We start from the raw sequence: 142,595 nt of genomic DNA on the forward strand, positions 1-142,595 counted from the left end.
CCATCTAGAAAGAACATTTATTACCGCCTTTCAAGTTTGCCAGACGTTGAATCCCTCTCTTACCCATTGTTCGTGCTGTTGCTGTTCTCAGGGGCACGATTTCCTTCCTCTTGCTGCATCCATTTTGCTGATCCTTCTTGCTGCTCCCACAGCTTTTTCCTCCCAGCTTCCCTATGTCAAGCAAGCTGACGACAGAGGCTACTTACAAGTGCTCCCATTTCTGGACACGGCTTTCGTTTCTTTGGGTGTCCTGTCTGCTGCTTCTCTTCCATTGCCTTTGGCGGTGTTTACCTCTCTGTCCTGAAACTACAGCTACCTTAGCACTTACACCTCACTGTAGCTCAGATTGTGGCCTGCCGCACACCCTTTGAGTGGCTACTCGATAGCTGAAGCAGACCTACTCCTCAGCACAGCCTCAGACTCTTTTGCTGCAATGGTGTCCTGCCTATCTTGATAGGCCTTTCAACAGTCCTGCATCCCACACATCATCCCTGCCATGGGTTGCAGGAGACTGCTTCTCAGCTGAAGAAGTGTTGCTCTTCTGGCCAAGTCTTTACACTGGGTGATTCTGTTATGCGGGGAGGTTGTCCTGTGATGGTCTGGCTTGGCATACATCCCTTTCTACACCCTTTGCTTTTGTCATCTGTTGCTTGGCTGCCTGCACTGCTGACTATCTTCCCAAAGATCGCTGTGTTCAACAGGGACAGCATCTGGAGCACAGGTTCCCAAGAAGTGCTAATGAGTCATGTCTTGCAGTGCCTTCTGACCCATCATAAGAGCAAGGTGGGTCTGGTACACCAGCCCTTGCAAAACTCACTGTCAACATCCTGATCACAGTCCTTCCTTGAATAACTTTTTGTGATCCAGTGGACAGCCCCTCTGGCCCTTTCTAGAGATGGGTTGGGTCTTTTAAGTCTATGTAGAGTCTCTTTCTGTTACTAGTTGTTACACTCTTCACTCAGTTCACACATCTCACAAGCATGGCCATATTGAATCAGATGAGATGTACTCCAAGTCCAGTGTCCTGTCTCCAGCAGTGGCCAGCAGCAGCTGGCTAGGGAAGAATGTAAAAACAAGATAAACAGAGAAGGACCTTTCCCAATGTCCCTAGTTTAGGGATCTCTCAAACAAAAGTCCCATAAGTCACAGCATTTCAAGTTTGATTCCTTCCATGTGATTTCCTTTCCAAAGTCTTTTTGCAGCTCCCTGGCTGTTCTCGCACTGCTTCACTGGTTATGTCTATGTACTTTTCGGAAATGCGCAAAAACTGTGGTACATTCCTCTCACCATGCTCTATGCATGTACATCATCAGCATGTGGCTCCTCTGATCACACTACTATGAGGACTTTCCAACCTCAGGGCACCTGTGAATCCCAGGGGCCCTTGCGGTGTGTGATGCTGTAAAGGACCAAACAGAGGTATTATCTGCTGTCACGGCTTAAAGCGGGGTGTCAACAAACTGAGTGACAGACGCCCTCTATTAACCCTCAACCTCCCACCAGAGTAAGGGAATCACAGATTCACAGAATCACAGAATGTTGGGGGTTGGAAGGGATCTCTGTGGGTCGTCGAGTCCAACCCTCCTGCCAAAGCAGGGTCACCTACAGCAGGCTGCACAGGACCTCATCCAGGCGGGTCTTGAATATCTCCAGAGAAGGAGACTCCACAACCTCCCTGGGCAGCCTGTTCCAGTGCTCCATCAACTTCAGAGTGAAGAAGCTCTTCCTCATGTTCAGACGGAACTTCCTGTGCCTCAGTTTGTGCCCATTGCCCCTTGTCCTGTCGCTGGGCACCACTGAAAAGAGCTTGGCCCCATCCTCCTGACACCCACCCTTGAGAAATTCATAGGCATTTCTAAGGTCCCCTCTCAGCCTTCTCTTCTTCAGGCTAAATAAGTCCAGCTCCCTCAGCCTTTCCTCATAGGAGAGATGCTCCAGTCCCCTCATCATCCTTGTAGCTCTAAAGGAAAAGGAGGAAAAGGGAGAGAGACTTACAAATTGAATATAAAAACAGATTTACTAATAATACTAATAACATTAATAATAAGAGAAATAATGTAAAATACATAAAACCAATATCGAGTTTCCCCGAACTGGGTGCAGGGCTCTGGCGTCCTGCCAGCAGCTGCCGGGCAGCACTGGGCAGTCCCGGACTCGCCTCGGCATCAGACAGGAACTGGACTCAGGGATGCATGGATGGGAATCCGGATCAGGATTGCAGGCAGAACAACGAGCAGGGCCCTCTTCAGAAGTTGGCCATGGACGAAGAAGAGAGCGAGACCCTTGTGATCCCCCAGCTTTAAACTGAGGATGACATGCATGGCATGGAATACCTCGTTGGTCAGTACTGGGTCACCTGTCCTGTCCGCCCCTCCCCACAAGTACGACCCTTTCTGACTTCTCACTTGCGAGACCTAACAGATCTGTTGGTGACCTTGGCTGCTATAGTGATAATTACAAAGAGGGGCCTTTTTCTGCATTGCTTTACTAGCGTTAGCTCAGTGTATCTATAAACGTTAGGTGTTATCAACTTTGGAGAGGGCACTGTCTGTAAAATACACAGCCAGCTTCAGAAAAATGCAGTTACTTAGAAGAACTTAGCTCTAAGGAAGATTCACTAAAAGAAAATCAGTTCTCTTTTAACCAAAACCAGGACATCTGCCCAACACTGTCCACACGGTATCACTGTGGTGGCATGTATGAATTACAGTGGCAGCCTCAGGCTGGAAACAGTGTGTCTCCCATTGCCCACACTGAAGGCAGATGCTGCTTAGACGTGTGCTGATAACAGAAGGTGAGTTTGATTTTGAGTGTAAATCCAGATTTGCACTTGACATACAGTAGATGTACCCACGGTGTGTGTCCCGATTCAGGGGCTTGTACAGTTTTCAGTGGTGTAGGCAGAATCTATTCTCATAAGTTCCTGGATTTCCATCACATCCTTAATGTATCCCAGTTGCTAAGGGTCCAGTCATTCATAGAAATTCTCATTTTAATGCTGTGTACGGTCATGAACTCTAGGCATGTCTGTGGCAGACTGCATACTTCTTTTTCACTATACGATCAGGGTTTGTCTTGCCACTGGCTTTTCCTCTTTATGTTGGCATGAAAAGTCTACAGATGGCTACAGATGTGGATCTGTTCTTTGTTGTTTGCTGGCTTGACAGTCAAGGCCAACAAAACTCTATACTCCAGTAGTCTCACGGGTTGCACAAACGGGTCAATATCTAACTTTATCTGAGCCTAGCAGGGCTTTTACCTTCTTGAAATATTTTGCTACAGTGCTGGATAAGATTTACAGTAACATCTTCATCCTTACATTTGGTGAGGATGTTCTGGCATTCCACCATGGTCCTATATCATAAGCTAAGAAATAGCATCTTTTGTTTCCTGAGGATTTCAAACTGAAAGTTTGAAAAACTCACTACTTGAAAAGGATGTTTCTGTGTGCTGTTAGGACCCTGAGGGCACCAATTAACTTTAATTGCCCACCCCAGCCCTTATTAGGCTCTCCACCAACATACCCTCTGCCCATAGGCCCAAGGACTCCATATAAGCTCAGGGCACAGGTGCCCAGATCTATCCTGAGCTGTGTCCTCTGTCTTGTCACAGAATCACAGAATCACAGAATAGTAGGGGTTGGAAGGGACCTCTGTGGGTCATCTAGTCCAACCCCCCCGCCGAAGCAGGGTCACCTACAGCAGGCTGCACAGGACCTTTGCCCTCCCTTACCGGGCGGTTTTCAGGACAGGTATCATGTTGGTGCTGTCAGACATGTCCTGCCTGGTCAGTCCCACGGCAATAAAAGGCAGTCAACTTTGTGGTTGTCATCAGGAGAAAGGGCCAAATGTTACTGTGACAGATCCAGAAAGGCAAGGAAGTCATCATGTCTATCACCTTCAAGGAGATGTTGGCACCCAGATAAGCTTGCTTTAGTATGCTGCACACAGCAATACTGAAACTCTTCCCGCTGCTGTGGTTTCGCTCCTGACTCTTCTGAGGCATGGTTGTGGCTTCCTTCGAATCCTTCCTGAGAGCAGGATGTGTTTAACTGCTTCAAGCACACAACAGATTGCCATTTCTTGTACAGAATAATGCGTTTCCTACTGTGAATTGTATTTGCCCTGCACTGGCCGATGCATATCATCAGCACACGGATATATTTCTCCCCGCTCATTTTCCTGCTTATCATTTTTGTTAGTATTGCACAGCAGCTGAGTCTGCAGCCCAGCAGAAATCAAATTGGTCATTGATCTCAGAGCAGAGTTACCACAACGGTAGCTGGATGGCTGGCAGTCTTCAGGGGTGTGCCTAGCACGTGTGAATCTCCCTGGCTCTGTTACCATGCTACAGGTATCATGTTCACTGGAAGTCTGTGTCAGGTACCTTACCATCCGTTCCACAGCTGTGCTTTCCTTCTGCAGAAGGCACCCTACCGGGAGGTGAAACGGTGCTGTTTCCCCAGCATCTTCCATGCCTGTTCATGACCTGTGTGTTATCTTCCTTGTCTCTTGAATGGTTTCTGTGGGGTTTGTGCTGGACTATGATTTATCAGTTGGCTTTCCTGCTTCATGAAAACTGTTGGCTCTGGCAAATACACTTGTTCTACTGTTGCAGCCATCATTTTGATGCTGTCTTCTGTTTGGTTCAGCAGCCCTTGCTACTCTTTCCCTAGGCCTGGGTCTGTGTCTCCGGGCAAACTGGAGTTGTTTCAGTGCAGGGGCAGGATTGCTTGCAGGGATCTTTAGTGAGTCTCAATGCCAGTTTTGTGGTTGTCTTTGTTGCATTATATGTTTGTATAAGCACCAACACATTTTAACTTCCCCAAAAGCAGCTCTCTGAACTCTCATTTCCCTGGGGTCACTGTAGCAGCCAAATAGATTGCAGACTTCCCCGCATCATGTGGTGTGGGGGTGTTTGTCCAACACAAGTGTATCTCGCTGCTTAACCTTTTTCTCCAGTGAGATGTGAAAGGGGTAGCTTTAAATTCTGTGTCCATGTGCCACTTGACCAACAGTGTTAGCACCAAAGCAGGAACACAGTCTTGCAGGCTTGGGCACTTGGTTTCAAGACTGGAAATAGAATATCCCTGCACCATTTCTGCAAGTTACTTTCTTTCCATGCAGTCTCATCCTTGCTGTGGATCTCGGAGGACTGCAGGCAGTCATCCTGTTCCGTACTGCCACAGGCTCACTGGGTAAGAACCAGAAAGAACTCCACCTATAAAAGAGAAGATGACTCCTTAGGGATGAAGATGGCTTTTTGCAACGATAAGGTAGCCAGCAATAAAATACACATGTGTAGACTGACTTAACAGTTGTCCCAATATTTCCTTCCCATTCTGACACAGACTGCTACACCAGAAAATACATCTTTTGCTGGATCCTCAAAATTACTGCAAATGAGGTCCAAGGAAGAGCCCCAGAAAATAGATGGGGAGGTTTCAAGGGCTGGAGTCTCCACCTTGTTTACTAGTTACTTTGTTAGTGCCAAGCAGATGTGTGTGCAAATCTCTCCTGTTGGAGACAATGTGTTAGATCCCTGATGCCTAAACTATTAATCTGTGGAAGGAGTTAGTAGCCCTGGTCTAATAGCAAATTATTATTACTCATTCCTTCCTCACTCCCTTGGTCCTTTCTGACATGAACCAACGGCTTTGGTATTACGTGACAGACAGAAATAAGATGTTGGCAGCTTCTTAAAGATGCCCTGGGCTACAGAAATCAAAACCTTCAATATCTGTCTCTCAAAGACAGCCCCTGAGGACAAATGCTGCAGCACACTTCTGTAATAGGATCTGAAAATGAACTTGCTGATTAACAGATCATAGAAATGTGCCCTGAAGCCTACTGATTCCTGACTTTTTTCTGACCAGAAATGCTGTTCCTCTTGCCCAGCCCTGGGAAGCCACTTGTGAGAAGCGGCGTGATTGACTTTCCCTGCCTAGCCACCTGACACGGTGCACTCACATGAGTGACACCACTGAAAGGTAGGAGGGCATTCTCTGCGTGTGGCTCCTCTTCTAGGCCAGAAAGAAAGAAACCTCTGTCATGGCAGGTGTGACTTCAGAGTGGCAATTCAGACTCAGAGGCTGCAGATCTGTCCTGCTTTGGCAGGCAACATCACAGAGTGTATGATCCAAAGAGCTAGCTGAGTCTCACATATAGGTCAGCGCCTCTAGATGTTCAACGCGCTTCTTCCAACCGCCTGGCAAAAGGAACATGTTTGGAGGTGTAAATGATTTTGACAATTCAAGTGCTGTGTGTTAATACACTGATCAAAATGCTGAGAATTTTCAGGTCAGGGCGCATCTGTTTTTCTCAGCGATCTTGTTAAGAAGTAAACCCTTCTAGCCCGGGAGACACTGAGGAAATGCTGCAGGATTTCTCTGTCTGGCAGGATTCTCTTCCAGTATTAACTAGTGCTGAATCTTCACCACAGAAAGACTCCTGTCAGGGTCTTGAACACTAAACAGAGACCTCAGCAGATCAGTGTTACACCAAATAGGACCTAAAAGGCCAGAAATGCCTCCACACTCTTTGCCACCATCAGTGCTGACGAACGGCCAAAGCCAACAACCATTCATCAGCACGACTAAATGAATGCAAGGAGCTTAGACAACACTAGAAGAAGGAGCAGAGTCATGGGGCCAATCTGCAGAGCTACTGTTGGTCATGTGAGGTTTGCGTCAGTGCCTGCCTGTGCTATCGATTCATTAGATAAATCTGGGCACTTCCTGTTGTCTGCCACCTCTTCCCTACTTAGGAAATAAGGATAGTTCTGCTCGCTAGGGAGGTTGTCTTTGGGCTTGCACTGCCTAGGATGCACCAAAAAGCTAGATCTCCATGTCTGGGTGCAATGCATCTTGCCTATCGTGAAATGCCCTGGGGAATAAACACTTTTGGTGAGTTGCTTCACTTCATTCCTAACAAAGCAGGACACTTTGCATTAGAAGTCAGTTGTTTTAGAAGACAATGGGTGAAATCTCGAGCTCGACACTTGGCTTTCACTCAGTCCATCTTCTGTGGGAATACTGGCAGCTGAAGAACTGACTGAAGATGGCATAAGACACTTTAGTAATAACACAGTGCATTTCTGCGGTGCTATTTGTCCAAAGACTTCTGAGTATATTTGTTAACTAAGGTAAAGCCCAGGGAAATCAGCTGAAATCTTTGCATTGACCTTAAGCGGCTTTTGGATCAGTGCCAAAATAAGGAAATATGCAGGTTCTGGAAAATCCTGGCATGTAGGCAAGAAGAATAATCTGTTTCCTTTTTGGATAGAGGGGAATGGAGGCACAGAGGTAAAATGGCTTGTCTGGTGCTGCCTGGATAATCTGAGATTGACCCTAGGTAAATACATATGTTTTAGGAAGTACTGACCATGGGGTGAGGATGTTCAGTTGACGTGAAATGGGCTAGACTTCAAAGTGCAAATTCAAATCACTTTAAAACTTTTCAATTAAAAAAAAAATCCCAAAGCCTCATGCGGATTCGGTACAGCACGAATTAAGGACAAACTTCTTTTAATTGAATCCAAAAAGCTCCCTTGACTATTCCCTCTTCCATCTCTGCCTTCCTCCTCCTTTGGTGTCTTGTTATGTTTTATTTACAGATAACTGGAAACGGAATATAAACTCATTCAATGAGGCCAACTGGAACTCCAAAGATATCAGCAGTTAATGAGTGTGTACTTAAACCAGTCTCACTTAGAGGCAATAATGATGGATGGATGGGGTGGTAGCAGGTACAGTCCGGCACATGGGGTCAAAATACCTCAGACTATCCAAACCTGGCCCCAGCTTTTTCTGGCTTAGGGAAAGGCTTGATCCCCCAATCTAAAACCTAGGAACTGACTTCCTCATGTGTTGTGGTTGCTGCACAGGACTGCCATGGCTTTGACAACAGCTCTCAACTGACAAGTTTCTATTGCCTTTCAAACAGCTGAAAAACTAGATTGCCATCTGAATTACGGAGTGTGGTTCCTCTTTTTGTATTCAGAATATAACTTAACTAGTGGTCAAGATGGGCCAGAATATACCAGAGGGGAACATAGGACTACTAAAATCACAGCATTGAAGAAGGGGCTGTTCAGTTCTACCTCCAGTGTTGCATTCCCTTTCCCAGGAGCTGCATCATCCATGCTGGCTGATGGCCAGTTCTTCTCTCCTCCCCATGGTCAAATCTGGGGGTCCCATCTCTTGACTGTTTGCTTGTAAGTCTAGCAGCTCATCCCTGTCAAAAAAAGATGACTCTCCATTTCCATTTTGACTTTTTCCCTTTCAGTCTACATAGACATATATGCAATTCTTTTCACTTAACTTCTTTCTTTATTAGCAAATATTGAACTGTAGAGAAGTTTGGGTTGCAGTTGATATGGTACATATGATAAAGACAAAGTTGTTCTCAGTGGCACTGTAGACTAATCACTTCCCAACTACTCTCCACTCACAAGGAGTAAAGGCAGTTCTGCCTGTGTTCTCAGCAATTCTTCCCTTGCTTTTATTGGCAACGCTTCTGTTTTGGCAGCAACCTGTCAAGTTTAGAGCTGGCAACCACAGTTTTTTCTCATTCTCAGATGAAACGTAGGCAACATGTTTTCTATGAAAACACCCTTCCTACTCTTCATTAATGCTTCCAACATTATTGTTCTTGGTACAGAAAGCAAACATTGGTAGCTTTCCCTCTCCCACCACTGCAACTTGAACAGAACAAGGGCCGAACTGACATGGAGTTTTTGAACAGGAAAAAATGTCCAATGAAGAAATAACAAGCAAAGTCCCTCCCAACAAGCCCAGAATGGCTGAATCTGTTATACAAGTGGATGTCAAGGTTGAGTTGTAAGCTGGTTTTGAATGAGCTGCTAGGTCCACACTGTGCCATGCAGAAATACTTGATTCAGGGTACTGAAAATGCTCTAGTGCATTATAATCACCGTACCATGGTCCGTTCTTGTCCCATCTCTTTCAGCTCCACAAACTGATCCTTAGAAACACATTACACAGGAAGCAAAGCGAGTCAAGTCCTAGAAGTCAGGTTTCTTTTTCTACTCAGTATAAAAAAGCGTGGCATGCATCTGAGGCATCAACTGGATCAGGATTCTCTTTGCTTAAGCAACAAGCTTGTCCCTACAATCCCTGTTTAAAACACTTCTGGCTTCCTGTGCATCTCACAAATTATTTAAAATCCAAGTCCCTGCAGAGACCTTATCTACTTGTGTCTACTCTTATTGGGAGCTTTCTATCGTTGGCCCCCCTCCTGCAAGAAGTTTGCCAGCCCAGAGCACTCTACGCTCTGGTCCTTCCTCATCAAGCACCATATCTGCTTCTCTGTTCACTACAGTCTCTCACTTTGCAATAAGACTAGGGATAGTGGTAGTCCACTTCACAGCTACATGTAGAAAAAGACCTCTTACAATCTTCCAGCAAAGTTGTCAACTCCCTGTGCATCTCATAAAGCTTGTGAAATCAGTTTAGCTCATGGCCTCCATCTCCGTAAGCCTCCTACACCAATTTCTGAATTCTTGCTCCACTCTACCCCTTGGGAGATCTGGCGATCTAGGGTGAGATTCAGTTCCAAATACCCACACATGAGGATCTCAAAAATAAACTGTGAGGAAGTTAATCTCTGTTGAGAAGCTTGGAGCCCTTTCTCTTGCTCACCCTGGGGTTAGGACGGATATCCCAGCCCCAGTGAAGGGTAACGCAGCTGTTCACACTTGTGCTTCCTTTATCCCTCTTAATGGAGCCTCTGTCCCCTTGACACAACTCACTTCAGTGACTGCAATCATTAAAGGCATTGGAAATAGGGTCTGAGACTTCTGCAGACGTCTGCCTCAGGTGTCATGACCAATGAACCGATCAAAAATGCCAGCTCCTTTTAGAGTGCCATCCCTGAATTCATACCCGACGGCAGATCTGTCACAGAGCAGCCAAACATGTTAATACAGTTGAAGCCTTTAGGTGCACTTGTACCCTCAAAACTCAGTGGACTTGCTGTCATCCTCCAACTGTTCAGTGGCCTAGATGAAATTAGTTAGAAGTCTAAATGCAGCTGCTAATAAAGATACTGTCTTTCCGCCTCAGAAAAAGCACCAGCTCCCCTCGCTAGCAGATGTCCTCTTTGGCAGTTCGAGTCAATGAGGAGTTAAGTGATGAAGTGATGAATCCCGTCTCCAGGAGGAGGCCTCAGGCCCTCAGTGGCAGTGGTGGAAGCAGCAGAAGCGAAGTTCTCCATTGCTGCTGCCTACTGGGGCCTGGAGTTGATGTCAGCTGCTACTAATGTTGCTTGACACCAGAATCAAACAGAGCTGCTTGCGTGAACTGTCTCCTACTCAGCAAACTTCTTCTCTTGGCTCCTTGCAGGTCTCCAGGAGACAGGGCTGGGGGTGGATGGGCAGAGTGGTCCCAGGAAGAACTGCAGGGTCTGGGGCCAGCTGACAAGCACAGCTTGGGGTTTGGGAGAGGAATACATATCTTGCCTTTTCTGCCTGCTTGCTACTGTCAGACAGACTTTAGACTGGGAATCTAAACACACTTGGAAGGACTGTTCTCACAGTCCAGAGCTCCCAGAAGGAGGAAAGGGAGCAGGAGCACTGCTTGCAATCTTCTCTCAGAAGTCTGTCGATACGAAGGCTATGCGCAGGTTGAATTCAGCACCACCTCCAGCAGCAAAAGTGCACTCCAGCTTCCATTTCATATATAGCAACAGTCCTAAACCAGATTGCTCCAAATGGCCAGCTGTGGATGGAGGAAGTGGTTTGGGAGCTGAGCACAGTAAACCACACATCTGAGAACCTTTTACTCACTTTCTCCTTGCATCTCCAGCTAAGGAGCATTCGCCAGGAAGTCCTTCCACTGTCCTAGAAGAATAGCAAGAGACCTTACAGCACTCAGCAAAGGTTATAAAACTACAAGTGGCACAGAGGGTGTGAACTCTCTTCCATTTCACCAAAGAACATGGCACAGGCAGGTGGCAGGTCCCAGGATAACAAAAGGAGGTCCTCTTTCACAGAACGCGCAGTTACACAGCGGAAATCCTTGCCAAGGGGCACAGTGAACAACAAAAGTTGGCAGGGCTTCCAAAGGCGATTGGACAATGGAAGAAAACCTGTCTAGACCTACTAGGCATAAAGGCATCAGCTGTGGGTGAACTAGCCACACTTTACAGGAAGACTGGGAAAAGGGGCTGGGAAGTCTAGGGAATGCTCTTCTCTAGATACGTGCAACTCGTTAGTGTTGGAGACAGTACTGATCTTTGGTACAGCTACTTTTATATGAAGTACATGCTTATGATCGTGGTAAGGGTGAGCAAGACTAGGTAGATCCTAGAAGGAACTCATTTCTAAGGCAGACAGCCCGCCCTGGCTAACATGGGTCAAATATACGCCTTCCCTGCGGCCCTAAGGTGTTCACAGGAACAGCAGTGCAGGCATTCATAGCTTTTGACTCTGTGTTGAGAGGAATGTCCAAACTCACTCCCATGGAGCTGTGTAAGAACTTTTACCAAAATCCACCCAGAACAGGAACACTAAGTTTCGGAAGGACCATCCACATTTTCAACAGGCCTATGGAGAACAGAATCTGGCCTGGAATGCGTGCAGCAAAGTCGCCAATTTTATTCAGGGAATCACCCACAATTTTCAAGGATAAAAATATTAGTGGAGTTAAGATATCTCTTTTGTTTTTTGTACAAATCCAGAAAGACCAGAAATTTGGTTGCCTCTTGCTGTATTTTAAGTTCTTCTAGCATGTATTGCACCAGAAAAGTACGTATTTTTAATGCACAGATATTGTTCTCCTTTTGGAGGACAAAGGTGACTCTCTCCAATTTCAGCATCCTCCAGTTTTTCTAAAAAGTCTTTGAATTTGTTGCACCAGACTTGGATTCCCCTATTTCAGTTTTCTGGAAGGATTTCTCCCATTCAGCCTAAGCTAACCCAAAGATGACAAATTTGCTTTTGTGCAATAGCCCAGAGGCTTAAACAGGTATAAAGACACGGCATGTATTTACCCCCAGGAATTCAACTATGTGATTTAAACTTGCAATGGCCACTCTCTGCCGCTTTCCTAGGTTTTGCCATCCTAAACAAATTTTGCAGCTATTCTGTACCTGTTATGGTCATTTAATAATCTCAGCAGTCTGGAAAACGTGACCATTGTGGCCAAGTGACTGGTCAATACTCTGGTAAGCTTGGTACTTAGCAATGCCCCGTCGAGTAAGTCACAGAATCACAGAATGGTCGGGGTTGGAAGGGACCTCTGTGGGTCATCTAGTCCAACCCCCCTGCCGAAGCAGGGTCACATACAGGAGGCTGCACAGGACCTTGTCCAGGCGGGTCTTGAATATCTCCAGAGAAGGAGACTCCACAGCCTCCCTGGGCAGCCTGTTCCAGTGCTCCGTCACCCTCAGAGGGAAGAAGTTCTTCCTCATGTTCAGCTGGAACTTCCTGTGCTTCAGTTTTTGCCCATTGCCCCTTGTCCTGTCGCTGGGCACCACTGAAAAGAGCTTGGCCCCATCCTCCTGACACCCACCCTAGAGACATTTATAGGCATTTATAAGGTCCCCTCTCAGCCTTCTCTTCTTCAGGCTGAACAAGTCAGTCCTCTACAGAGCGGCTGCTTCTCTCACCTTGTAGAAAGATGTTCTTTGGCTTTTGTTGTATATTGTCGCCCTATGCCTGCATAGCATGGCGCCGTGATTGACAGCAATAGCAATGAAGAACTAGATCTTTACAAGTCTGAGCGGCAAATTTATGTAGCTTTTGCTGGAAACATCCGACGAGACCGCCTTCGTGTTCTGACAAAGATCACTCCAGGCTACGGCACTCAGACCCAGATTTCGGGCGTGCCAGCGCGGTGAGATGCAAACAGGGCATTCCAGCGGCAAGGCCTGCGGGCCGCCGAGCGCCCGGCGCCCCTCCCGCCGCCGGGGACGCGCCGGGAGCACCCCCGGGGCCCGGCAGCCTGCGGACAGCACCCGCAGAACTCATCTGCAGCCATTAAACACAGCGCGGAGAGGACTGGAGCTCCCCCGCCGCGCTTGCCTGACCCCGACCCCGGACACCCGGCCCCGGCCCCCGCCCCGGCGGAGAGACCCCGGCCCCGGCCCCGCAGCCGTGGCAGCGCTCCACCGCCCCCTGCTGGCCGCGGCCGGCGCCGCAGGCGCTCTTTGTTCCCAGGGCGAAGGGAGCCGCGCGCTGCTCCCTATTTATTCCCGTCCTTTTCCCTGTCCCGAAAAGTGATTTTTAGGGGTCTTGCTCGGTTCCCCTGCGCGGCCCTGTCGCCGGCGGGAGGACTCCGCCCTGCCGCTTGGCTGGCCGCCCGCCCAGGTCTTGCTTCAGGAGCGCGAGCTGCAGGGGGTGCTGAGCGGGAGCGTGAGAGACTGTGCCCTGTACCAAAAAGGGCACTGATCCTGCCCCGCTGAGTGGCAAAGCCCTGTTCTTGGGCCCATCTTTGGAATTACTTCAATGGGTATGCTCAAATTCACTGTCTGGGCGACTGAAGCTTATGTTAAAGCTGGTTGTAACGGCGTAGTAAAAAAGAGGTGAGGCTCAAGTGCTTTGAATCCAGAACTTCCTTCCCCGGCTCTCCAAACTGCTACTAATGTTCAGACTAGGAGCAGTGGGACAGCCAGCCTTGGTACGGATCTGACCTTCTCCAAAAGTCGGCCATGGCCGTCTTGTTTCTCTGTACAGCCAGCAGAACGTTCTGACCCCAGTTGGACGCCCATCCTGCCGCAGTGGTTTGCAGGTCGTCCTGAGCCAAATGCACAGGAGAGTCCCAGCTGAGACCTCCAGGCTTCCCGAGGTCCTCAGCATGCAGGCAGTCAAGCACTTTTCCTGCCGTCGGGGCACTGAAACACCGGCTATCGCTCCGTCTGCACTTTCACCTCCGGGTGACATCCCCTACCATCGCCTCTGTTGGAGAAACTCCAGATAGCCCAGATCCGCTCCATCTGAAAGCCTTCCTCAGGACCTCTTCCCACCGGAGTGCCCGTGGAAGCCTGCCTGCACACATCAGCTGTAACGAGCAGCTCAGCGCCGGCGCGTTTACCTCATTTGTACCGTACCCTTCACCTCAGTGGCAAAACCCGTTGTCTCCATGTTTTCTGCATCCAGCTAACTTGTGTGTTCGTCTGGATTCACATTACACCCTCTCCGTTTCACGGGCCCTCGTTGCTCTCATTGACTCCTCTCTTGCACCAGACTGTAAATTTCTGAGGCAGCCATCAACTCGGGAAGGTAAAAACTAGCAGCATGGACAGGTGAGAGACCCTTCCGACTGTAGGTGTCCGGAGCTGCAGGGCAAAGCCAGCTGTTTCTCCGGGATCCTGTGCTCGGTAAGGGGGCTGGTGCCTTTCTTTTCCCCGTGTATCAACTGGAATGTCTGAACACAAGGATGACTTGAAACTTCCTTTTTCCTTGGGTAACGGGCAGCACCTGGAATTCTCCTTTTCCACTGCCCAGCTGCACAAGCTTCGGAAGCGTTCTTTGCTGCGAAACCCTGGTTGCGTGCATCGCCCCTTCCTGGTATTACTGAGTGAGGGTTTTCCCTTGCAGCCATCTTTTGTAGACACTCCTGCAGGATCCCAAGGTCGCTTTGAGAACCACAGCTCTTTGGAGAAACAGGCTTCTGTGTCTTGGAAACTCCCCCAAGGTACAAATCTTTTTGCTGGAGAAATGCCCTACTACTAGCTATAGAAATACATGTATGTATATACATGTAGTATATATACCTCTCTGCAGCATCCTGATTACTGACATAATAAGTATCCCCTACCTCCCATGTCTCGAGCTAGAAATATGGAATCCGATCACCCATGGATGCCTTCTCTTTTTGTGCAGAAGCCTAAGGTATGTCTACACAGTTCAGCAGACCGTACTTCGGATGGCCCTGAGCTAGTGCCAGCCAGTGCCTGGCAGTCTGCACAGCACAGGCTGTGCCAACCTGTCCGGTCAGACGTGCAGGGCCTCGTGAGACTTCCCATGTCGCTGCCACAGTGCTCTTAGGTCTCCAAACTTCTACTAATTTTGATTGTGAGCTTCTACCTGACACTCAGCAGCACCTGACTGATGTCTGGCTGTCTTTACACCTTCATTTCTGAGGGGTTTTCCTAAGTTGTCTCAGTTCTTTCATTAGGGCAGGACAGGACCAAAAGCCTTATTTTACAGTTTGGAGTTGCTGTTGAAGGACGAGTTACTCCTGTGATAACCTGCTGCAGGGGTTATTAAGCAATTTAATGGGGGCCAAACATACTGAGCAGAATACCAGTACTCCACGACATGGCATGCCTTGGGTAGGAACAGCTGCTGAAATCCATGCGGTTGTCCTTGTTAAGGGCTTTTTGCTTTTCAAGGGCGTTGTGAGGAAGCAACCACCCGCCAAGTGCCCTCTCTGCCTCCAAATCCAGAGCACTGTTCCTTCTGCCAGATAAACCACCTGTAAGTGCTTCTGTGTACTTCTGTGGGATCTTCGGCAGTCTCCAGAGCAAGAGACACGGTCCAAACACGTCTTCTGTGGCGGTAACGCAGAGAATGAAGGGTATAAATGTCCAGATTGTGAGCACTACTCCAGCCAAATGATGACTGCTTGGAAAGAATAGAGTCTACAAAAAACACGTTCTCTGAAAGGCAGCGTGGCACAGCTGCTCAAAAGAACCATTTTGAGATACAAGCACCCACCTTTACATTCAACACTGTTACCCCTGTCTCAGTCACCGCTGGGAGACCACAGTGGTCAATCCTGCCTCTTAGGACTACATTGTTTTTCTCTGTATTTTCTGTCTAAGTTTTTAGCAAGTTTAAGCACAAAAGTGTGGTTCATACACTCTTTTGCTCAGCCTGAGCCCCCTGAAGGTGTTTGTGGTGAAAGCAGAGCTCCCACCTCAGGGTGGACATTGTACGTAATGTCTAAGTGACGGGAAGCTGAGCAGGATCAGGACAGTACTTACAGAGGCCATTGGCCAAGAAGGGTGTTGGATGCAGATGTGCAGCTTGGGACATGATCAGGGGAGACATCCTGAGAGCAACTATCCACTGTCAGAGATACATGGTGTGTGAGGAAGCTCAGATCTCTCTGGAACCAGATCTGGAGCTGGTTTGCAACAGGCAGCTGTCCATCTAGCAAGGGACGGGGAATCAGCTTGTAGTATCATTCACAGTACAGCCAGAAATTCAGTATCCCCGAGCCTCATCTAAAATTGAAAAGTGCCTCCAGAGGAATTGTTTGTTGCTTTGTTTGCAAAAAGTGCAAACAGCACATCAGAGAAGCAAAAATGCCTTGGTGGGTTGTCTGGCTGAACAGTTAGTCAGGGTGTATTGTAATGAGCCATATGCTAGCTTTGCATAGTATTACGGGGTAAGCCAGCTGCAACGTGCAGCCGATTAGTCTGGTTGGAAAGATCTTCGTTTTCCATAACAGAAGGCCAGCAAAGGCAAGCATTCTGGCAGGTACCATCCGCCCCTCCGACTGCTCCTGTCATCTTGCTGTGGATCGGATGAAGCTAAGAGAGCAAGAGAACCTCTGCTTTGTTTTCATCCTGAAGGGGGGAGCCTCCTTTAGCCCTAGGCTTGTTTGATAGGAACTGTTTTTATGAACCATAACCCTTTTCTGTTCTTACAGAAGAGGTTTCCATGACGTCTTCCCACAGCTGCCTTTCTTATTGCCTCAGCCAGAGCTCAGCCATTCAGCATCCAGCATAGCTGGTGTGGTGGAAGCCTCCTCTGAGTTCAGGGGATGGAGGTCAGGAGGGGATGGGAACCTGATGAACTGCGAGATCGCGAAAGTGGCTGCAGAGCAAGAGAGCAAATGCCCTGTTTGCCCCAAACCCCATCTCCTGCTGTGGACAAAAGCTGATGCCTAGGCAGGAGTATAAGAAGAGAGGGTAAGTATTTCCTCCAGATATCAGCTTTGAACAACTTGTATCTCGGGCACTTTCCAGAGCCAGAGGTGTTTCCTCTTTGCGTTAGAGAAACCTCAGTGGACTTTGCTTCTGCGTACTTGTCGAGGCCTCACTTGAACCCACCTGATCTTCTGGCATCCACGGCAGCCTGGGCTAAAGAGTTTCGCAGCTTACTCACAACATCCACTGATGGACGAGCTGGAACTTCCTCCATCAGGAACAGATCTTTGGATCTCAGCTGTGCTAAGTGCTGAATCAACGATTTGTGTGGCCGTCCTTTGAATTGGTGAGAAACATCAATAGTTCTTTTAAGGTCTTTTTTCAAACTGTTATTGGTTTTGTTTCCAAGGCAAAATTAACAGCCGTGTCAGAATCTACTACAAATGAGTACAACAAATCTGGAAACACAATGCCAACGAACCAGACAAGTTTTTAGCTCTAACTTTTTTTTTTTTAGAGAGCAATTTAGCTTAGGGTTATCCCTTTGCATTTCCATATATCTAGCGCTTTGAATGCTCTGGGTCATCATTACGTACAGACAGAAAGGGGCTGAGCACATATGGAACTATTATTTCAGAAAGGCTGAAAAAGAAGCCATGCAGCTGTCTCAGTCTTGGGGTGCCCACGTGAATTTGACACGTGAGCCTCTAAAGAGCAACAAAACCATGAAGCAGCAGTAATAGGGGGGGGGTTGGGAGCGATGTGGTAAAACCTAGGGGATACCACATTTGTGTCTGAGTAAGAAGCCCGAATCACTGTCATTAAAAGAAAAATTCCCCACAGACAGGACTGTTAAGACTATTCTTATTTGACATGGTTATTAATGAGGAGGAGGAGGGAGCAAACTACACATTAATGAACTTCACAGACAATAATGGTCTGGGAAGATCTGAGGGCTCTGGTGAGATCACTGGCCAAGAGGAGCACAGCGCTATCATTGTGTCGCCAAAATGCTGAAACCTCTGAATGTTGCATCCAATCCTTTCCAAAACCACCGGCCTCATGGGCAGACACCTTTCATTGCCAGCAGAAATCAGGAAGATAAAAAAGTCTGCTTTCCTTTAAATTCACCGTACGGTCATTGCAGAATGTGACATGAGGTGACCTGCATGTTCGGGGTTGAGGGTGGTGGTTAATAGGTATTTCACTCCACCCAGCCAGTTCTTCCTCTCCTCCCTCTGCACTCCACCTGGGTTCCTTGCTTCATTCCTCTGATCTGTGTCCCACAGGTACAGTCTTTGCACTCATTCCGGCAAAGTCCCACCCTTCAGGCAGGCCCTGGAACACCTTTCTGCCAACCCTCAGGTTTTAGTGCAAAAAAATGAAAAGCCAAATCCCTACTAAAATCAGGTGGGTTTGGTGGTGTGACCAAAATCTGTAAGGTTTAGAATGAAGTGGAAATATAAGAGGCTCAGTCACAGCTGGGACATGGCAGCTACAGAATCACAAAGTGGTTGAGGTTGGAAGTGACTTCTGGAGACCATCTAGTCCAACCCCTCTGCTCAAGTAGGGTCAGCTAGAGCAGGTTGTCCAGGACCATGCCCAGTTGAGTGTTGAGTATCTCCACTCCATAACCTTCCTGGGCAACCTGCTCCAGTGCTTGATCACACTCACTGTAAAAAACAAAACAAAACAAGCAATTTAAAAATTGTATTCATTGTATTCAGATTGAGTTTAATGTGTGGTTTTTTTTTTTTAATTTGTGCCCATTGCCTCTTGTCCTGTCAGTAGCCACCCCTAAGAACAGCATGCCACCCTCCTCTTTGTTTCCTCCCATCGTGTATTTACACCCATCGGCAAGTTCTTCCCTGAGCCTTCCCTGCTGCAGGCTGAACAGTTCCGGTTCCCTCAGTCTCTGCTCTCATGGCAGGTGCTCCAGTCCCTCCATCATCTTCATGGTCCTCTGCTGGACACTGTTTGGGAAGCACCCACGCAAGAGGAGACAGCTCCCCAGCAGCTGTTTTCCTCAGGCGTCGGGCATTGCTGCACAGCATGGATGTGCCTGAAGCTGACCCGGTAACTTCGGTAGGGTCAGGACTGGAGGCTGTGGGACTCAGAGGCATCACACCCCAGCAGAGCCATGGCAGGCGCAGTGCCAGAACACTGTCCAGAAGGCAGCACCATGGGGAGGTGAACGCAGCAGAGAGCTGCCAGCTGGAATGGCTGCCCAGGCCGTGGGCAGAGCCTGCAGCTCGTGTGGCTGTGAGGACGCAGGGAACGCAGGAAGGAGAACACCCAGGCAGGGGTGCTGGAGGTCCCAGGCGAGCGAGTGGAGAGGAGGAACGCCTTGGGGGTGAAGAGAGCACAGTCGTTCACCCGTGAAGGGACCCTCCTGACCACCATCACCTGCCCCTAAATCTGCCCACCTTGACGCCAGGGTTGAGGAGGGGCTGAGAGCTGAGGGCAAAGGCAATGGCCCTGCCTGGTGCTGGGCAAGCTGGAACCAGAGTGCAGCTGAGCAGACTGGGAGGGCAGGAAGGGCGCAGGGGAGAGGAACACAGAGCATCCCGAGCACCAGGACACCTCCTCTGCATTGCAGCCGAGTAATAAAATGAGACAAGTGCGGTTGGCTGAACACCAGAAAGGTCCTGACATTTCACAAATCCTTTGCTGTTTTACCTTTAATCAATCTGTACTAAGCCTCAAATATGAAAAGAAGTGCTTAGGGCAAAGGTGAATTTCATATTAAGAGTAAATTGCTTTGATGCTTGTCAATTTGCCAAGATTTTTACAGCAAGGAAATGCTATTATTTCCCAGGCTCCTGGCATGGTCCTAAAGGTCACATCTCAAAACACAACTCTCTTCCTTTCTCTCCAGCTGTTGTTCATAGAATAAAAACCATAAGCATAAAGATGTTGCCGCTGCTTTTTGGTACCACCAGGTAAAAAAAAGCCTCAACAATATCAAAGTTGTTTCATGTTCTTGGAGCTTTACTGTAACAGTAGAAAGAAAATGGACCGCAAAAAGCTCATCGCCACTTCATATGAATACTGTTATTTCATAGATGTATTCATCTCCCTTCCCACTCGGTAGAGTTCACACTCCTTCACAAACCAGCCCCATTACTTCTACGTGAGAACTTCTACGACACTTTCACAATGAAGGCTCTCCAAATAAATGGCAAATACTTTCCATAAAACACACGACAAGCATTATGATTTTCTGAGAACAGCTATAAAAGAGAGAGGCATGTCCTCATTACGCATTAAATCAAGAACAGCAAGATCTGGGTAGGTCCAGAACTGAACTCCAGTGGCACCTACATAACAGTCTCACACTAAATTTGTCTTTTTTAACTATCAGCAGGTATGCTATGAAGTGTAATTACCAAATATTCCACAGTTGATGTATGTCAGCATTTAGAGGCCCTGCATGAATTTACAGAGCTTAAGCACTGTGCACAATGTCAGTACAGCTTCCCAGGCACAGGGCTAACACCGCTCAACGAAGGTGCAAACCCACTGAGCACACACCGTAACTTAACTTGCACTCTGAAGAAACTGTACCAGAGCTAAGCCACCACATGGAGAATGCCATAAAATCCACCTTGCTAGCATGGACCCAGGGCAGTCCTCTTGCCAAGCCCGCAGGGCCAGCGTGCTGCCTTGGTGTAACGAAGGGTCCAGAGGCAATGCCTCTTTCGCCTTCCAAACAGCTGTGACCAGGGCTGCTCCACCTCACGAGGACCAGCACCCACCTCCGCCTAGCACCCGTCTCCCCAGCCCTGCGCCCGCTCGCAGTCAGCAACCCAAGCACCCAAAGCACCTCCATGCTGCCTCCCTGGCACTCCCCCCCACCCCCCTCACAAAACCCCCCAGTCCTCTCACACCTCACCTCACGCTCCCCTCACAGCTCTCACACCCCTTACGCACCACCTCAGACCCCTCACAGTCCTCTCACTCCCTCACAGACCCCCTCTCACACCCCCCCCACACAGACCCCTCACTCAGATCCCCCACACACAGACCCCTCCCCACACACAGACCCCTCCCCACACACAGACCCCTCCCCACACACAGACCCCTCCCATGCCCCTCTCTCCCCGCTGGCGGCCAACAGCAGCCAGACCAGTGCACGAACTTCTCTTTCCCGCCCGCCCGCGCGCGCCCCCCCCCCCATTTAAATCAGGAAGGTGCGCATGCGCGCACGCTCCCAATGGCCGCACGGCGCCCTCCGCGTTTCCGCTTCCCTGCGGGGAACGAGGCAGGGAGGCTGCGCGTGCGTCCCTGGGCGGGCCGCGTCCCAGCTGCTCTCCCTGGCGCCTGCGCGTGAGCGCCGTCTCGCGCCTCCCGCCCTTTCCTCCTCCTCCTCCTCCTCCTCCTCCTCCTCCTTCTGCTCCGCGCGGGCCCGGCCGCCGCGCCCCGCCTCGCCCCGCCCCGCCCCAGGCCGGGGATGCGCTGCTGGGCGGCCGCTCGCCGGAGCCGCCGGGAGCGGGATGGAGGTGGAGGAGGCGTTCCCGCTGGTGGGGCAGATGGGGCCCTACCAGGTGTACCTGTGCGTCCTGCTGGCCGTGCTCCTCCAGGTGAGAGGCCGCCCCCCCGCCGCCCCTGCACCCCGAAGGCGGGGTGGCAGCACCCCCCCCCCCGCGCGGCGTGGGTGCTGTGGGCGGTCGGGTGGATGTGCCCCGGGTGGGGGCTGGCGCTGGAGGTCTCCTGCTGGTGGCAGGCAGCTGGTCGGCTGCTCTGGGTGGAGCCTGCAGCGGTTTGGCTGTGCTGCTGGGGCAGGGGGTGGCCGCTGTCCACAGGCGGAGTGAGTCTGGGGCGAGTGGCTGGTGGTGCCGGAGGAGCTGTGCCTTGTGTCGCTCAGAGGGCAAAGGGGCGTCGTGCAGTTTGTCAGGTGGAGGGCTTGGCTGAAGTGGAATTGAACTGGGGTTTCCGTGAGCTACACTGGAAGACACCAACTTCTGTCGGAGGCTTTGCTGGAAGTGCTGTGCAACCTGGAGCGGATGGTCTAGGCTGGTGGTTTCTAGCTTGCGTGTGGCTCGTCTGTGGTGGAACTGTTTGGACACCTACAGGTGGTCGCTGATAGCTGTCTGTGTAGAAGCTCTCCTCATCTGATCAGCTGATGGGCTATAACGGCTTATGGTACTTTCATTTGCCTTGACTTAACTCGTGGAGTGTAGAGGGAGTGTCTCTGCAGTAGCTATTTGGATGAGGCTCTACATTTTGGTTAGTAAAGTTTGTATTCTGTGAGATACAAAACTGGAACTCGCTTGAAGTTTCATGATAAAAATGGAATTCAAAGTATCCGTGGAGTGCTGTAACATCATTCAGAGATGACACGACCAAGTGATGTGCTCTGCAGCCAGGTTTGTCATCTTTACTTCCTTGCTTTGTCTTCATGCCCCTTCCCGTGGGGAGGGGAGATGAGGATAATACGTGCATCTTTGCAGTCAGGCCTAGGCATAAGGCATACTTTGAATCTAACAGAAGTTTGGGTTACTCTGTGTTAACTCTTCAAAAACTTACTTGTACCTTATTCAGGTAGGCTGACAAATGCTAGGTTACTGCCACTGTGGAAACTTACCAGCTGCAGGAGGGAAGAGGGGAATTTAAGTGTCCTTCCACCTCTGCTGACCAGTATTTTGTGGTAATCAAGAGCTTCCAGTCGTGAGCTGTGGGACTAACAAGAAGGGAACTGACAGAAATATTAAGAAGCTTTAGAAGATGACCAAAGAAAATTCAGATGCCCAGTCCTGTCAGTTGGGAACTCTCTACTTGATTGCAAAGCTATGATGATGAACAGCAAAAACTTTGTAGGTTTCTGTTTCCTTGTACTGTTTCTCTCTTTTCTTATACTGATATAGCTGATTAATACTTTAAAATTAGACATTGGTTAGAGCTTGCTCTGCTGGCTGATTGGCTAGAAAATTTGTATGCTCATAGAAGATTATGGATTAAGGAAGCAATAGTTATTTTTTTCTTACAGTGTTGGTTATGTTCCGGAATGAACTGCAACCATGACAAGTGCTGTGTATTCCCAGAGTTTTAAGTAGTATGGGACAGCTGTTCTGTGATGCTTTCATTTGTTTTCTTTTTAATGGATTAACTTGCATTTCTCAAGGGAGAAGTACATAGAAATGTCTTTACAAATCTCAGAAATAATTCAGGATAACTAAAGAAAAAAAGCAGGTTTGCAGGTCTGTTTTTTCTCCTTACGTTATGTTTAATTCTTGAACTTTACCAATGAGGATCATCCTCTGACTGATATGTTTTCTTTGCTTCAGATCGTGCAGGTGCAGGAGTTTGTAAGGGATTTAGTTGTGAAGCTTGTGGTCTTTCAGTCTGTGAATAGATGTGGGCTTATACAACTGGTTCTTGCTTGGGTGGTTGATTGCTTTCTGTGTTCCTTTATTGGTGCCAAGTTACGTAATGCGTCACTGGGATGTGCAAGAGCAAGACTGAAGGCAGGTTCCATGACCGGTGTTAGTCTTGCCTGGTTTATCATCAGTCTTTGGAGGATGGACCCAAAGGTGAGTCGTGTACCTGGTGTGTGTGACATAGATTTAGGTAATCGTGGGCTCCATTAGTGGATTAGATGCAGCGTGTGGCTGCAGAGTGAGAACTCCTGCTAGTCTATGCCACTGACTGTGCCATGGAATGATTATTACAAGTTATTGCTTGTTTCCTTGTCCCTTCTCACATGCTTCCTCGGTTGGCTTGTATTTTCACATTGGACTATTGATTTAAAAAACCACTTCTGCATTCTCTAACATAAGAATACCGCGGGGTGAAAACTAGTTTTGTCTTTGCTGTGCGTAGTCCCTTCATCTCTGATGCTAATGTACTAAGCTTAAACTCTCTGCTTTCCGTGCTCCGTAAGATTCCCAACAGATGTTCTTGCTTTCCTTGTGGGCTTTCGTGCTTTTTCGTCTCTGTGTGTTTCTGATCTCTAAAGTTTCATACTTTATAGATATTTTCCCTCATCTTAGTGTTTTTCTTCTCATATAAATTTCTACAGTAAACTACTTCTACCACGTAGCCTTACTGATATGCCGAAGTATTTTGTCTCTGAATTCTAATTATGAACATAGTTTATCTCACAGAACTTCTTTGAGGTAAGCTGTACCAAACACTGATGTCTGTATAGGTGAGACTTTCCACATGACAGTCCATTTTCATGTGCGTTTGAGTGAACTGGTACTCAGCCTGTGGGATGAGCTTACTGACCCTCTGACAAAAAACCTGTAGGCTGCCTTTAGTTGGAAAAATGCTTTTGTGTACCATCGTTGTAAATCTAGATTAAGTGTAAGTCTTGTGGGCTCCTTCTTTCATCTTTGCAGGGTACTTGATTTCACTTCTTCGCTGATTTGTATTATTCCTCTGCTACCTGCTGCTGTTGTTCATTAACTTGTTGAACTGTTACTGTATTAAGGTGTGCCTGGCTTGTTCACTATCAAGTTAGTAGAACTCTGGAAGATTTTTAGGGGTGTTCTGTAGCAGTGGTTGCTAACCTCAAAATAGAGTGACGACAGCCAGTGTAGAGAAACTTTTTTCAAAATCTATGGAAATACCCAGAGACTTAACTTATCTGAAGAATTCGGATGTAGAGTAATGATGTGAATTTGAAGCTGGGTTAGTCTTGCATTTCCAGTGTAGCTTTAAGAGTGAGGGAGGAATAAGAGTTGATAATTCTTAAAATACTAGGGGTTTTACTTTGAACTAAAAGTAATTGCTTGACACTTACTGTTTACTAGAAAGGTGCTCATTACCATTTGAAAAATTATATTGAAGCATTATGAAAGAATGGTGTCCTTTAGTGTTTGCTTAGTGTGTGTAGCAATGTTAGATAAAATATCACATCTTGATCAGATGCTTGAGAGCATACAAGCATATTAAAAAGAAAAAGTTTCTTGGTCTGCTGTGGCTCAACATACATGGTTGAAAGAGGTTTGCCTTTGCCAGTGAATCTGAGCTACAGGATTGCCCAAGTCTAAGATGAACCAGCAGAAATCTGAGAAAGGAAGTGTGTTCCTACTATATCTCTATTAAAAGGCTTTAAAAAACATGTTAGAGTTTAAAAGGGAGGTCTTGTGTTCACAGCTGAAAAAGGCTTTGCCTGAAGTTGAATAATGTGCATTGCACAGCCATATGGATAATTACCAAGGGTGGTGTTTCCCTGCATCTTAGGGACTTACTGCTAACTGAAGGGAAGATGGAAAAACAGTTGAGATAGTAACATCAGGTTCCTTGAATAATAGTTAGTTTTATGGCAAAGGCATTCTTGATGCAATGCAGCTGTAATGAGCAGTGCTGCTTTGCTGTTGGCAGCAAGATGATGTATGACTTCTGTTATTAGAATATCCCAATGCAGAAAGCTACTCTTTAATCAGCCCATCTGCACAAATGTTTTGAGGGAAAGCAGATTCTGGGACGTGTGGCTTATGTAAGTCAGGCTCATCCCAAATCTTTAGAAATAATTCAAAAGGAGTAGTGTCTGTCTTCAGGCAGGATACAGATGTGATCCCATACATAGCCTTGTTTAACTCTTTTTCTTGACATTTCATATCTACCCTCCACACACATTCTACCTCTTTAATGGCATGAGACGTCACTCTGTAGTTGTAATGACAGTAACCAGGTTGGATGGGGCTTTGAGCAACCTGGTCTAGTGGAAGGTGTCAGGTCCCTTCCAACTCAAACCATTCTATGATTCTAATGAAATACTTTGTCAGTGAATCTTCTTGATGCTTATGTTTGCTTGAGTCTAAGCTGTTCTCTGAACTAGCCAGAATGGATTATAAATTGGACAGCTTACACTCAGTCCTTGATGAGTACTCTACATCCTATTATTATAAAGTCTTCTTGACTTTACCTGACTAGAAAGTGCAAAACAAATCTGAAATGTATTGAACAATTTAAAATGAAGGAAAAAGATGGGTATTATGTGAATTGCTTTACAATTGCTAGCATAGAGTGCTGAAGGTGTTCCAGGGGCTTCATGACAGGCATGCTGTTTACCAAAGTTACTTGCACTGTGACTTAGACATAGTTCAGCTATTAAGTATCTGTAAGATATGTAAGCAAGGTGGCATATATAAGAAGGATTTATGGAATTGCCATGTAACTTTCCTTCACTTTGATTATCTCACTATTTGGCTTTTTTCTTTCTGTCTATGGGAGAAGTAAGAGCTTTAAGCCCCTCTGCCCAAGAAAGCACTAGCAGAATGTGTCAAACGTGCAGCCACTTATGCAGAGGGGTGGTTTCAAATGTGGCATGAATGCAAACGTAAGAAGTAGGGGCCCAGATTTTTATTTCTTGAGGTAAGGTTTTTATTCCCACATCTTTTCATGCATTATATCTTACTCAGAACATGCTTATGCTAAAGGATGATGTTGCTTTCCTTGTAGGATTGATGAAGGCTTTTAGAGTAGTTGCGTCACTGAATATAATTCCTTGTCCTGATACAGCTTGTTCCTGCTTGGGAAGGAAAATAACCTAGGTGGGCATAAGTGTGTAAACTAATCACACTGAAAGATATGCTGCTACTTACTTAGCTAAGAATATTTCTACCTGAAAGTTTGTGGAATTTCTAAGACCAATCCTACCATTTGCTCTTATTGGATGGGGGAATTTTTTAAGGGAAAAAAGGTAGTTCTTTGGTCACATGTTACATTTCATTTCATGTGTAATGGTGTAGATGCTAACCAAGACTCCTTGGTCCTTTAGTGGCCTTCTGTAAATAAAACATAGCTGACAGAAGAATCAGAAATACAGACCACACCGGGTCTTGACTATCTTTCTGTAGTTACTTCTTTCAGATCCTTAACTATTTTTTAAAAGATACAATCATTTATCTATTCTGATATTGTAGATATAACCTTGAAAACATGAATGCAGCTGATGCAGACATTGCGCTATATTCTGCTGAAAACCTGAAATAACAATGCGGAGTTGGGACATGCTTCATTAGTAGTGGGGTCCTTAACTCTCAGATATAACACAGGAGTCTAAATTCTAATAACTGCTTCCTTGCTGATTGATTTTAAGTGGCTAACTTGCTATTGTTTTTTCCAAAAATAATCCTGAGTAGGGGGGAGTCATGAATATTTTACCAGCTTCCTGCATCTCCATCTTCCCTGAAAATTACATTGTGTCTTAATCCAAACCAGTGCATCATCCATACAGCTAAGCTTTAATTTTATGCTTATATGCAGGGGAAAAGTATGGTCAGAGCAAGCTTGAGGTACAGAAGAAACATGAGATGTAGCTTTGAGACCTCCCTTGCTTTAGCTGCATCTGAACTGCAAAGCACATGCAACTGAGCTCGTATTTAGGTGGTTCTACATGTCATCCACAACTGCTGGGTCTTCTTCCTCTGCTAATGATCAGTACGCTCGCTGACACCGAAGCCATATTTTGTGTGTATGTATCCGTATAAACACATCTAGTCAGCTTTGGAATTGAACTTACAAGGCTGACTTCAGTTTCTGTGCAGTTCAGGCCTAGACGATGCCTGCTGTAAAGACCTTAACAGAATTACCGGGGTAATCCCCGCTATCAATACAGGCTGGGGGATGAAAGGATCGAGAGCAGCCCTGCTGAGAGGGACTTGGGGGTACTGATAGACGAAAGGCTGGACATGAGCCGGCAATGTGCGCTGGCAGCCCAGAGGGCCAACCGTGTCCTGGGCTGCATCAGGAGAAGCGTGGCCAGCAGGTCGAGAGAGGTGATTCTGCCCCTCTACTCTGCTCTGGTGAGACCTCACCTGGAGTACTGCGTTCAGCTCTGGAGCCCTCAGCACAAGAAGGACGTGGAACCGTTAGAGCAGGTCCAAAGGAGGGCTACAAAAATGATCTAAGGGCTGGAGCACCTCTCCTATGAGGACAGGCTGAGAGAGTTGGGCTTGTTCAGCCTGGAGAAGAGAAGGCTGCGGGGAGACCTGATTGCAGCCTTTCAGTACTTAAAGGGAGCCTACAGGAAAGATGGGGACAATCTTTTTAGTAGACAGCAGTGACAGGACGAGGGGTAATGGTTTTAAACTAAAAGAAGGTAGGTTTAGGCTGGATATAAGGAAGAAATTCTTTACAATGAGGGTTGTGAAACACTGGAACGGGTTGCCCAGAGAGGTAGTGGAGGCCCCATCTCTGGAAACATTCAAGACCAGGTTGGACAGGGCTCTGAGCAACCTGATCTAGTTAGTGGTGTCCCTGCTTGCTGCGGGGCGGTTGGACTAGATGACCTCTGGAGGTCCCTTCCGACCCAAAACTTTCTATGATTCTATGATTATTGCTGATGGGCATAGCAAGAAGCCTGAGTTTTGGGAGAAGCACAAAGTAGACATTCTAAAGGCTAAGCTACAGAGGGAAGGAGGCAGATTGTTCTGCCTATTTAAAAAAAGAAAATCAAACCTTTTTTAAAGTGAAGGCTACATGCTGTGTAACGAGTGAAGTTGTCAGAAGGAACTCACTCTGGGGCTCTTTAGCTGTGGCTGAATGCCTTGCTTTTGCGATGTCTTTTTGACATCTGGGAATGGAAGGTGCCTGGGAGCCGTTGTGTCAATGGTGATTGGCATTTTTATATAGAGGTGGGTAAAACATGTCGGGAGATGTTTTCAGATTGCTAACAGTAAAGTTATTTATATATAGAATATTTTGTGCAATGGGATGTTGTTTGGATTCAGTGAGAGCCCAGGCAATGCTGTAATCCGCTGTTAATCAAGATGGCTTTCAGCCTGGCAAACCCTGTTTCAGCAATCAATCCAGCCAGTCTGTCGTCTGAGCACCCTCAGAAGATGAACCTGGGAGTTAACAGGTGTTGTTCTACTGGATAGCAAAGACTATGGATTAAAAATATTTTGTATTGTCATAAATTATCTCCCTTTCCTTCTTCCCTGCCCATGTGTACACACAGTGTCTAACTTCCCATGTTTTGTAGCCAATAAATTAAATGTATTTTTCCACTAGCAAGCCACATCATCAGGGCTGTCCTCACTGACACTTCCTCCATTTTAGGGACTGATTTTCTTTTCTCTTAGATGATAGAACTGGTAGATGTGTAATTGAGCTTAGAATAATTATTTCCAACTTGCACATGATTTTTGCTCTTAATTTCTGACCCAAATGAAGTTTTGTGCTCTCAAATGTTTTTTTTTAAACTGGAGTAGTTACATTAGCTATTTCTATTTATAGCTAATGTGGTGCTTCACATGCATTGTTTGCAGTAAGTAAAACCTCTGCTTGCTTTTTTTAAGTACCAGCCCGGTGGGCCTGGAGTCTCTCTGGAGCAATAGCACTTGTTTTCTAGGTCTTGTCTGTTTACAGTGTGATCTCTGACTAAGTTTGGGACTTAAGCTGGTTAAACATTGTATTTGTGTTAGCCTGGTCATTTTCCTAATCCTGGTGGGTTTGCGGGAGAAAGACATTAAGAATTTGCTTTGGAAGGCACCATGAAGCTTTTGAGATCTTCTTGTAAGGAAAGCTGTATGTATAGCTTATTCCAGCTTTCTGTTGGTGGTGTGTTCTTCAGTTATTGGTATTTCAAAAATATATATAGAAAGATGAGAGCTCTTTGATCTCTTTAAAGTTGCAGACCCCCTACAGACTTCCCACTGAAGATGTTAAATCCTTGTACAGTAAATTTAAGACTACCAACAGCTCTGTGTTTCTTATTTGTTTTTCACAGAACTTTTAAAAGTAATTCAGGGACTTCTGAGGCCTGTTGGCAACAAAGTTGGAAATCACTGGTTTAGCAAGTTCCACCACAAAATTGGAAAAAACTGTTCTTTCAGTTCTGGAGCATTGTATTGCTCTGAAATAGCAGTAAACCCAAGACTGTTTATGAATAAAAAAAAAAAAAAAACAACAAACAACCAAACAACAGAACAGAAGTAGATCCAATTGCTTATCCTCAGGCAAGTCCTTAAAAGGAATAAATGAATGAAAGCAGCATATACAAATGTTGGCCGGGTCTTTCAGTCTGGATACTTAAATAGCAGAAACTTCTGAAGTAGTCAGTGTATGCTTTTATTGCATCTTTTTACCAAGTTAAATGCTTTAGTCATTTGGTAGTGAGGAAGTCCAGGCACAGCTGAGAATGTGCTCTGCTCCTAGTCTTAGCAGAACTCCCTCTGTGAGACCAAGATGCTCCACCCAGTATTCTTTGGCAGTGTCCCAAACCAGCATGCTGAGGTGAGAACTTTGATCTCTTGTCGTACTGGCTGGGACTCGGATGTGTTGATAGCCAAAGCAGGCTGCAAGATATGGAGGGAAAGAGGGCCAAAGATGAAATGCCGACAAAAGAATAGTTAATGCTTGTTGAAGCAGCATGAAACTCTGATACTTGTCAGCCCACAATTCCTGCTTTTTTTACCAGCAGTGGCTGACTTTTTTCCTTCATGTTGTCCTATAGCACCATTAAGATGGTTCAGTCCTGGGCTGTTTTGTAGTCTGTTCATGAACCAGTATAGGAACTACTCGCACTTTTTTGCTTTCTTCCCCTGTAGACGCTACTTTACATAGGAAGAGTAGGCTGGCACTTCTGATGTGGTGTTGATGAAACTGTAGCTGGTGTTCAGCTGAGCAGTCTTGGCGCTTGATGGCACATTGGTGTAATTTAACTTTCCTGAATATTTCTGTTCATGCAGAGGTAGTGTTTGTAGTGCATTTCATAATGTTGGTTCTTGTTTATCGGCTTGATTCTTTAACTTACCAGTGTATGAGCATTTTTGGCAGAGAGGAGCTGAAAGTTCACGTGTAGATATTTTAATAAGGCATCTAAGCTTTCTTTCTGCCTTTTGTTTTTAAAGGCAGAACAGGAATACTTCCAACTTCCTTATTCATCTTCCTAGGCCTGTCAACCTGTTATGTGAGGGTGACTTTATTTACCTTGCTCAAGGTGATCCAGTCATAGCAGTGGCAAGTCCTGTCCCAGCCCTCTGAGAAGCAGTGTATGGGCCCATGCTGGGTAAGTATGCTTGCCTTTCTTAAGTGATGTTGCACATAGTCCAGCACACTACAAAAATGCAAATGCTTTAGGCTATACTGCCTGAAGGAGTTCTGGGCTCATGTTTGTGGTCTACCAGCATGCAGTCAGCTGCTGTGCTAATTGTTTAAACATACAGTAAAACTTCTGTTCATTTCTGTCACTGAACTTTATGCTTTGTAGGGCAAGGCTGAGATTTTCTTTTCAGGGTGGTGTATTTTATAACATGCCAGAAACATTGTACCCCCTGCTTCTCTCTTCTCGGTCTTTAGCATATTCCAGGTCTCCTTAGGAGGTACAGGAAATGCACATGATACTATGTTATTTTTAAGAAAAAAAATGTATTTATGGTCATTTTTAATAGTGCTATGGTAGGTGGCACACTAGGTGTTAACTTATTCAAGAGACTGGTGTACCACAGTAGAGGAACCATACTGAGTTCTTTTCAATCCTGTAAGTTGTTTCATCTGTCCCAGAGCAAACCATATAGATAACTGTCTTGCAAGATTTTGCTTTGGATTAACAGCTGATTTCTTAACAGCAAACTCGCTATCTGTATCTATAGCACTGTGGAGAAATCCAGCTTGCAGGAAGTAATAGCAACCTGTTTCTCGACAGTAAGCTTTCTTATTTTTGTATTCTGGTGTTTGGGAGAATGGGGTGTTGGAAGAGGTAGAAGAATCTAATGCTGTTGGCACAATTTAATGACGTATGCATATTCAGAGTTAAATTCACTCGTGATCTTGTGTAGAGAATATTGTTTTGTTCTTGGCAATCCCTTTGTGGAACTTTGACTTTTCTTTGTCACCATCTGCATTCCACCCTATGTTTTGCTCTCCAGTTATAAACAGACTCTGACATACCGTCTGCCTTGGGTTCATTGACAGTAACTGAGAAATCTCAAATGGTATTAATTCACCTAGAAGTACTGAATCTCTAGGATGGCACTAGTGACAAAAGTGTAGAGCTGAAAGTAACTTCACCAAATTTTGCTGTTGTAAAGATCACTCCTGTGTGTTGGCAGGGAAAGGATAGATTCATTTTCTTGTGATAGACTACAAAATAATTATTAAAGTGACTTCAGCTGAGGAGCTGAGAGCCTAGGTATGTGTTCTGCAATCTTCTCACCAATGCCATAACTGGTTTTGTCATCGTTAGGTAGGCAGGAGTGTGGTGAATGACTTCACGGACCCCAATCCTGTGCTCGATCAGAATCATTTTATTGCTCAAGTGAATACCTTATATACTAATACAATAGTTACTAGAGCCAGCCAGCTTTGGATTCACGGCTTTGCGAATGCCAGTTCACAGTTGCTGTGTTCCAGGATCTTTTGCAGCGGGATGTGTGAAAACAGCTTATCTCCTGAGAACAGAGAAGGGAGACACAGGATGCGCTGATCCTTCAGGGTCATGAGACAGTGCTGTTCTGTCTCAAGTTATATGGCTTCCCACACAGGAGTACAGGTACTAGGCATGTGCGGTGTTCCCGTGGCCCTGTCAGGCAAAGCTTTGTACACAGGAGTTGGCTGTTACCTGGACTGTCTTTGCAGAAAGCTCTTACAATGCAGTTATTTGCTCTTGAGACTCAGATGCTTGGCTGTGCTGGTGGGAAGTAAAGCAGGCCTTGCCTGTGGATGTGCTTGTTTGGTGGCAATGGCAGTCACCAGATTGATAGGCACATGTGCTGCCTGGCCGGTCTGAGCAGAAGGAGCACCGAACCCTTACTGCTGTCATTGTCCACCAAAATGATACTGAGCATGAAACAGAGTTCTGATGTGTGTGTTTGGGTGTTTGGAACAGAGGCGAAGGGGACGTTTTCCACAAGCCTGTAGGAAATGAGGCTCATAGGGCTGTGGTTTGCTCTACAGTGTTAGATATCAGCATAGACTTTTTTCTGTGGATTCTGGAGTCCTGAATTTTAAGGTTGAAAAATTCTAAATTGGTTAGATTTTCTCAGTTTCTCTACAGAAACCCAAAGTTCCTTCAAAAAGTGTTGAATGTGTAGTTGCACAGGTAATCAACAGTGGTTACATTCTTCATGGGGAATGTTTCCTATCAGAGTGGGTTTGGGGTGGTTGAGTGTCTGAGAGATTACATTGTGTTCTTCTGCACCTGGTGATTCTTTGCTTTGTAACTACAACATAGCCTTTCATTCTGTCTTACCATGTCTCTCTTACTGTGCTGCCAAGAGGGAAAAGATACTTTGGTAGTAGAGCGTGTTGTCAGCAGCAGATAAGAATTTTGCAGCAGAAAGATGTTTTAGGGCTTTCCTACACAAAAGAGTTATTCAGGGAGGGGAAAAAAAATCAAGTGAATTTAAAGGCAAGTCACCATTTTGAAATAAGTCAGAGCAGATGAGATCATCAGACTTTCAAAAATAAGGTGGCCCTCCAGCTTTTCAGCTGCTTGTCATAGGCTCAGGAGAAATGACTGACTCTAAAATCTAACCATCTCTTCATCATAGGCTTCTACCAGAGTAAGGTCATTCATTATTATTCCTTAATTTGTCTTTCCTCAAGGTGCAGTTTTTATGTTTCTGTAGCTGAAAGATCAGAAACTGGTGGCTTACTCATTTTGTTCAGCAGTGAATGCTTCAGCTGATGCTTGGTTAGAATTACAAGGCTGAATGATGTTGAATCAGCTAATGAGCTGATTAAAAAGGTTGAAAGCACTGCTTAGTAGCATTGAAGTCTTGCTCTTGTTTTTCATTTGTGCTTCATAATGGGTAAATTTTGAGATGTAAAAGAATTTATTAAGTTAGTGAAAATACACACAAAAATATAAACAAATAAAACTTTTCAAGTTCTTCCTCCCCGTCCCGTGCTAGTCTTGTTGGAGATTCTACATTTTTCTTGTAACTTGTTATGAAAATGAACACCAAGAATGCTGGTCAAGACATTCCAGGCATTTCTATTAATATTAATTTTTAAATGTTAATTTTAAGTTAATTTCAAAACGTGTTAATAAAATAGCTATAAATAGCTAACTATAATTCCTTCTTAGCAGTGAAAGTTTACAGGTTACTAATATGCTGCTTTTAAATCTGCTTATACCATGGACTTCTAGACAACTATAAAATTTTAACCTACAGAGAATATAAACAAATGGGAGGAACTTAAACCACACTAACAAAACTCTCAGCACTGCATCAGTGACTATGAGCTGCTGCTGCCTCCTGTGTCTGTACTTGGTATTCATCTTGATTAACACAAATCAGTGTAGCGAATTTGGTGAGGAACTGTTAACATCCATATAGAACCAGTTAAAATCTTTTATGAATAGAAGGTATATGTTAAATGACGTAAATTTCACTTGACTTGTATTATATGGGTTATAGAACAAATAAAAAATAAAAGGCTTTGTTTGCCGCTGTGTATAATGTAGCCATTTTATACCTTAAAGTTGTTATGTTTCTGTTCAGTAGCATTTTATATTGATCACCAGTCTACACAACGATGTTATTGCTAAGTGCAATCATTTAGAATTCTTAAGGGGAAAATCTCCAGATTCATTAATAAACCACTGCCTTTTATTTGAATGTTAAAAATGGTATTCAGATTTTCTTTTAAGTTTGGAGTTTATTTCATCCATTTAAGACTACTTCTAGAAAATATTTCTGGTCTTAAGTGTAAATGAGTTCTGTGGAATGTTTTGCAGCATTATTTTAGTTTTACAATGAAATGAAGAGGATTTGCCATACCTGTTACCCAAAGTACAAGGCGCATGACCACTAGGAAAAAATCTTGTGATGGCAGTGACTCCAGTGAACTTGAATATAGAATAATGCTATTTGATAACATCAAAACATGTCTCCAACTTCATACATTTTTCTGATTCACCAGAACAATTGGAAGTGTTTCTGTCTTTGTATCCTTGCTTGCTGCAGCCACTAGGATGCTTAAGGATGAACTTTTTTATTGAAAAAAATCTCTAATGTTTCTTTGTGTGACTGCAGCCACGTATTTTTTGATTTAGTTTTCTGCAGCTGGGGTGGGTTTCACTTAGAGCAAAAATGAAGTGTTATGCTTTCTTTCTCTAAACTAAACACCTTAAGGATTTCATTTCCTGAACTAATTAAAAATATGTTTATTATTTCACAAGGCAAAAGGAAGGATGTTATCACTTAGTTCTGACACGGAATTGTCTGATTGAGTCAGAGTACAGGGATATACCACAGATTGTGACCTGTAATTCTCATTTCTCAGTATTTTCAAACTGTTCTTGAGTACTGTATCCATACAACCCTAGCAACATGGCCACTGAGCTTTTTGACACCTCTTTTGCCCGTGTGATCTTAGTCATTGCCTTGTTTTGCAGATGAGGTCTTTTACTTTTCATTGTTGTCTGTCTAGAAGTTGTCCTTTAAATAATAACGTAGTTAACAGATTGTGGTTTTTCTTCCAAATTCCTGTTGATATGCAATAAGATATATTAAAAAATTGGAAGAGAATGATTTTAAATATTTATTTACCTCCTGTCACTACAGTAGCCGTTATGTAGAATGCAAAAAGGAGCTGATGGAAAGAAAATGCTTTCAGGTAATAACTCGGGGGTCTCTGTGCTAATTTACTAGTAATCGTCATTTAGATATGGGTGTAACTGACAGCTCAGCTGTTGTTAAGAACAGAATAGGATTACCTGGTGTTGCTTATATCAGAATTCAGAGGTCCTTAAACTTCTTTTTTTTGTGCCTATCTGTGGTCTTCCCAGTTTTGAGAATTATTTTGTAGCAGCCTTCTGAGAGATCACCCTTCCTGTGGCAGCATTCTTAAGAACATACAAGGAGAAGACGCTGTGAGTACAGCAAGGACTGTATTCAGGAGGTGTCTGATGTGGGGTTTGAGGAGTGGAGCGGCATGGCTAAGGTTTTTGTATGGAGGAAGTAGGCAGGAGAAGCAACAGGATCCTCTTTTTTTTTTTTTTTTTTTTTTTTTGTCAGGAGCTACTGTTGGGGGGGAGTGTCTTTGTTGTTACTGGCAACTGCTTTTGTCTCAGAAGACTTTATCATCTGTCTTCTATTGCAGAACTCATGGCATCTCTGTGTTCAAACAGGTCTAAAACCAGTGGGTTTTAAGATGGAGCTGCGATGTAGAATCTCACTAGAGACGAGCCCAGGTGTGGCATGCTGGGGTTGGGGGTGAGATCAATAGCCCAGCTGAAGTGCGTCTACACCAATGCAAGTAGCATGGGCAATAAACAGGAGGAGCTGGAAGCCATTATACAGCAGGACAGCTATGACTTGGTCGCCTTCACAGAAATGTGGTGGGATGACTCATGACTGGAGTGCTGCGATGTATGGCTATAAACTCTTCAGAAGGGATAGGTGAGGAAAGAGAGGCGATGGGGTGGCACTGTATGTTAGGGACTGCTTTAATTGTGTAGAGCTCAACGACTGTGAGGACAGAGTTGAATGCTGGGGTGGTTTAGTCTGGAGAAGAGGAGGCTGAGGGGAGACCTTATCACTCTACAACTACCTGAAAGGAGGTTGTAATGGGGCAGGTGTTGGTCTCTTCCCCCAACTAGCTAGTGATAGGATGAGAGGCAGTGGCCTCAAGTTGCGTCAGGAGAGGTTTAGATTAGATATTAGGAAATATTTGTTTACTGAAACAGTGGTCAGGCATTGGAACAGGCTGCCTAGGGAGGTGTAGATGTGGCACTTTGGCATATGGTTTAGTAGGCGTGGCGGTGTTGGGTTGCTGGTTGGACTTGGTGATCTTAGAGGTATTTTCCAACTGAGGATTCTATGATTTAAAGCAGTGGGCTGTGAATGTTCTGAGCAAGCAGCAGTGACCCAGCTCTAGATCAAGCTTGAAATGTGTGGATTTCCAGCAGTTTTATTTATTCTTTTCTAAACAAAGCCAGCTGTTAATCACTGTATTTAGACCTTGTGTGTGTATAAATGTGTACAAGTATAAAAAATGCATATGTACATTCATGTGTGTGCCTCTGTTTCTCTTTTGAGAGTAAAACAGGTTCACAGAAGATTAAGAAATAGGAAAGAATTAATCTTGGTAAAACTGGGAAAGATTAGATATGAAACAGTGAGGAGGAAATGTATTCCAAATATCAGATTAGAGGCATGAACAACACAGGTGGAGGGAGAGGATGTGGTAGAGCAATATCCTTGCATGAAGAATAGTTTTATGTTGTCTGCTTAGTACTACTAACAACTTTTCAAGAATCCAGGAGGTGTACTTGCTGTGTGAGAGAGATGGGGAGGCTCTGACTGAGGGGAGGGTGTAAGGGGGGGAACTTCTTTTGTCTGAAATAATCAAAAGATAAGAAGTAGAAGACCTGTTGTGTTTAAGATGTAGTTCTTCAGTGTGTGGTATTTGGTAGATGGTGGGTAACATGGCCTCTTGTAGTGGTAGAAGACAAATAGAAAATAGGAATATTTTTTTAATACTGATTTGATCTCTCTGCAGACAAAACATTACTTGGATGTATATTGAGCATCTTTGATGTTTTTTTTGCATGCCAGCTCTATGTGGCCACTGAAGCCATCCTCATCGCATTGGTGGGTGCAACTCCTCCCTACCACTGGGATCTCCAAGAGCTCTCAGCTAATCAGAGCCATAGCAACCAGTCAGCGAGTGAGCAGAGAGCTTTTGGGGAATGGCTTCTGACTGCCAATGGCAGTGAGGTGCATAAGCACATACACTTCAGCAGAAGCTTCACATCAATAGTCTCTGAGGTAAGTCTGAAATGTCTTTTGCTGCTTGTGTGTGAGTAGTAAATCTTATGGGGTCAGTTGCGAGGGTCTGGTTGTACTGCTTCTTTCTCCCATACTAATGCATGTTTTGATTAGCAAATGAAACAGGTGCTACTTTCAGATGGAAAACAGGTAATCTATTCATATCTTTACTGGCAACAAAAATTAGCTTTATTTTCCTGTGCAGATCTTGACCAAACTTCTGCTGCAAAACTTCCCACCTTTTCCATGTGGAAGCTGTGTATTGGATCCTGTAGCTTGGTTCCACAATTGAGCTGGAATAATGCCAGTCATTGTATTAAAGTGCTCAAAATCCTTTATGGACCCTGAGCTCTTTCTGGCCACCTCTTGTTATTACATTGCTAAGGTCAAATGTGTGTAATGCATCCATCATGCAGTTAGCAAGCAGTGGAGGAACTGGAGAGGAAGTGGCTTCTGCAGCCTTTGCGACTCCAGATGTGAGGGAAGGCATGGGCAGTGAGGAGTCAAGTGGACAAAGCAACTCCCCCCTTTCCATCCCAAAACAATCTTTAGCTTTGTTGGTGTGGCCTCTGTGTTTTGCAGGTGTCTTCTGTAGGGACTGTGGCTAGACCACGAAAGAAGTGATTCCAGACTCTGCACTGATGTGTGCAACACCTGCCCTTCCTGAGGCCTTCAGTATCTGTTAATGTCAAATTGTTCTGTGCAAGAGCCCTATCTGAGTGCATCTGTTACAAGACCTGAGTTTAGAGCTATTCAGTTAATAGCCACTTGATAGTTCATGGCTATTGTCCAGAGGCATTAATGCTATCTGAATTAGTCCTGTAAAGTAGGACTTTATTGGTTATGGGCATATTAATAAAAACTGTCAACTTTGGAATAGTACCAAGCAGTTGTGTACAACAGGCATTGCTTCTTATTCTGGTAATAAAAAGGATATGAGTACTTACGCCATTATTTAATTGAAATCGTAATGGATGGGGGAATTTTTTAAGCATTATTTAAAGCTTAGTAAGGTTTTCAAGCTTTCTCTGGGCTTTTTCATTTCTGCTTTTTAATTTGTCCAAGAATCTGTTATTCTCTTGAACGTGACAAGTTAGACATGTTTGTAGAGCCTAGCAGTGTTTTAGGACATAAATTTTTTAAAGACTCATGCATTTTAGTTGCATAGATAAAAAATGCAGGTAAAGAATGAAGTTTACTTGAAGAATACAAAATTTTAAGAAATCTGTGACAACTGCTGTAGATTCTGCTTTGAAGTTCTTTAACATACTTTTCAGTAAAGGCCCATGTGTATAAAATTGTTACCTCTCCTGTTTCCAAATGTTAAAACACAGTTTTTTCAAAATGTTAGCTGAATGTGTGGTATATTTGGAAGTTATGTGCTAAATGCAAAGATTTTAGTGATATCACACTTATTTGGGGAATATCTATCACTATCTGTTATCATTACTGATGTGTAAAGAAGCTTTTCCTACATTTGAGGAGGATGTTTTTCGTGCTTATCTTGTGGCATCACTTACTAATAACGTGACCATTGCAAATTTACACTGAAAGATATTCTGATGTAAAAAACTTGGCTATGAGTATCAGGCATGTATATGTAACATGCTTCGTGTAGAAGAGAAAAGCCTTGAGCCCTTTAAAGGGCTTCTTAGCTGCTGAGATTAATTTGCAGAACAAATTTTCCTTCACAACCAAGTTATCCCTTAATCCCTGAATGATTCAAAAAGCATCTAATGTCACTGAGTTTCAGTGTTGGCAGCCTTTTTAATTTATGCCAAAAGTTAGGGCATGATTCTTGTAGCTCTTGTAAAACAGACTGACCATGTAATTTCAAGGTAAAATTAATATCATATGCTAGTATTATACAAATGTATTTTTCGGGGAACTGTTTTTAAATTCTAGAGAAGCTTCAAAAGCTGATTTGTGGTCTCATAACCACAAAATTTGTTAGTCTTGACGCTTTATGGGCCATTACCTACTATGTCAGTAAACACCTCACCATTAAAGTGACACTTCAAAATGAAGCATATACTGAGAGTAAGCACGTTGTTTTCGTGGAGCTTCTGAATAATTTTATTTTGTTAGCTCCCTAGTCTTGGTGAGGTTTAATTGCATGGCTCTGCTCTCATGGTGAGGTGGTTTATAACTGAGCTTTGAAATTATATCAGCTTTGCTAGAAAGGATATCTAATGGGGTTTTGGTAGAGGAAGAGAAGATTATGAGAAGATTAGAGTGTTATTGCAGGGCTAATTACATAATCACCATCTTACCAGCACAGGAAGAAAAGGTGGGTGTCACTAAGAGGAAACATTATCTCAAGATGTAAGAGGAGTAGAAAAAGAAAACACAGGATGTGGAGTTTTTAGAATGCAAAAGGAAATAACTTTTGAACAGTGAGAACATGGCATATTTTCTTTCTGCAGTTTTGTGGGAGAAATAATTTCCTGTCAGGTTCAGCCTGAGACATTAAGTTTGTAAGAATCGAACATACGATGATCAGTTTGTATTTGGAATTGAGAAGAAATGGAAATGACGCAAAGTAGACTGTAAAAAAAGATGAGTACTTCCAAGGCCAGAAAACCTGTGTGATGCTACCAAAGTGTTTCTTAGTGACAAGACAGTTCATAAGCAGGAGACTATGCAGGATTATCTTTGGATATAAACCACAATTTTTATTTTTGCATAATATGCCTACACACTGCAGTGACATATGTCAAGAGGTAGGACTGAGTCTATTTAGGCAATAGATTTATGTGAGAAATGGCAATAAAAGGGAGAATGGGAGAAGGCTGAAAAAATTACAATATTCTGTGAGGGATCGGTCCTTTATTTCAGAATCAAAGACTGCGCATGATTTGAGGGAACTGTGCAATTGGTTGGTACCACCCGATGAGTCTGGGAGACAGCACTTGTGTTTTGGCAACTATCTGATGACTGACTGAATGTGATGCTTAGGAGATTTATGCAAAGTTTGATCTTCCTTAAACTATGTGTCACCTCCCTCTAGCTATTAGCTGTTGGTGAACTGCTTGGATTCTGGTTAATTCTACCCATTTTTTTTCCCCTCTATCCAGTGGTTTTTAATTGGCAACACATCGTATAAAGTCAGTGCTGCCAGTTCTTTCTACTTCAGTGGTGTGTTTGTTGGAGCAATCTCCTTTGGCCAGCTCTCGGATCGCTTCGGGAGGAAGAAAGTCTATCTCACAGGTAACCACTGCTACCTAACAAAAAGAATGAAGTGGAGGTGTCATGTCTCTGAAGATCAGTGATGAGAGCCCAGTTTCTGCTGAGAGCTTGATAATGCAGCAGTGAATAATGAGCTGTGACTTTTTTTAGTCCTTCCGGTATACGTCAGAAATATAAGTAGGGGCAAGAAATCAATATTTGACTGTTCAGTCAAGGTATTCTGCATTAGGAATCGTACCATAAGGGCTTAGTCATGCATGTTGTGCTCATGGGGTCTCCACAGGTTGTAATTAATATTTCTAGTAATTTGTTAACAATGTCCTTGCATGTATAACCTGCTAGGAATTTGTTGTACCTTTTATCTTCTTTCTACATAATTCATTTTTTATGTATTTGTGATGCTCATTGTGTTTTAAAGCTCATAAGCTTGTTTACTGTCCCCAGTTCAAACATTTGGAACTTCATGTTTTGTATACGTGTTTATAAAGCTGTATGTCAATGCATGAACGTGTAGAATTAAACATTTTTTTAAAGGAACAACCTTATTCAGAGCAGATAAAGGTGGGCCTGCTATGCAGAGCAAACTCCCCATGTATTTGTCCCCTGGTAATGTTTCTCTTGTCTAGTCTGTATGGACGACTTTCCAAAAATGAGGGTAGATACTTGGTCACATATTTAATCTGTGGCTTCTGTATGGGGATAAATATCAAGCCATCTTAACTGGAGCCAGGCAGTAGTTCTGAGTGTGTGGAAAAAATTGTCTGCCATGAACTGAATTTGAAGATTTAGTACTGGAAATTATGTATCAGAAACCACTCCATTTGTGTCCTCCCTTTTATGATAGACTTTAGGTGCTTAAATTTCTGCCCAAACCTGTGGTATGTAGCAGTGTGTTGTAGTTGTTGACTGTGATTACTTAGGACAGATGCCACTGAACATCAAATAAAGATGCTGATAAATGCTTCTGTTTTTCTTTAGGCACTCTTCTGACATGAAACCTTCTGCCTTGTTTTTCAGGTTTTGCCATGGATATCTTGTTTGCCATTGCAAATGGATTCTCACCCTCATATGAATTCTTTGCCATCTCTCGCTTCTTGGTAGGGATGATGAATGGTGGGATGTCATTGGTGGCCTTTGTTCTACTGAATGAATGTGTGGGTACTGCCTACTGGGCATTAGCAGGTAAAGTTTGAATGTTGGTGTCTTTATTGTCAGAATTTGTAGATTTCAGTCTCACACTACTTGAGACTCACCAAAGCTAACACAATAGCAGTAGCAAATTTAACTCTGAGGATCTGTGTGACCACAGTCTGAGCCCTGCTTTGCTTAATATGAACCTTAGACAAGCATAGTAGATGGCTTGCGGCCATTCAGAATTCTGCATCGCTCAAGTTGACCAAGGTCCAGTTGAAACATCTCCTGTGACTGTTATGCAGCTAAATACTCATCCAAGGATTGTGATAGCTGAGCTCTGTCCATCAGAATTTTGGACTCTGCTAAACAGAGCTTAGTGTTTGTATGCTAAGTATCGATTCTTTCATTCCTGGCAGTTCTCAAAGAAATGGGAAGTATTTATATAATGGGAAGATGAGATAACTATTGTTTATGTGTTAAAAAAAAAACAAAAAAAAGTTGAAGCTGTCCTTCAGATATGCTGTGTGTAAATTGTACTGTTACAACTCTGGGACCTGGCTTACCCAGTCTGTGATAAGTGCTGAAGAAGTGCTATGCTGAGACTGTTTTAAAACAGGACAGCTTACAAATCATGAGAGCTACAAATGAATACTATATATTCCTAAGAATACCAGTTTTTCAATGGTTTGTAGTATTTATTTTTACACATAGAAAGCTGAAACATACTTATATTTGGAATTACAGGACTTAATTGTTTGTGGGGCTTTGGGTGAGGAGCGTGTAGAATGGTGCTTTTTGGACTTGCATTGATCTCTGCAATTAGATGTAATATTTCTGCCCTGCATTGCTGAAAGACAGAATGTTCTTTGATTAAATATCTGTAGTTTTGCCTGTATTGCTGAGTGAATTTTTCTTAATCAGGTGTTAGTTTCTGTCTGATCCAATGTGTAGAGAGTTAATAATGTTCCTTAAAGGAGGGATAATGTTTTGTTTTGGTTTTAATTGTGTATTAGGATCTATTGGTGGCTTGTTCTTTGCTGTGGGAATTGCCCAGTATGCTTTATTAGGCTACTTCATTCGTTCCTGGAGGACTCTGGCTGTTGTGGTTAACCTGGAAGGAACAGTCATCTTTCTTCTCTCTCTGTAAGTTATTTTTCAAACTGAGTTTTGTCAAGAAAGATGTCAAAAAGAAGAAAAGAAAAAAAAAAAAACCAAACCCTAAACCAAACAAAAAACCGAACTAAATCTAGGTGCTTTTCTAGGATGTTACAAAGTGATGTAACTAAGGTATTTCTTTCAACCTCTACCACCCCGTGTTCTGTGCTTTGTTTAAAGAGCAGTGTGGCAGTATTTGAAAAAGTAAGTGTACACTATATTGGATATGCATTGTCACTGTAGATGGGAACAGTCTCGAGTGGTGCAGAAGCACATCCTAGTTAACTGGTATATATAGATGATCTAAACTGTCCGGTATATACAAGTTAAAAGATAACAGAAATATTTTTGCAGTTATGCTATAACATGGTGTTTATCTTATAATTGTGCTTATGCAGAAGGAACAGCATCAAAATTGCTTGCACATACAGTCTTAAAGGTGATATGCAAAAAAAGGTAGCTTCCTTTTTTTCCTAATCACATTTGAAAAATAACTAGGAAGAAGGATAGTAAGGACTCTGTGAACTTCAGCACTGAATGCTATATGATGCAGTGTGCTCTTCTTTTCTTGTATACTTCTGACAGTAAAACATCAGTAACTGAAAGAAGAAAATAACTTAATCTGCAATTGAAACTTGAGGCTTTTTTCCTTCCAACATCTATTTAACTTCAATAACCGGCTTTTTTGGATAAAGCTCTTTGAATGGGTGTGTTTACTCTTTAGTAAAAGAAGCATCAGAAACATGTTCCTTTCCAAGCTCTCTTATAAAATCACAGAATCATGTTCCTTTAAAGGTAAAATGTCTCTTCTAGTCAGAGGCAAAAATCTTAAAAGCTTCTGGCAAAAGGCTAAAGTTTAAGTTAGGTTTGGGAATCTGAAAGTAATAGAAGGAGATTTATTTTGTAGGCTGTGTTGAAGTTAGACCTATCAAGTGAACAGTGCACATGGGGAGCAAGAGCATGACCTTTGTACAGCCTTTGCCTTCTTGTCTACAGGAGAGAATGGGGGGAAAAGTTGGAAAATGAGGAACAGAAGACAACTAGTTAGTGTTACAAAAACATCCTGTAGTTGTTTGTAGTAATGTAGTGTGTCCTTAATTTTGAATTCTCTTGAGAGTCCTAATGATACTGTAATTTGTAGTATTTTGTGTGTATATACGTGTGTGTGTATATACTCTATGTAATTTCTTAGTATCTAAATTAAGTATTACTTATGTACCTTTGCCTTTGAACATGCTTTGTCTCTGTTTCAGTAGATGACTTCTATACCTGAAAGGTTGTTTGAAAAATGCTTTGTGATTCTGAAATGTATTTCAGCATTATTTCCATAGACAAGTCCGGCACCGTAGAAGAGAAAAGCCCTAAAGCTGTCTGTGTACAATATGTGTTTCAGATTCATTCCAGAGTCCCCTCGCTGGCTGTATTCACAAGGCCGGCTGAATGAAGCAGAAGATGCCCTCTACCTCATTGCGAAGAGGAACCGCAAGCAGAAGTGCACTTTTTCATTAAAACTCCCAGCAGAGAGGAGCTCCAGAGAGGCTGGCAGCTTCTTGGATCTGTTCCGATATAAGATTCTCCTGGGACGCACCTTGATCATGATGTTTACCTGGTATTTGAAATACTTTAGGGCCAGCTGTGCTACTGTTGCCTCTTTAAGTCTTTGAGACTGCACGTTGCTGAGGATTGGCTTATCCTGCAGATTATACCTGGTCTCAGCCTGTATTATTAGGGACACTGTACCTAAAAGGGATCCTTGTATTATAGTATTTCTTTAGTGCCTTTCTGTTCTGAAGCTATTTTTACAATCTAGTTCTGAGGTGTTTTATCTTTGCATTTCTGTCACATTTTGAGTCTCAAAGTTATGAACTATCTCTTCCTTTCTGACCCCCAAAGGTTGCTGAGATTAGTCATGCTGTCTTCCTCTTTGGCCTAGTGCTATGTGTTACATGGATTATTCTTTGTTCTGTGTGTAATGAGCCCATTAGGAGGTGGGTGGCCTAGCTTGTCTAATGAGTGTGTATTTTCTTAAGAGAAAGTGCTACCAGTGCTAGCAGTTCCTGTAGTAAGGCATAGGAACCCATGGTGGGAACAGGAACCAGGAGCTACCTCTAGTCACTAGCAGAAATTTTAACTCTCCGAAAGTGCCTGTTTTGTTTCAGATATCTCTACTAGCCCCAAGGTCTTTTGCTGCCACTTTGAAGTAAAGCTTATGTATGATGTGGTATGTGAGTCCTCTGGTATTACTATTCATACAGTTGCTTTTGAATGCATATATTTGGGAAGATGTATTGGTTAAAAAAAACAACCACCAAATGACGTTATTTTGTCAGCAGACAACACAGCTGTTTTTCTGTTGCTTTTCCAAAGATCTTACTGCAGAATACTTGATTTTTCTGTCCCTTAATGAGAATTGCTGATTTCCTGCAGAAGTGACTGGTTCCTTTCCTCTCTGTAAAGAAAACAGCCAGGCAGGGTTACAAAAGAAAAGTAAAAAATCAGAATTGGATAATGGATAAAACTGGACTAGGGTGTAGCAATTATAAGAAGAGAGAAGTGCTATCTGAACTGTTTGAGATTGTCCTTTTTGCTTTTATCGGGTTTCACTTTAGGATTTATACACAATTGGAAAATTATGAACTAAGACATCAAATCGTATAATCATTATTATATTTTAACTTTATTCTGGCTTATGCATATTCTTCTGAAGTGTAGTCTTAAGTTTAACTGAGTAATAAGTCAGGAATTGAGTCTGTGCAGAGACAAAATGGTTTCTTTACCTAAAAAGCATCATGCACTTGCAGGGAAGTGTTTTAGACCTATCTTCTGAAACACTAAATATAGACTAGTGCTTTGATTTGGCAGGCAAAGCAGCAGCTCTGATTTTACTCTTCTGTCTTTTGCAGGTTTGTGTGTAGCTTGGTTTACTATGGTCTTACCCTTAATGTGGGTGACTTAGGTGGAAGTATTTATGCCAATTTAGCCCTTTCAGGGTTGATAGAAATCCCAGCATACCCGATTTGTATTTACTTGATTAACCAAAAATGGTAAGTGTAAAATTTATTAACTCATTGATGGTTTTATTAATAATTTTTCTCAAAGATGGCTTTCCTGTATATTGCATCTCCTAGCTTATGTCTGTTGTGTGGGGCTTTCTGCTTCAGTGTTGCTACTTATATTCTCCTAGGAAATGCATTTTTATTTGAAAGTGCATTTTTATTTGAAAGTGCTATTGAGATATCTTTATTTCAAATAACAGTTTAACTTGTTCTCAGTAGCTCACTTATTAAAGAGCTGTCTAACTCTGGCTCAGAGGTGAGGCTGATCTCCTTGTCAGTCGAACCTGGCTGTGCTGACTCCGTGCTAACGCGAGATGGCATTCTTCCCACCTCTGACTTGTCATCCCCGTTCTCGGTGTTATGTCAAAGCTATTGCAACTAAACTCAGCTGAAGCTGTTGTATGGTTTCGTGTAATAGCTGCTGTGCGCACTAGTATGTGAGCAGAGCTGTTGGCTCAGATATTTAGCCTTTTCCTGAGCCGTGATACTCTATACAATGTCTTTAACTTTTTGTAGCATTCACCTCCCAATCTCTTCTCTGCGTGTCTCCTGAGGAGTTTTACAAACGTGCACACCCAGTAGGATGCAAATCAAAATCCTAGAAACTGTCAGCTGCTGCATAAAGACTTCTTGATGCTCATTTTAAGAATGCAGTAGAAGCTTGTTTAAAAACAGTGAGAGGAAGTGTTTGAGAGATGGCATTCAGAAAATTCAACTGCAAATAAAGAGGCAACATGAATTTAGAGGACTCATTGCTCTGCAAAGTACAGATCTAATGCAGAATAAAGCTTTGTTATCCTTGCATATCAGGTTTGGTCGGAAGCGAACGTTGAGTGCGTTTCTGTTCCTGGGAGGACTGGCTTGTCTTATTGTCATGTTTCTTCCAAAAAAGAAAGGTAAATATTTCCTTTTGTTTTTGGAGTATGTGATGAGAAGTTATAAACACAGCATTTTGCAGCCTAAGAATGTGATGGTTGTCAGTAATGTTAGGCTCATACCACATGAGTCTCAATTTTTGAAGCTAACTCATAAAAAAGATAAGCAGCAACCTTCCTAGGACCTTAAGGAAATCTTGTTAGAAAGGCTTGGACTTGAACTTTTGTCTTTGGATTCTGCCCTTTACTTCTGATCACATCAGTCACTCCTTTCCAGTGTTTCTGACTTAGTCCAAGAAACATCATTCTTTGGGATTACCTCCATTAGCCAAATGATAGGTCAGTGTAAGTAGTAACTGCAACTTGTGTGTATCTCTCCAAGTGAAAGACCAATGTCAAAAGATCCTAAGAATTGAATCTTGGGGCAAGTTTGCATCTTTTCTTTGCTGTTCTGTGATGTTCAAGACTGGTACGATTGTGGTATTAGGGATGTGGCCATGTAATTTGTAGCTTAGAGAGGATTCTGAAAATCTTCTGAAGCAAGGGGTCTTTAAGAAATGTGAAATGAAATGTGGTTTTTGTAGAGAGACATGAATATTTCTTCATTTTCGGATGTTTTTCAAAATGATAGAAATCAAATCGCATGCTGAGCAATTTTTCCTTTGAAAACTAGGTACATAAGTTCATCTCAGCTTGTAAGCTTTGTGCATGCATAACACCTGTCATGAGGAAAGAAAATGCTTCAAACATTTGAAGTATTATTCAAAAAGATTGAATGTTTATGATGAGCATATGCATAAGTTACTCTAGATGGCAATGAATCTAATAGATAAAACTTTTTAAAGGGGTGCAACTGAGGTTTCCAGAAATATTCCAGGTGCTAGAGCTCAAACACTCAGATATTCTGGTTAGGCTGGTACCAGACAAAATAGTGTTCGTATAGCGAAAAGAAATTTTCAGAGGATAGAACTGCAAGACCCAGGAAATCATCTGTGTGCTGAACTACCGAAGACAGCCAGGAGCAAAGTACCTTAGGAAGTGAAATGGCTAACTGGCCAGAAGCAAGCACCTGTCTCGACTGAGCATGGCTTATTCAAGGCAGTAAAGGCTTGTGCTGTAGCCTTTCTTCATAGGCATTCAGTGTGCCTAATATGTCTGGTAGAAGCAAATAAGCACTGGCCATTCTGAAAAACTGAGCTGGGTGGGAGGTTTGGTATAGTGCTTTACACCTCCTTCCTATCTTCTGTTTTTCTGCCGAAGTAATAATGTTAGAAGCATGTTGTCATACTATGGAATTGACACTGAGTAGGGCTTTTGTTAGTAAAATAACTTGCTCACTTTAAAAAATGTACCCATTATTCTTTTCTTCAATTTACTGACAGAACTAGTTTATTTTATTAGTGGTAGACTCAGAAAACGTGGAGTTTTACTTCTGGCTTTTACTATGTCTATAGGATTTTAATCTTAACTTTCTAAAACTTGATGTTCTAGTAGAGCCTTAATGCAGGATTTTAGTGCTTTAAATATGTCACCATAACACTGAGGACAAGGAAAGGAATACTCAGTTTCTCTTTTTTCTGGTATTGAGCAGTAGTTCTGTTCTTTAGTCTCTGAGACTGTTCAGTCATTTAACCCAGTCTTTTTCTGTTGGATTATATTTAATAGAATGGAAACAATTTGGGGCTAGTGGCAAGTCTCCTATGAATTCAAAATCCATTTTTCAGTTATTTTTTCAATGTGTTACGTGGAGAGTTTTCATCTTTGTACAGTTTTGATTGCACAGATAAAGGTAATAAATCTGTAAACGCAGAATATAAATTTTGTTGAATGATTTCTGCCATTGCTGCCTAAAAGAAGGCTCCTTGGACTCTCTTGAGTTTTGAGACTTCTTCTGAAGATACTGAACACCTCTGACAAATACTGTCCTTTAATAGAGAAACACTTGACTGTCATAGCAGATTCCTCAGTAGATTCATTTTCACACCATCCTGTTGTGTGATTGAAATGATTATGGAGATATATTTGAGTGCTCGAAAGCCTTACAAGGGTCACATTTTCTCTGTCAGATACTGGAGTTTTTGCAGTGGTGAATAGTCGCTCTCTGTCTTTGCTGGGGAAACTGACAATCAGTGCTGCATTTAACATTGTCTACATCTACACATCAGAACTTTATCCCACAGTGATCAGGTAACACAAGTTAATTTTAAGGTCTTCATTTTTTTGAGTCTTTTACCTGATCACCCTTTACTTCTCTACTTTTTTCTATTAACTACACCTTTCATTTGAAGTTTTCAGTTAAATATAATGATTATCTGTAGTTTTATATGCTAAATTTCTTCCCTTATCCTCTTCTCTGTTCTTCCCTAAAATTTGCGGTGTTCTCTTCAGACTAACCATATTGTCTATGTAATGGTAAAATAGTCCTTTGGCTGCTTGGTATACTCACAGCCCTGTCTCCAATAATGAGGATAACAATAGTATTGCTGATGTCTTAAATGAGTGACACCTGTAACTTTTTCAGTGCTTTATAAATCAGACAACTCTATTGAACGTTCGTACTTGCTTAACCAGCAACACTGAAGATGACTGGTCAATAAGCTTTGTAAAAGTAACTTGATGCTTCATAGTCCATATGTAAGCAACAGTAGGATTTCACTCACTAGAGGCAGAAGCACCCTGTGCTTGTGCCGACAGAGCAGACAAAAGCATCTATCATATGAGTGTAGTTTTTAATAGATATTTTAACCAGGTATTGTTGTTGATGACCATCCACTAGTGAAACTATACTGTTGTGTTTTTCACGGGTGGGCAAATCTGCTGATAAATAAGATTTGGATAAGTAATTTAGCCAAAGTTTCAGGCAGAAACAAGATGCATTAACTAAAATTGTCCTTTTTTTGCCTCTCTGTATGTGTATGTATGTTAGAATTCTGAACGTGCAGAGGATTTTTGCTTCTCTTTAAAAACGAAGTGTATGTTTTAATTCCTGTCTTGGAATGCTTTCAGTTACATTTGACTTTTTGTTTTCTTAGGAATGTTGGAATGGGTGCCTGCTCCATGTTTTCCCGTGTTGGTGGAATCATTGCTCCTTTCGTCCCTTCATTGGTTTGTCTGAACTTCTTGCTGTTATGTACACTTTTGTTTTGTGACTGAGCTATCAGAGGCTTACGGAGGTGGGAATATTTTGGATAAATTATGTGTATAAACTAAGATATGTAAATTGCATGCACTGTGGTAGGCAAAGGCATTGTGATATAGTCTGTGTGACTAGACAAAAACTCAACATTATTTAGTTCAGAAGGTGTTTTAGCCTTGTAAGAATTTTGGGACCTAGCTAGTGGACTTTAGCAATATAATAATTTCAAAATACCAAGATGGTGATACCCAGTTTTAAACCCGAAGTGTGCAATAGCAGTAAACCACAAGGTTAAAAGATCTACTACATCAAGATAAAGCATGTGGACTCAATAACCCATATTTCTGAGAATAATTCAGTTTTAACATCTGTGCAGTCCATGGAATATCTGTGGATTATAATTATCAGCGAAGTGGTTTATCTTTCAATGAATGAAGATGATGTGGAGACCTGATATACCAGCAAGGCTTTTGAGCACAAACTTCAGAGAAGTCTGTGAAGGCAAAGAAAAATTCCAAAGAACGAAACATGGGGATGATACCATTATTTTCCTCTATGCTCATAGTCGTATGTGTATGCAGGTAAAAGAATGCGCCAGGTTTTCACAGAAACTGCCTGCTGAGGTCAAGTGGCAATTCCTTTAATGTGACAGATTTCATCTGGAATAACTTTCCTCTCTGCCATTTGCCATCTTGTTAGGTCAGGCAGAGGACAGATGAGCACAGTGAGCCTTTTAATCTGCAGAATGAAACATTGGGTAGGTGGGAGTGTGAGCACCTGTAGGGTACAACAGGTAAAGCTGAGACTGGTGCAGGTCTGCCAGATAGATTTAATAGGCAGCTTTTATGAGGCAGTTGGGTCACGCATTATGTTGTATCTAGCAGAGATTTGGCACTGCAGGAGACACAAATATTGTTTGAAGGGGTCCCATGAAAGTGAAAATAGCTTTGTTTAAATAACAAATGGACACTGATTTGAGGAAACAAGTATTTTTGTGTTTTGTAATTTCTTCAACTATTTTAATGCACTTTTGTCTGGAGATCTTTTATAAAAATGGTGGGAATGGGAAAAGTTAATTCCTGAGAGAAGAGATGAAATGTTGGTCTTTTATTTGATCACAGCCTGTTATTTACTCAATTTAGAATTACTTTTTACTATGCAAAATGAGTGTTTGAAACAAACAGTGAAACTCTTTCTTTCAAATGAGCCTGCTTTACTGGTTGCCCAAAAGTGAACATACACATTTTGGAGCTATATGGTAGATGATGTGTTTTTGCATACTCATTTCCCCAGTGTAGTTTTGCTTGTAATAAGTTATGTGAAAACAGGGACAGGCATCAAAGGAGGAGTATAAACACTGCTTAGGTTGTCAGGGATGATGACAGGAAGGCCAAAGCTCAGTTGAAGCTAAAACCAGCAAGGAGCGTAAGTAGGGGTTCTGTCAGATAAGGAAATTTAGAGAAAATGTTTAGCCTGTTGTTGAATGGGATGGACATCCTATTAGTGAAGGAGATGGAATAAGCTGAAATACTAAACACTCTTGCTTTAGTCTTCATAGACAAAGCCTGACCCTAAGACTGTGCATATCAGCACAGTTGAGGTAGCAGAGGGCCAGCAAACAATGAATGAGCAATAGGTTCAAGAACACTTGAAGCTGAAAGCTTTGCATTCTGTAGGAAAGGATTACCTAAGAGGTGCTGAGAAAGGTGGCTGTGATAGTGAGGCAAGTGTCCATCATCTGTTATAAACAATTCTTGTAGAGAAAGGTCACTGATAACTGCGGGTGGGGTGGGGGGGTAATGCTATGTGTGTCTCTAAGATCAGAAAGTGCATCCAGGGAGTTACAGGTTGAGCAGCTCAAACTCAGTCTGTGGGAATACCGCTCATAGTCTGTTTCTGAGCATGTAAGGGCCAAGAAGGTAATCGGGATCAGCGAACATGGATTTACGAAGGAGAGTTCATTCTCAGCCAGCTTGATTTGATGGTCAGCCATTTCATCACAGAAGGTAAAATGGATGAGGAAAGGGAGGAGAGCAGGAAAGGTTTTTGTAAGGCTTTTGACGCTGTCCCACAGCATTCTTGTTTGGAAGCTGAGGAAATGTGTCCTGGATGAAAGCAATGTTAGATTTGAATGTTGCATGGACCACCAGGCTCAAATGGATAGTGACAGGCTCAGTATTTGGTGACTGGTGACAAGTGGATGTTGAGACAGAATACATCCTCGTATTTTCAGAGGATGCAAAATAAGGAGGAGTGATTGATACAGCAAATGGTAGATCTTGAGTCCAGTGGGACCATTTGGGCCAACAGAAATCTCATGAAGGCCAATAAGAAGAATAAAATTGTTTCTTATGCGGACTAATTACATGTTCAGTACAGGCTGGGAACCAACTGGCTCAGTAGCAGCCTTGCTGGAAGAGACCCAGGTACAACAACAGATGACAAGTTAAATGGGAGCTAGCAGTGTCCTCTCATCACAAACAGGCAAACTTCACACTGAGCTACATCAGGCCCAATTTAGTATGCGACCCACAGACTAAGTTCTCTCCCAGTTCTAGAGGGGGGTTGAAAAATCTGGGGAGGGTTCAGTGGAGGGCAACTAAGGTGGTCAGGGGCCTAGAGCACATGGCTTCAGAGGAAGGCTAGAGGGAATACTGCAGCCTTGATCTTCCTAGCAATGTGGAACAGTTGAGTAGGGGTCAATGGCCACAAGTTTTGGCTTGGGGTTAGATAGGAAATTTGGAAAATATTCTTTCTGAGGCTTAATGCAGCCCTGGAACAGTCTGTTCAGAGGGGGACTCTCCATTCTTGGAGTTTGTTGAATACTTGGTTGTCATACTCAAAGCTATGATTAACCTGCTCTAGTGTTGGTTGTAGTCGCCCTTGGAGTAAGCGGTTGGCCTAGATGACCTCAAGAGATCTCTTCCAACCAGTATGTCTGATTCTGTGATATTGCCTGCCTGCTGCAAAGTGATAAATTTGGCAGGCATTTCTTTTAAAGTCCATCCCAAAATCTGCGTGGATCTAATAGTATTGATAAGATACAATTGACAATATTGGTTAAAAAAAAAACCCCACAGTAGGGTTGGTAACTTTTATGCTGAATACAAACACAAACGCTTGCGAGGTGGAATGGTTGTAAAGGTTAAGTACTTTAATATGCAGTATGAACTAGAGGGAACCAATCTCAACCTAACTCTCTCTGTTCTTTTTTCCAGAAATCTGTACAATGGTCTCTGCCTTACATTGTGTTTGGAGCGACTGGTCTTTTGTCTGGGCTCTTAAGTTTATTGTTGCCAGAGACCTTAAACAGCCCTTTGCTAGAAACTATTTCAGACCTGCAGGTATGCTCGTACTGGAGGCTGGGTGATGAAGCCATGTCATTGCAAGCCCTAGATGGCTCACAGGTATATTCAGTTTTTTTTCCTAGTACTTTACTGTTGTGTTTATTTCAGCTGTCAGCCTGAATATGCTGCTCTAAATAGATTAGTATAGTGATTCTTGGCCTGTGGAGGATAGGACCCAAGGAGATGCTGAAGATTTTAGTAACCTTACCATCATGTCTGAAATGTTGTCTGAAAATGCAGGCTGAAACATAGCTGGGTTAATTCATCCCTTCAGCGCCAAAAGCTTACAATCTTTTCCTTTGGGATAAAGGACTTGGTGGTGTCTGTGCCTCTCGAATCTCCAAGACGGATTCTTGCAGCATTCTTCATGTAAAGCTGGCCACTGAAGTTTGATAAGTCTCAGATATTAAAGAAAACAGAAGCCTGTTTTTGAAGGGCTGTTCTCAAAGGTATGCTGTTCTTGTGCCCTGAACTGCACCGGCTGTTCTGCAATGCCTATTGTTAGGTTTGTCCTAGAGACTCTTTAAATGTGTTAAAGCTAAACTCACCTCTGAGATCTGTCCCACTCCTGACTCTGGGAAATGAGTTGTTGAAAACCTTGGAACTACAAAACTCCCAGGCATAAGTATAAATAAATATGGCAGCAGGATGTTTTTTAGTGAGGCTTCCTTGAGTGTTTTTTCAAGTGACTTTATATTTCATTTTGTCGAACTCCTGGGCACCTCTTGAGGTGTGTATGTCTTCCAGTCGTGTGGAGGTTTTTTTACATGGCTGCTCATCTGTGAATGGGGTGGGATTAGAGCAAAGTAGCTAGAGAGCTGGAAGTGGATGTTTGAATTTGGGTAAGGTTTTAATGTTTAAATCCTGGTCCCAAAATGAAGTATTGATAGACTAATAAAAATTGAATAAGTGGTCAGAAGACTTGAAGGGCAACTCATAATAAAAAATGTTAGTTGTCCCATTAGGCTGAGATGAGACAGGATCCCTACAATACGTTTTACTCTCACTTGATTAATATTTGTCAAGCGGTCTGAGATTCACGGGTAGCCATAAATTATTTTCACAGAAATTGGGAGGCAGAGTAATGTTTACCTCTAGAATGAGAACAGTTGCTTCCTTTCAAAGGCTTCAACATGTTGCCTTGTTTACCAATTTTAGCTGTAATAATTCTTGACAGAACAGCACAGTTTAGTGACAAAAGCACCCTTGAAGAAAGCTGGAAAGAGGCAGCCCTGTAACAATTAATTTTATACTTTGGCTACTTTACATGTGCATTTTATAAACCTTTTTAACCATATTGGATAATGTGTTATGGCACCACATTCTTGCTGGCTACACAAATCCATCATACATGTTTACATCTAGCTTACACCAGCTGTTATTTTGGTAATTACATCATTGTTACATTTTAACTGTGCAGATGGCTTACTAACAAAAAACAATTCTAGCAAACAGTGTAGGTGTTACAACTTAGAGGGGGGAAAGTGACACTTACTTTGCTTTCTAACCAAGTAAGGTCAGTATTGCTCTTTGGGGTGACAAGTATTGTCTGTCTGTCAGTATTTGCACAACTTGGTTCACTTATGTCAAGCAGTCCTCTCAGGTTTAAATCTTTGCTGCTTGCCCTTCTGCAGGCTTCTTAAAAATCCCAACCTGAACAGGTTCCCCAGAAGACAAAAAAAACCAACTGAGAACATTCTTCAGGAACACTTTCTCCAGATGGATTAAAATTATTGAATCTAAATGAAAAAAAAAACCTTGTTGGTTCAGACCTGAAGCAATCCCATAACTTTACTGAAGTTACATCTGGAATGTCTGTGACACATTAGGAGTTTATTTTAAAGCTCACAAAGAAAGCACTGATAAAATGGAAAGCTGTTAAACATTAACCCTATTTGACAAGGCCATGGAGAGGTCTTACAGAACTGCTGTAAGAAAGATACAGAATTTATTTGGCATACCCTGAATTCCCCCTGTGGAATCCATTGTCCTTTTGTACTGCTTTCAGGATAACATGCATTCTGGTTGCCCAGAATGGAGGTTTTGTCCTTGTTAACATACATGAATGTGATATTCAAGTTGGACAGCATCCAGCGATAGCCTGACTTTTCCTCTAATTCTAGAAATCCAGAAAAAAGCATAACATGATTCCCTTTATATCTTCTGACAGGTCTTAGTGCTCAAACTGTTTGAAATTCCTTTGCAGTTAACACGCGTTGCTGTAGCAAAACTCTGAAGACTGATCTGAAGCTACAGATTTTGCTTGTATGGTACTGTCAGTCAGGAACATGATTTCTGTTTCTCTGTTTTTCACCCTCTCACCCTTCTTTTCTGCCTGCCTAGTCATATGCAGTCTTAAGGTGGATGCAAGCATACTGGCAAAAAAACCCTGAATACTCGAACTAGATGGAGTTTGTACTAGGAAGAGAATCTTTTTAACAGTTAGCTGTAACAGCTGAGGTTAGTTTGGGTATATGATACAAATTTTATTGTTAAAAGGACTCTGGCTGGAGTAGGTATGCCTGTAGTAGGGAGTTTACTTTCTGAACATATGAAGTGGTAACACTCTCTCCTGCATGTATGCTCTAGTGTACTGATGGAGCAGAGAAAGTCCATCTACTAGAAACCTGTCTCTTTAAAAGAGATTTTGAAGAACTAAGGACACAGAAATACGAATTCACATAATGTCTCTTACAAAATTTTAATACAGTTATTTGACCTGTTTTTTCTTACTTTTTCTCTACCAGCATTCCAACAGAGGTGTAATGGTTCATGCTGATTTAGTGGCTTTGGCGCTAACTAATGACTTCATTTTTATTTCTAGTCTGGAGACAAAGACAGTTCTGCAGGGAGTGGAAGTGAAGATGAGGAGTTTTATGATGCTGATGAAGAGACTCATATGATCAAGTAACGAAAAGAAGAAACACTGGGCTATTTTATGCCTTTTCTTACTTGTCCGGTCAGTCCAGCTGTAAGACAAGTACTGGGGACCTCGCCTGTCAGGGAATGTCATAGGGCAAGCGCCTGTGTTTTCCTGTCTAGGAGAGGGGTTTGAGTGCTGATCAGACTGATTACAGCACTGATGCTCTCCATACAAGACAGCTGTTCAAATTCTTGCGGTTCAGAATGACCACGCGCATGGACCACACTTGAAGCCAGGTGAGAAAGCGAGGGTGGGATCATATGTTTCTGAGGCCTAGGAAATTACTTGGGCATAGACATATTTGGACAGATCACCAATGCGCATATTTGTATTTTATTCAGTGGTTGATTTGGGTTCACTACAAATTGATAAAGTTTAAAACAGTTTTTTCTGTAGACTGAAAGTGGTCACAGAACGTGCCCTGTGATACTCCAATAGGAACAAATTCCTGAAATCGTGTGTTAAAATGGCTTCTGCATATTGAACAGGGGAGAGGCAACTATGAACATAAGGGTTCTCTCTGCACACAGTCACCTCTATAGAGTTACAGGGTGCAGCTGGTTAGTCATGAGCTGTGTGATACTTAGTGATACTACTGGGAGGAAGGACTACAGAAAAAAAGCAACTATAAAGCCTGCAGACATAAAGGACATCAGTGATTTCTTTTTTTTTTTCCTTTTTTCATTCACCAAGCGTTTTCCTGGGCTGCCTTATGCATGTTTGCCACATTTTCCCCACATCTCAGTGCTGCTGTTTATAGCTTTGCCTACTTTTACCTTGTCCTCACTTTGCTGTAAATATTGAAGCTCAACAACTTCTCTGTGCAGTGAAATAATTCTGTGAAAGATGAGTTCATGGATGGGATATAAGTGAGGTATTTATTACATACTGTTTGAGGTGTGTTAGAATATATAGCTCATTTTTGTGGACCTATCTGTCTTTATTTCTGGAAGAAACTTAACTCTGAAATGGTAAGAGGAACTGTGGGTTGCTGTTACATTTCAGGGATTATTGCCAGGAAGCTGCTAGTATTTATTTAAATTTTTGTGTGTAGATAAAGTTCTCTTTTGAAAAAAAGAGCAAACCTCTTTGAGACAACATTTGATTACTTGATGTTGTTTCTTAACCAGGTGCTCGCTCAAGCACTTGGTTACTTGACCTTGTTGATGAAAACAACTTCACTCTCCTGTTTACTCTGAACTTTCTGTAGGTGCTTTGTTAGAGGGATATGGAATCTTGAAATAACAAACATGAACACATGAAGTGTTCCAGCTACAAAGATGAGGCCCTACAAGGATTCAATTTTCTTGATTACATTGTCATCTTCATCCTCTAACTTGTGGCTTTCTATTTGAGATTAACTTCCATAAAATGCTTGTTAGTCTTTATACTTCAAGTTCCTAGCAAAGTGCCACACAATAGCAGCAAGTATATTGTCAGGCTTGCTAGCCTTTTTGGTGGATGTTAGACTTAAAACAAAAAAAAAAAAAACAAAAAACAAAAACGGATTTATAAAAAAATTAAGCTGACTGCTGAATATTTTATGGTTGTAGTGGAAAGCTCCTTTACTCTGAAAGGAAGTGAAAGTAAACAGCATCTGAAGTTTGCAGCTAGCTGCTTGAACTTTGTTCACTGGGAACTGTAATGCTGAGCAAAGTGCCACTTTGGTGCAGAGGGCATCCCAGAGACTGCAGATTCACACATGAAGTACTTCCACTTGGCCTGAACTTGATCCAGGCATTGACTGTGAGCAAAGTTGGGAACTTTGGTCCCTACGAACAATGTGTCAGTATGGTTGTGATTTTTGCATGTGTTATGAGCTTCACTGGAAGAATTCCAGCCTGTGGTCTTCACTTTGTTTTTTCCAGACTGTTGAATAGTTGTTGTAGAAGTAGCAGGGAACTTTTAAACCCAGATGGATTGTCTTTTTGCCTTATTTGGCTCTTTTGTAAGTAAGAAAACTGTTCCCAGTAGGGTACTTGGAATGGTTGAATCTGTTTGTTCAAAGAATTTTTTTAGTTTTGCATTTACATTTTGAATTATGGACAGCTGGAGAAATGACTACTTGTTTTGCTGCTGATGGCTTCGAAATAAATAGAACCTGCTTACTTAGCAGCAAACAGTGGTAAGCCTGGTGGTATTAAGGTGCTGCCAAGACCCAATATTTTTTTAGGTGTTTGCTGCCTCTGTCCCTCTTTGGACAGTAGGTGGAGTAAGTCACCCGAGAGGCAGACAGAACTGTTAGCCTTCCTTCCTCCATAGTTTTGCTGTAACTATCTGCTGCTGGCAGCCCTGGTTGTGCTATGGGACACCTCAGCATAATTTTCGTTAGAACAGTAGGATGCTGTAATGGCTTAGGTGGAGGAGATCACTCTTTGTAGGACCTGAGCTGGATTTTGTGACAGGCCTCAACTTAATTACCCTTCAACCTCTCCACTCATGCACTTTATCATAAGTATGGGTATGTAAAATTGCAAAAACAAGAGTGAAGAAAACATCAGCAATTTTTTTCCATAAAAGTTGCTACTTGTTTTTTAACCCTAAATCTGTCCCATGTTTACACCATGTTTAAAGGGCAGCATCTCTTTTGTCAACCATAGGAACTCTCTATTGTTACTTTCCGTGGCCAGTTAATTCAGAAGTTTTATAATAGAGAATCCTTCCAGGAGAAGCTCAGCAATGTATTATCAGGCTTCTTCCAATTACTTGTTCTCCCCCTTTGGCTTCTGAAGTCCAAATCCATTAGGTGCATTGAGCTTCTTTTCAGAGAGGTTTGTTTTATGAGAAATGGCCTTCTGGTACAGAAACCTGTAGGATGACTTTTTTCTTACCCATAGAGTGTAATGCTTCATAATATTGAGATACTTGTGCTATGTGTAGCGTTCACTGGGGAGAGATGCTGCACAGTGTTTTGTAGCCCACGTGGTCAGCATTTTCTGTATCTAGATGGAGCATTATTGCTAAGCAGAAGTTCTTCAGTTTAACAGCGCCTGCTGTTATGGGTCTCACAACCATGTTACTTTGAAAGCCCAAGTCAGAAGGTCAGAGAGAACTTGTGACTTTGAAGGTATATGTAAGCAGTCTGCGTAGGCCCAATTAATAAATCTCAGTGTTTGCACAGTAAGTTTGCCCTGAGGAGCTACTGGAGAGCAGAGGCTGATGCGGCACTAGATATATCACAGTTTATGACATATTGTAGTGCTTAGAGTCTGAGACTTAATATCCTTGCTGTAGTTGAGTGAAATATGACAACCTTATCCCAAGCGTTTTGCTAGAGTAGCTTTATATACTAAGGAGCCTCCATGGTTAACTGGTTTTTGTGTTGCACAGGCACTGAGATACCTAGCCCCAAGATGGGAATTTGTTCCCTGAATTCCTTGGTTTTGTAGCTGTCACTTTTTTCAGGCACCTCAGTGGGATTATGCTAGTGATGAGAGAGGCTTTCCCATGGTGCTGATTAGTCAGATCTTAATACTGTCTCAGGTGAGGTATGTTTTGGATTCTGCTATCTGGAGGCCTCACAAGTGATACTGTGATACTGTCACAAGTGACAGATCTAAATGTAGAATTGGAGGGTGAACAAATTTTTGCAGAATTTTTCCATGCTGTGTATTTTTAATGCCTTGGTATGCATTCCTATGCCTATGGTAGCCTGCAGACTTTCCGGGTGCTACTGTTAAGTCTAATAGAGCTGGGTAAAACGTTCACCCTGACAGTCTGAGTTTACTGAACTCTCTCATCTTATTTTTGGTACGACTTGCTGTTTCTGTCATTCTGAAAAAAGCTCCTGTATTGCCTAATGGGGAGCAGATTTTTCTGTTCTAATTTGAAGTGCCTGTTTCGTAAAAGTTGTCTTTAATTTCCTCAGCCAACTTGATATGGGACTATGTGTAAAGTAACGTCATAGAATTGGATTATATAAGTGCCAAAGACAGTTTTTGCTGGAAAGCAATGGTCCAAAACTCATTCTAGCTGTATTCATTTGGTATTCTTCCATGCAACCTGCTAAAACTGGTATTTACAGGCATCTCCAGAGCATTAGGGGACAGAAAGAGTTACCTTTGTTTGCTTGTCTTTCATTGCTCAGTTTACTTTAGCTTTTGTTTCTAAGAAACCAAAGAAATTAAATGAAGGATTTAAGATAGTGTAGGTTTTGTAGAAAATGCAGAATTTATACAGCGCAGAGAAATCTGTAGAGCCTATTTGTTTCTGATTTGCAAATGTCAAAATTTACTCTAAGACTGATGAAACCTGGTTTAAAAACTGCTCATTGGAATTAGTTCATTCATTGGCCTTACTAATTAGAATTGTTAATAACAGCTTGCCTGGAGCTTCATAGGATCTTGCAGATTTCTATAAAATGCACAGTCTGTTTGAGGCATTGCTAAATAATGATGTCTAGAGTTTAAATCCCTATTGCAACTAAAATTCACTGCAAGTCAGCCCTATCATGGCTGCTTGTTTGTCAGTGAATAGGCAGGTGGCTGAAAGTGTGTGCAGCAACAGCTGGCTGCCTCCAGAAGAAGAAATAATCAAAGAAATGTAAAAGAAATAATCAGCTTTCTCCAGTGTATATGCAGGTTGAAGAAGGACCATGGGATATCAGGGTCCCCTTATATGCAGCAAGCTTATAGAATGGAGTATGTTTAAATATGTACTTATCCACCCTCATTTACAAAAGTTTTGTAGAAGAAACAGGTCTTTAGTATGCATGTTACTGCTTCCCACCAATGTATCTGAGGTGCTCATATTATACCTACTTTATCAGGAGGCAGGCAAGAAGTATGGCAGTAAGAAAACCTTTGCCAATATTGAAAGTCATATTTACCTAAAGATGTCTCGTGAAGAGGTATCTGGCACGTCTGTGCTCAAACAAAATGTTTTTAAATAATGGAAACTTGATTGGGAGTCAGGCATTTCTGATGTTAGTTTGTAGAAAAAAAAAATGTTGCGGACACTGAAAGAAAATTGTTACAGAGCAGATGACTGCTGGGTGATTTGTGATAAAAGAATTTATTATGGTTGCTGTGATTTCAAGTATGCCTCTGAAAGACTAGTTTCAAGTATTTGATTCTTGTCACTTCCCAAAGTCTAACCCAAATTTTGTTTTGTTCTTATTAAAATTTGAGTAAGTCATGTAGGAATTGGAAGTATATTCTTCATATACTTTTATTGCACTATCTTTCCTTCCAGAATCTAATTATTTGTTTAAGCTACCTCTATGTTGAATTTTTTTTGTCATTTTTGTATTTAGTTGATTTTTAGGAAACTACAAAATATTTTCTTTTTTTATTTTGTGGGAATCCATGACTGAACAGAAGAAGGACTTGGGGTCTTTGCATTTTTCTTAAAGGCCTTTTAGATTTAGTTGAAAGACTTAACTTTTTGGAGAAGCAGAATAATTACACATTTAAAACATGGGTTTTCCTGTGCATACTGTTTGCTTTTAGAAGGGCCAGAAAGCCCTTAATTTTATACTAACCTCAGTTGAGGATGTGACTTCTTGGAGGCAATAAAGTTTTGAGTTGGGGAATTTTAATCAATTTAGTTTATTACCAATTAAAGAGCTTTTAGTTACTGGTTTTGGTATTGAAAGAAAAAAATAAGTGAAACGGGGAAAACACTGCTGCTTTATTCTAGAAACCACTCTTCCCTCTCCCCCCCCCCCATGCCATCCCCCACCCCACGGTGGTCTCCAATTCCTTGGCTGCATGTTATGCTCAGTCCCTTCATCAAGGCAACAGGCAGCACAGGAGATTAGGATCAGTCTGTGCTTGCTGTTCTTTCACAGCTCATGATTTCTAACTCAGCTGCTCTTGTGTGGGTTTCTTCACCAGCTGCAGTCCCTTTAGAGTTGTAGCTCCTTCTAAGTCTACTCTTCAGCCTCTGCTCAGGCTATGATTTTCCTTTGGCATTTCTCCTCCTCATCTGTCTCTCCACTCTTCTTGTGTTGGCATAGTCTTATCCTTTTTCCTCCTACTGCTATAGCACTGTAATCTTTTTCTTGGCATTTACTGCCCTTTCTCAACATGCTTTTGCAGAAGTGCCAGAAACTACTCTGATAGTGTTGGAGTTCAGTGGGTCAGTGACCACTGCGCTCAAGAGGCAATGGATGCTAACCAAAACACAGGAAGATACAGCTGAACACAGGGAATCCCACTTCTACTGTAAGGGTGACCGAGCACTGGCACAGGTTGCCTGGAAAGGTTGTGGAGTCTCCATGTGTGTAGATACTCAAAAGCCATCTGGACATAGTGCTAGGCAGCCTCCTTTACTAGGTGGCCCTGCTTGAGCAGCGGGGTTGGACCGGATGACCTCCAGAGGTCCCTTCCAACCTCAGCTGTTCAGTGATTTCTGTGCTGCCTGTTGCTGACCTGGCTGGGACCAGCACAGGGCAGTCCCTGACTCTTCCCACCCAAGATACCCTGCAGCCCCTTCGCTACCAAAACCCAGAGTTGTGCTCAGTACATGACTGCACAGGGTTTTCTTGCAAATCAAGTCCATACAGTTTGGGCTGACAGTTTTCGGGAGTGGTAGCTGGTACTGTATTCCCTTTCTGTGTTGCTGTTGTCTTGGGTCAAGTAAATGAAACTCCTAAGGCTGTAATCAGACATTTATAGCCAGGTTCTGTGTCTAGTTACATTTGCATCCCTGCTGATTTCAGAAGAACTTAGGTCTCCACTTGACCAGAGGAGCAGCCAAAGGGATAAACTATTTTGTTTCTGCTCAACCCTCCATTATGATGAAAACAAGTCTTTGTATAGTTTCTGTGTCCTGTAGACTGTGTATTGTTTCCTCATGCCAGTTTAATCTGAACCAACAATCAAAAGTCCTTGCCAGTTGAGAGTTGAGTAACAGAAAACTGGGAATAGGGGGGGAATAGATTCACTGCTTCAAACAGAAATCAACTTGTATATAGTTCGTGTGTGTATTTTTAAAAATTTAATTTGGATTAGTTGAATACTGAGTGTTACGAGCTTCCCTTAAAATGAGGACTGATGTATTTCAGAAGTACTTTCTCTTCTTTAACTGTATTAGTGTGCTGTTGTTAACTCAGAGTTGTAATGCTGAAAAGTCTGTTTTTAGAATAGTTTATCTGAGATGTCACAACTAAAGACAGCATAAGCTTTTCCACAATAGACCTTTTATGGTGTTATATGTTATGTGAACAGCTGTTGGATCCATCTTTTTAAGGTGTTCTTTGCCATAGGTGAGGGGCCATAACAAATGTTGAAATATTCAGAATTGCACTTGCCTATTCTTTTTTCTTAATTTATTTCCTATGCATACTGCCTTGCCTGTATGTACTGTACTGCACTGGAGGTACAAAAGGTAAATATAAGGTTCTTAATTTATAAAATGTAACTGAGTTTTTAAAATAATTCTGTAATGCTACGTATTTTCCAGTGATATCTGCCTTCTAAGAGTGGGTGATGGTGGTAAGCCCAACTGAATTTTGCCAGAAGTTAATATTGGTGGTCTTTACATTCTCACTTAATTTCTGAATGATTTTGATAATTTGAAATATATTTGTTCTTTCAAGATTTTTATAGAGGCTAACCTATGTTAGTAAGCCAACTTTTGGGTGATTTGTAATAGCTCTGATACTGCCTCTGGCTCATACAGTTCATATAATGTCTTTGTAACTTATTTTGTGCCTTTTCTTCCCCTGACACAAAATCTCTCAATAAAAACAAGCTCTTTTGCAATACTGCAAATGTATTTTATTGTACGGATTTTTTTTTACTTGCCTGACCCTTTTGTTTTGTTTTCTGGAGGGGGCTGAAGCTTGCATAATAGAATAGATATTTGTAATGGACTCTGCAGAAGAAAATTGACAAGGTGGAAAGCAGGTCATTTTGGAATGGCAGTGCTACAAAGCGCCTGGGAAACTGGGACTGTCAGTACTAATCAATATATTCCACCATATCTATCACAAATCATTTCTAACAAAAACCGGCACCAGTGGAATGTGAGAATCAATTTACTACTGGCTTCAGTTGTGCTGATTGATGTTGAAAGACTGGAAACACTTTGGGGGTTTAGCATAGCAAAATGTCTGTGGTGGTGTTAGTAGCATTTGTACTGGGGGAGTTCACATGAACACTAGTTGGCACTTAACACCCCTTCTCTGAAGTGCTATGCAAATGCATAAAAACGTAGTTCCTGTCCTCAGGACTTCTGCCTAAACATCTTGACGGGGAATGGCAGAATTTCAACATTTGTCTTCATTACCTGGAAATGAGGTGATAAATAGCTTGACTGCATTTTCTGTCCCCTATCCAGTGACAAAATACTGTCTGATTCTTGAAAAAAAGTGACCGTGGGAAACGGGGATCAGTGCTTTATTTTAAACTGCTGGGTACCAGAGCTTCCATGCCTCTCTATGCTTCAAAAAAAGTAATTGAAAGATTCTCCTTGAATAGCTAGTCCCTTGAGCAGATGCCAAAGTATTTTATCTGTCAGTATTTTAAAGTGTACATACTAAAGAAGATAGGTGGTCTACATGATAGATAATATTACCAGTCCTTGTGTTATGTTGCATTTTAGTCTTCCTCAACGTGGAGCTAAGAACAATAATCCAGCCAGACTCCCTATTTGCACTTCCTGGGCACAGACCACTGCAAAAGTCATCCTTTGCTCTTTCGTTTCTTACTGCAAAAGAAAAATGCAACCATCTTAAGTATCTTTTCTGATTAATCTGTTATGCTTTCTGCAATTTCCTGAAGTTGTAAACAAGGTATTTTGAAGTCTCTTGAACTGAAAGTGTTTTCATCAGCAGCCTTTCTAGAATGAGTAATTAGAATATATGAAGCATCCAAAATCACTTGTGGTGTTCATCCCTTGATCTAAAGTTACCAAAGGCCATCTTTTGTTCTTGTTATTTCTGATTCTTGTGAGCCTTACTCTTATTTCTGGTACTTGAGATATTTGGGATTTTACTTTTAGTTTTCACTCTTGCTGCTGTTTTACTGTGGAGGTGAAGATGGAAGGCTCAGTTTTTTGGATGTGTCTAGTTACTTGCTCAGCATAGTTCCACCCATTGCCATTCAACTTCCTTGTTTCCTCCTCTCTACTATGTTTCAGCTACATGCTGCAGGGACCTATGGACCTGAAAGATTTCTTGGTTGTCATCTACATAAGGATAAGGAGTGTTTCTGGGAGGAGCCACTGCCATGCCAAAGGGCTGATTTACATCGATGCACCTTGCTTTTGAAACTGGGCTAACTTGGGCTGCTCTTAAGTGCAGCTGTGCTTGCCTATGCTTTGTCTGGGAACTGGCTGTATCTTGCTGTAACTGGAGCCTGTCGGACTACCAAGCCATTGCATTGTACTCTGTGTTGGGCAAAGACAAGGAAAAACAGGATGAGAGACCAAGAGTGGGGGAAGGAGCCACAAATTATATGTGGGATGGACTGTGGTTCACATGGCTATAAGGCTTTTTTTGTCTGTGTAATTTAACTTTTGCTGCTTTGTGATGCTTCTACTGTCAGTAATTTTTCACACTGACAAGAGGAGGGCCATTAGAAGTCATCAAATGGAGGTGTGAAACTAAAGTGCCATCCCTCAAAAACAGGGACATTGAGAAATGTGCTTGTCCCTTGCCAATAACAGCCGGTACTGGTGTTGGGATGGCAGTAGTAAGAGTTGCCTACGACCTGCCAAGCAGCTATCAGGCAGATTACTCGGTTCTTCCAAATGGCACCAGGCTCAAATTTAACTAATGTTACCTTAATTCCACTGGACTCATAGACTATTTCCGAGCAGTGCACTTCTGAGAGAGACTCAGCTCTGTCTTTTCCAGCATTGTCATCTCGTGTCTTGTTGGTTGCACAGAGGCAGGACAAATACTTGGGGCCAAATTGTGTCTGTCTTGGTGAATGAACGTCTCTAATCCTGATCTCTTACTTAAGAGCACCTTCAGTGAACAATCCTTGCTGCAGGGAGGAGTGGGGAACCTCAATTTGTTGTTCAAACTTGGTAACAACAGGTAATATAACGTCATACTTGGAAAAGTGGTTCTTGGGTGACTTATTCTTGCCATTTCTTTTTCTAGTAAAGATGACAAAGATGCAACTGATCAGATTTACCTCCATCTTGGGAAAGGAGGAAGTAATATGCACCAGCAAAATTGTAGCATTACTTTTGATGTCATTTTTTCTTGCCGCACTTCTGCTGCTGAAAGGTAGCTAAGATATGACAATCCTGCAATCTGTTCTGCAGCTAGAAGTGGCCAATTTTGTTAATATCTCTGTACTTTGTATAATCCATGCAGTAGTTGGCAAAACTGCAGTGGGGAATGTTGTGAGGACTCGTTGAAGGGAAGGCTGACTGATCCATGCAGATGGGATTGCTCGGAAGTTTGCAAGTTTAGAAACAAAAATCTAGTTCAGCTGTATTTTGATTCAGCTATGGTTTGAGCCATGGGCCAGATCCCAAACCTGGAGTTCTCTAAGGTGGGGTTTTGTTACTTATTATTTTTTTAGGATTGTTGTTAGCTCTCAGATACTGCATCTTGCAGTATGAGACTCCTGATCCATAATCTGTCTTCCAGCTGCTCTGCTTACCAGCCATGCCGGGACTAGGGGGTGCCTTTGCTAACACCATGGTGGAGCTCTCCACTGGGTTTGTGTGCTTAACATAAGCAGAGAAACAAGCAGAAGCAGCGTGCAGGTGCTTTGTGCAAGTATAAACTACTGATAAAGGAAGTTGTTCAGTGTAGGACAATTCCTCTTTTGATCAGCTGCTGCTTCTTCCAAGAGCTCCTGCAGAGCTTTGTCACTTCCCAAAGCTATTAGTAGTGCTTGGATTTGGTAGAAATCCTCTACCTCATTTTGGATGGTGCGTGCACCAAATAGTAGAGACTACTTCTGCACAAGTCTTAGCAAATGACTGACAGTTTCTCCCTCTTCCCCAAATATGAGGTTCTGCCTTCCAAACTCTGGGCTCAGGTAGAAGTGAAAGCTGTTAGAGGAAGTATTTTGCCTACAATTACATCAAGGAGCCAAATGCAGGTCAGTGCAGAGCTCCCTTGTGTGACAGGAGGGCAGCAGGCCTCCATGTGTCAGCATGATGGTGCTGTCCTTTGTGAAGGTCTGCCCTGGCAGCTAGAGGCTGCAGTGCTGCCTTTTTGTTTTTTGTGGTGCTTTGCAGTCACCCGTGTTTTTCTGTAATAGTAGAAGTGGCTACTTGTACTTCACATACTGGTCTTTTTCCTCTGATTTTAAACCTGCATCAAGGCACCTCACCAGCGGTGTTACATGTCCTGACCTATGGATATGTTTGCAGAGGGTACCAAATATCCACTCTGCTGTATGTTAGTTCTTAAATAGCAGTGGGAGACTTGCACTTGCACAGGCCCTGTTGTCTTTGGGTCAAGCTCTCTTTCTGACTTGATATTCACTTCGAAATGTTTGATTAACACCTTGTTAAAGGAAAAGGAGAAAAATCCTCTGCAAGCCCTGTCAAGACATACACTACCAATGCAGTGATTACAACAGAACCTTCGAATACTACAGCTGAAATTGGCACCAGCTCTGGGTAAGTCACTTTTTCCCACCAAAGTCTGTTGCTTTCTTGAACCCTCTACTCCCACTCCTGTCTATAAAATGAAGCCAGTGTGAGCTCGCCAGATCACGGGTTATGTTCAATTAGTGTTTATAATGATGATACTGGGCAGGGTGCATCTCTGTTAAAGTTGGCATGAAGATGTCATACAGAAACTGAAAATTCCTAGGAAACTAATGCTTTCATACTTGTGTGGTACGTAAGGAGGATGAGCATTTGGGGTGGCGTGGCTTTCGGAAACAGTACCCGCAAGGGTAGGGGAAAGCAATGCTTGAACAGTGGCCTTTTCTCAGGGATATTGGGTTGTTCGAATTGAGGGTCCATTATCTTCTCTAATGTTTTGAATTACAGCTATGGCCATTTGGTGTTTTTCTTTGCTAGTCTTTGGTTTGTTAGAGAGCAGCAAATGGAATAGAAGTTCTCAGATGTGATCTTTGTTGCCCCTGATACCAGGAACTGAACTGAATGAACCTGTGCTCCTATGAATGCTGTTCCGCTTCCTCTTCTCTTCTGACCCAGACTCAGCATGGTGGAGAAGCAGTCCTGCCCTCTCCTACCATACAACTGGTAGCTTTATTCACCCTGTTTCCCCTCCCAAATACACCCACACGTGCATCTGCCTTCCCTCCCCTCCCTCCATGAAAGCCCAAGGAGCAAAGAGATGGCTTGCTCCTTCATGCACTAGCCTGGCCAAGCAACTTGTTCTGCATGTTCCCAGTGCTTTTATTCCGGGATCCTTTCTCCTCCTCCACTCCTGCTTTCAGTGCCCTGAATCTGCATTTAACTAGTTCTAGCCCTAAATATCTACCCTGTGTCCCATCACTGCCTGGAGCAGTTGTAGCACAAATGATTGACCCTCTGCCTTTGGCAATTTGGCTTTGACTGCACAAAACAGCCAATAAAGTGGAAAGGGCTGGGCAGCTGATGACGGGGATTAGCTTGAAGCTGTATAGTTTTATGGTCTAAGATAGAGGAGGAAGTGTTTGCTTGAAGAATGAAATTGCATTCCTCGTTTTTTTCTTTCTCCTGCTGCCTGCTCTTAATGATGACAAGATTTTAGAAGTTGCTGACTAAAAGAATAGCGTATGTATTTGCCAGACACAGCTTGGACTGGAGGCTGTTAGCTCATTTTCCAGTGACTGAAGCTGGAGTGTGTAGCAATGCAGGTCATGATCTGATCTGTCTAGAAATTTTCTGAAAAGACTTGAGTGAAGACTCTGACATTCTCTCTGTCAAAGCTGGTTCTCACTAGTTTGTCTGCTGAGTCTCTTGATCTGCTTTGTGGTACGTACATCATACTTCCAATAAAGAGCATCTCTTCTCAATTCTGCTGGTGCTCTCATTCTCATCTGTGTAGTGATTTGTCCCTCACGGCAACTGTTTCCCTCAGGGTCCTCACACTATAGAGTCTCAATGATTCTCTCCTCCTCTCCTTTCTTCCCACCCAAAGCATGCAGTTGTCTGGCCCTTTCCCTGTACTTTTCTTGAGACACTTCTATCAGGTATACGGAAAAAAAATCTTCCTTTATCCTGATTGCTTCTTCAGCTTCTGCTTTCCATCCTTTCCTCAATGCCACATTAGCCTTGGAACACAACACAGTGTCCAAGCTGACATATGCTAGGGATCACCTATTAGTTGTAACTTTGATATTTATTATCTCTGTGTGAGAGATGACACAAGGTGAGAAGTTTGATCAGACAGCTTTTATAGTGTGATCGCTAACCAAGACCATACAAAACCACAGCTGCTTTAATGTGGTTCAGGCTCTTGCAGAATGTAGTTGTCCAGCCTTCTTCACTCTGTTTTGTGGGGGTTTTTGTATCTCACTCCCCTCCCATACAAATGTATCTCCCAGAACTCAGAATTAGCTCCCAAGGACCAGACGTTTTGAGTCTGGAGACCGTTCTCAACTGCTTGCTGAAGCTGACCTGTTTGTTCTGCAGTAATTGTATTTTTGTCAAGAGACAGCAGTAGATCTTGTGGGTACGTAGCTGTCATTGGCCTGTGAGATACGAGACCTACTTTCTAGTTTTGGCTCCAATGAACGCTTGTACATTTTTCATTTAGTCACTGAATGAAGCACGTAAACAGGGATGCCAGTCTGAATCTTCTCTCTCCCAAGTGAGTTTGTGTCGGAGTGACTATTCTCACTTAGCACTGGTGATTTATTCAATTTGCTTCAAACTGCCATAGAGTAAGCAAGAAGTTCTCAGTCAAGTCAATTTGGATGCAACAGCAAAGTGTAAAAATAATACAAGCTAACGTTGTGCTCTGAAGGGCAGCCACAGAAAAAATACCAACTCCTGGAAATGCTGGGGTCCAGTCTGATTCAGCCTCCCATATAAATGGAGCATCATTGCAAGCATGCTTCTTGTTCTGGCTCTTGTAAATCTCAGCTGTGGTTTGTCTGTCTGTCCCAGAGTTATTGTGCCTCTAGATTTAAAGTCCTTTTCGTGACAGCTGAAAATAAAGTCTACCAAGAGCTGAGCAAACCTATGCTGAGATCAAAAATGAGGCAGCTTTTTCTCACCTGCCAAGACTTCCAGTACTAAATGCTTTTCCAGTTGCACTGTGCTCTGCCAAACATCATGTTTTCTCCAGATGCTGTTCTTCTAACCATGTTTTTAAATCAGCGAGAGCTTCTTGGTTTTGAGTATTTCCTTTTTGACATTCAAGCCCTTTACCTAGGCATATAAATAAAAGTGCTGGAAAGCTCCTGGTTCTATGAATGTTGGCCACAAATAGCTTTTCAAGATGGTGGGACATCCTGATTGAAACAAGAGATCAGTGGCTGTAGTTTAGTGATGGATAAAACATAGTGATAGAGGAAAAATATCCTTTGCGGATGCTTGGAAATGGTGTAATGAAATATTTCATGTGTAAATCATGATGACTGAACTTGTAGTATTTCAGTGAACTTCCAGAGGACAATACAGGGATTTAGAACTCAAAATGCCACTTTTCTTGCCCAACATCTCGGCCAGCTCTCCTGGGAGCCTCAGATCTGATGCAGCCAGGGTTCCCAGGTTCCTGCCTCCCTGTAATCCTCTGAGTTGACCATTATGGAAATTTCCAGACTCTTTGAACAAGCTCACCACACTGGGTGCCACTGATCGTGGCAATACTGGTAAGCCCTGCTATATGATTTATGTTTGCTATCCAGTGGCTGGCTTGCTTAACAGCAGCTGCAAAACTGACTGGATCCTTGTGAATTTGCTAGTTGAAGCTGGTCACTGGTGGGCAGCAGCGTCATAATCTCAGCATTTTTCAGAATTTCCTGCATCTTCAGCTAGTGATAATGAAGTGATCACTTTCTTTGGAAATGCTACACTGCAGCCTGAAAATATTCAGGTTGTAAATAATTTTGTATTTCAAAACTCTTCCCAGGTTGAGAGCACTCATTTCTAGCAAAAGCTATTTGCCTTTTTCTGACATGTCCGGTCTGGCCACAAATGGAAAAAAGATACCAGGCTTGATAAACCACTGGGCATGATCCAATGCTATGCTTAGTTTGGAAAGAATATAAACCTCTAACTACTTGATACGAAGTGCAAGCCCAAGGCTAATGTGGGAGTGTGTGGCAGTGAGAACAAGCAGCACATGCATTTGGAGCATTTTTGAGTCTGCCAAGAATTGATCGGTGAGGGGTGGGAATGAGTGGAGAAGCATTTCAATTTGGCGTCCGTATGTGATTCTGATGCTGTCACAGTGAATTAGCAGTGCTTTCTTTTCCCTGTAGTCCATCCTAGGCTTTTGTCATTGAAACATCCCCTTTGCCCGTATCTACTTGTTAAAAGACAAAGTGGAAAAAACCCGAATAAATTCACAGAACTTGTGCCCCCCAAAAAGCCTGATTATGATATGCTAGTATCCTCTGAATGGAGACTCTCAACAGCACAGAACCATCACTGCTGAAGACTGTTACAGCATAAACATTACAGGGGATTCAAGCTACAATTACTCATTTTGTACAGTCACTTAATCCACTAATGGGGAGAAATGGGGCAACAGTTTAAGAAGGCAAGAGAACTGTCAGAGAGTATTAAATCTACTGGGATGATTTGTTTTGGTAGTCTCTCTTGACCCAAGTACATGCTTCAGCTAATGCAACAGACTTAATGCCTGTGGTAATTAGAGCAAGAAGTGATGGGTCATCATTAGCAACTGCAAATTAAGGGTTGTATTTCATCTGGAAGGCAGCATCTTCAACTGAGCTTATTTGTTGCCACTGCAGATTATCTGTGAGTCACAAGTGGTACATTGGACTGACTCATTTGTGTGATTGAGTAGAGGCTGTTTAATACATGCTTACTCTTCCATACGAGTAGTTATTCTAAATAGTTGGCAGACAGAAAATGCCACAGTATTGGACTTCCCATACAGTTAATACTACTGCTCTTATTTACTTGGTGATTTTTTTATTTTTGTACAGTTCACACTTCAGATGATTTTCAACTGTAGGTTTGAAATATATTTGTCATATCTATGAAAATGAAGAGTGAAGAAAGGAAAGCCAGGCAAGCATGGAAAGCATCAGTAATTGGCAGCTTCAGAAGATATGAGAGCCAATCTACTACCATTCATGGTGTATAATCACAGAATACTTTTTTGTGGGTTTCACAGATCCATGATCATATTCAGTTCTGGATGTTGCCAATGGCATGAATGAAGATAATATAGATTCAGTATTTTTGCAGATACTAGGAAATCCCTAAATCCTCTTAGACGAATGCTAATAAGCAAATGAAGACACAGGTACAAAGGAAATTAGCCACAAACGGAACTCCATGACAAGGTGCTATGAGGTGGGCATTGAAATAAAACAAATGGGAGGATGTAATATAGCTGAATCATTTCAGATGAACTTGTGCAGATCAGCAGGCAGGGAACTATGACTTGAAAAGACCACGATATTGAAGTGTGGCTTGAAAATGCTTGAGAACAGCTGGATAAATCAATGGATGCTCATGAAGTAGAACTTGAGGGACAGTCTGTGGTTAGCTAGCTGTGTAAGTGTTGCTGATAATGTCCTGAGGGACACAGAAGAGGGAAGGATGGTTGCAGTGCCCTCAGCAAGAACTGTCTGAGAGTGAGCCTTCCTCTCAAAAATATGCCCAGACCCGAATAGGGGCTTAAGCCTCTTTCAGAAATCAAGAGAAAAGAAAGGGAATCAGAGGTGTTAGAAAGGTAGTCATTCTCAGTGCAAATGGGAGCCTTCTTAGAGACAAGTACACATCCAGAATTTACTTTGTTAAATTAACAAAGCTCAAAATCTCTTCACAGGGCACAGATCCGTGATAGCTGATGGATTGTGAGCTAACTACAACTGAAGAGGCCTTTTCTGTTTGCATCTTCATGTTGTTGCCTGGCTTCGGCGGAGTGCTTTGTATCTCCGTGAAGCAGTTCTGAGCTTTTCCTGTCTGTTCAGTCCATGGCTGGCTTGGCTGCAGGCTGACACTCGGGAGAGCTGGGTGGGAACACACGGCCCTGGCTGATACTCTGTGAAGACACATTTCTGTGGCGGGTCATGGCCTGCCCTGCTCAGGGAGTGTGAGCAGTGCGTAAGCTACTCAAAAAGCAACAGTTAGCAAACATTCTCCTTCAAGGAACAGAATCTGCCTGGTCCTAGAGAAAGGACCAGAGTCTAAGTGACAAGAGGGGTGTTCTTTCCTTCGGTGCTTTTCTCAAGGAGTGAGGAACTAGAAATAGCCTTTCTTCACTCCCTCTTGCTGGTGTGCCTGGGGCATTGAGTTGTTGTAGGTTCAGAGGAAATATTTTCTCGGGAGATTGTGTTTCTTAGCATTTGGAGCTTGGGTCCATCTCGGGCTTTCTCCATTTGTAATCTTACTTTTCTATACAATCACATACAGGACAGATGCTCACTGAGAACAACCAACCTGGAGCATGGGTTTATTTCTGTAGTTTTGGTGGCTAACTCGAGGAGAAGAAAAAAAAAGACGGAAGCTAGAAATCCTGAGGTTTGAATGGATTGAGCTGCAAAAGCAATGACTACTGGCTGAAGATAGATGAAGGTTTCACTGCAACAACACTGCATCAGTTCAGCGGATCTCAGTGGAGAAGCCTGGGTTGTTCTTGGTCTGGTTCTGTGTCCTTTTTTATCTCTGCAGATGTTTCTCTCTCTGCACTCCCCTTTCTCCCTTCTGATGCAGGTTTCTCCCACAGTAATATTCCCTACTCACACATGGCCATCTGCCTCTACTTTCCTCCTATGTTCTGTGCTGTCTGGTCCTCATGTAACAAACAAGTGTCCTTGTGATATCTGTTTTCCTCAGTGAGGTCAAGACTGGCTGCTGTCTCCCATATGACCATGCTGCTTTTCCCTTTACAGAAGGGCCTGTTGCTACTCTAACCTCTACTGTATTTTGCTGTTGGTGTAAGGGCCTTTATTGGTTGCAGTATTTTCTGTCAGTCACATAGCACTCTTCCTACAAGGAGCATAATAAATCCATAGGCACTCGATGCAAGTTGTCCATCTGCCGTGATCTCCTGCATCCAATTCTTGTAACTGCTCTTCTTTATTTCTTTGGATTCATTGAAGTCCAGGGAAATTATGAAGCAGCAAGTCCTTACACCTGGAGCAAGGAGTTTTCAGAGTTGAGAAAAACCTGTGTTTGATGTTACATTTGATACTGAATTTCTTGTTGCTTTTTCCTCAGCCATCTCCCCTTGTAGCTCCTTAACAGTGATGGTAATTTATTCTCTTCAAATGGCAGGAGCAGGCAGGAGCTGTTGCTCTGATCCTTGAGCTTCAGCATACATTTGGACTTGAACTGAAATATGCTTGAACAGAAAGCAAAAAGGCAGTCCTTGTCCAAGACTTTATGCCACCTTCCCTCACTGTGAGGAGGGGGAGCCAGGGACATCCAGACCCTCTTGGAGAAGTGCTTCCCAATACAAAAGGGGTTATAAACATAAGGTGTGTTACTGTATATAAGAAAAATGACCAAAACAACCTTCTTCGTCTGTCTGCCAGCTCCTGTGACTCTGGACAGCTGTCGTGAGGAGAGACATTATAGATGCAAGAAAGCAAGGCTCTTAATCTCCCCTTGCTGCCCAATACACGGCTGAGGTTCTGGGCATTAAAGTGATGTATGGTAGTGTTAAAGTTTTCTCTGTATGTACAGCTACTTGCCTGAGGGGGCACAAGGCAGTTAATGTTTTAGGGACACGCTTTGAACAGAATCTGACTATTTAAGAGGCTCATTTGCCTCCCTTGCATGCTCTGCTTGGACTAAATCCCATCCAACCTGCCCCTGCAAGTCCTTTCTGACCTATTGTTCCACTCACCTTCGTTCAGATCCTGCCTTTTGTCTGGCTTCCCCAGCAGAGCTCGCATACACTGAAAGACAGCCAATGAGTCTTGAAGTGAGCAAGGCTAAGGTATGGTTCCCTAAAAACTGGGGGGGCTCACCTTTTTCAGTGCCCAACTCCCACAGAAGCTGGTTTGGGAAATAAATGCCTACATGTGTTTTTGGAGGAGTCCCCCAGTCCCTCAGCAAAAAGATGAAGGCAGATGCCTGGGAGGCACAGAGGAAAGTTTGATTTATAGATTCTGGGGAATCAGATGTCCCGCAGGTATTGGTACTCTATTAATGTACTTGGTATTTGACTGTTAGTAAAGAATATCATGAAGGATAACTAGCAACAACAGTGCCTGCCCTGAGGTAGCACACAGTGCTGTCCTTTGCCAGCTCCTGTAGAGGTAATAAATCAGTCAAGGGATGTCAAAGTTCAGTTTCCAAGGGGAAATAATAGTTTTACTCAAAAGTAGAGCAGCCTTCCTTAGTAAGGGACATGTAGCAGCACAGGATCTCATCTCTATACTCTGTCACTCCCTTCTATGTGCTGACGTACACTTTTTTCTAAAAGGCACCAACCCTCACTGGATCAATGAGGCCTGATCAATTGTTTTTCCCTCTGAATTATCCATATGGGGTTGTTAGCTGAGCTGCTGGCAGAAAACAAGAGACAGCTTTCTGTCTGTTTATTGTAAAGCAAGCAAAGCAAACTACAGGAGGGGACAGGCTGCAGGATGTTTACTGTCAATACAGCCGGAGAGAGAGAGGAGATATAAGGAGAGGGGAGCAGAGGCTGCAGACTGCAGCCCGAATGAATGATCTGAGTGTAAAAATACCCATGCAGTTTCAGAAGGAAAGTGGGTGGATTGAAGTCAACAAGGGATAGCTGAGTGTTTAACAAATGGTTTAGTGAAGGGCTAGTGAAGCAGGGAAGTACTTGTGGCACACAGAATAGCAATGCTATGCATGGGCATACTGAATCTGCAGTGCAATCTGAAAGGCACTTCCAGATCTGCCCTGAGACAGAGCAGTAGCTGGGGTATTTCTGTGTGTGCCTGCATACAAGACCTGCCATTTAAAAGTAAAAAGATAAATAATGATTGAACTTAGAAAATAATAATTTGAGCTAATTTTCCGAGGCAGCTGGATGTCACCATTGTAACTCAGACCAGAATCTTTTTTTTTTTTTAAACAGGCATACTTCCTTGCTTCTCTCTCCTCTTCTTTATCTACAGAGGAAACAGGTGACCTGAGCTTCACAGGGCAAGAAGGCTCTGAGCAGCTCACTCTGAGTGGTCCTCTACTTCCAGAGGCAGGTGAATGAGTGAAGAGTGAATTCACACTTTAGAAAGCAGTGAAGACCGTCTTGCCATGAAACCATTCACAGATGAAGATGTAGAAATCTACATCCAGAGTAAGGTAAGGCTTTATGTGTCCAGATTTTCTGCCTCCCACACTAGGTGTTGATTCTGAACGGTGCCAAACTTGACAGTTAGTTGCTTGCCTGCTGTCTTCATTTCTGAGACAAGACTGGGTGAATTTTTGTGAGAACTGTATTTCTAATGAGATTTCTAGGTTTCTGTTGCACAACGTTATCAGGAGTCTCAGCTAGTAGCCTAATTTTTCAAGGTACTCGTCCTCTTCAGGTGTCCTGAATTTTTGCTCCCGACTTGGAATTCCAGATGTGAGACTAGCTGTAATTGCCAGCATTTAATCTAAGGAAAGGTCCTTGCCTCACTCCTTGTCCAGTGGTCTTGGCTTACGAAATCACACCAGGCGTTGCCTCTAAGAAAGATGTATGTAGGAACTAGAGAGACAGACAGATACTGTTAGAATTCACCCATCAGTCTGTCACCTCAGCTAAGGATATTTCTCTATATACCATGATTAAAATAACATACCGCATTAGCACATGCAGGCTGGAACATTTTCTATTCTATGTCATATTTCTGCACTCGGTTATTTTTTTCCCCCCACCATTAGGAAATGAAGTAAAACAGAATGAAATTATCAATGAAACAATGCTGTTTAAGAAAGGTAACTCTGAGCCATAACATTTTTTTTAAAGCTCACATGTTTCATCACAGTACTCAGCTAGTTCCTATTTTATAGTCTGCTTTCCCCAACAAAATGCAAGACACCAAAGTGAAAAGTAATTTCAAAATGGAAAACTGTGAGGCTTTCTTTTCTGTAAAGGATGAAATATTCTGGTACCATCAAGGGGGTGGTAAGAAAGGTTTGTTTTCTTCATGGAAATGTTTTGGTGACAAGTAGGTGTATGTCTGTGAGAACTTTCATTTTCAGCAATGCAGTGTTGTGCGCCGGAAAATCATTCCATGAGAATCTGTTCAGTGAGCTATAACAGTGAACACTTTCTGAAGATTTTTAAAGTGGAGCCACAAAGGAGGGAACAGAGGGAAGCCATGCACAGGAAGATGCTCATATGACTGCCATAAGTACAATGAACAGAAACAGAGTGTAGCTAAGTGAGGCTGATAGTTGCCAATATTTTAGGTTCTACTGAAAGTCTGTTTTCTAGCAGCCTTCCATGGCTGGATTCCTAGTTGCTGCCTTCTCCTGAGCCTCCTGTCCAAATAAGGCTGCCTAACTAACCTTCAGGCAGCCCCAGTTCTGCTTGTCAAATGCTGCCTGCTTTTGAAAATAGGTCAACCACCTGATGTAATGAATCTCTGTGATACCAAAGATTTCTTCCTTAAGCTGCTCAGCAAAGGAAAAATTCAAGTGCATACAGAGTGGATGTGACTGGGTAAATAAGAACAAACCCAAATGTTCTTAACAATCCCCAGTAAATCCCAGTCCTGCTTCCTTCCTTCATAATGGAACCTTAAATGACCTTGTTCGGGTTTTGTGCATTTGTTTTGGCATGATTTCCAATGTTACGACCTGGTAAGGGAGGGATGCCAGTAGGTGGTAGAAATGGTGGTCCAACAAAGAGCTTATTCTGTCTCTTCTCCCAACATGTCTGTGCTGATGCTAAAGACGTCTTAGATAAATGCCTTGGCTCTTCAGAAGCTGCATTCACTCACTCATGTTCTGTCTTATGATTTTTTTTTTTTATGTTTTCCCTTCTATAGGAAGGTTGTATCTTCCAATAGCATGATTAGAGAGCTACTTGTGGTTAGCAACGGTTAGCAACAGTTAGCACCATCTGTCATGTGCCCTTTGTTCTTTTATCCCTGCCCCGGTGATGAGGAGTACATGCAGAAAGAGTTGTTTATTGATACCTCCCTAAATAGAGTTTTTTGAAAGTCTACTCTCTTAAAGGTTTCATCACAACTGCTGTAGCCTAGCCAATAAGTGATGAAGGCACAATTAAATGAGGCTGGGCTGGGCCGGATGGATGCTCTCAGGATACTGGAGATGGCAGAAAGTGTTCCTAGCAGGTGCCCCTTAGAGAGAACGTTGCATAAGCGATGCTTGCAGGGACACTCTTCAACCTCTGTTTGGGCTGACCCACAGTGATTGTTACTTTCAACAGAAAAAGTCTGGGATTTGTGTTTAAAAGCTCTTACAGGTGGACAACTTTCTCTGCCACTCGTACCATTTTCTTGTTGGAGAAACCATTAGGTGTCTTGTTGAGCAAGTCGAGCTTATTGGACTGCTCTAAGGAGTTCTTCTGGATGAGCAAAAACATGGCAGAGAAAACAGTGATAGCTACAGATGGAGAAGTGCCATAAATGAAAGCTGAGATGAGGCGGTGAAAATGAATATGGGCTAAAATTTTTCAGTATAAATCATTTTCTTAAAAAAAGAAAGAGTACGTGTAAGCTAGCTAAAATTGGTCTCGGAAAACAAGGGTGAATTGGAATGAGGAGGAGGGTGAATTACTGGGGAAATTAAAGGGTATTATATAAACGTAAGGAGTTATGTGTTGCTAACAGAGTTGCTAATAAGGTCAGGATGTCAAGGGTGGCTGAGAGCCCAGCAAAGGGAATATGATACTGCTATCTGGTGTATTTTCCACTTGCGAAAACTATTCAGGCTTAGTAAAAATACCATTAACTTTGTTGGGGGGTAAGGGGGGAGGTATTCAAACTCTGCTCATCTTTAAGTTCAGTATTAGTCAATTGCTTTTCACTGGTTAATTGTTCTTAGGTGAGCACTAGTCCTTTTTAGTCCATTGTTGTGAAGAAGTGCAGATATTTGTCACCTCCAGGTCTTGTAGACACATTTCAATGCATTTGACTGTTTTGTCTGGCAGTTCAGCATTTGACGTAAAGATGTCCAAATGGACTTTTAATGAGGTGCTTGTCAGTGGTATTTTCTAAAAGGGAGAGGAATGTTACTTAAATGTTGCAGCAGATGCTAAGCAAGCAGTTCACAGGAGTTCTAGAATAGAATCACAGAATGGTTTGGGTTGGAAGGGACCTTTAAAGATCACCTAGTCCAACCCCTTGCCATGGCAGTGACACCTTCCACTAGATCAGATTGCTGAAACCAATGTCCAAGCTGACTTTGAACACTTCCAGGGATGGGGCATCCACAATTTCTCTGGACAACCTGTTCCAGTGCCTCACCACCCTAATAAAAAATTTCTTCCTTATGGTGTTGCTTGCTTTTTCTTTGGTCTTTGATAATAACAAAAGACTGTAGCAATTATGTTTGACTGTGGTAATTATGCTTGATCATTCACTTTAGCCAAGCTGCTAATGATCTAAACACTCTTGTTTCATGCCTACAAATAGCCCAGCTGGGGTTTTAGTTCTACCTTCAGGTGGATTTTCATTTTCTGATCTAGTCCTTTCAAACCTCTCATCTGTTTCTGAATTTTGTTCTTGCTTCCAAACAATGAGATTTAGTAGAATACGATGAGGAAAAAGAAAAAAAAAAAGGCAACTAAAGCAAGGATTTCAATCAAATGAGATAAAGCATTAATATGCAAAAAAGCATAGTCAACTCTCTTCATATCTCACCCTGCACAGGTATTCTAGATGAATAAGTGATGAGGAATATTTTAATGAACATCATTAACAGTAGCTGAATCTCCTCCTCACTTTGGTAAATGTGTAATGATCTTTAGAAAATATTTAAATATCCTTTACTAACATGGTTCCTCTGTGTTCCTCCTGTTGAATCTTCTTGTTCTGATTTTGACCATCCCCTTGTGCTCTGTTCATTTTTAGTAGTATGTGAAGGTTTAGATTCATCTGTATATTTTCGAGTTGTCCATACTTCATCTCAGTCCTTCCAAGACTCAGACCTTCCATTGAAATAATTTTTAATAAATTATTATGCTACTACTGCTTGAATTGAAAGACTATCCATGAAGTCATACAAACACCTAGTCCCCAGTGGGACTAACTGTGGAAAGATACCTTCTCACCATCTAGCAATGGACTCTCATCTGTACTTCAGATATGAAGACAGTATGGATACTTTCAACATATTATGCAGGCATCTAAATGCCAATGCACCAAGGTATCTGTAATTCTGGACCTCTTAGCCCATGAAGTGAAACATATCTTGGCTCTGGGAATGCCAAGTACATGCAGGGGAATAGCTGGGTATTCAGCATCAAAATGGGTAAAGAATGAGACCGTAGCTGGTTGACAGCAATTTCATCCATGAAATGAACCCCTTCCATTCCATCCACTGGTATTGGCATGGAAATATCAATTAATGCTTGGCAGTCTTCAGTGTTGGCCCTTTGGTGTTCACAAGCAAGAGCTCTGCTTCATCGTAAGTTGGTTGTAACATAGAGGGAACAATAAGTTTTATTGCTAGTGCAGCACAGGCACAAATGTTTCAGGATGCCTTAAGTCAATTGTCTGTTTTCTGCTGGAGACAAAGACTGAAGTTACCTGTAATGTGAAGTGTCTTTCTTGGAACTGACAGGTGGAACAGCGACATTATCTGGTTTCCAAGGCAGTGGAGGAGGTGCAGAAAATCATCCAGCAACTGACCGCAGAAATCAGCTGTAAGGCCCTGCGATTCCAGGCTATCTCCAACTCTGGCATTCACAATGAGAATATTAAGGTATAAACAAGAGCTCTAATATACTCTCTGGGAGCTTGTGGGCAATCAATAGGTGATTTCTCCATTGTAAGTTTTTTGTACGGACAGGTACCTTACCCAAAATGCCACAGACAATGCATGGACACTTCACTGTGGAAGTTCTAGTGATTGAATGGGTCATAGGGACTTATTCATGGATATCTTGCAACTAGAGGATCATCAGAGAGGGCCGGGTAAATCAGGCAGAGCCTCTTTTTACAGCTACTGCTTTTACAAAGAGAGTCTATTGCCAGAGCTGTCGATCTGCGAGCAGAAGCCAAAGCTCTTTGGGAGAAAGAAAGAAAAACTTGTACAGCAGTAACATAAGAAAAAAATGCTCATGCTTTCATGAGCTGTGACTCACATTTTTCACAGGTGGAAAACCTGTCAACTCACTAAAAATCAAAAATCCTTCTTCCACTATGAACATTAGAAAGCTCCTTCAGATAAATACGTTTTTTTTCCTGGTCACAGACTGGAACTTCTTTTTTACTTGGAAGAAATATGCTTATTGGTCGGAGACGTTAAATGCTTCCCCATTTTAGACAATCGAATACCAAAACAGTGTTCTCTCCCAGCTGTGACAGAAGAAGACTGGTTGTTTCGTGTGACTACTGAACACAAGCATACCCAGTGTAAGGGTATAAGAAACAATCATAGCAGTGGCAACTTCAGATGAAAGTGATCTTTTTCATCTGAAGTAGTTTACGTACTTCAGCTACGTCAGCCCTTACACTAAAATGCAGCCAGTTGTGGATCAAATCACACCAAACATGTAAAAGCATGAGGCAACATTTGCAGCTGTTTAGGAATGAAAGGGTAAAACTCTGTATCGAGCTGCTGAAAGGATATGGATGTGGAGGCAGATTATAATCGTCCAGTCTGAAATGTGGCTATTGCTCTGGGGACAAAACCATTTGGATTTATATCTTTTTTTTTAATTTTGCATATCCCTGGGCATGTGGCCTTACCAGTATAAATGACAACAGTGACGTGAAACGGTGCCACATCCTTGTCCATGTGTTCCTTAGTGCTGTAGTCTGCCATCCACCTCTCTTGCTGGAACAAACCTGCTTGGCTAATGAAGTCTGACAAAACCAGGGTCAGGGTAAAATTGCTGTTCTGGAGAACAAAGCAGAACAATCTATTCTGAGCAGTAGTTTGATGTTACGGTAGGCTGCTCTGAACAACCTCTGCTTAAAAGAAATCCCCAACATTTGTTTTCTTAAAAAGCAGCAGATATGTTATTGATACTTAACTGAATCCAGTGCTGTAAATCTGTAATAGTCACTAGGAGGACCTGGATATCTGTCCTGTAGGTATGGTGCAGTAAAGAATCGGTTAATAAGAATTTTTTTTTGGCTTGGGCTGTTCTGCTTCCAAAAAATGGAATCTTTAATATTGCTCCTGGCATAACTCAACACAGAGGAGACTTGTGTCAAGGGAAAGTCAATGTATTAACTATCCTGTGTTTAATTTTGAAACATCTTTTTTCCTGTCAAGTAAATTTAAAGGAACTTTTCAAAATTTTCAGCTTCTGATTAAAAGGACTTAATTTAACATGATTCTAAATTTGTTGAGATGCTACAAGCCTCCCTCTAAATATCCAGGGCTCGGTGGGGAATACAGAATAAAAGTCTTCAGATATTCAATGTGTTTCTGTAACCCAGGGGGCAAAAAGTCAATATCATTAATAAAAAACTTGAAATAAAATTCAGATGGACAAAATGGAATATTATTTAAAAACTTTGAAGTGTTTGGTTTTAGTTGTGGCCCACCATTTTTGCAGCTGTCAACTGTGTAGGGCTGATGCAGAAGCTGTGGAGGCTTCAGTAAGGCATAACGAGCAGGTTAGCATCCAGATTAATTACTAGTACAGCACTGCCCAACAGCATTGCCAAGTGTGTAACCCTGTAATCGTGGCGGCGTGAGGGTGGGATTTTCTTTTCACAATAGGCTCAAAGGAAGCTTGCAGCTTTGCTCTGTGAATGACCTGGCACATGCTTTCTCTCTGTTCTGTGTACTACTTGTTTTCCTTTCTGCTTCTCTCAGGATCAGGCAGCTTTACTGGCCAAGTGGTCAGCTATGCTTCGGGGGAAGCGCCCATTCCACCCATCCATCCAGGTACAAAGCCTTCCTGCCACCTGGTGCCTGCCGGTCCGTGTGCCTGCTTCTTCCTTGCCCACCGTCTTCTCCAGACAACTTCACCCACCTAACCGATCCTCCCATGACTACTTCATCCTCTATGCAAGAGACTTGCTTTTTTGCTCAAAGCGTAAATATTTTATTTCTAACCTAATGCTTCTGCCTCTCTGGGGTATCCTGGACAGGAATGCAAGAATGAAGCTGTATTTAATTTGCCCAGTGTAACGCAGGCAGGTTTTCAATGCAGCAGAACTGGCCATAAGGTACACACCCCAGAATCTGAGGCTCTTGTTCAAGCCTGTGACTTGCTGGGGCCTGTGGTCCGCATGTGGCACGTAAGACCATCATGTGGCAGAGCAGAGGTGTGGGACTGGGATTTATTTAGGCGAAGAGGACACCAGCTGCCCAGCTTTACAGTGCCATCCCCAGCCTTGTGATTTCTGGTGTTTCCTGGTAAGCCCCAGGTGGAGGAGCATTGTCACTTGTATTTTGAAGGCACTCACATAACACCTGCAGCTCTCCCCTGTAAAATCTGTTGGGTGCCAGTGCGTACAGGTCAGCACCTTGATATGGAAAGGAACGGTCGTTTATCTGCAAACGTGGCTGAGGCAGTGTGATGAGCAGTAACTGCATGACAGCCGTTGTATTTTTTTCCTTATGGAGCCTACCACTTCGTTCCTGAGCTGCTCACAGAATTTCTCAGCCCCACCAAACCTGACTTGTACAGGTCAGCTTAGTCTGCAGTGTCACCCTTCCTGTATCCTCCTGCCTTTAGGTGGTTTATATTTGACAAAAGAAGTGCTTTCTGGTGTTTCCTCTTCTATTTCTGTGCTTCTTGCTGGCCATCTTTTGTGTTTCAAATCTCGTGCTAGGGAGCAGAGAAAACTGGCTGCTCCCAGTGGGAGAAGGAGCTGGGAGGTGAGCATGACAACATGGCAGCGCCTGCCCCATGGCCCCTGAGTGAGGCAGACCTAGGGAGGGCAGCTGGGCTCAGCTGAGTGTCTGGATTGTCAGGCAAGTCTGTGCTGATCAGGCAGGTCTGAGCTCAAGCCAGGAGCACTCATCGGGGTCCGGATCAGGCCCAACGATGGTAACCAGGGTCAGATGCAGTCTGTTGATTGCCAGGCAAGTCCATAGTGGCCAGGTAGGTCTGAGGTCAAGCTGGGAAGGCAGTCTGCAGGTAGGGCAGCAAGGTCTATGGCCAGGCACAGGCACAGCTGTCACACGGTTGGAGACCAGCGCTGGCTAGGACACAGCCTGGAGCTGAGCTGAAATGGGGTCCCAGGCCCATGGGCAGAAGGTGTGGGTAGAAAGCCCAGAAAGGCTGCTTAGGGCTATTAAAGCCTGTTAGTGCCCTAAGGGTCCTGGCACCTCTGCAGTAATCTTTTAAATCAGCTGAGCTACCGGGAAGGCTACCAGAATGTTTTGGATTATTACAGGAGAGTGACAAGCGTGTCATTCACCTCGGGTGTATCCACCTTGCAGCAGCCGCTGTCACTTCACATCCTGCTCGTGCAGCAGTTCCACCTTATTAATGCCAGCAGGAGTTAGGCTTGGTAGCAAGTGGAGTTGAAAAGCTGCTGAGTCAACGCGGTAAAAATCTGAAGGAGTCTGAACGCCCTCTCTGGAGCCGTGATTGCCAAATGCTTCCAAACTAGTGTTTGGAGATGTCTGGCTATACCCTAGGCCAGTGTGAGGTTTCGTGGTACCTGTGTCACCTTGTTCACTCTTCGCAAATACTGGTTCAGCACTGATTTTATTGGAAAATGGTGATTTCCAAAGTGAGGCCAATTAATTGCCTTGCAGACAAGCCTGTGTGAGGGTTTGTTGTCTGCTGGTTACTGTTTCCATCCTTATGCTGTTTCTGGCTTCTGCTCAGCAGGAGATGCAGTTTCATACAGTACAGCTGGCCAAGACCTGGACTTATTTCTGAGAGTGCCACTGCCTGCATAGGCTCAGGCGTGTCGCTTACCTCACGTCTCTGTCTCTTAAAGGACAGTCACACAGAGTGAAACACTTTTAAAATGAATGGGCCATAGCCTTATTTTACTAATTTCTGTAGTGGACTTTGAAAGAGATGAGAAAAGTGCCCTTTTTGCCATAGTTATTACTACTATTGAACTCTACGCTTATCTCTAGTAACAATTCTGAGGTAATAACTGGCACTATTTTGCTTCCCTTTGCTGGATCTCAAAATATGCCCTGTGATGCTTTCCTGCTCTGTGGAAGCTGCAAGTTACTACATCTCGTGCAACCGGAGACTAGAAATAACAAGGAATGGGAGGAAAGCATGGCAGGTGTGGTGGCAAATCACTGAGTGTGCTCTTGTCTTCCATGAGTCATGACTCTCACATCAGACTTCTAAGACAATTTCCTTTTAGTCTGTGTACCTCCAAAGTAACCCTCAGACAGGCATGGAACAAGTCCTGGCTGTATTCAATTGTTCCCATCATATCATGGCTTTTCCTTCTCTCCAAAGCTCCTGGTTTTACCTATTACTTCCTTAACCTTCTTTTCCGTACTTCGGGCTCGCCGATCTGCCCTTGTCTCCTCTCTCAATCTCTCCGAACTCTTCTAGGTCTTAGCACCCAGCCAATTCCTCATCACAGTTCCTCTGCGTGGCCTGGCTGGGTACAGGGAATGCCAGGTACGGCACTGGCGTTATTACACCGTGCATGGAACCAAGCTCCTCTCCTCCGTGCGGGACCCTGAGGAACTGCATCAGTGGCTAGAGGTGGAGCAGTTCTCAAAAAGCCTTCAGCAGTGGCATGAAACGGACGTGAACATCGAAGGTGATCTGGTTCCAGCCAAAGTCCTTATCGTCTTCCGGGAGCTGGTGGAAAAGTCAATTATCTCCTGTGACCTGTCCAGTGAGTTTAGTGGGGACTGGTATAAGGGGAACTGGCTGTCTTCTGCAGCTGATAGAAGCAAACAATCACACACACGAAGTGTTTGTTTAGCTCACATGATCAGAAGTTAAGAAACAGCAAACACCTCCAAATGCAGGTAGCCTTTAGCCCATTGCAGTGATGCACATAAGACCAGCACTGAAGACAGAATTAAGTAGTTCTTGGGCTTTTCGTACCCAGGATGTTGCTCCTTTCATAGGAACTTGGGTAGGGTCTCCAGCAACATCACTCTCACAATTCAACCAAGATGCAACCCAGATTTTCAGAACATTTAGGAATTTGGGAAAAATCTTTTTCTACTACAGTACCTGCAATATATCTAGACTATCAAGGAAGCTAGGATAGGAAAACTGGATACAGGGAAGGTGCGTGCATAAGTCTGAGGAGAAAGTGCTTGAAGACATGTATAGGGCAGATAATGCTCTGGGGACACCTTAGCTGCCCGTAACTTTCCAGTGTGGCATGGTGGGAACTAAGCAGTAGGACTTCTACTTACACAAAGCCTGTTGGACAAGTGCTCTTTTCCCCAGTGTTCAGGCTACTCCAGTCCTGTTCAGCAGAACAGAACTCGGGAAGTTTGCTTTCGGTGGTGGTGCTGATCACTCTGTTCACAATCTGAAGTGCCTGTTTATTGCCTGTGGCTATTTGTACTGGAAATGCTGATCACTGACATAATGCAATCAGTGGTGCATGCAACATGCCTTCATAGCTGCAACATCTGTAGCAAGATGCTGCCTGAACAGTGATCCTCATGCTTAATTTGTAGTATCCTAGAGGCATGTTGTAGACTTCAGCTAATGAACACTTGGCTTGGTCCAAGCTAAATAGTCTATATCCATCTTTTCACAAGAAGATACTGTGACATATTCAAATGCAGACTGTGGTGCCTCTTCGCATAGCATGTTTCTAGGATGACTTCACTCATCAGCAGCCTGGTATGGGTCTTCTGTATTCCGAAGAAGTAGGGGGTATTTACACTCATCTGACTGCACACTGAATTTGTCACAAGAGAAACGGAGGACTATGAGCATGATTAGGGTCCTGGAGCATCTCTCCTGCGAGGAAAGACTGAGGGAGCTCAGCTTGTTTAGCCTGAGGAAGAGAAAGCTGAGAGGGGACCTTAGAAATGCCTATAAATATCTTCAGGGTGGGTGTCAAGAGGACGGGACCAGACTCTTTTCAGTGGTGACTGGCAATGGGCAGAAACTGAAGCATAGGAAGTTCCATCTGAAAGTGAGGAAGAACTTCTTCACTCTGAGGGTGACGGAGCACTGGAACAGGCTGCCCAGGGAGGTTGTGGAGTCTCCTTCTCTGGAGATATTCAAGACCCGCCTGGACGCGGTCCTGTGCAGCCTGCTGTAGGTGACCCGGCTTCGGCAGGAGGGTTGGACTAGACCCACAGAGGTACCTTCTAACCCCTACCATTCTGTGAGAAAACATGTTAAAGTCAAGCTCAGCTAGATCATTGCATTCTTCTAGGAAATACTTGTTATCATAGAAATAGAAAGGTTGATGGGAATGAAATTTCACCATTTCCCTTGATTTCATTGCTTCCCTATTTTTTTAATTCTTTAAGCAACAGCAAATACAGAATTTTTGAGGTGTCTCACTTTTCATTGGTGGAAAAATATGCAGCACAACTGCAATGCTTTTGGAAATGCTGTGAATATAACTACACGCTGACACAGCAGTTGCTGAGGGCTTGGGAGCGGTACAGTTCCTGTTTTGGTGCCAGGCTTGGCTCGTCAGGGAAATAACATGCAGGTTTTACTGAGGGTTATAAAGTTCTAGTTGGGATGGACTCCATTATTTACAAGGTAATTCATCCCTGCTCTTCCTGCAGGAGATGCTAGATTACCATGGGGAGTAGGCAGATATTTCCTCTGTGAGGGCGGATGATGTTCATCACTGTTCCTTTAAGTCTGTTGTGTGGGCTCCTTGTGGAATTGCTCCTTAGCCCATGCTAGTTAAAATGAGGTGGGTTAACACACTACTATTTAACCTGCTTATGGTAATCTGCTCCATCTTTTACTTCACAGTGGGTTAGAGCATGATCATGCAATTGGCTTAGATGGCAAAGTTCAAGGGACAGTGGTCCTGCCAGAGTGACAGGGAAAGCTGGGGACAGAATCTTCCTCCATGAACACAGCTGGACCAACAGGAAACATCTCACTAAGTCCATTAGTTGTAGCTTTCATTCCTTTCTGCTGTCTTAGAGCACGTTGTTCCTGGAGGTGAGCCATTCTTCTTTCCTCCAAATCACTGTGGAACTAACTCTTCTTGACGCTCGGCAGTCCCAGTGAGACAAGCAGTTAGCCCAAAGGAAAACAAAAGCATGGTAACTGAGTGTAAAATTGAGAACTTAGTTGTTCCTTCATCTTCTTCCTGTTCTTGTTCCCCAGGTTAGATTAAGATCATAATTTTTTTTTCTTGTATTCTGCTTATGGTATTGAAGAGAAGGTGTTAAGACAGACCAACAGAACTGCAAGGCCCTAGACAGCCCCTTGCTTGGCTTGTGGAAAAGGACCTTTTCGTCTTCATTATCTTCTCGTGTTGTTCCTTCACAGGTAAAGTGACAGTGCTGGAGAGCTTCAGCTCAGTGGTCCGGGTAGCTGTGGAGACATCAGAATCCCAGGTCGAGGTGGAGCTGGTCCCTGCTGTGGAGATTCCAACTTGCTGGCCCAAGAAAGCCCAGTGGCCTCGTTGCTTTAAGCGTTGGCCTTCTCAGGAAAAAGTGCAGTGCATCAAGGTGAACGGTGTCAAAAGCACTACTAACTCTGTGCTAGAATTTACCTTGCAGGTGTCTGACAGTGGTTTCCCAATTGAAGGACTGCATGGTGATGGCAGGCAACAGCATGGCTGGAAGGTGTACTCTCTAGAGAAGCAATATTTCAAAGTATTCTGTCAGATTTTATTGGGATTTTTTTGCCTCTTACGGTGATGAATTATACAGAAGAAAAACTGAGTTAACTGTTGATTGCACGAGTCTTGCACACAGCTCTGCCTGTATGGCTCGCTCCTTGACACGCATCATTCTTGCTGTTCTGCTGTGCCTCATGTCAGCCTTCTGCCCATGGGCCACTCTCTTGCAGATTCCCCTCCAGCCTAACCCCATCTTTCCCTACAAAGCTCATGGCTGGATTCTGGTACTCCAGCTCAGCCCCAGCTGCCATGTTCCTGCAGGTCCAGTTACATCTTCCAGTCCTGCTCCCCTCTTGTGCATGACCTGCTCCTCCATGGCAAAGTGCCTGCAGAGCTGTGGCTCTGCTTTAGTAGCACTGCTGGTACTGCACCTGGCGGCCGTAGAGCTGGAAGTCCTGGGAGAAACTGATGTCAGAACATGAGGAAACAAAACAAATTGCACAGTCATTTGACTAGGAATTAGGATGGGGCCATGACCGATGTTTGCTGTCCTGTCTAACCCTCTTTAGAATACAGTGCCCCACTTTAAGAGTAACATCCTTCTGTGTTATTCAGAGAAGTTTGCCAATGATCTGGAGTCACTTCCCTTGTTGTCCACAGTCACTTGGTTTCGACCTTTTGGCCCGCTCCAACTATCATTGGCAGCTGTGTTTCTCGCGTGCTGAGCATATACTCATGGAAGGCCTCGATGAAGATGGTGGCTGTCGCATGAAGTGCTACAGGGTCATGAGGCAGATGAAGGAAGATGTCTGGTGTGCTGGAAATAAGCCTGTCATCACAGCTTATCACCTTCAGGTAGGCATCACCATGATACCAAGATACAGTCTCAGTATCCGTTGCAGGGGCTTCCATCCAGTAATGTCAAAATATCACGGCATAAATCACTGTAGGATTCTTTAGGATTTCTCCTAAAGAATCTCCTGAGTAACTTCAAAGGTAACTGTCAAAACTGCTTTACAGTGGCAAGAAGTTCAGGAAATACATGTTCCAAGCTGCAACAAGAAACTAAAGTCTGTAGGAACATTATGACTGCAACAACATAGATAATGTTAGAGCTGAGGCCCCTGCTCTGTAGTGACTTCACACAGGCGTTGTAATACTGTCTTTAATTGCACAGTTACCTCCTGCCTTTTGACTGTCCCACCCATCTATATCCATCTATCTGTCTGGAGGAAACTTGTGTTTGTCTGCCTGGATGTGCACTAAACAATATTCTTAGGTGAGCATTAGTTCATGAATGAGGTGGAAAATCTTCTGGTGTTTTACCGGGGCTAGGAAGGGAAGAAAGAGGTAAAAGGGTGGTAGCATCCTCCCTGCAAGTACTTCAGGCTTCAAGATGGCTTTATTTTACAAATAACATTTGTGAAGAAGAGACAGAAGGTTCTGCTATGACTGTGTCCCCACATCTGACAGCTGCAGGCATTGATGGCCAACAGGCAGCACCATTTATCAGACAGTAGATCAGTCCTGTTTTCTGGGCCTCTGTCCTCCTGGAGCTGCCAGGGAGAGGCTGCTGTTCTCCCACCCTGAAGCCTCCAGCCGCCAGGCTTTCACAGCAGTTACTGATCTTTTGGTGTCCAAACCCAGACGCGATACCAAAATTTCTCCTAAAGAAAAGGTCGCAACCATCAAACGCTGTTGTAGTGGTGGGACTAATCTAAGTCAAGTTGAAGTCAAAAAAGAAATGACGAGGGTGGTTATAGCTTAGCAGAATGCAAAACTTCTCAGTGCCTATAAGAACAACCTGGTGGAAAAGCTGCCATAGATAGAAAGTGGAGAACCATTAACCCTTAGTAACGATCTCTTTCTGTCTCAAGAAGAGGTGCAGGAAGTGCTGTTGCATGGACTCTTGATCAAAATAAAAAGCTTTTTAGAAGCTCTTCAGTTCTTTACTGTAACTGCGCTTCAGGCTTTTACTGCAAGAGAGGATGCTTCAATATTACTTACGTGGGAAGAAAAAAAAAAAAAAAAAGAGAAACGCTCAGTGGAGAAACCAGCAGCTGAGCAGAGGCATAGCGTTAGGTTTCTTCACATTATTAGGTTTCCACTGTCTGAGGTATCCAACAATTATTATTAAACAAGACTCCACACAAAAAAGGCCTGCTGTGACAGAGGAAATCCTCCCCCCCAGCAGTTGTGAAAGCCTCAGAGGACTGAGTAAATGCACTCATTATGCTTACCTCCATAGGAATGAAGTTCAAGATCGGGAAGTCCGAAAGACCTAGGTACATTTTGAAAGCCAACTCTCTATGCCTCTGGTAGACAGCTGGCAGTTAGGGATGACTCAGTAAATGCTGAGGATAGATCACCTGTTTGGCAACTGACTGGAAGAGCAGCGCTGTTTTCCTTGCCTCCAGAAACTTCATTGCAACTGTTGCCCATGGATCTTGCTGAAGTAGTTTCCGTGTGATGAAAGATAACTGCTCTGCAAGTCTCCAAGGAGTAACTCTCACAGAGTTACAGCTTGAATTTGTCACTACAACTTTTTTTTCACTGGCAATATTAAAAAAAGTCTTTGTGGTTATTGCAGCAGTGAACAAAAAATTGTTCACATTTGAAAAGCTGTCTGAGAAGAAATTCCTCAGCACTACAACTACCGCAATGCCTACTGGAGGCAAAAAACAAACCAGGCAATCCAGAGTAGTGTGGCTTATTTTGGTGAAATTCTACCTCTGATGAAGCAGAGGAGTTGAAGGCTGTAGTTTAGCCACATCTCAAAGTGTCTGTGGGTCTCTTTTTTGGGTTGCTGAATCTGCAAAATGAAATTGGGCTTCAGAGGACACTAAGGAACTTGGCAAAATTATTGAATTCAGGATGGGTGACCTTGTACTTTTAAAACGGATTTCAGGTTGGCCATGACAGTCGCTATGGCTTTTTTGGTACCGTAAGTGTAAGGACCTCCAGAAAATTCTTCTCATTCATTCAAAAGTCTGTAAAAATGCAAAAATAATACTATAAGAGCAGTAATGAAATGCATTTCATTATTTTAACTGTGGATTTCTCAAATGTAAAATCACATAAAATAAATCTGGGGCAATAGAACATAGTGCATGCTGTTAGTATCGTGTTAGAAAAACACAGGCTACGCTTGACCAGAAAGCATGCCCTGCACCTGCAATAGTTGCCTGGAAAATCTGTTTGGGGTACAGATCTGTGTGCATCTTTAGTACAAATACAGCTGAATCTAACAAGTGATTATGTTAATCTTTGATTATTCTTCTTTCCCTCTTTGTGCCTACTGACTTCTGCACTTGTATGATAGTCCATTTTCTACAACCTAAAATGCCTGGCATTTCCACAGAGGTTCTGGCTGGAGGATGGCAAATAGGCTAAGAGTACTTTAGCAAGACCAGTTTCCTTGGGCTCCTGGCCCAGTCAGTGGAGAGGGGCTCCTCTGGGGAGAGATCCTAGCCAGGCATGTCAGAGTTGCTCTGCCTGATCCCCAGAGGAAGCTTTAGCTGTGATCCCTCTGTTGCAGAAATGTTAACACAGGGAGATAGCGGTGAGAGTTGCTCTCATTTCCAAGGCTGTCAGCCATTTACCAGCACTAAAGCTGCCTCAGTAAGCTGTGTGAGCCCTCGACAGAACCTCTAACACTTCTTCTCTCCCATCTGCTGCTTGCAGACAGTGCTATTCTGGACGTGTGAAAAATACCCACGCACCAAGGATTGGCACTGCTTCACCGAAGCCTTTCTGCGGCTGGTGCAGAAGCTGCACAAGTGTGTAAGCCAGCACTTCCTCAAGCATTACTTCGTCAGGAACACCAATCTGCTCAAATATGCCAACACCAGTGACCTGGACCTTGTGGCCAGCAAGATCGCAGTCTTCTTGGAGAACCCCATCTTCTGCCTGGACTAAGGCAGGAAAAGTCCTTCTCACCCCAACCCTGAGCCGATCCCCCGCCTCCTGTCCCCACCTGTGGTTGTTCTTCATGTCCTTCCAGCAGATGTTGCAGCTGGCTTTGTAAGACAGTTGGCACATGCGGTGTGAAAGAGAAGTGTCGAACTGGCAGCAGTGGGCGGTGAAAACTGATGGGAGGTATCGCTTGATGCCCGCCTGATCTAATTTGCTTTCAACAGTGGCAGCCTGCATGGAAGCTACAGCTAGCGAAACCCAACTTTCTGTGTCACTCAGAGCAGGTGACTGCCTTGTCCTCTGTCCCTAGTCTTGTGGCACCTAAGCAGAAAGATGATGCAGAGAAGTCTTATTCTGCTGCCTACCGGCTGTGTAACCTAACACATGTATTGTTGCTGCCTCCCTTTTTCTCACAAAGACAGTGGGCTTAATTCCCTGCTTAACCCACAGGTCAGCTCTGCAGAAGAGCAGAGGAACATTTCTGAAGTGTACCGAAGCAGGAAGCTTTCTCTGAGGCCTTCAATGCCTCCATCTCCAATTAAAAGGGATCCTGCTCCAGTCAGAGATAACCATGCTGCTAGGGTTGAATAGCTCAAGGGAAGCAAGAGGAGGAATGGCGGTTTTAGCCACCTCCTTGTTTTTCTCTCCTTCACTTCCATTTTTCTTCCAGTTGCTTCAAATATGTTTTCTTCATGTTTGCCTTTGCCAGTTGTGTTAGTGCCATACAACCAGGGGGCTTTGCCAGAGCAGATTTCACTCCCACCCCTGGCTCCATCCAGCAGGCTGGAGAAGGAGCAGGTCTCTCCCTAGTTGTTAGCACCTACGTATTTTTGGGTGGTGTACCGAAGGAGAATATTTTTCAAAGGCTGTTAACTCCAAAACCCCCAGTTCTTTTAATATTATGAGTGTTTTAAAAAGAAAACCAGTTTTAGTGTTTCCAAAGAACAGAGTTCTAGAATGAGTACAAAGACCGTTGGTTTTAATGTTATTAAATCACTGAAACTAAACAAAGGTGGACTTTTTTTTCTTACACCTGTGCAGGAAAGCACAGAAGTATTTGCTTTGCCAAGGAAGGTGGCAGAGATAAGAGTTGCAGCCCATGCTACGGGGAGTTGCTGCAGTGGATGGCCTGCAGGATGACCATCCATGGCAGAGCATCTCCCCCTTGTGTCAAATTGTGGTGTAACGATGCGTCTCTAGCACCGCCACTACTTTCTGGCTTGATTTTGTACTCAGGAGTATGTTCACAAGTCCATGGAGCCTGATGGGGTTCACCCCAGAGTTCTGAAGGAGCTAGCGGATGTTACAGCAGGACCCCTCTCAATCATCTACCAAAGGTCTTGGCAGTCTGGGGAGGTACCTGCTGATGGGAGCCTACCCAGCACTATTCTAATTTACAAGAAGGGCGGGAGGGAAGACCCAGGGAACTACAGACCTGTTAATGTAACTTCAGTTCCTGGGAAAAATATGGCGAAGACTATGCTGGTCACTACTGGGAGGCATTTAAAGAACAATGCAGTCATCAGGCACAGTCAACATGGGTTAACAAAGGGAAAGTCCTATTGAAATAATGTGGTATCCTCTTATGATAAGGTCACCCACCCTGTGGATGCAGGGAAGGTGGTGGGTGTGGTTTTCCTGGACTTCAGCAAGGCTTTTGATGCTGTCCCTCACAGCACCCTTCTGGACAAGTTGTCCAGCTGTGGGATGAGTGGGTTCATGGTGTGCTGGGTGAGAACTGGCTGAAGGGCAGAGCTCAAAGGGTTGTAGTGAATGGGGCTACATCTGGCTGGTGACTGGTCACCAGTGGTGTTCCTTGAGTCTCAATTTTAGGGCCGGTTCTGTTCAATATATTTATCAACGATCTGGATACAGGAGTTGAATGCACCATTAGCCAGTTTGCTGATGGTACCAAACGGGGAGGTGCTGTTGACTCTTGAGGGACAAGAGGCCTTGCAGAGGGACCTAGATGGATTGGAGTACTGGGCAATGACTAACTGGATGAAATTTAGGAAGTCCAAATGCTGGATTCTGCACCTGGGATGGAGTAACACTGGGCACAAGTATAAACTGGGAGAGGAGTGGCTGGAGAGCAGCCCTGCAGAAAGGGACCTGGGGGTGCTGGTCGGCAGCAGGCTCAATCCAAGTCAGCAGCGTGCCCTGGCAGCAGAGAGGGCAAACCCTGTCCTGGGGTGCATCAAACACAGCACAACCAGCCTGCCAAAAGTGGTGATTATCCCACTGTATTCAGCGTTGATGTGGTCTCACCTCGAGTGCTGTGTGCAATTCTGGGCCCCACCATTTGAGAAGGATGTGAAGGTCCTTGAGTGCCTCCAGAGGAGGGCAGCCAGGCTGGTGGAAGGGCTGGAAGGCATGGCCTGTGAGGAGCAGCTGAGGACCTTGGGCTTGTCTAGTGTGGAGCAAAGGAGGCTGAGGGGCAACCTCATTGCTCTCTGCAGCTTGCTGGGGGTGGAAGTGGGGAGGGAGGTGCTGAGCTCTTCTCCCTGGGATCCAGAGATGGGATGCGTGGGAATGGCTCAAAGCTGCGCCAGGGGAGGTTCAGACTGGACTTTAGGAAGCGTTTCTTTATCGAGAGGGTGGTCAAACACTGGAACAGGCTTCCCGGAGAGGTGGTCGATGCCCCAAGCCTGCCAGTGTTTAAGAGGCATTTGGACAATGCCCTTAACGACGTGCTTTAACATCAGGTCAGCCCTGAAGTGGTCAGGCAGTTGGACTAAATGATCATTGCAGGTCTCTTCCAACTGAAATGGTCCTATTCTGTTTGCTTCCTTATCCTTCACCCAAGTATAGAAGGAGGCTTTCTTCCACAGTCAGTTCTTTAGCAGAGAAGATATGGGTCAGGCAGGATCCTAGCTTCGTGGTCATTCTTGCACTGGTCTCCTGCATCAGATCCTACTGTGCGCAGACCTGACCCTACCATGAAACCGGCACCCTCTTTGCTCAGGACCTGGGAACATTCTCCAAGTCGCCTTTCCACATGGGTAACCGCGTTGTGTGGAACTGTTTTGACAGGTAACTTCTCTTTGCTAAACCACTGTTCTATGGGCTCGTTTCTAAATGGGGCACAAGTGGCAGTCTCATGATGGCACCCCCCCATTAAATTGTGGCTTTCCTGTTTACAGCGAGCAGAGCTGTTTTGGCAAAAAGCAGAGAGATGCCAATCTGCTGAGCAGAGTCAGGCAGCTGCGACTAGGGAGTAAAGTCTCCTGTTTCATCTTGGTTTTGTCTTGTGGTTGAAGGGCTAGCTTCTGAAGCTGGAGGCGAGCAAAAGCAGTTTGAAAGGACAGTAAAAAAAGTTCAGGGCTCTTAATCCCAAGTTTCATATTTTAAGGCCCTGATGCATGATCCGTTTGGGATTTAGATGTGGCTGTTGAAGAATTTATCTCCCTTTGTAGCCACAGGGAAAAATGTTTCAGTGGTGATGATACCTAACTTAGCTGCTGTGTATCCAAGTCCTCAGTCACCACAGTTCACAGCCTGCGATGCAGCGAAATCATGTGCTGCAGACCCCGAGGGGGAAGGTGCTGCTGCTCTGCCAGGGCAGCGGCCTCGCACAGCCGGGAGTGAATCAGCAGAGCCAGTAAGTAAGCACCGAACGATGGACTCCTGCTTTGAGCCAAGTCTGATCAATTTTTTCTCTCTTTTCTTGTTGATACAGAGGCAAATGCATCAGCTGGCATCTTCTGGCAGGAAATACCATCATGACTATATAAAAGTAAAGATTTGCCCTGAAGGTACGTTGCTACTGACCACAAGGGCACCGGAACCATCCCCAGCTTTTTCTCCAGGACAGCAAGACACGACACAACTGGCCACTAGCAAAGGGTGAGAGGAAAAAGCTATGAAGGAAGAACTTACATGCTCATTGAAGTGGTTGAGTACAAGAAGTTATTCCACCTCGGAGACAGGTGGGGGGTTATACTACGTACTGTCTTACATCATCTAGTGCAGGTCTGGTTGGGGGTGTGTGAGATTTTTGTGAGGCATTTTTTTGTGATGGTGGGAGAGTTGTGCAGCAGGTCATGGATAAAAAAACTTGCCAAACGTACTTGTTGCATTTCTTATCACAGTAAATTCCCTGAAAATAGCTTTTCACTTACACATTCAGCCTGATAGCAAAATCATGCCCTTATCCCAAGATTTTCCTCCAAAAAAGGATATCACATTGTGTTTTAGCTACAGAACAAGTTTTACATTTCATATTTTTATTTTTCTTTAAAAAAAAGTAGGCATCTTGACAAATACAGACTTTCCTGAAGTGCATGAAATTTAATAAAAGTTCTATCGTTGTTCAGAGCACATGGAAGGAATGACCATTCATTCTCCCTTTCCTTTGAATTGCTTTCTTGAGTATTTGCTCTGTCAGGGAAGGAAGGGGAATTATTGACTTTCATCATTTCTTTATGGTTGGCTGTGACTTTTTGCTTACCTCTCAGTTTTGCTTTCTCTCCAGAACTGAATTATTGTCTTTAAAACAAGAAGGGCCAAACAGTGGCCAAAAGGGAACTGTCTTGCATGCACGCGAAGCACAGCACTCAATAACAACAGCGATTCCAAAAGCATTCACATAAGCAGAAGAGGGAGAAATTAAAATGCATCTTTGTGACGAGATACGGGGTGCAAGTGAGTATTTACAGCTGACGCACGGCTGAGCTCTTGGCAACCGTTGCCTTTGCACAAGGTGATGCTGCTTGGGCTGGGCGCTGACTGAGGGTGTTTTTCAAGGTGCCCTCAGCTTGTTGCTAGCTGCTGGCTGGGCTGGAGAGGTGTGTCTCCTCACTGTCCTGTCATGTGCTGGATGGAGCCTTAATTGCAGCTAGGGACGCTTTCTGAGATGGCTCATGGTAGGTGCTGAGGGCCTCCTCACAGCTACGGGGCATTCGCAGCCCCCACCACAGACACCATTGCTCTGTCTATCAGAAATTTCAATTTCAAATGTGTTCCTCTGTTACCACATAAAACCCTGAAAAACTCCTGATGCTCTAGTGCTTTTACAGTGTCTACCTTTAAGTCACTAGAGGGCAATGTCTCTCAAACACACACACCGATCCAGAATCTCACTCGCTGTTAAAGTCAGCATCTTGTTAGCTATCATTGAACTGAGACAAATGAACTCCATTAATTTAATGCTAAATTCAATTGCCAAAAAGGAGAGGATAAAAGAGACCATGGGAGAGCTTTCTAATAAATAGCAAGACTCAGGTAAAAAGTCTCTAAACTCTGGGAACCACTCCAAGAGTGAGATTATGGATTTATTGCTTTCTGCAGCAAAAGATGGGCTTGGAGTAATTCCCAACAGCCTTGGTTTGGGGAGAGCACCGACGAGCAAAATGCAGGCAGGGTTCTCGGAAGGAGGGAACTTGTGGGAATAGCCACCCTGCTTCTTCAGAGCACGTGTCCTACCCTTTCTCTACGGAGTTGGGCCATGGGCCTGGTGAGAAGGCAACGTGACCATGACTCTCAAGTGTGTCTACCTTCCAAGCACCTCTGTCTCCCTCTTTTTTTTCTTTCCTTTCTCTCCCCCCCAACCCCCCTGAGAGATTTTTCTCTGAACAGGTTTTCTGATGCCAGCCCTTTGGCTCTGGTGAGAATGGTCGTATCATCTCTTCTTTATGTCATGGGACCCAGGTGTACACAGAGGCCATTACAGGCCATCTACCCCCTCTCATGCTCCGTCTTTAGTTTGGAGCGATGACCAGAATGAAGTTAGAGCACCTTGCAAACTACGTTCCCAGTGGGAGCAGCCTGGCCCCTCTGAGCAGAACTGGGCCATGGACAGTGATAGATAGCAGGCTAATTCTGACTTCACATTACATGTTTCTCTCCCTACCAATGCTAGGCTTGGCATTTTTAAAGATAAAAATTCGTAGTAGTATTCCCCCCTGAGACAGGAACACACCACCAATGTTCAAAACCTGGTGAGATCCCACTTGCGCTATCAGGACAACCTCTGCCACGTGTGTGTGCAACATCCCGGCATCGCAACTGGATGTGTGTAGTGCCCTTGTTCTCTTTGGGCTCTGACTTCTCTGGCTGGAGGAAGATGCACAGTTTCAAAGAAAATTAAACAGCTCCAAGTCGCAAATGTATTTTACCCTTTGTGTTGCAGCACAAAGAAATGGAGAATGCTTTTCTCATGACAGGTATTTGTCAGTTCTGCTCCAGCCTACGCCTTTGGTCTGAAAGAAAGGACAGGATCAGAGCCTGGCTTTGAAAACATCTCCTTGATGGGTGATGAGAAATGCACAGATGCTACCAGAGACCAGGCCTGTGGAGAGCACAGAATGTATTTTCCACAGGAAAGATTCTTTAATTTACCCTTAGCATCCTCACAAATAGAAATTACAAGGAAATGCATCAAGGAAAGAATTAATCAGATTGAAAGGCTTTGTAGTAATTAGAGAAAAGAATGGCATCTTCTCAGGCTCCCCTGGGTGGTGGTAATTACCAGCTGCACAACTGTGGCTTGTGCAACTTAAAGTTTTCTGGATTAAAAAGCTAAATATCTTCTTATTTCCTTTCTTAGAGAAGCCGCTCTTGGAATCAGGCAGCTACACAGGCCAACAGCTCAGGGAAACGTGCATCGAGCCTCCTTCAGCCTGGCAGGACACCACTGTACGTGTGGGGTGGTCCAGAGCCTGATCCCAAGCCAGGGCCCACTTACATCTGGCTTATCATTTTTTGCTGTTGCTTTGGACGAGATGGGTACCATTTGTTATCCAGCTACCCAAACAGCCAAACCCCTTCTGCCACAGCTGCAGGCAGCCTTAGACCCATCTGCTTCTGCACCGCATCCCAGCAGCAAAGGCCAGGTCACAGCCTCCTCCGATGCCAATACTGTCACTGGCACGGCTGGGGGACCTGAGGGGCAAGGTTGCACGCACTGGGACTCAGGGGGCTAGGTAACGCTCTCCAGTCAAGGAGTTTTATTAATTCAAGAGAGCTTATGAAAGTCCGGTTCCAAGCTAGTAATGAACCAAAAAGAAAAGGCAGCTCAGGGGAAATAAAAAAAATCCCTCGCAAAAAGAATTTTTACGGAAATTAACATCAAGTGGTGAATTCCTGTGATCCCCCTTTAAAAGGGTAAGGACACATAGCCGGGAGGGCTCATCAGCCACCAAATCTATCCACTGGTCTTCCTGGTCCTTTCCCCCAAATGAACAGAGAGCTGTTTCAAAGGTAGTTAGATACTTTGCCCCTGGTTCCTCAGACAGGCAGACTGTTTCAGATCCACCACAGATCATTAGGAGCTTTCTTTGAACTTTCAGCCTAAATGTGTTCACAGCCAGTGTTGTCTGGTTTGTACCAATACAGATCAAGCTGCTGCTCTCCCTCCATCGGGTTTGCTGTCTGTGCAACCATCACAAGGGGAATCATAAGCTCCCTTGGCTTTTGCTGAGTGTGACTAGATATGCCAAACTCTTGTGGACTTTTTTTCTCTGATGAAACCTCTGTTCCAGTGCTGCGCTGCACCAAATGTAATTTATCTCAGCATAGATAACCAGGGTGGTTTGCAGCATTCCAGATGGGGTCTCATCAGTTTCTCCTGTAATGGCACTTCACATAGATGGTACTAATCCATGCACTATATGCCCTGTGCTGAAGAGGAAAGAACACCCAAGGGTCAAGTTCCCTTAAAAAATAACTGCAGCTTCAAAGGAGGAGTGACTCACGTCAATGATTTCCTTTGGCAAACCAGGTTGGGCTAGTTGAAAGGCTTGCCATGGTCCGGTTGTCTTGGAAGTGAACCGAATTCCCAAGGCTGTGAGCCAACAGATTCATTATCTCCATGAGACCTGAGCTCAAGCCAGAATCAGTCTTTTTCAGCCTGTTCCTCTCTGCCCTCCCCAGTCAACAGCTGGCCCTGGGCTGTGTTTCTCCCCTACTTGTTCCCCTTGAGTCAGTGATATACACCATCCCTCCTTGTAACATAAATCCAGCTTTTTCCCACTAAGCTGAAGAGTTTGGCTGTTTTCTAGCTGTGTCATTAAAACACCATAGACTGGAGAGGCAACAGATCAGTGACCAGAGCTAATAGCAGCAAAAAGGATTAAATGAACAATAGGTCTTGAGCGTAATTTATGAATGCCATTAGCTGCTGAGAGGGAATTACATTATGGCTGCAGTTCTGAGGGGGAAGGGTGGGTCTTATCTAGGCAGGAAGAAAAAAAATGTGTCTGATTGCGTTTGGATTAACAAATAATGATATTGATTGACCGTGTGATACGTCTAGGGCTGTTACATTTAGATCAGATGTAATAATATCTGAACAAAGACAAACTACATTTTCTCTGCCTTGCATTCAGACCCCCATGGTTAGCAAATATTGTGTTCATTTCCGACAGCTGCCGGTCACCCTACCTGGTAAAGCACAGTTCTCCATCAAAACTCTTGCAGAAAGGCAGGTTTTCTTCTCTAAGCAGCGTGACCTCAGTCGCACAAGTGCTTCCTTGCAGCCTGTGCACCACGTCCCAGGGATGGGACTAGGCAAGCAGTGCCTTTGTTTGCAGTATCTCCTCCGCCTTTCGTTTAATAGCCAACACGGTATCTCATTAAACTGCTTAGCTTGGCAGCTGGGGCCATTTGTTATTGTGTGATATGAAGGATGATAATCAGATTAAACCTCGGGATCATATTGTGGAGGGAGAGATTAGACTGGAGAATAAAGAGAAAGTTTAATTTTGTGTGACAGTGCAGAGTTGCCTCTGCTTGAGGCGGCGAGGGGGGTAGAGAGCAACTGCGGAGGCTCGAGCTGGGGAGGATTTGTTTCGCTGGCTCCCTGCTCAGTTTTGAGCAGGAGGGTTTTAGCACCTACTCTGAAATACAGGGTAGCTCGGCAGTCACCAGCCCCTCGCAGGGTTGGTTCGCTCTGCTTCTCAAATGAGGGCTCGAATAGAGGGCTCGTACAGGGAAGCAAAACCCAAGGGGTGTAAATGACACCAGAACCCAAAGCTGCGTGTGTGCTGAAGCGCAGTACTGCTGGGAGGGGGATGCCCTTGGCACTAGCCACTTAAATTTCATTATCTCTGTGCTGGAAGCCCAGGTCCTTGAGCTGAACTGCAGTTCCCCAGCTGCTTGCCACTCCAGCGCATTCAGCACAGCATCCTATGAGTCCTCCAGCAGTCTGAGGACAGGAGACACCCTCCAAAAGTCAGCAGGAGCCCCGCAGTGTGAATATAGAGCTAGGATGTCTTCTGTGAGCTCCTCTGAGCTGCTTTCTCTAGTATTAAAAGCAGCAATAAAAGTTGGCAGGTTGGGAAAGGCAGCATGCAGATGAATTTCTGCATCTGTGCCACCGGCGAGAAATGTCATCATGGGTCAGAGCAGCTCCAGTCTCTGTCCTGAGCCCATTTAACAGGCAGGTCTCATGGAGAGACCCCAGCTACCACCAGCTTCAGAAACAAATTCGGACCCCTGCAGCTCTCTCCATGGGCATTGCAATGGGCAGCAGGTATCCCAAACCCTGCCAAAAGGATTTTTTAAAGTGTTGGCTGCCATAGTGCAGCTCTGGAATCTCTGTCCTGTTTTTTCCTTTTAGTCGACAGACAGTTAAAGCCAACGAGTGGGCAGAATCTGTAGAGAGAACTGCTTTGGCTCGGGGGAGCTGCAGGTTCAGAGGAGGTGCATGCACTCATGTAATCACAAGCATGTCCTGTCGTCACCAGTGAAGCCAGTGGGAACATATAAATATACCCACTTTCAAAAACGGTAGCTAGGCTGAGTCCTATCCCAGTTGAAGTAAACAGCTGTCAAAAAAGTGGAGATAAAAATGGGTAAATCAATTTTTTAAAACTGTACCTAAGACAATTGTAAGCTCTGTTCCCACACTCCCGCTGCTAGTTGTCCTGGAGATACACTTAATGAATAATATATTCTCTCATCAGCTTGATCTTTTGCTCAGATATTGAACCCTCTTCCTTCTCCTTTGTCTGCTCTCCATTCCCTAGAGACAAAGTACTTCAGGGCAGGAGCCTGGCATAGAAAGATCTTCAGTTTCATTATGTTTCCTGAAACTTAACACAACGCAAACCCCTAGCAAAACCTCAGAGAAACGGAGGAGATCCTGATCTGAACAGCTGGAAAGCTGCCAGAGCCTTTCCAGCCCCCCCAAGATGACTTCTGGGGTGATGAGGAGGCACTTCAGGGGGAGCAGATGGATGAGAAACTCCGTGTGAGTGCTACAGCCATGCAGATCGCTAACGACGTCCCCTGGTTTGGGATGATGAAGTGCCAGCGCGCAGGGGCTGGCGGTGCCAGATGCTCAGTGTATGGCTTCGGGGAACTCGCATCCAACATTAACACCAAAAAAGACGGCAACAGACTGCCTTCCCCTCCTGGTGCCTGACAGAAACAGGGAAAGGGCACTCGCACAACAGCAAAGCACAAATCTAGCCGTGGCACTCTTTAACCTTGCAGCGGGGTGGGAGGATGCCCACTGCTCTCCCTGGGCCAGACCTCCATGCAGTGTGTTGACTTTGGGCAAGGTCCTGGCCCAATGAGGATCTGGGGAGGCTGCTCTGGAGGCAGAGCCCTTTGGCAACACTTCAAGGCTTTTCTGCTCAGCCCACAGCAGCAGCAGGGTCAGAGAAGGGGCAGAAATCCTGCTCTGGCTGGCCAGGGCCGCCTTGGGTGCAGCGGCGGTCTGAGCCAGTGCTGCACAGGGGTGAAAGCAGCTGTCTGCCCTCGGGAGCTCATCTCTCTGTGGCACCACACGCTCCAGAAAGCGTCCCTGGTGATGGAAGAAGTTGCTCTCAACAAAGGCATCTCAGGTTTTCCTGAAAGTTTTAATAAGTGATGATGATCATATACAATAAGGATATGACATATGTTATGTAGTGTATGTCCCAATCCAGCCACAGCTAGTGTTTTCCTCCAGCACGCTCTATAGGTACACAGGCAACATCTGTTAGGGGGAGAACCCAAGCTCTCTCTGCCTGTGCACCCAGCTGGAACCGAAGGCGGCTGCCCTTGCAAGCCCTGCCAAGGGGAGGAGACTGACCCCATCAAATGTTGTCCTCCCGTTGCCCTGGTGACTTTGTCAGATAAGGCAGCCTGCACCCAGGCGCTGGCTGTGCTTGTACTAAAGGCTCTTGCAGGCAGTGATCCTGCAAATGCCCGCTGTGCAGAGAGGCCTCGGTCTTTATTACGCCTCTTGGAGCTGCTGCAACACAAGAATTTATTTGATAAATGGCTTCAGTCAGGTTCAGCCAGGCACTGTCCCCCAAGAAAGGGGAACCTGAGGCACAGCGGTGAGACATCAGAGCTGTTAAACCCCATGATACACACAGACTTGGGGCCTGTGAAAAGGGGACAGCAACACCTAAAATATGGGTACCAACCATCCGGCAAACAAAGTACTTGGAGAGTTGTTAAAAAGACTCTGAAACAAGAGCAAAGACCCGAGATGATCCCTGCTGTGTGCACTACTGCGTGTGCAACAGCCACATGGCGAGCTGGACTGAAGGACGTTGGGGTGCGAAGGGGGGCGGGAGGTGAGGGCAGTCGGGATGAGAAGGGTGATGGAATGTGAAGGAGGTTGGGAGGAGGAGGTGGCAGCAACCTCATCGGGCAGCCTGGGCAAAGCCATTAGCATGATCGCAGCTTGGAGAAGCTGTAGCAACTGGTTGCTTTCATTTGCTAGGATTTAACGAGAGCAGAGTTTTTCCACGCAAAGTAGAGGAGCGCATTGCTGCCTGTGTACAGTATTTAACTTCCCTCTTTCTTTTACTTAGGAAACCACAGCAGACACCACTCCTGGTGTTCTCAAATTGCATCTCTTTGAACCTTCAGCCTCCAATCCAAACAAGAAAACAGAAAACAATGCTTCAACAAATAGTCACTGCTTACATCCAAAATATATGTAATTTACGAAAAACATGCTAGCATCCAAACCCAGTGCCCGCTCACTGAGCCCTGCATAACACCTGGTTAGTGAACAGGACGGCGCTGGGGTCCGAGTGTGTTTTTCTGAGCAGGAAATATCTCAAAAACAAAACAGAAATTTTGGCAATTCTCAGGAGTTAAAATACAGCCTAAAGTAATCTGGGAGAGCCCTAACACAGATTTCGGTTTCACCCTGTGTCCCAGGCACCGCAGGCGTAGCTCTGTGAGAGGCTGGTCGAGTACCCGCAAACTCGCTGTGCTAAGCCTACACTGAAATTTAGCACAAAACTCGGAGGCATGAACAGGCACATCCCTTTCTCAGTCCACAGAGAGACTGATCCAGCCTGTGACTAATAATAAAGGAAAACTCTAATATGTGCCAGATTCTGGGGCTTAATAGACAGAGACATTTCTGTCAGCCCAGCAAGGGTCTTGTAATGCTGACAGCAGAGTTATGTGGGAACGATATAATGGTTCTTGCCTACATACACTGGACAACAGCTCAATCTAAATATCACTCTGCAAGAGGCTGCAGTTCAAACTTAGCTTTTATTGATTTTTTTTTTTCAGTGCTCTGCTCTTATGAGCTGGAAAAGCCCTGTAACAAAACCCTGGTCAGATGAAATGCAGGTGCCGGAGTGTCATCACACTTGTGATGCAAAGCACACGGTAGTGCTTTGAAAGGAGATGACCATTAAAATCACCTGTTCTCCTTCACGTTCTTCCTTCCATTTCCCTTCAATTTGTAACCACAACATCCCCAAAAGCATCCTCACACCCTCTCCTCTCCCTGGCCTGGGTGAGACATGAGTGCACTGTAAGCATCAGCCCACTTCCGAGAGCCTGCAAAGACCGGGTAAGATTTGGACTGGGTTTAGCAGGATGTTTAAGGTGGGGGAGCTGTAGTTTCTCCTTCCAAGCATGGTCATTTGGCACAGGTAGTACTATGCATTGTTTTGGAAGGGAGGAGTGACTGCAGTGTTGCATATTCTAGACTTCTCCTCACTTATATCACTGCATGGGGCAAAAGGATGGCCAGTGGCCTATCCAAGGTGACGCAGCAGAGAGTAGGAGAACAGACCTGGACTCAGCTCTCCCAGCCCTCTGGCCTGACCCCTTAGCATGTGCTGAGATGAGAAAGTCATCTGTGGCTGTATGGCTACTCCTGTATGCAGAAAAGCTGCTACTGCTGTTAATGGCGCTGTCTTGTTTTTTCTCTCTGTTGTTATTTGATTTTCTTAACAGTATGGTTTCCTTTCTCTTTGTTTAAATCCTTCTTGGTGATTATAGAGCCATCTCTCGTCAAATTGCAGTGCTCTGTCTGCAGCATTTCTTGTGCGTTGGATGTAAACAGCTTTCATTAGTTTCAATAGTTTCTGGCTGTAAATGCAGGATTGTCATGAGGGGAGCATTCTACGTGCTGCTGCCCTGGCCACTGTTTAAAAGGTGGTCCTGCAACAGGGCAGGTGTGACTGGAAGGACGGTGTTTCTCACACTAACCAGAAACAGCAGTATTTGCAGTAATTCTGTTTCTCTAGCCTGGACAGGAAGCCATACGAGTATCTGGACCACTGTTGGTAGATGTGAAGGGATGCTGTCGCGCTTACCTGCTGCAGGGAGGCAATGCTGCTTTGCTGCCTGGTCTGAAAGGCTTGGGTACGAGTCCTGCCGTGGGCTGCCAGTGTCTCGGCTCCACGAAAACACCGGGAGCCTATGAGATCTTTAGAGACAGTTTCTTGCTGCAGCTCCATCTCTGGGTGGAGAGGGACCTCCCTGCATCTATTTCCCCCCCATTAGGGGCAGGGCATTGCTTTGGCCCCGCTGCCAGCAGCTGGGTGCTCTGGTGTCCATCAGGGTGTGTGGAGCTGGGGAGGGGGCAGGTGGGTGACCCTCTGGTGTCCCACAGCCTGTGCGTGCCCACGCGTGCCCTTCCCACGGCCGCAGTGTAATCCCCCCGCTTCTTCCCCTGGAAGAGCCACGAGCAGTGGGGAGAAGGGGCTGGGGGGGCTCCAGGTGTCCTCGGTCGTGTTCACCCTTGTGCCCCGTGTCTGTTTGGCGCTGCGGAAGACGGTGCTGCCAGGGGTCCTGCTCCGTTTACTTACTTCACGCGCGTGTGCCCTTATGCGCTGCCAGCAGCCCCTGGTTCCCCAGACCCTGCACCCACGGTCCTTGTGCAAGCCTTGCCTTCGGCTGCAGAGCCGCACCGGGAGGCTGGAGGGAGGCAGGGACAGAGGGGCAGCAGGGTAACGGGAGAAGCTTTCTGGCACTAAAGTGGCTTTAATACTGAAAAGGTTTTTCTGACGGAGGCACCGGGAGGGCTGCAGGAAGGCGCTGGGGCTCTTGCAGCGGGGAGGACTTTGAGGATGGTCCAAGGGATGCGGAGGGAGTCCTCTTCCCCTCTTGGGGCTGCCCGTACGGGGCACCCCAGGGCCTCGGTCTGTGGGAGAGCGGTGGCCTCTGGAGTGCACGGCAGCCCCACATTTGCTCCTCGGGCAGGGGCTGGCGCTGGGCCCCTGCCGTGGGGCTGCTGGTGGGTGGGCCAGCGGCATCTTCCCTCCCTGGCTCCTGCATGCGGGAGCCGTCTGGATGGCCTAGGGCTGCTTGAAAATAGCAGTCCATGCACACGTAAACCTCCTTCTTTCCCCTCATTGCCTCCTTCTCTTCCCTCAAAACCTGATGTGGAGAACGTGGTCCTCCGGAAAGCATACTGTTAGGAATAAGCTCTGCTGCTGGGGAGTGGCAGAAAGCCCCGGGGCACGTAGAGCTGATCCTCCATCCCGCTACCTCTGCTTAAAGCAGAGGGCTCCTGGGTTTCAGGGTAATCCAGCACCAGAGCCAAGGCAGTAGGGTAACTGCCCTCCCGGGGCAGACACCACAGCTGAGCCTGTCTGCACCCCTGGTCTGAATTTACCTTCACGGTCAGGTAACAGAGAGCATTGCTTCAGACTTGGGCAGCTCCACAAAAAACCTCTTGAAAAGCTTTTCATGCATTTTAATTTCATCCAAAGGTGCACAGGATTTTTTCCCCACCTGCTCTGCTCCAAGCCTGAATTTTCCTCTGCGTGAGCTCTGCCAGCATGAGCCAGCAGGCTCTCCCCGGGCGGCAGACGCGCCCGCTGCCCTGTTGCCCCGTGCCCCTCCTTGGCCCCAGCTTGGGCCAAGAACACCATGTACCTGCTGGTGGGTGGTGCATGTCAGCGCCTCTGCCGCAGTCATGTTCCTCAAGCCAACACCAAAAGTTGTCCTTTCTTTTTTTTTTTTTTATTCCTTTTAAATGAGTGTGCTAGATTTATTGAGCAATGGAAACTTTCCATTCCAAATGACTCAAGTTACGCTGGAGACTGAAATATTTAAATATTTCTCAGCAGCCTTTTGCACAGCTCCCTCCTCTTCCTTCTCTCCAGCAGAGCTTTTAAACCAGCAGATGAGCTGGAGGGGCCGTTCATTGTCCCCCCCCCCATCCCCAGACCGCGGTGCAGGCTCCAGGTTGCTGAGCACTGTGGCCCCCCTCGCTCGGAGCGAGGTGTCCTCGGCCGGTGCAGGGTTCGCTTTCGGCCAGGCACTTTGGATGCCATTGCAAGCCCTGGCGCCGGACTTTTGGCTTGCTGGCACTGCGATGGCAGCGTGTGCCTCCTCAGCAAGCAGCGCTGTGCGCTGGTGGTCAGACCCCCTGGGTCCAAATTCCTTCCCACCCGCCCAGATGCTGGTTCGGGGAGGCAGCTGGTGCTGTGCCAGCCCGCAGGAAGGTCCACGCATGAGGGTAGCCTCTGTCAGGGGGACCTCGCATTGCTGAGTGCAGCGTGTCTGCCCTCCCGCTCTGATGTGGGGTGCCCCTGATCCCACGTAGCAGTCCGACAAACTCGGGGCGATGCCGTGTGGAAACTGCAGGCAGTCGCTTGGTATCCGCTTTGAGCCTCATCTGTCTCAAAGAGCTTGTCTATAAATGGAGTTATTTCGGAGCAGGGGAAAACACTCGCTCTTTACTCCACGCATGGTGTTACTTAGGCAGATTAACGAACATGCAAATAGTGCAACTTGCACCCAAGTTAATGGCTGAGCAAGGTCATGCCCTGTGTCAGCAAGTCAGCCCAGCCCTGGGCGATGCGACTTCTTCAGGCAGCGCTCCCCGGGCCGGGCAGCCGGGGCACAGAGCGCAGCGGCTGTCGGTGCGACTTGCTGCTGGCACCCAGCGCGGTGTGCCTCGGCCCTGGGGACAGTGCCTGAGCTGCTGCTCCCCCGTGGTGTGCCCTGCCAGCAATCCCCCTCCCTGCCATCAGCCCCAAAACCCGCAGCAGCCCCTGGGGGCAGCTGGGAAGGGGTGACCCCAGCACGGACACCGCTCCTCCCACTGCAGCACAGCAGCCAGCCCTGCCTGGCGTGCAAGGTGACGGGGTGTGGGACATACGATGTCGGGAGGAGGGAACCTGGCCCCTACAGGTGCCCCCCACTCGAAGGAGTCGCCATAAAAAGCGTGCCCCCCTGATGCGGGGAGGCGGGTACCTCTCGTGAGCGAGCTGGTGGGCCCCCGGTACACACATCTCCCGCCCCACGAGGCAGGTGTGTCCCCACGTCGCAGCCCGGTGCCTCCAGCCCGGGGGACTGCAGAGGGTGAGTGTGGTCCCGCTGCAGGCAGCGGGGTGAGGACGGTCTGCGCAGCGGCAGGGAGCCCAGCGCATTTGGCCTCGCGCCGATGCGACCAAATGACTCGCGTCACCCTGGTTTTCCGAAGAAGAACAGGCGTCGGTGAGGTGAGGCTGAGTCATGCTGGCCAGGGCAGGTGCACGCAAAGCGCGAGGGGCCATCTCGGGTCTGGCCGCAGCGGGAGCGCTGCCGCAGTCAGATCCATACGGCCGTGGGCTGGGTGGGAGCGGGAGCCAGAGCCACGCCGCAGCAGCAGCAGCATCGGGTCAGCACGCTGCCTGTTGCAGCGCGGCTGCAGACTTGGCTCCGAGCGAGAGGTTAAAATAATCCCTCCCTGCCCTTCGGGGGGGTTGGATTTCCACTACGAGAAGCATCAGCTCGGAAGGGAGATTTCTGACTGAGGCGCTGCTTTGCTGCAGCTCTGCCGGGCGAGAGAGAGCGAGCGAGTCGTGCCTATTTTTTTCTGTTTTTTTCCCCCTCCTTTCCCAGCTCTAGCACTGTGCTTGCCATTCGCTGTCTTCCCCTCCGTCTGAACCCAGACTTTCTTCTGCTTCCTGCGGGGGTTTTGTTTGTGTTACCTGCAGGGAAACTTTTAAATCTGGGTCATTTCCCTCTTCATAGTGATAATTTTGGGAAAAAAAACCCCCACAAAACCAAAAAAAAAACCCCAGCCCTTTTCAATTGTACGGTTTTGTACATAAAACCTGTATCAACAATCATGATTATTTGTAAATCACTCCTATAGTTTTCATATTAAATATCACTCCTCAAAGCCCTAAAGAGAAGATGAGTGACCTGGCTTTTCATCTTACGTGTGACTGAAACCTCAGGATTCCTGTGCAGGTGGCTGTACTGGGCAGCACTGACAAGCACTCACAGTTAGTAGCTACTCCAGCAAAGCTCCAGAGCTTGCAGCCATGTAATTACGAAACCCACCACATCTTCTTTTGAAATAATAAAGTATCTTTCAAGGCCAAGGGGGAAGTGTGAAGAATGAGCCTACAAGCTTCACATTTCTGAAACTAAGCAGCAAATAAAAACCCTGTGGATTCCTTTTTTTTAAAAAAAAAAAAAAATCCTGGCTTTTTTTAGCCATCTTCATGACACTTGAAAGCCTAACATATGACTTTTTTTTTTTAATTAAGTTGTTTGTTTTGGTTTTTTTCCCCCTCCCCTGAAACCCGAGGAGCTGGCAATTAAAAGGCAGCCATTAATCCACCCAAGTAGTTCTGAAAATACGACCTGTGGCAACGTGGCTGAGACGGATGGTGGTGCCGGGCTGACTGTGTACATAGCCAGGGAGGAGCCGTCTATATTTAAAAGGCTAATATGGTGGTTAGCACAGAAAATAAGACAAGTGAGTCCGTTAATTAGGAATAGAAAGCCTCAATCCCTGCAGCTCTGGTACACATCACACTTTCTTCCAGCCCTTGGCTTCCTCTCCACCGTGGTTATTGCATCTTTCTTGTTCATCTTGTATTTGATTATCAGGCCTTGGAGGAAAGGCTTTCTTGTCCTGGCGCAGCAGCACAGTCAGCTGTGACACCCTTTCCTACTCTTCAGGTCCTTAAAAGCATTAATTGGTGATCCTCATAATAAGTGGCAATAGCTCCCACAACCGCTCCGTGTTAGGTGAGATGCCTTTGACCTCAGGGCACCATTTAATTTCAAAGGATCACCTGGCACTGGTGTCAGCAACCAGAAGATGACATTTCTTTGAGGTATCAACTTCCAAAATTTTCCTGTACCCAGTGTCGTAGCGATGTCCTGCTTGAGCAGCCTTGAAAAAGCCAAAATATTTGACCTTCAGGATTTCAAAATCAATGAGTTTTGTAACTTGTGGCTCCATGTGGGACTAAAGGAGTCACACCAAAATTTGGGACAGCAAGAACTGCTGTGTTGTTTTTGGCCTGGTACTCGAAGCAGGAAGTGCCTGAGGTCTCAGGAAGCCAGTTTCCACAAATCCAGCCTAATTTTGGCAAATTCAGGAGGCTTGGAAACGACAGCCAGCTCTTGCATGACCTTAATCACGTGGAAGCGGGAGGGTGGGAAGAAGTCTGGTTCCAGGGTATTTGAGGGTTTCCTCATTGCTGACAAACAGCCCAAGTTTTACAGAGCAAACGCTGCGCACATCTGTCCCAGCCGGTCAGAGATGCTAAGCCTCGGGCTCTGTGTGCGGTACCCGCTCGGACCTCTGCTGCACGCGAGTCGCACGAGCGGCGTGCGAGGTGATGGTGTTTCCCAATGCCTCCACGTCACGAGTCACTGTGTGGCCTTACCTAGTGTGCTTTCAATTTGTAGGCTAGTCAGGCCTGTTTCCCTGCTCTGGTGAGACAAGGAAAGGGTGCCTTGGGCTCATCCAGCAAAAGCAAAGGCCAGTTTGTGGGTATTCTTGGAGAATGGGGTGGGAGTGGGTATCCCCCCCATCACACGATCATTGTGATGCTCCCAAAGGCTGCCCTAGACTACCAAAAGCAGTAATTCCCTGGGGTGATGACGGTCTGCGCCAGCTTGCTCTGGCTGCTTTGTGTTCCCCCACAGCTGAGAAACCATCCTGCAGCAATCAGGGAGGTGGTTTCCCATCAGAGATCCATTAGTCTTAATACCAGCTATCTGCAGAGCTCTCTGCTCCACCTGCAGCCCTGAGATACCTCTTCTCCTCAATAATTCAGCGCCTCTAGATACGCACGGTAGAGACTTGGCTCCTTTCAGCGGGGACTTCGCCTCCCGGGTGGCAGGCAGTGGTGATGCCGCCCTTTCTCTCCGGGATGGGCTTGCCACGGCAGACAGAGGAGGCAGAAATGCAGCTTTTCCCTCGGCACGGGAGAGCTGCCGTCCCCACCTGAACGGCCCTCAGCAAGGCAGTTTTAGCAAAGCTGTAGCCCTCCAGACTTGGTCTCCTGCTGCAAGTGGATTCCGCCAGCAATGCGGGGCATCCCGGAGCTTCCCAACAGCGTGGGGCCGATGGGGCGACCCCACACCCCAGCAGCTTCCTATGGCTGCTGGTGCTGGGCTGGTTGATCATCCATGGTTCCCTCTGTTCTGTGACTGCTCCCGGCTGTGCCAGCGCCCGGCGTGAAGGAACCTGTCGCTCCCTGCGAAGGGTATAGTCTTGCCAGGTATATCGTGTCCGCGTTAAGGGAGGGCTGCTTGTCTCCTAACCCCCCCGCGGTGGGGGATGCAGCATGCCCTTGGTTATGTCCCCATCCACCTGTACAAAGCGGCCGGGGCCGGAGTCTGGACGCGGGCGTGCACGCTCAGGAGTGCTCCTTCCCCGCGGCTGCGAGACCCGCACAGCCCCCACGCCAGCCTTCTGCCCCGAAACAGTCATCTGAGGAAACTTAATTAGGCAGCAAGAAACAAGCGGAAGGCATGGGGAGTTAAATGGGTGGTTAAGGGAGAGAAAAGTAGTGGGATTATTTTTAGCCTTCCACTGCGGACAGTGGAGATGCCCCCGCTTGCTGCTGTACCGGAGGGCACTCGCAGCTGCAGGCATCGCTCTCTCAACGTTCAGCCTTGGCCTCGCTGATTTTTTTCATGTCTCTTAAATAAACCGCTAATCATACGTGAAGAAAGTCCAGAAATAAGCTGAAAATGCAAGGTGTCCACCAGCTGATGCGTCCAGTGTGAGCAGGAGCCCAGGACAGGGCTCCTCGAGCCGGTGGGAGGGGAACCAGGCACCGCTGCAAAGCTCTCTGTGTGGCTTCACTGCATTTACCGAATCCCCGTGAGCACCAGGACTGCGGGGCGGGGGAGGAGGGACCAACCACACTGAATTTAGTGTCCCAGGCGAAGGAAAAAGGCCAAACCCTGCTGCCTTCGGTGCGGAGGGCCTCGCAGGTGGGCACCCCTGCGGGGAGGGGAGGGTGGGATGTAGAAGCCAAGGACATGGGCGTGCAGCTCCAGGTACCCGAGCGGAGAAGCTGGCTGCTCCCGGCTGAGCTGGCTCTAGCTGTGGGGGACAAGGGACACCCGGAAAGCCACGCGGGGAGGGAGGTGGCTGACGTGCACCGGGTCTGGGTCCGGCACCACCAGGTCTGGGCAGCGCCCAGCAGCACGGCCCCTCTGCCGGGCGTCACAGCCGGCCTCACCCAGCCTCCCACCTGCCCGGTGTGTGGCTGCGCTTGTGGCTTCTCCTGCAGTAGTTTTCCATCGGGGAACATGTGCGAGGCTGGGTATTTTCCAGAAAGCGGGACAGAAACTGACATTTTCCAGGACACCCCCCCCCGCCCCCCCAGTCATCAGCTGGTACAGCTGACTCATTTTTATCTGGTTTCAGGGTTGCGCCTGCTCTTATGCCTCTTCCTCTCTCCCCACCGCTGCGTCTCGCCCTGGCACAGCCGCTGCCTTGTCCCCACGCACACGCGAACGCCGCCGGCACTGCCAGCGCTCCGGTGTGGCTCTGACCTTGTGTGCCGTGCAGGAGGCGAGAGCCAGCCTGCTCCATCCCTGCTCCCAGCTACGTCTCCAGAAACCTGGCTGGTCTCTCCTCCCCACCTTGTTTCTCACCTGGCCTGCCTGCGACCTCTGATTTGGCTCATCAGGGTCCTCTTTGCTCTCCAGGCTGCCCACAGCTGCCTGCAGACCCTCTCCCCTGGCCTTTGCTGGCACTTTTGGATGCTTAGACCCCTATACCTTTACTGCAGCATCCTCCCTCCTCATCCTCCCCCCTTGCCCCACTTGCAGGCAAGGTGAGGAAGCCCCCACCCGCACCCCACGCAGGGTGGCAATTCAGCTGGCTGTGGTGCAAGGGTCAGCTCTGTCAGCTGGGAGACAAAGTTTTAACCAAGGCTCTGCGCCGGTACTTAAAAGCGAGGTCGTGCAGCCCCGGCCGCCCTTTCTCTGCGAGGCAGGGAAGTGGTATCACTGCTGTTTTAAACAGCATTATTTGCTCACTCCATGTTTTTCTGAAACTGGAGTATTTTTGCCCTGCCCCTGCCTTTTCCAACCCCCTGAACCCTCCCGTTCAGGCTGAGCTCTGGTGTGCATCGGTGGATCCCCCCCTGGCCCCCATTAGCCCGGAGAGGGCAGCAGGGACAGCCTCAGCCTTGGGACACCCTCACACATTTCCGAGGGAGAATGCGGAGACCTGCTGCGCTTCTCCAGCTCAGCGCTCGCAGCTCCACGGGCACCCAGTCATTACCTTAACGAGCAGGCTTATCTCGGGATCTTTTCCATGAGAGCAGCGGGAAGGCGGGCAGTCCCCAGAGCCTTTTCCGACAGCCCTTTCGCTCCCCTTCGCGTTCCCCCTCCTTCTCCCCATCCCTCCATCTCAGCTCTTGGCCGGCACAACGCCAGCCCAGCTTACGCACGCACGGCTTGGCTGCACGTGCCCGTCCTGTTTAGCCCGATAAAAAGCGCCAGCGGAGGGAGATGTACAGACGCCAGCCGAGATGCAGGCAGACGCTGGAAGTCAGACGTGGGGAGAGGAGCACGAGCGTAACCGAGCAGGAGAACACAGACGCACGCAGATGTGCGCGTAGCCATTAGGCCACCTGGGCAATTAAGAGCAAGACACGCGCTGGGGCTAAAGGAGACAGGCGACCGTGGGCGCACGTGCAGGCAGGCACACGGGGACGGGACATCTGCAAATACCTGGGAAAAGACAGATGCAGCCAGGCAGAGGAACAGCAGGCAGGTAGAGAGGGACAAGGGAAGAGCTGCAGAGACGCGAGGCGGGGGAGAGCGGGCGGGAGATGCTGTGCCGGCTGCGTGCACAGGCGCGTGCCCCGGCCCCTTCTCCCAAGGGAAGGGGCGAGCGGCTGGACGGGTCCGGCCTCCTCCCTCCTCGCTGGCCGGATCCAGACCGCAGACAGCAGCTGCCTTCAGCGCCGGGACCCACCCCGAGTGGTCGCGCTCATTTGTAGACGGTTTCCTGCCCTTGGCTGCCTTACAAAACCTCGCAGCGAAAACTGCGGTGAAAGAAGGTTTTTGAACGTTGAATGCTGACCTGCACAAGCCCAAACCCGACCGCCCAGAAACGTGGGCTCATTAATGCCTCCTTGCATAATGAGGAGAGAAAGTAAAATCCTTTACTCGGTCGGGAAATTTCGAGGCTGTCTCCTGGCTGGAATACTTGCTTGGCAGCTCCAACCTCCTGCTATAGACTTGCCGCGACTAATCCTTTTCCTCTTGGCTCCTTGATCCCCCCAACCCATCTCCCCTTCTGCCCCCAAGAAGGAGAAGGATCAAGTCCCAGCAGTCTCCAACGAGAAGGTTTATGGAGCTCCCTTGTCACGGAGCTCCAGACCGCATGAGAGCTGCGAACGGGGCTGCCCAGCGGTGCCCTGCCCGGAGCTCGCCTCGCACACCTCCTCCTCTTGCTGCTCTGGCACTGCGGACGGGAAACCGAATCCCCGCTGCCCGCTCTGAGCCACTCGGTCTGCTCATGGTCACTTCCTGGAGACACTGGCTTTATTCCTCGGGCCAGTGGATGGCTTTTGGCACGGGAGCCAGATCAGCGGATGGAAACATCCTCCCTGCGAGCTGCAGTGACATCCTGCTATTGTTGGCACTCCTTGGCAGGTTTATTCAGCTGCTTTGTACCAGTTGACATCTCCGGGCTTTCATCAGAGCGCCGGTATCACCGTAAGGAACACGGGCTTCCTGACCTAGTGCCCAAGGAGAGCCCTCTGCTCCTGTTTACGGTCAGGATGAGAAAGTAAAGGAAGTTGAAACACTACTCAGGAATCCACTCCAGGCTTTAATCACTACTGTCACTGCTAGAAGACGTGGGGAATGTTGAAAAATAATCACCGTGCTGTGTAATAGGATGCAGATGTTCAGGTTGTGATCTATCCAGACACCGTGACCTCCTGGCTACTGGAAGACAAGCCCTAATCAAAACTCTGCAGCTGAAAAAAGTTGCTCCCACAAGCCTCCATGAAATCAGGAGAAGCTTTGTGTGTGATCAGTAGATGCACAGTGGCTCTGGCTAGAACTTTGGTTGGGGCAGGGCAAATTTCCCTGTCAGCAGCACTGGAGAGCCGCAGTGGCCTCTCCTCGTGGCATCGCTGCCTGGGGGGACGGGAGCGAATCACGGCCCCATGCTGGGGTTCACCCCCGATCGCAGCCGTAAACATGCCCTGATGCTGTTTAGGGGATACGGGGGAATGTGTTCGCTTGGTGCTGGGGTGTCCCCAGTCACAAACAAAGGGGTGGAGGTGACATTCCCGCAGTGGCAGCTCCTTTCTCCCACACACGGCCCACCTCTGGGCACAGCACAGGGCAGCCCAGGGTAACCACAGCTGGAGCTGGTGTAGAAAGGCCCCTGGAAAGACAAGAAAATTAAAATTACGAGTGTCTTGTAAGCTGCAGGGTATTAAGGTACATACACACAGCTGTATACATGCCATATGTGCACACCTCCCTGTAGAGGGGTGTGGGCTGATGAAGCCCTGTCCTTTCTGGGCACAGTGGGTGCGTTTGTCCCGTGCTGCTCCTTCCCACACTGGAGCTGGGTGTCTGGGAGTCACTAGGGCAGCTTTGGTGAGAGCAGAGGAGGAAACTGCCACCTTCTATGGACCATCACGGCCCTGCCATGCCCCTGGGAGACAAAACTGTGCAGACCTCCTTCACAGTGAGCCTTCCTGCAGCCACAAGAGAGCTGCGGTGGGAGAAGAGGTCCAGACAGTGCCACCGCTGCTGGTTGTGTCATCCATCTTGGCCTCCTTCTCCTCTCTCCTCCAGCCCTTGGCACTCCTGGCAGCATCTACACTGGCCATCCCAGCTGGGGACTGCTGAGCCGCTGCAGGGCAGCACTGCTCTCCGAGGAGGAAGAGGAGGCAGAGTGGGGGATCAGTTCCCTTCTGTATCTCCCTGTGGTACCTGAGCCTCACTGAAGCTCCCGGTAACAACCGATGCACCGGCCAAGAATACCAGCTAAACAGCACAGAGACTCTCCCCTCCGTGCAGAGATTCTCGGCACAGACAGCTATGGCGAGTCCAAAAATAGCAAAGTTAGATAAATATGGAGAAAAGAGTTTACAAATTTCTGAGAGGGTGACAAACAGCAGCGCTCGCTAGGGGCAGGAGCTTTTTTTAACCAGAAGGCTTTTTCTTTCTGCAGATTCTTTCCCCACACACAATCAAAGAAAGATGATTTACTTTTAAAGCAAAATGACCTGAAATGTGAAGACTGTTTGATGGACAGAAAGTGATGCTGGTGGCTGCACTGCAGCAGAGAGAAAATCTGTGGCAAACATGCGCCTGCAAGACGGAGAACAGCCTGAGCCTCGAGTTTTCTCTTTCACAGCTCCATCACTTTCTGCCTGCTGAAGGCCTGAGGGAGTAGCTATTTAGGAAGCATATAGGAAAAGAAGTATGTACTCTAACCGGAGCAGGGAACTGAGATGCCTGCTTTTTCTCCCAGCTCTGCTGAAAGCTTCCTGCGTGAGTGGCATAGATCACCTTGCTTCGATGTACCTGCATGGATACAGATCACAGTACCCACCTCACTGGAATCAGTGAGGCACGTTCACCTGCCCTTAAAAGTCAGCAGCACCTGGAAAAACTTCACACGTTGCAAATAGAGACTATTTTTAAATCAGTACTTTTGGTCATATCTGATCCTCATGCCGTACTTGATGAGGATGAGGGAGACACGGCCACAGGTACGTTGCCTGCTGGAGATGCACCATCCTCTGCCGGTGCTCCCAGAGGGTGCAGGGGTGCAGCTGAGGTTGGGACGAGGCGGGAGAGGGGCTGGACGCCATCTTCTTTTTACCGACAAATAGGCACTGGGTGCTTGCAAACACCCCGGCGGAGAAGCCAAAACTCCTTCCCGAGCTCCTGTGCTTTCGGTGGCAGGGCCGCGGGGATGGCCGGTGGCTGCGCCGGGCACAGGGCAGCCCCGGGGACGCTCGCCCGGCTGAGCTGCGGCTTGGCTTTCAAACCAGACCGGGCGCACTGGGTGTACCGGAGACCCTGCCGGTGCCCCTTGCTGAAAGGAGCATTGTTATTCCACGGAAATGACCTTTGGAGTCCAAATGTCTTTATTTCAAATGAAACAAAACCAACCCTCACCGTTCTCTAAGCAAAAACAAATTAGCTGTTATTGCTGCGCAGCTCTAAATATCCCGCGGTAATCTTCCAGCTCCTCTCTCGGGCAGGTCGGTCAACGCATGGTGCTGCCTTAACTCATCGCTGCCGCCGCTCCCGCGCAGGTGAGAACGGCAGGGAAAGCAGCAGGTCTCCTCCCGCGCCTCGTATTTGTTTTGCCCTCAGAAAAAAGGTCTTAAAATGACCAGAAAAAGAGGAAAGCTGTTGTCTTGGTTTAAAACCGTTGAGCAGGAAGCAAAAACCACTACAAGTCTGAAACATGTTATTTTATATTTTAGAAAAACACACTGTTGTCTCACTAGGGCTCTCTCCTCTTTCTTCTTTTCCTGCCATGAGTTGCTGGCTTTTTTCAAGCATCTCCTTTTGCTGTCACTCCAGCAGCGGGTCGAGGGAGCTCTGCTTCATCCGCCTCTTGGCTAGGCAGCGAAAATGAACCATAAAAAAGCCAATCTGGAAATCAGTTGCTCTGGCTCCGCTGCTTGTTCGCTTTCTTTTTTGAGCATCTAACTCTTTGCTTGGACCTTTATGTCCAGAGAGAGAGAAGCACAAAGAGTTTCCCAGCCAAGCTTTGCAGCAGCAAAAACGGTGTGTGCTCCAGTTCCTCCTCTGCCTCCCTCCTGTTGTACAGCCCTGGCCAAACACGGTTTGTGTTAAAAGTTTGTGACCCTTGCGCAGTATTTGTTGAGCCTTTCCAAGCCAAACCCAGAGACTTTATTTCCAAACACACTTGAATTTTCCATTGGGGGCTGGATAATCGCAGTGCAGAGGAGGACACTAAAAGCAGAGCTTGTGCTCAGGCGTCGCAAAAGTCTGTAGCACCTCTCCTCTGGGAAAATCCCAAAAGCCTGCCGAAGGGCGTGCTGCCAGCCGCGAGAGGCGGGCGGTCGAGGAACCCGCTTGCCTTGCGGATGTGGGTGCTTGAACAGCTATTCTGGGAGGTGAGAGGGGGCTGTCCAGGGCAGCCAGGAGAGGAGGGCTGATGTGGGGAGAGGGCTCTGGCCACAGCGATGGCCACAAAGCACCGCCGGTCACCTCGTCCCGGTGCTGGAGAGCAAAGTCCCCTGCGTCTCGGAGGAAATCTCCGCAGGTAGCAGCAGAACCTGCCCTCGGCGCTTTTGGCCCCCTCGGGGTGCGAGCGGAAGGGGGTCTGTACGGAGGGGCTTGGAGCAGGCAGCGCGTTTCTGCACCAGCCCTGCGCGAGCCTGCGTCGGTGGCAGATGGAGGCTTCCAGCCCGGGCAGACACGCTGTCTCCTCTCTCTAATTGCAGCCTCGCGCAGGGCTCGCCTGTCCCAGAGCGGGAGCTGGCTCCTTCCCCGCCGTCGCATTGTCTCTTCCCACCGCCCGGCTCCCGCGGGGCTCACAGCTTTTCCTCTCCGGCTCCCAGCCCAGCTCTGCCTTGCTCGCTCTGTCCTGCCCCTCGCATCTCAGTGTCATCTCCTCTCCTTTTCCCCTCCTCTTCGTTTGGATTTTCCTTTCTTCAGCCCCCACTCTAGTGTCCTCCCTTACACCATCTTTTGCACAAAAGTCCAAAAAGCTGTGGGGCTGCGCCGGGGAGACGCAAAGGTGGGCTGCCCACTCCGGAGGCTTTCCTCCATCCCCTTCACCTCGTCCTCCGCGCTGCCGGGCCACGGAGGTCCCAACCGTGCCTGCCTGGTGGGGATGAGAGGCGCCTTGTGCGGCCCCAGCGCCCGGCCGGACAATAGCGGCACTGTGCAGGAGAAAGCGGCTCTGTCCGGCTGCCACCGTGCCCCGCGTCCGCCGAGCCTGTGGCAGGGCAAGGGTGTCCCTCCGCTCCCCTGCGCGCGGGGCAAAAGCACGGGGAAGGTGGGGGGGTCAAAGCCCGAGACCGGCGTCACCCCGCTCGGCAGTGCGCTGAGAAGGCTGGTGCTGCTTTGCGGGGAGTAGGGCAGCTCTGTGCTCGACAGGCACCGGCAGGGTTGGAGCTGGGACCTTCATTCTGTGACAGAGTCCCCGGGGAACCTCGGGCAGGTCCCCTGGGCCATGCCAGTGCTTCTTGATCCCTGCCAGGTGTTGAGGCTGCTGGGGCCAGCTGCATGGCTGGGTTCCTGCAGCTCTGCACCCAAGGTACGGGCAAGGGAGCCCGGGCACGGAGCCACGCTGGCGTGTGCCAGCCCCAGACCAGCACTGTGCACCGGGCCATGAGATACACCAGCTCGGGGGTCTCTCAGGGACCCCCATGCTGTGCGGGTGGGGGGGACCCACAGAGTCTCCCTGTGTCCTTTGCCTGGGTGGCAGTGGAGGGGACAACAGCACAGCTCCGCTTCACAGAATCACAGAATCACAGAATGTTCGAGGTTGGAAGGGACCTCTGTGGGTCATCTAGTCCAACCCCCCTGCCGAAGCAGGGTCACCTACAGCAGGCTGCACAGGACCTTGTCCAGCCGGGTCTTGAATATCTCCAGAGAAGGACCATCATGGGGGCCATCAGACAGACCTTCTCCAGGTCCTGGCTGTGCTATGGATATCACTGCTGGGCTGATATAAAACGTGGCTTTCTCAGCGCTCTCCTCACCCATTAGCACCTCGCAAAGCAATGAGTTACCAGAAAGGGGTGACTGCAGCATCAAAATAATATTGCTGCCACTTGCCAAGCTGTGGCTGCACCCCAGGCCCCTGCCGAGGGCCGGAGGAGCGAGGGTCTGGCTGCCAGCCCAGGAGGAGAGCTGCGGGTCGCAGCGTGACGGCAGAGCTGGCTGGGTAGCAGGGGCTGGCTGCTTTGCTCCGTGGCCTTGCAGCAGCCCTGGGAGGGACACGAGCCGGGAGTGATGCAGGGGCTTGCCCTCATGTAGGTGCTCCCAGCTGTGTGCCTCACCTACAGAAAGCAAAGGCAGCTCCTTCCAGGCTCGCTGGTGCATTGCCTGCCATTGTCACGCCGAAGAAATCACAGCTTGCTTCCTTCTGAGCTGTGCCTGAAGCGTAGTTTGTGCTGAGGCAGAGGCAACCTTGAAAAGAGACTTTCCCACCGGAGATACAAACTCCCTTTGAACCTTGACTCAGAAAACACTCACATTTCTTTTCCTTCCCTTAAGGTTCCCACCATAAAAAACGTTTGCAGAACTCGCTGCTTCACAGCTCAGGGCTGTAACGTGGCCAGGGCACTTTAGACTCGCGAGGGTTGGTGCCACACTTTGTTAAGCTGGGGCCCTGCCGAAGCGCTTCCCCCTAAGGGAAGCAGTGGGCTGGTTTGGTGGCGTCCAGGAGAAGATACGCTGCTTGGTTATTGGAGGGAAGTTCAAGAGCCTGCAGACATCTGACCCATAGCTGCAGGTTTGTTATCGTAGGCTCGCTCTTGAGCATTGCTGTGTGCCCACTTGTTTAGTACATGACGATGATGGTCTGATGATGGCTGAATCACTGGTGCTCATCTCCCACATCTTCCTCTTTCCTTGCCACATCCTGAAGGCCACCGCAAGTGTCTTTTGGAGAAGGAGGAAACACAAAGGGCTCTGCAAGCCCATAGCAAGGAACGAAGGGTCTGTCTGCGCTTCCCTTCATGCCCCAACTCCTTCCATGCACATGTGAGCACACACTTGCTGTGGGCACCACCCCTATTAAAAAGTCTCCTCTGCAAGCTTTCTTTCAGCTCTCAGAGAAAGAGAAGAGCACCTTTGCTTCAATTCGTGTGTTGAATTGAAACTGGGCCTTCCTGCTTCTCCCCTGCGGGGACTAGAAGACCAGGCTGGGAGTCAGGGACCGGGAGGAAAGGGGAGCCCAGGGTGTCCCGTCCCACCCCTGAGGCTGTGCTGGAGCCATCCCCTTGCAGCCGGAGGCGTGCAGGGAATCCCGCTCACACCACGCGGGGCCAGCACAGCTCACACTGGGACATCCCCGGGCCAGCCCGTCCTACGTCTCATCGAACGGGTCCAAATCCAGTTGGCTGCTCGGCAGCAGAGCTAGGGAGGGCCTGAGCAACCGTCGGGCTGCAAGCCAGTCACTTTGTGACTGTGTGACGCCTGCAAAGCCGGGTTCCTCAGCTCCAGCAAGCCCTCCGGCTGGGACAAAAGCCCCGAAACAATGGCCCGGTTCCCCCGCGGCCGGCGACCCGAAGGATGCCACGTGTTGAGGCAGTCAAGCCCACCAGGATTAATGACAGCTAGAGGAAGCCGCTCTCGGGCCGCACTGCCGTGGGACTCGGCAATACAATAGCCAGAAGGAGCACGTGGGCTGCTCAGCTTTTTCTCAGGCCCTAGGTAAATAATCGCCTTCCATGGGAGCCGTATGGATTCCCATAAAGCTGAATAGCAAAAGCAGTTCCCAGGCTTATGGGCAATAATCATTGTTTCCCAGGCGACGTAATTATTATTTTGACTGTCAGGAACCTGGGAGAAAGAGCACAGACACAATATTTTCCCGATCAGCTCATGGAGAGCAATTTAATTCTGCTTAAAGAGAGCTGGCTGTGAAACGGCGAGCACACCTCGATGCTCCCGAGAGGAGCACGGCCGGTGCCCGTGCCCGGTGCAGCCCCTGCAGCCCCACTGGCCCCCACGTCAGCGAGGACTCGGGGCTAACGGCACGTGATGGAAAACACATCTCCACATGTCATTAATTTATCTCCGGGTCTCGAATGCCACAAAAATGCTCTGGAAATTGCTGCAGGGCAGAGTGAAGTGGGGAGGGAGGGAGGGAGGAATGCGCTCAACCCTGCAGGGGAAAGCACAGCAGCTTCTGTGCAAGGGCTGGGAAGAAGAAGGGCGCAGGGCTCTCTGCAGCCAAGGCCCAAGTATTTTGCATGGCTTATGCAGCAGAAAGCGGCCGACGGGCGCTCATTCACAGGCAGGCTGGCAGCGCGGGAAGCCGGGTCTCTCCTGGCAGCTACGTGGAGCTGGCAGCTCGGGGCTTGGAGCAGGAAGAAAAGGAGGGCGGGAATGCCAGCGCCTCCGACATGTGTAGATGGTGCAGAGCACCGGTTAGCGCACGCTTCTTGGTTACCAGCAAATTAATTTGCATGGCTGGAGAAAAACGATGTTGTGGGCCAAACCCTGCCTTTGCAGGTCGGAGCAATTCCCCCGGCAGCAGGGGTGGGACGAGCCTGAGGGAGACGGGGCGGCTCGAGCCCGTACAGCCCCACCGCACAGCGGTGCACGCACCGGTGAGCCCGTGCGAAGAAACGGGATAGATGCCCTGCCACTCGCCGCAGCCAAACCCTGCCCTTGGGAGCAGCGGGGCTCCGGCTGGCGCAGGAGCTGGCTCCAAGGCACGGCACGCTTGCTTGAGGGTTGGAGGCTGCACGTCACCCAGAACCTTCCCCGCTCTGCCTGGGGGTCCCTGCGTTCGCACGCTCCCCCAGCCGGGGTGGCATCGGGAGGAGGAAGGCACAATACAATCCGGTGAAGACGTGGCTGACTTGGCAGCTTTGGACACCAAATGGCGATGTGCAGGGTGAACACCGTCTGCGCGGGTCTCCTGTGTGGTGGCTTTTTGGGCTCGGACAGGTCTGGCTCGCCCCATATACTGGCAGTGCCGTCACCTTGTTGTCCAGATCTGTCCATGCTTCATGGCAGAGGTGGTTTGGGAGACACTTGCTCAAGAGGATTTATTCACCTCCTCTCTCCCGGGCTTCTCAGGGGATGTGTGGGTGTTTGCCCCAGCAATCGCAGCCTCCCACCTGTATCTCCTTTCCAAATTACCTCCTGGATGTTGTGTAACTGCTTTCCAGTGCCAGCACCAATTTTGGCTGCTCAGGTTACCAGAGGATTGCAAGAGCCATTTTAAATGGAGGAGCAGCATTTAAAGGGACATTGCTGCAGCCCCAGAGGGTCTGTTCGTAGAGCACAGCTGCAAAATCTGCCAGCTAAATCCACAGACTGGTGTGTGCTGGGCTTGCAGAGGAAGCCACATTCTTGGAGAGTTAAAGCAAGATCAGGAAAGGCTACTTTTAGCAGGCTTGAGGTGCAGGCACCCGAGGCAGTGATTTGCAGTGATTTGCCTGAGGTTACATACAGCAGCAGGGTGTAAACACAGCCTTGTTCTTCTCAGAACCATGCTATGGAGGGAAGAAATGTTGGCTTTTCTGCTTCCGGGACTGAGTAAAGGGTTCTCCAGCTTCAAGACTTTTCTTGCAAGCAAGCACACGGTTGCTCTGAGGCATGCGGGACCTGCGATTCCCTCAGCCCCCGCAGCTCTGCCAGCGAAGACGGAGCCAAGTTCAGGGGTCTGCCTTGCGCCCATTGCCAGGATGGTAATGTGGCCAGTCAAACGCGGAAGAATAAATGCAGAATAAATGCCTTTTCCCTGGATCCAGTTCTAGGGCAGATCGCTCGTCATGGGTCCCATGGGTGAGATTCTGGCTCAAAAGGGAATCTTCTCCAAATAGGCCTTCTCAGGGGGCTTTGTTGGCGTGGTGTTCTCTGCCAGCCTTTCTCTGCGGACCATGTTACTGACATGGAAATGGGCAGCTGAAGTTGCTGGACTGTTGGAGCGGCGGACAGACAGCCCATGTCCTGCTGCCTGGGGCTGGTGGGAGGCGGGTGGTGCGGGAGAGCTGCCGGCAGGGAAGGGCAAAGCAGGCTGCCTGATGGACACATCGCGCCCCTGAGCCCCGTGCTGCGTGGGTAGCCCTTGGGAAGGTCGGGCGTGGCGCAGGTGGTGGCAACGCAGCCTTTCGCCATGCATGCTCCTTTGCAGGATGGGACCTCTCTGGACCACTCACTCCTTGGCCATTCAGCTGAGCCAGCCAGAAAAGGGGCCACGTCAGACCAGTTGGCAAGGGCCCGGTTTCTTTAGGGGAGGTAGATGCCAATGACATTCAGCTTCTGCCAAAGATGGTTTGGAGGTGGTGCTTCAGGAGATGGCCAACTTCTATATGGTTTGAACTTTGAGCAATGGGCTTTTTGATGCTTCACAAAGATGCCCGGCCCCTCTGAGCAGCCAAAAGCTGCTCCCAGCACCACAGACGACAATAACATTCCTGTTGCCTTCAGTTGCTGTTGTATTTGAGCCATTGTATCTGCTGACAACATGCTGTGGGGAGAGCTGAGGCACTTCCAAAAATGCCTCCTCAGAGCCAGCCTGTGAGTGACATAGTTCTTGGGTACCCTGTTGAGGCACCGGTGCAAACATCAGCTCAGCACCCTGAGTGGCAGCAGCGGTGGGATGCTGGCGAGAAAGCGAGTCCGGGGGGATGAAAGACAGAAGGGGGGGTGAGTGGAAGGATGGAGACTATAACCTAGGCCTTCTTGCTTTCCCCTTTCTGACAGTGCTCCCCTCCTGTAGTACTTATGGTGAGAGAACCTGTTTATATTTTGTTTCTGTTCTGTTTCTCTCTTTGGGCTTGCTAGGAAAAAAAAGCAGCGGATGCAATGGAAAAATGAAGCGAGAACAGCAATGCTCCTGGGTCACCCTCTTTTTTCTTTCCACTGTGCTTGCCAAGCTCAACCCATTTTGGTGTCTGCTAACAATGCTCCGTGCTGCACTACAGCGTGCTCCAGCCCCCCAGGGCATGGGCTGGAACGGAAACTCCTGGAGCCCCCGGGGCAAATGCAACAGTGAGGAACTCACCACAAGGCTTTTACCCGGAGTCCAAAGCTGTGAGGTGTCACTGCCGTGGGATATCTGTGTCTGGGTACTTTGTGAGGGGTGCCAATGGCCTAGGAAGACACCATGTCCAGCATCTGAGCCAACGGCCAGCTACATCTCTGACTGCGTGAGAAATGGTGTGGCACTTATGATGAGGCTGTTGATGAGCCCTGAGGGGTTTGTAGACCAGTCTGTCACTGTTAATAAAAAATATTTTTCTTTTTCCCTCTGCCTGTCCGCAGTCGACTCTGAACTGCTTGTTTTTCGGTCTGTCCTGGAGAAAAGCTTCAAGATACAAATTGCTTCCTGGGAGCAAGGTAGGGCCCCAGACAATATCACGTTCAGATGCCTGATCCCTTGCGCTCAGTTTTGAAGAGCTTAAATCTGAATTCTCTTCAACAAAGTGATCTTTGGCCTGTGGTCTGCAGACGCTGTATTTCTGAAAGGTCTGTCAAATGTAATTAAGGAAAGCAAGCCTTTTGATGGCCAGTTTAAATTCACTGTATGGGGCCTGCGTCTTCAGGGAGAAAATCTTGTGAAGATCTATAGTCAGAAAGGCTGAAAGCCACCGGTCCAAGAAACTGAGGGCACTTACAGGGGAGATGGCTGTGCTGGCTGTGGTGTATCTTTTTGTTCCTGAAGTAGAAGTTTTGCCTGTGTTTAGAAAGCACTGCAGGACCTGCTTCCTCTCACAGTCCTCCCTAAAGCATTGGCTATGGAGTAAATGGAGGATGTTTTCCTTCCCTGAACATCTATTTCCTTCCTAAATAAACCATGGGTGAGTCTGTTGGGTTTTTTTTTTATGGAAGAAACATAGACCACTAGGGATCTTACGAAGCTTTTGATAGCTGGATTCGGTCCCTGGGTACTATGAGGATTGGTGAAATCACTGAACACAGAATAGGAAAGGACCTTGGGATCAGCTAATGCACCCTCCTCTCCAAGGCAGGATTAACTAAGCCCAGCCCATGCCTGACAGATGTTTTTCTGACATGCCTTTAACAGCTCTCCAATCCTCCAGCCTACGCAGGAAGTGATTCACTCACCTTATTATTTAGAGATGGTTCATGGTATTGACCTGGATCTGCTCACTGTGTTTTAGGCACGTGAGTTTGACTTTTCCCCAGCAGCAAAAGAGGACGACTTATTCCCTTCCCTTCTGCAGTGACCTTTCACATGTTTGAAGGCTATTACTGTGGCTCCTCTCAGTCTCCTCTAGACTGGATGAAAACACAAGCCATGCTTTCTAGACCTCCCATCGCAGTCGCCGGGGGTGCTGTGATGGGAAAGCAGCTGGGCAACCCTTGGTGCAATTCTTCCACTGTCCATGATGGTGATGATACAGAGGGAGTGGATAAAACTAGGGTAGGCTGAATGCTGCCCATGCTCTGCGCTCACAGAGCTTAGCCGAGAGCAATTCACGTGCACCAGCAATAAGATGCCTTTTTGCAAACCATCCAAAGGCCTGAAGCTATGATTCTACAAAACTCCCATGGTCCTCATGAGTCACAGGATAAAGAGCTGCTGGATTTAGACTCTGTTACCTGGTCTGTACCCTCTATTGATATGAACTCTGTGATCTCTTCTGCTCTGACTCTTACCTCTTACACCACTGAGCTTCCAGGAAGGCTTGGGCTGAGACTCAAACTCCCACTCTGAGTGGGCAAGTTCAGACACAGGTTTTTGCAAGCAGGGCTTTGCTTCACCCACAGACAATTTTCATTGGGGTGGCTTGCCTCCAGCCCCATCTGTTGTTATGGTCTCGCACATATAGCTCGTGGCTTGTTCTTGCCTCCTACTCCTTGGTTTGCCAAAGTCCCAACCCTGTTGCAAATACCATAGCCCTAAAGCAGCCAGGTACAAGGCTCCTTATTGTGTTTCAGGAAAATAGATCCTTTTTCACCCACAGAGAACTAAAACTGCATTTATCTATTTTGTGAGCCAGTGCCACTCTCAAAGCTAATGAAATGTCAGGATTTGGTCCATGATTTCTACAAGACTGTGATATGGTAAACCTTGGCTGATCCCTTCTACGTAGGTGAGGCCAAACTTTGTTTACGACAGGACATTGCTCCATATCTAACCTGTTGCATGGACACACTTTCTATCTCTAGTGTTCTTGTCTAACCCTCCCACACTTCAGACCCGGTGTCACCCCATCAATATTGCAGCTGGGTGCAGTATCGTCTCACTGTATTCAGCAAGACACAATCATGTTTGCCTGTAACATTTCAACAGCTCTCTTTATCCAGGCTGAAGCATGGGTCATGTTTAAGGTGTTTGGCTGACTAAGCACAGATAGCTTCATCTCGGTACGCTGACAGGACCTTACACCATGCCCCCGTCCTCCTCAGGTTTCCCCTCAGCTGCAGTGCAGCATCCCAGCATCCTTTCTGCAACCACACAGACATACCTAATGGCATGCCTCGCGCTTCCCTGCGGCCAGGACCATGGCTCTATCACCTACACGTGCTTGCACTGGTATCATCCTCTTCATGCACTCAGAAAGAGAGGCCTCTGACCCACCAACAGTGCAGTAACGAAACGGTCCGTTTGGTCATACAGGTGGCCTGGGAAATGCCCAGCTGTAGGGTTCCCTCTGCCAGGTGTTCCTTGCTTCTACCAGAAAAGATTTTGCCAGCACAGCCAGATATGGCATCCATTCTAGCATGGAAGGGCTGCTGCTGGGGAGGTTCTGCCAGTAGCAGGCCCTGCAAAGCCAGTATGAGGTCCCTGCACTGGGGCTTTTGCTGGGATACAGTTGTCATTGCACAGTGGACCTTTTTAATTCCCCCCAGTATGTACTCGTACAAGCTTTCAGCAGCAAGTGCTTTTCACAACCAGAGCAACTGCATGCTGCAAATCAGAGTGTACCCCATGCTGGTGGTTGGGTGTCCTCTCCCAGTGACAGTTTTCGGTTGGTCCCTGACACACATGCGGACCACACCACGTCCTCAGCAACTGGCACAGCAGTGCTGCTCGGTGCTCAGCGCTGCACGGCTTTGCCTCCATCCCCAGAGCAGCTGTTTCACTGGCCTTGGAGATTTGGTCGACCTCACAGGTCCCTGCTCAGGGTGCGTGGAAAAGAAACATCCTCAAAACCATGAATGATCACATACTGCTTCTGTTGAGGGCACAACTGGGAGTCCCTGCCCTGAGACGAGAGCTTTCCAGTGGAGATCTGTGCAAACAGACACGCTCTGTGCAAACTCCTGTACTGGTCTGTTTTCCGTCTGGGGCCTGAGTCATGTCTCTACTGCGAAATTGCTGTTGCAAATACAAACTCTCCTGATGCGTAAAGACCAAACATCACCTGTCTTTTTGGGTTCCCAACTGCAAATGATGACTTTTCAGGTTCCTGGCAAAATTTACTTTGAATTCATATTCTAAAAGGGCAGAAACCATTCATGCACTTCCTTGTTCCAGAAAAGGTGGAAAAGCTTTGATGACAACCCACCCTTTAACATGCTGCTTCTGTTCGGAGGGTTTCTTACACCAAAAGCCAGGTCTGCTCCTTGCTTAGCTGCTCTGAGCAGTGTGAAAACACTGTATTATGTGGTTGTGAGGAAACCATGATGAGGCTTGTCCGCTTGGGAAATTTTACTGACATAACTTCTTTGACTGTATGAATTAGCCTGGCATAGCTAAACAGATGATAGATATGACCACATATTATATGTCATTCCTTAGCTAACAATACTGTTCAAAAAACATGTTGTGGGCAATACCCTGTTTTGATGTCTCTGGCCTGCGTAGACAGTGGCTTCCTCAGACTGCAGTCAATTCCCAAGACTGCACAAAGGTTATGGACTGCCTCCAAGCTTCCAGCTGGGAGCACTGTTGTTTGTAGGTGTATAGTCATAGCTAAACTATATAATTACTTCTGATTACATTCACATCAGTGACTTTAGGACCAGGCCTTCGCTACATCTGCTATCAGTTAAGGATGTATGATCTTTTGGTTACTGAGCTGTGGCAGCGTCATGGTTTAACCCCAGCTGGCAGCTAAGCACCAGATAGCCGCTTGCTCACTACCCCCTGGTGGGATGGGGGAGAGAATTGAAAGGGTAAAAGTGAGAAAACTCGTGGGTTGAGATAAAAACAGTTTAATAGGTAAAGCAAAACAAGGAATTCATCCACTACTTCCCATCACCAGGCAGCTGTTCAGCAATCTCCAGGAAAGCAGGTCTCCATCACGCATAACGGTTACTTGAAAAGACAAATGCCACCACTCTGAAGGTTCTCTTCTTTCTTCCTCCAGCTTTACACGATGAGCACGACATCATAAGCTATGGAATATCCCTTCAGTCCATTGGGGTCAGCTGTCCCAGCTGTGTCCCCTCCCAGCTACTTGTGCACCTCCAGCCTATTCGCTGGTGGGGTGTTGTGAGAAGCAGAAAAGGCCTTGACTCTGTGTAAGCACTGCTCAGCAGTAACTAAAACATCCCTGTGTTATCAACACTGTTTTCAGCACAAACCCAAAACATAGCCCCATATTAGCTACTATGAAGAAAATTAACTCTGTCCCAGCCAAAAGCAGCATAGTCAGCAAGTGCCTGCTGTCTTGTACATGGAGTTAAAATAAACTACAACCAGTAGTTAGCGTAAAGCCCTGCATGAGCTACTTTGAGAAGGAGTTTCTTAATACAGACCTTGCAAGAGAGTGGCCAGCCAAGAGAGCTTCACAGCTAGCAGCCTGCTATCAGCCTCATCCAGCACCTGCATGAAGACAGGAAAAGGGTTTTGTGGTCTGCAGGGCAGCAGAGGCAGGTCCCAAAGTAACCGACTCCTTCAAAGTCCAAGCAGGGCTCAGATCTATGCAGTGGATAGCAAAGCCTGACAACTCTTTGCGTCCTGCCTGATCCTCCCTGCCAGTGGACACCTTGCCAGCTTCACCAGCCGATGGGGGAAGTGGGCTCCCAGCAAAGCGAAGAGAGATAGCCCTCTTCCACACTGCTTAGTCCCCGGTCACTTAGCCTGACCAGCTCCATCTGGACACTGTCAGCTCCAGAGATGGGCAAGACACAAACACAGCTAAAGCAGAAATGTAAGACATCTTTTTTTGCTGCAAGGAACAAGCAGACTCGAGTCTTTTATGTTCCCTCATGCAAAAGGGCTGGTTAGGAAAGGGCAAAGCTGGGAGGCTGAGCGGCCCGGCTGTAACCGAGATCCGTGCTCTGCGAACGAGGAGCTCTGCTACACACGGTGCCATTTGTTGTGCTCCTGTTTGGCCAGGCTCCTGCTGCTCAGCTGGTCACGCAACCACCTCTTGCTCTCATTAATGCCAGATTGGGTTCCCGCCGCCGCTATTCCGCCGCTTTTAATTACATGGCCACTGGCCAAGGACTGCTGGGGAAAACCCTACCCCTCAGGTTGGGTGTCAGCTGATCCTAACTAAACCACAGAGCTCTCGGGATGCAGGGGCATAAAGGAAAAGAGCTGCAATGGGGACCATTCATGGGAGAAAAAGGATGAAGGTCAGAGGGTTAAAAGTGTGACAACAGGGAGCCAGGAGGGAACACAGAGCAGAGCCCCCCCATTCGTGCCCACCTCTGTAAGCATCCCAAGCGCGGGGAGAGAAATGGTCACTGTGGTCCCAAGCAGGGAATGCATAGTCAATGTGGTCCCCCCCTTCATTCTCCTTCTCCTGGGGCTGTGCGTGGTCAGCCTGACCAAGGCCAAGAGGAGACTGTGACATGTGTCTTGTGACATGGTGGGTCTGCAGGTGGAGAGGGTGCGAGTAGAAAGGTGGGGAGAAAGCCAGCTAGCCCTTGGGAGAACTTGGAGAGGGGCTGGGGCATGCCAGGTGCATGTGTGCCAGAGTCTCTTTCATGAAGGGATTTGTGTCCAGGGACCCCATAAACCATGCTGTGACCATGCCTGTGCCTGCTGCCTCTGTTGGGTGCAGAGCTTGCTCATGGAGCAAGCAGTCCTGCTGGTGTCCTTCCACATCTTCTGAGGGTAAGGGCTGACTCCATTTAGGCGCTAGGAGAAGGAAGAAAGTGGAGTCCAAACACTTAAAGCTTTGATCTGCCAGGACTGTCCTCTGGAGCACTAGGGTGTGTCTGCCATCTGCACACAAGAGGTGGAGGATACACAGTGGAGACTCACCAAGGACATCCCTCTCTGCCCCTCAGTTGTTGCAGGAGACCTGGCTGCTCTGAGATGTTCACTCTGGGCTGGAAAGAAACCAGTGGCAGAGGCAGGCCTGGGCAGAGCATGGAGCTGGTGTCCCTGGGGATGGCACAGAGCATAGGCGAAGGGACCCATGTGGCCAGTGCTCTTGGCCCCAGTGATGTCGGCAGGGGAGGCTGTGGTGTAGGTCACCAGACAGTTTCCATGTGCAACAGGTGTTCTGGGTGAGGAGGAAAGCTCTTCAGCATGTGCCATGAGAAACACCTACAAGCCCAGCTCTCAGCATGAGTCCCCTCCCCTTGCTGTACAGAGGGACAGGGGTTCCTGGTGATTCAGAAGGTCCAGCCTGGCAAGGCCAGCCCAGGGGCACGTGCTGTATGGGGCTACCGCTGAAGTACTTGTATTGTGGTGGCATTTTTAGGGGCAATGACAACAGACACAAGGTCAGCCTGAGCCTGGTACTCCTTCCTATTCCCTGGCCCCAGGCAGTGCCCCACGCAGACCCTCTGAATTGCTCACCAGCCTCCTGAGGGTCCCTAACGATCCCCACTGCCTGAACACATGGGCTCAGGAGAGACACAGGACACCTCAATGAAAGGACCGTGTGGTGGGTTGACCTTGGCCAGCTGACAGATGCCCACCCAGCTGCTCTCTTACTCCCTCCACCTCAACAGGACAGGGGGAGGACATAAGATGAAAAAAAACCCTTGTGGCCAAGATAGCAACAGTTTAACAAAAAAAACAAAAGCTGCACATGGCAGCAAAGCAAAAAAAGGAATTCATTCACTACTTCCCATCAGCAGGTAGATGTCCAGCCACGTCCTGAGAAGCAGGACCTCAGTACGCATAGTGGTTGCTGGGGAAGACAAACGCCATAGCCACAAGCACCCCTCCTTCCTCCTTCTCCTGACCTTTTATTGCTGAGCACAATATATGGTATAGTCATATGGTATAGAATATCCCTTTGGTCCGTTTGGGTTAGCTGTCCTGGCTGTGTCCTTCCAACCTCTTGCCCACTCCCAGCCTACGTACTTGTGGCTGCAGGCAGGAGAGGGACAAAGCCTTGACACTGTGCAAGCATTGCTCAGATGTAGCCAAAACCCTGGGGTGTTATCAACGCTGTTTTAGCTACAAATGCAAAGCACAGAGCCATACAGTCTGCTGTGAAGAAAGCTGGCTTCCTAACTCCGTCCCAGACAGACCCAGTACAGACAGTGGGCATGTCTTGTCTCTGTTGTACACACACTTGCAATTGCTCACCGTTGTTTTTGCACACACTTGCCATCTCACTTGGGCCTGGGTCTGCCTTCCCAGTGATACCCATTTCTTAAATGCCACCATGTCAGCTCCATCACGTATGCAGTGAGCCATTCTCTGATGGGCCATTACACACATTTGTGCTCGTACACACCCATTTGTTCCTACCGCAAATACAGCTCGAACGCAAAGCTGAACGTCTGCACTGGCAAGCTACTTAGCAACCGGAGCTCTTCACGTGAACTAGACCAACTGCGCTGGTAAGCGGCACTTGCAATAAAAATCACGTTAGCTTCCCTTCTGGCTTCCCATCCAGACAGTGTGGCAGCCTGGGAGTCATGTTAGGTCAAGAGATGTAGAAGTCTGAACTAGCTGCAGCTGCCTCGAACAGCTCTGGAAGGATCTTTGCCTTTGTTCAGTCCTGATCCTACTTTAATAGGCGAGAGTAACCGGTTTAAGGCAGCACGCAGAGTCCCTGGGAAACCCACTGCTAGAGCAGACGCTTGGCTTTGTCCAACGTCTGGGCACCTCATGCAGAATGGGGACTCTGTGTTTGCTTTTAGAAGATAACTAATTCATATAGGAGGTTCATGAATATTGAGCTCGTGCTTAGGGTTGGGGAGAACAGTCCCTAAAACAAAGAGGCAAATTCTTTTACCCTTCATTTGGGGGAATGCAGGTTTCAGCCTGCGGGCTGCGAGTAGCCTGCGGTCCCTGTCTGTCACAGTAGGATCCACTAATGACCGGTGTTTTTCCGAGCCTGAGCGTGCATTGCTTGTGAAAAATAGATGCAGTCAGTGAGGGCTTGGAGTTAATGTTTCTGGATGAAGGAGAGTTTGGAGGTGAGTCCAAGGGCATAAGGAGCCAGGCTGAAGTCAGTCAATCTAGCTGTTGCAGCCTTTCTGGCTTTGTACCCTTTCTGTGGCCATATCTGTCCCGGGAAGCTGTAGCAGAGCAGTCTCCCAGCAGTGTGGACACGGCTTTTTCTGCACAGCTACTGTAGCTCTTCCTCTGTGCAATGAAAAACAACCGATGAAGTCCTTGTCTTCGCCGAAGAGGTTTGTCAGTAGCATGCTATTCCCGAAGTTGTATAAGGCCTCCTCCCCCCCATTTTCCTCGCGCAGCACGCATTTTAGAGCTTAGACACACTGTCAAGGTATTGACGGTGACACACTACTAATAACTAAAGATTGTACCTTGTTTGTCTATGTTCAATGACCCTGCACGTGTTGTGAACTCAGATATTCCTGCCCAGGCAGTATGCAGCCGATGAGGAGGAGTTTGCTATGCCACAGCCACCTGGGTGCATATCTAGGCTCTCGTACACATACTTCTCCATACAAAGCAGTTGTTGATGTCGTTTGCAGAAACTCCCAAGTGAAATAGGCTTTTCATATAAAAGCGAAATAAGTTTTCCCAGTAAATGTGCTATTTTGCAGCATAACTGTACCTACACTTGGGTTGTTACTGCTCTGACAAGGTGCTCTTCCCTCCTCTTCCTAGCCCCCTTCCAAAATGATTACACTGGTAACACTTTTACGTACAGCTTTGTTTTTCTTGTCTTCACGCTCAGAGGAGCACTCCAGGCCTTTGTAACTGTTCCGTGTCATCCATCCAAAGCGGTAGAACAAGTCGGGTGACCACTGTGCGACTGATCACCACCCCGCAGCGGGGAAGGCAAACAGTCGGGGCTGGAGCTGGGTGAAGCAGGCACTGCTTGCACCAAGCGAAGGCGTTATTCCTTTTGTGGATCTCTGGTCTGGTCCCAAAGCTCTGCTCCAGCAGTGGCAGGTGAAGGTGGCTGCTGACTGTGTTCACCAGTGCTACCTCTGGTTCATGCAAGGCGCCTGCCCGGAGATGCATGTGCAGGGAAGGAGGCTCTGCGTGACCTCTCATCTTTTCCCACTTGCCAGGAAATGTGGGCAACACCAGCTCCCATCGCCAGGCCCTCCTCTGTACTTCCACCCATTGCCTTTCTTTTGCAAGGGTGTCTGTGTGCTCCTTTCTCCCCTTTTCTCTTTTACCCCAGAATCTCCACTTTCTCCTTCTGCTCAGCTCCAGTTTTTCAGCCCTGTGCCATACTGCAACCCTCTGTTCTCCCTGCCTTCCTCCAACCCTCTCTTCCCCCTCCATCACCATTCCTCTTTTTATTTTCACAGGAGAGGGGCTGCCCAGGCTGTCCACCTCCTGACCAAGGAGGAGGAACAGGGACGAAGGAGAGACACGGCGCATGGGCAGCAGGACCTGGTGCAGCACACTGCATGCTGCTTTGCCCCGAGCTGGTGATGGAGAGGGCTGTCACACCCTTATTGCTGTGTTGGCATGGCAAAGGCGGGAGGGACGAGGCAGGGGGTGGGGGGGGAAGGACTTGAAACTTCAGTTCATCTGGAGCCCTGTGGAATTTGTGATCCTCCCCCCTGCAAAGGGCTGTTGTATTTCAAGTCACAGAGTGCTTCCCAGCTGGGTGATAAAACTTGGGGTGATAGACCTCGCATGGTTCAGCCAGCTACTGTGCCCTTTAGCAACCTCCAAGGGCTTAATGAGCAATAGCAAACTTTCTCCCAGCAACAGATTTGGGAAGACTGATTACCTCTGTTTTACAAGTGGGAAAAAATGTTGGTCGCATCCAAGTCTCTGTGGCAGAGCTGAGCGATGGATACAGCCCACGATTTCTCATATTTTACTCTGTAAAGGATCCCTTGTCCTTTCTCCCTCTCCACGCCCAGCTGGATATTTGCCCAACCTACAGAGAATAAGGACATTAAGTCTTGCCATTTGAAGAGGCAAAAAACAGGTAAAGCAGAGGAGAATGGGAGCCAGTCCAGCAGCAGTCAGCCAGAAAAATCCCATCTCAGGAGCAGGAGTTGTCATCTAGGTATTGCTTTTCAGATAACCCGGGTGAAGGACCCTAGGAGCGTCAACCTTATCTGTTTCCCATCTCATTGCTATGGTGTGTTGTGAAGGGGACAAGAGGCATGGTTTGAGAGGACACAGCCCCTGCAACCTGCAACTGGAAAACCACAGCTTCCAGAGCAGTTCTGCCAGCACTGTTTTTTACAAACAGAGCAGCCTCTCAGTGAAGCCCCAACGCCAGCAAGCACGAGGGGCAGCCTCCCGCCCCATCACTCCATGTCAGATCACTGATCGGGGTCCACCAACCCCAGGCAGTCATGCGTGGGATGGGCCCCAGCAGTGCCAGGGCAGCCCTTGCAGCAGACTCTTCCTGAGCACCATGCCTTTTTCTGATCACTGGGACACAGCTGAGAGGCACTGGGAATTAGAGATAAGCCCCAGCACCAGGATCCTTCTCCTGACAGACCTGGAGCACAGGGGGAGGGGTAGGTGAATGCAGAGATGTGGATTTCACATCCCCTGTACAAGGACCGAGGCATCCCCAGCTCCGAAGGAGTGAGGCGAGCCCTGAGCACCAGGGGATGTGGCAGGCTGAACAGAAGCCCTCTGAGAACACAGGTAGGTGCTGATGCAGCCACCCGCATGCTGGGTGAGGCACTAGGTGCCCCAGTTCCTGGGGCAGGTGCAGGGCTGCAAGGTGTTGCTCGTGGCTCTGTGCCCCTTGCCAGCTCAGCTGGGGGTGGAAGAACACACAGACCTTGGGTGAGCACGATGCCTGGCCGGTACAGCTTTCTCTGAGCGTTACTAGCCTGACCGGCTTTGCCTGGGTACCTGGGGTGGCCTTGCTGCACTGATGCAAAATGCAGCTCCACCAGTGCTGGCGAGTGGTCCTGGAGAGCACCCTGGGACATCCCAGGCACCCTGCAGCTGTCCCTTTCCCTATGTACATAGCAGCCTGAGGGCCCATCAGTCCACCCCTCCTCTCTGTCGAGGCACATACAGTGCCTTCAGGCTGTAGCAGGTAGCTATAGACTGCTACCTCCTTCCTCTCCTTCCCGAGAGGGAAGCGCACAGATGCAGTCATGCCACACAGAGCTCCTGTGCAGCTGAGACCCAGGCCGTTGGCTTCACAGGGGGGGTGCTCTGCACGTCCCCTGGCACTCCAGATGTGTCAGCCTTCCTCCTGGATGTTGAGTTTCAGAGGTCAAGCTGATACCCGTGAGATTCGGCTCTCTTGCCGTCCCTTTCCTTTATGTGCTGCTCCGATTCCCAGTGCCTGAGACAGGGACACGTAAGCTGCAAACTTGTTGGGTTTGCATTTATTTCTATTTTTGTTTTCATAAAACGTGAAAGGCCCATTCTTCAATAATCTCCGATTCTGCTGTACTGCCCTCCTCTCAGTGGGATTTGCAACAGGATAGCTGATGGACTACACGTTTCCTGGGTCAGTTTCAGCTTGCCTTCCTCATGGCTCTGCCACGGCTTCTCCAGTTACCACGCGCAGACGTGCTGAAACCCAGCTCAGTAACGCACACCGTGCCCTCCGCTGCCTGCGCCTGTGGGAGAGCGAGAAGCAAAGCCACCTGCACAGGCACCTCCACCCCTGCCCCCACAGAGGGGTCCCGCAACTCAATCCGTGGGCACGGCCCTTTTGGTAAATCAAGCTGAGTGTCCCAGGTTTCTAGTTCTGCTGCATTATTAATGTTTTGCTCAGGAATTAATGTGGGTCGGGCTCTGCTTATGGGCCCATGTGCTCATCTCAAGGGTAAGCATATCCACAGTTTGGTGGTGGCTAAAGGCAGGATTTTGGTTCAGTCTTTTTAAAAAAGACCCCATGAAGTTCTGACCCAGGGACAAGTATCCTCACAGACAGATGGGACCTGTGTTTCAGTTTTGTTTCTATTCCCTTGCCAGGGAAATTGTTTACTGGGGGCCACAGAGAATTTTATGTTGGGGTCAGAATTCAGACTAAGTTTGGATTATACCAGGTTAAAGACTCTAAGAGTGAGCAAAAACTTTAATAGAAAGCAGCAAGCTGGGCAGAGGGCTTAGAAAATACGACCTGTGAGGAACATGTGATAGAGCCTGGCCTGTTTTCCTCCAGACACAACAGCTGGGGAGAGACCAGAAAACCTGCCCTTTCATAAAAGTTGCGATGCATTGTTCTCCATGTCCACAGGGGCAAGGCAAGCCTGGCTCGATTTGCAATAAGGATGATTTATGGGAGGCATTGGGGAAATATTTTCAAGTTTTTAAAGGTCATTAGTTGTCCGTTAAGTACTTACAGCCTCTGCCGCTGGGCTACCACCCATCAGTTCGTAAAAGTCTCCGCAGTTCGGGCAGGGTGGGGTAGGTATCCTTGATCCTGTCTCAGAGCGATGGGTGGGTTTGGTCAGCATGAGCTAATCGGTGAGGCAATCGGGTACGGCCCATGGCCTTTTTCCTTGGAAGAAGGCAGCTTTTGGGGTATGCATTTGGGGTATACATTCAGTCAGTGTCCCCCTCATTCAGCTGTGTGGGGCTGGGTGACGAGAGCCAGAAATCTCCTGCTGTATCACTGTAGGAGAAAGCATGGAGGCACCTTGTATACAAGTGCATGGCCCAGTGGGGAACTACAGTTTTCCATTTAGGGTGTAGCTGGGGTTTCCCAGGCTCCGTGGCGAATCCTCACCAATTTGTACATGGTGTTTTAGACTTAAGCATGGCTAGAAGCAGGGCAATGCCTGTGCAGTGAAGGTTGCAGCTTGATCTTCTTCATGGTTCAGCTCTAAACCCTACCCTTGGGATCAAACTTTTCTTTCTCTTTCAGATACAGGGTAGAAATCTAGTCTCAGAATCAGGCTGGTGTAAAGGTCTAGTAAGAGTGAGTAACATCTCAGCTACACAGTGCTAAGCACAGAATTAGGTGCAGTACTTGGATTACCTTTTTTATTACACTACAATCTTCCTTCAAGGCATTCCGTTTTATAGTGGCAATGACCCAGTTCATACTCATTAACTTGGGTAGACTGACAGCAAGGAGTTTGGCTTTCCTGCCCCAACCACATCAAACAAACAAAAAAAAATCCTGCATCAACAGAGGCACAAGCACTACTTGCCAGCAGGAACCAGAGGTGTAACCTGTATCCACTCGCACAGTTGTTTTCCATCTCGGCCGTCTCTGACCATCACATTTGCTAATGGCGTTGCATCTGTGAGAGACATTTTGCAACCTACTGCACTGTTTCCGAGCAGAGGAAATGAGACTCCCCATGGCACAACAGGGGAGAGGAAATTTAAAAAGTTCACAGCACGAGGTGGAGTACCAGTTATGCCCAGGTCCCTCTGCAGCCCTGCAGACCTTCAGGTGAAGAAGGGGAGCTGACCTCTTTCCATGGCATTCCAGCTTGCAACAGCTGCTTCATGACACCCCGCCTGGACTCCCCATCTCTGATCACACACCAGTCCTTGTCATGCTGTGATATTTTTTTCCTCACCATTTTATAAGCTGATTTTAGGATTGCTAGATGGCCACAGATCATGAAGGCACCCGTGTTTTGCTGTCAAGGACTCTGGAAGCGCTGCTAGAATCTAGCTGACCCTCGAGACACTACTGCCTGTGTTGGCAACATGGACAAAAACTATTTCCAAAACTCAAATTCACAACAGACTCCCTCTTTGGAAGAGCAATAAACAAATCTCCCCTCCTCTTTTACCCAAACAATCCTTTCGCCCCCCCTACTTCTCAGGGTGTTATGCCCTTTTATCACCCTGTATGTTCTCTGTTGCGTGGGAGAGGCAGAAAACCCAACGTGACAGATCCATGTTTCTTAGGGTGGAAGGTCTCCCAAAAGCCTCAGCATATTCGTGAAATCCAGTACCTCAGAGAGCCACCCACCTCACTCATGCTAAAACCATTTCTTGAAAGATTACATGAAACAGTCTGTTGCGCAACTCTCAGAACATCAAATAACCCCCTTATTTATAGTATATACACTTATAACAATAAACCTCCCTTTTGAACTGCATTGGCCAATATAGATTTAAAAGGCTTCTTTCCTTTTATTGAACATCTCAATTTGTTGTTTAAGCATTCAGTGCTTTGGCTTGAGAGGAGCTAGTCTCGTGACTTCCCGTAGGACCAGTTGATTAGGTTTGCAAAAACTTGTTTCCTTCACGGTGGTTCTCTGGGAGAAGATGGTACTGCTCCAGTTTAGTAATGCCAGCTTCTTGCTCAATACACTCAGCTTACATCAGGAAGCCTATGTTGTAAGTTTGGAAGTATACCTGGGAAACGTTGCCCCAAAAAATGAGGGAAGATGAAAAAGGATATTTCTTCAAGCTGTTAAGCAAGATTACAAAATATCTGTAAAATTTGAGAGGCCCTTTCTGCAACAGCTCCAGCCTGTAAAGGCTGGCAGCAGAGCATCAACCACTTGCAAGCAGTCCCCTCCATGCCCCGACAGCTCCTTTGGTCAGTCAGTGGAAATAATGTGTTTCTGCCAGTGCCCCAGGCACTAAGTCAGGCCCCAGAATTCACATATTTCTCTTAGCTCCAAGCTGGTAGCCTTGGCCAAGGGCAGCTGTCCCTTGGCCAGATGAAGTCCCTCCATGATGGCCAAGAGAGCCAGGCAAGCTGAGGCCGGGTGGCAGGTCCTGGCCAGGCACAGTGCTGGAGGCACCCTGGTCCTACCAGATCAGTGGCACCCTGAGCCCATCCAAGAGACACTGCAGCTTGGGGTGTGCTGAGCCAGGAGGGGAGCCTGCTGCCCCCCTACCCGGTCCTGCTGGCCACCGTGGAGGCTTTGGCTTTTCCATCACCCAGCTTGTTCCAGCCTCATGTGATTTTATCTAGGGAAGAGCTGACCCCCTCCTGTTCTTCTCCAGTCTTTTCCATCTCTTCATTGCTGGTGACTTCCTCAGGGCAAGGAAATACTTTCTTTCGCGCGTTGGTACAATACTTAGGGAATGATTTGCATGCTTTTATGAGCAGTTCGTGCCCTTGCCTGGAGATGCAGGAAAAGAGGATTGCATGGGCGTGACGTGCATTAGCTCTTCAGAACACACCTCGGGGAGGCCGTCTGGTGAGTTTGGCAATGCCCTTGGGGAGGCTTGTGTGCACACTGTGAGGGTAATAAGCTGCAAAGAATGAAGACAAGGCTGGTGGTGTTTGTTACTGGCGTCTTCCTACTCATCAGGGCATAAATAACAGAGAGGAAGCTCCCACTGTTTATGTAGGAACTGGAAGCAAGGCAAAGCTTTCTCATCTGTCCATTGGGATAGACTGGAGATGACTCAGGCTCTCTTCCTCACTACCTCTTTGCAATATATATATATTTATACATATTTACTTCAGCAAGGTCTTGTTCTTAAAATTTCCATGTGTAAGTATTCCAGAGGAGCTATCCCAACAAAATTTCCTTGTGAGAGTACTGATTTTACTGCCACAAGACAGTCCTGTTAGCTTACCTGATTTTGACAAGTGAAACAAAAATGACTATAAATTGGCAAAAAGACAGCATTAGCACTAAGGCTTTTGCGACTATGGAAATTTCAGCTTCTCTGCCAAAAAAAAAACAAAACAGGGGAGAGGAAAGATATTCCTTAACAATATTGCTCGTCTGGCACAAAAAAAGACTTTTACAGATCTGCCTTAAAATTAATTTTCCCAGGTATTTACTCAACTCATTATTAGCCTCTCCCCACTAGACACTTTCAGCGTAACTAGAGACCAGGCTTGAAACAAGCTGGTGCATCCAGCGGTCCTCTTGAACATTCATATAAGGGAACAAGATCTGAACTCTGACACTGAGCCCTCAAACCAAACTAAAATCCCCAGGCTCTTTAGAACTGGTAAAATTCAGTTCTGGAAATGCTGGGTCTGGTGTTTTTGGCTTTTATCTGCAACAGAGGAATCTGCTGGATTTGAGAATTAGATCAGAACATCTTGAGGCTTAAGGGTGGATCTCAATTATGCAGCTCAGGTCTATCACTAACCATAATGGGCTCTCTGCATTGTTTCTTGCGGACGTGCCCGTGCAGACAATAGCTATGTGCTGGCAAGCCAAAGTCTAAACGTAGCTGAACACTATATAATCATAAAAAACCTCCACACTGGGGGATAGGGAGCTGGGCTGCTGTACTGCATGTACTTGGCA

General features: G+C 46.4%; 2 protein-coding genes across 8 annotated transcripts; both read left to right on the forward strand.

The window, feature by feature from the left end:
* The first annotated feature begins 21,257 nt into the window (after positions 1-21,257).
* SLC22A15 (solute carrier family 22 member 15) lies at positions 21,258-75,000 on the forward strand. Of its 6 annotated transcripts, XR_012765669.1 has the most exons (14): positions 21,258-21,424; positions 23,267-23,374; positions 37,307-37,519; positions 40,597-40,729; positions 41,726-41,890; positions 42,856-42,985; positions 44,391-44,606; positions 45,901-46,041; positions 46,864-46,949; positions 48,995-49,115; positions 49,961-50,033; positions 53,283-53,471; positions 56,236-56,570; positions 73,774-75,000. XR_012765669.1 is itself a non-coding variant. In XM_075437132.1 (13 exons), the coding sequence occupies exons 1-13, from the start codon at positions 21,338-21,340 to the stop codon at positions 56,320-56,322; spliced, it is 1,749 nt and encodes a 582-aa protein (XP_075293247.1). In that variant the 5' UTR covers positions 21,258-21,337; the 3' UTR covers positions 56,323-64,027. The 6 variants fall into 6 exon arrangements, 5 of the variants coding, with proteins under 5 accessions (XP_075293247.1, XP_075293259.1, XP_075293265.1 ...); XM_075437132.1 differs by lacking the exon at positions 73,774-75,000 and having other exon boundaries at positions 56,236-64,027; XM_075437144.1 differs by lacking the exons at positions 48,995-49,115; positions 73,774-75,000 and having other exon boundaries at positions 46,842-46,949; positions 56,236-64,027.
* MAB21L3 (mab-21 like 3) lies at positions 73,977-94,075 on the forward strand. 2 transcript variants are annotated; one of them, XM_075437183.1, is made up of 9 exons: positions 73,977-74,004; positions 75,222-75,304; positions 76,458-76,641; positions 81,079-81,219; positions 83,290-83,361; positions 85,961-86,252; positions 88,859-89,040; positions 89,814-90,008; positions 92,838-94,075. In XM_075437183.1, exons 3-9 carry the CDS (start codon positions 76,594-76,596, stop codon positions 93,069-93,071), a joined length of 1,164 nt encoding a protein of 387 aa, XP_075293298.1. In that variant the 5' UTR covers positions 73,977-74,004; positions 75,222-75,304; positions 76,458-76,593; the 3' UTR covers positions 93,072-94,075. The 2 variants fall into 2 exon arrangements, with proteins under 2 accessions (XP_075293298.1, XP_009939940.2); XM_009941638.2 differs by lacking the exon at positions 83,290-83,361.
* Positions 94,076-142,595: the final 48,520 nt, after the last annotated feature.

The sequence above is a fragment of the Opisthocomus hoazin genome, chromosome 1, assembly GCF_030867145.1.
Source record: "Opisthocomus hoazin isolate bOpiHoa1 chromosome 1, bOpiHoa1.hap1, whole genome shotgun sequence".
Lineage (NCBI taxonomy): Eukaryota > Metazoa > Chordata > Aves > Opisthocomiformes > Opisthocomidae > Opisthocomus > Opisthocomus hoazin.

Bases quoted from the DNA above. Each gene is read 5' to 3' on its own strand.
- SLC22A15 (XM_075437132.1), top strand. From the start codon at position 21,338: ATGGAGGTGGAGGAGGCGTTCCCGCTGGTGGGGCAGATGGGGCCCTAC. The intron at 44,607-45,900 runs GTATTTGAAATA...TGTCTTTTGCAG, and splicing joins TTGATCATGATGTTTACCTG to GTTTGTGTGTAGCTTGGTTT. The intron at 46,950-48,994 runs GTAAATATTTCC...TTTCTCTGTCAG, and splicing joins GTTTCTTCCAAAAAAGAAAG to ATACTGGAGTTTTTGCAGTG.
- MAB21L3 (XM_075437183.1), top strand. From the start codon at position 76,594: ATGAAACCATTCACAGATGAAGATGTAGAAATCTACATCCAGAGTAAG. The intron at 83,362-85,960 runs GTACAAAGCCTT...GAACTCTTCTAG, and splicing joins CATTCCACCCATCCATCCAG to GTCTTAGCACCCAGCCAATT. The intron at 89,041-89,813 runs GTGAACGGTGTC...TGTTGTCCACAG, and splicing joins AAAAAGTGCAGTGCATCAAG to TCACTTGGTTTCGACCTTTT.